Raw genomic sequence first — 101,389 nt, 5'->3', positions numbered from 1 at the left:
GGAGGGGAGGAAGCAGAGGAATGGGTAATCCTTTAATGGTGTTTAGGGGTGCGCTGCGCCTTCCCACGGGGTCCGCTGGACGAACCGCTGTACCCGAGAACCATACCCGCCGGATAATCGGTTGTTGCAGGCAGAAGAGTCTAACAAGCGGATCATTGCACTGCGGATTATAGCACGTACGGGCTAGTTTAGGGGTTTTTTTTTATTTGCCGTTGCTGTTGTTGTTCGAACATCAGTATCATTGTCTGCTCCCGGGGAGGTAATTCTGCACCGAATGCCGAGCTCGATTGATAGGGCGACAACGGAACGGTAGCGGGTCGAGTTTCTGGCATGCAGAGCTGACTGCGGTAGGCAAGGCGTCTTGGCACTTGAGCCGCACTTCCAGCCAGTCAGCCAGTCAGGGCCCGCACTCGAGCTCCGAGTAAGACATTCCAGGTTGCGTTGGGAAGGAACGGGGTACTTCGGCCACAGGCCACAAGCAATCGGGGGAAGGTTGGAATGGCCGTGTGTAGGTTTGGTAAAAATTGAAAGGAAAACATCTTTCCCGATCGGACCCAATCGATAGTCCGTTCACACCGGGCACACTGCGCTTCCTCGGACATTGGGTCAGGTCTTAACCCTATCCCGGGTGACGATCTTGCACGCAGGTAAGGGGTAAGATTATTCGGGCCGGAAACCGGTTCTCACATCGCCTGCTCGCCCTCGCATTTCCACTTACCGGCAATCCGTCCCACCCACCCCTGTGTCACTCACGCTTTATGTGTCAAGATCAATAGCCTGCGAAAAAAGAAAACACACACACACACACACAACATGTAAAGGAATCGATCGGAACGCATCTCGATACTGCCGATGTGCGTTGCGTTTTGGGTAAATATTTTCCAAACACTCCACGCGGTTGGTACTTTTTTCCCTCTGGCAAACGCTCCAGCCCACAGGCCCTACACGCAGCATAAACCCCCTTCCCCTTCCTCCTCTGATTCCCCTCCCCCCCCCCCCTCTTCCAAAACGCTTCTCAAAAGAGCTCGGTCTCAGCCCACTCGACGGCCGGATAATCACACTCTCCGGACGTCTTCGTTTCGCCGGGTGGTCGATTGAAAGTAAACAAATCCTCGAAACGCTCCTTCTTCTTCGGCCCTCTTGAAATCGACTCCCGGGGCTCCAGATTCGCCCTCCACAGATGTGTCTGTGTGTGTGTGTTTGTGTGTATCTTTCCTTCCTTTTCAAAAATCAACACTTCACCAACGGCAGCAAGCAGCAGCATTAACAGCATTCAAACCTGAAGCAGCAGCCAGCAGAAGGTTCGTCGCCTGCGCATCCCAGTTGCGTGGCGGTGATCAATTTCTCGAGCAAAATGTGTGACCACATCCTCGCTCCCTCTCTCTCTCTCTCTCTCACCCTTTGTGTCGATCGTCGCGCACCGACGTGCGCAAACAGCGAGATCGATGCAGCTCCAAGCCACCTCGCGTGGGTCCCGGAGGCTGCGTCGTTGCGCTGCTTTTTAGCGCTCTTGTACCACCAATATCGTACAATAGACGAGGGCGCGCGCGCGCGCGCGCGGTTGAGTGGCTTTATTCTTCCGCTGACGGATCGGGCATTGAGCAAACTATGGAAAGCGATCTGTTGGCCGCTGGAGCTCGGTATCTTGATGACTTACTGGCCATGTGTGTGTGTGTGTGTTTGAATATGTGTACAGAGCAGGGAATTTGTAGTACTTTGAAACTGCGTCACGGTTTCAGGACGGAGAATATTGATCTGGAGGCCCTATCGGGGCACAATGTTTGAAGAAGCGATGTCCAATGTCCCGAAGCCGACCAAATGTTGGATCTAAGCCCTTCTTCTTATTGTTTTTCTTCTTTCCTAGGCTAGTCCTTACTAAGATGTACATTAACCTCAAACTATATGTTCTCATTGCTTTCTAAGAACAAAGATGACTTCCGATACCAACTTACCCAGAAGTTGCCATCTTCGAACTAAAGACTCACTTTTGATTGATATTTGTTAATTGGGTCCTTCACATCTCTCTCTCTTTCTCTCTCTCTCTCTCTCTCTTTCTCTCTCTCTCTCTCTCTCCCTCTCTTTCTGGCCTGCTAACGCGAATAGAGCACATCGTCGTGACATGGTCCGGTCAACAATCATTCTCCAGGATGCTCGGTCCCTTGCTGTGCAGCCTCCCTTCCCTGTAGACACCCGATCTCCGACAGGTCTTGCTTCCAAGGGTCGCTGCCAAACACCTTCTTAGTGGGGCATGAGCCCGGCATCCTCATAACGTGCCCAAGCAAGCGTATCCTGCCAGCCTTCGCCACCGTCAGGATGCTCGATTAACCGTACAGCTCAGCAAACTCGTGGATCATCCTTCTCCTCCAAACTCCATGCTCGAACACACCGTCAAAGATGGTCCGGAGGATGCGTAGCTCAAACACACCCAGAGCATTTACATCCTCCGCTCGAATGATCCATGACTCATGTCCATAGAGGACCACCGGGCGAATCAATGTGCGATATATCTCACATCTCACATGTGGGCTCGAATTATTCTGGATCTCAGCAGACGGTGAAGCCCATAGTATGCACGATTCCCTGGCACAATGCGTCTCCAAATTTTGCTGCTGATATCATTGTCCGAAGTAATGACCGTTTCAACAAAGCAGAATTCATTTACCACGTCGAGGTTGTCGGCATCAACTAATGTTGATGCTTCCCAGTTGAAACCTATCTCGGGCTGTACCTCCAGCAAGCAGGTACTTTGTGTTCTTCGCATTGATTCTTGCTGCCTGAGACGGGTGTACGCCTCATACACCTTCGCAGTCCTCTTGCGGATAATATCGATGTCGCCTGTGAAGCCAAGAAGTTGGAGAGACCGGTAGACAATCCTGCCACGGATGTCGTTGTCTATCCCCACGTTTCGAATGACACCTTCCCAGTCGAAGATGTTCCATAGCCACCTTGAAGTCAATGGACAGAGGGTACGTGGTTACTCTGATTTTTCAAAACGGCGCATCTTGGTCTGGAAGAGCAAGGTTTGCTGTTTTCTCTGTCGTCTGTAGTTCTCCACGTTCTGACAGGTTTCATGCCGTATCATACGGGCGCGCATAGCATTATTTTCGGATAGTGCTCGCCTGCACTCTTCGTTGGACCATTTCTTTTTCTGCCTCCGTATGTTGATCTCTTTATTGAAGAGGAAACACTGTTGTTTTTACTTGGCCATGTGCGTCATTGCGCCAGTTGCCAAACCTAACCTGTCCGAAAGCCGACGTGCTGAGTTTTCCGAGCGGCAGTAAAGAAAAACATCAACTCTTCGAGCTACTATTCGCCTCGAAACTTCAACGCATGGGCTACACTAACACTAAACAAAAGCACCTTTTGTCTTTGCTTCCTTCCAATGGTGGCTTCATTATGAAAACTTCGCCCCGTCATCGTCATTATTGTGAGTCTCGCGTGTTTTGGCGCGCCAACCATGGTCCTCCCCCCGAGCCCGATGCCTTTCGCTGCCTTTTCTTGCCCGGAAGTCTTCGGCTTCTCCGTCCCCGCAGCGGCAGGGGACTCATTTAATAGGAAGTAAATGTGATCGCCGACCGGCGATAGAAGGTGCCAATTAAGGGTTAGAACAATTGAATGGAGGCCTGGGCTTTTAGCTCGCCCGCCTGATGCTAGCGTGCGCCCTTCTCCGTCGTCCGTTCCGTTGCACGGTTTCGAAGTAGTGGTGCTCCGTTTCGTCGCCTGCGCGCCACAGCAAATGCGCTTCCGAACTCGGAAAGGCAGCAAGCATCAAGTCGCGTTTGTGTTGCTATCTTTGGCCTCGATTCTTTGCACGTTCCTTGTCGCCGGACCGGTCACACCGTTGGGATTTTCTGCCGCGAAGCATCTCCATTCCCATTTGCACAAAGCCGTTGCGCTTGCAACAACCAGCGACCGGGCGAGCGACTGTATCGATCCGTGACAAAACGGTTTGCTTTGCTCCCTTCCCAAAGAGCGCACCCGTAGAGCAACTTCATTGGCAATGCGCAATTTGTTGCGCCCGATCGGGGCGAACAGTCTGAACCTGCCGAGACCTCGGAACCACGGAACAATGGTCCCGAACCGCACGCAATCGAGATGCTCACGCGCGTAAAATTGACAAGCAGCTTCCGCCCCGGCTGGTTGCCTGCGGAACCTGCCGGATATCCGGGGCCTCGGCTCGCCCAATGTGTGTCGCTGTATCTTTGTGCCTGTGTGTATGTTGCTTTGTATAAGATAAGAACACGCTTTTGAGCAGGCAACGCGTAAACTCGCGCTCATTCCGGGGGCCCGTTTCACCGTAGACTGGACCAGGGGAGCGAATCTTGCGGAACATCGATGTCTGTATCAGTTTAATCAGCTTACCGGCTGCAGCCGTCGGCTGGAGAGAGAGAGAGACAGAAGGGGAAAACACCGGAAAATTATGCATTTGATGATTGGGCAGATAACGGACAAAACAGTTTAATTGAACCGAATTGCGATCGGGATGGTAATAATTGACGTGCGGTGCTGTTTGTGAGGGGGATGTGCACTGGCGGGAAATTGATTTAAAGCATGTAACTGTCAAAACAAATCGTTTGGACAGGAAATGGATGAGATGTTGGTGTTAACTATTGTATAAATATTGCCATGTTACAGGCATTACTAGCTGTAGAAATCACAATTAGAACATGTGGGGCTTATAAGACGCTTATTGTAGTTTGTGTAGGCTTTCCTACAGGTTATAAGTTAAATAGCTATAATCTTATCTTTTCATTACATTTTTTTTTTGTTTTACAATGTTTCTGTCTTATAATTGATTTCTAAATTTCGAAGTCAGGCGTCTGAGAAAGGCGTCAAGCAGGTTATCTTGGTTTTCTCCAAATGTTGACAGATCACTACTATCTACCCAATTTCAAATTGGAATATTTTAAGACGCCAAAGAGGTGTTATAGCATTGATGGGACTTGTATTACTTTGTGCTCCATTTTTTCGAAGCAAAGCGAAACTAATTTCTTTTCGGTAGTATACAGTTTCTTTGAAGGAACTTTAACGAAATGTTAGAAAATAAGTATTCCTCATAGAGCCTTCAAATATTTTTGCCTATTTGGCTATAACAATAACTTGACTTAGTTCTTATCTAAATGATCGTTTCTTTAGAGTAAAACTCAACTCTCAACTTTCTGTGAGGAATGCTTGCACTTCGGGTGTTCCCCAAGGTAGCGCACTAAGTCCTTTATTGTTTGCCCTTTTCATTAATGATGTTTGTAATGTTTTACCTTCTGATGGCCATCTTCTATATGCGGATGACATCATTTTTTTTCCTCGGTTTCTTCGTCAACTGATTGTGAAAGACTTCAACTATACTTTAACTGCTTCAGCGATTGGTGTTCTGCTAACTTTATTGTGCCTTGGTCCCGATAAATGTTCTATTATTTCTTTTTCTCACTCTTGTTCTCCACATTATTTTCATTATAAGCTTCTCAATGTATCTCTGCCTCGTGTTACGTCTATTCGTGACCTTGGGGTTACACTTGATTGCCAGTTAAACTTCATGCAACAGTTGGAGGAAGTAATAACTAAAGCAAATAAAAGTCTGGGATTCAAACTCAGGGTTTCATCTGAGTTTAGAGATCTTTCCTGTTTAAGAACTCTTTACTGCAGTCTAGTTCGTCCAATTTTGGAATATGCTAGTATTGTATGGAGTCCTTCTAGTATTGAGGGATGCTCTAGATTAGAAAATATTCAAAGACACGTCACCAGGGTTGCATTTTATAGTATTTTTCACTCTGCACAACTCCCTCCCTATGAAACGCGATTACAACTTTTTAATTTGCAATCACTAAACCAGCGACATCATGTGAGTCAAGCTTGTTTCACTGGCGAGTTACTTGCTTCCTCCATTGACGCTCCTGATTTGCTTGCCTCTATTTGCCTATATGTACCATGCCGTGCCCTCCATCACCGTCCTCCTTTAGATATGGAAACACGTCATAATGATCCTTTTCTGTCCTATCTCAGATGGTTTAACTACTATCATGATCTCTTTGACTTTAACTCTTCGTTAAACGCTTTCCGCTCTCGTGCTCTTTCCTTTCCTGATTTCTCTGCATACTTCCTTTAATATTATCCTAATAATTGTTCTAAGTTTCCGATTTTTTTTCTCTTTCATTATACTTTTTTTATACTTCTCTACATCATTGTAGTTATATTTAAGTTAAACTAAGATACTCAGTTAAACGTTAAAGGGAGACTGTGAATGAAATAAATGTGTAGGGTTTAAGGATTCGTGAAGCCAACATTGAAATGTTTATGAATCTTCTTCATAGCACATGGCACAGACATGAAGTGGACACAAAAAGAAAGTGCAGAAGACGTATGAATAATGTTAGCCTACGTATACGTGTTTAGTTTGTTCACACATTAGTCAAAAGAGAACAAAATTTGAAGATATAAGTTAATATTTTACAATTTCTAAGTGCTCTCTATAAGGAGAGGCGAATGCTAAAAAGTCTCGTTTATTTCGTAAAATTCGTAAAATGGAATGATTATTCACAACTCTGTAGCATTATTTACGTCCTTTGCTTAAAATTGCAATCTTATTTCATAAAAAAAAAACATGATATTATCTACGTTTTAGGACTCGCTCCTAAATGCCAACAAATCGGCGTTTTGGAACAGTGAAGGTAGACGTTTGATGGAACGTTGCCTAACTAGACTCCGTTCCCTTGTAACAAAGTGTCACGAACTTCCCGCCAACCCGCAACGCAAACCACGCACGGAATTCCCCCGAGCGAAACGTTCGCCCTCGGGCACATTCACGTGGACCGGGTCCACAGCTCGCTGCAAATAATTAACAAATTAACAAACGTCGCACAAACCGCCGGACAAAGGAAGCGGCGCGCAAGGGTATTGAATTTGTCCCCGTTGTCCTCTCCTCCACCTTCTTCTCCACTACCTTGCTGCTCCTGGGGTCCGCAAATGTGTACATTAGGCAAATATGCGAACCAACCCCGACAGCGCAGCTGTGTGTCGCGGCACGGTTTGGAAGCGGCACTGCGCGGTCCGGCCCCGCTGAAACTTTGTATGCACACAACAGAGTCGATTCCGCAACATCATGTCAAGTCGGCTTCAGCTGGAAGAGCTGGAAGAGCGCAACAACGGCGAATACAAAACAGAAAAAAAACGCTCGCATCTCCAAGCGCCAACACTGTTCGCCAACACTGACGCCCGAGGGGGAGACCGGCAAACCGCCCCAGACTGGTGGGCACCAAGCCGTAGTGAGTGAGAGAGAGAGCGAGCGAAAGGCACGGGTGCAAATGAGGTAGCCGAAAAAAAAAAATCCCCCCGCAGCCTCGACTGGAAGGGGGACAAAATGATGAATGTTTTAAAATAATTTGCTATGTTTTACCCGTCATGTTTCGTCAAATGGGTTTCCCTCCCTGGTACCCTCCCCATCCCACCTTTCCCCCCCCCCCAGGGCCGTGCACGGTGGTTATGTTTATGTACACGCCAAACAAAAACATACATTACACCGCTGCCCGTCGCCGCTGCCATCGCCGTTGCGTACGCAAGCGAGCGAGCGTTAACGGTGTAGGGCGTGGCCGGTCGCTTCAACGCCGCAACGCTCGCCGATTGGCCAGCGGGCTGGCCGTGTTTGGGGTGCGTTTTGTTTGCGCAAATATTTTCCTACACAACCGTGCGCGTTGCGTGCTCTCGCTCGCTCTCTCTCTCTCTCTCTCTCTCTCACATAAACACACATACTGTTCGTTGCGCTTCGCCGCATGGCAGGATGGTGGATTTTGTGGTCCTTCGAACCTCAGACGGCTTTTTCTCGAAAGCGAGTAGAGCCCCTAGCAGTGGCAGAAAAGAGCTGGCGAGCTGTGGTGGGTCTCGTCCGTGCACAGAAAAGAGAGAGAGAGAGAGAAGAGTTCTGGGAGCTGTTTGGCAGCGTTCATTGGTTTGTTGTTTTTCTCGTGTTTGTGTTTTTTTTTCTCTGCTCCGCTCTTCTGTTCGATGTTTGTTTTCTTCGACACTGCCCGTTCCCGTGCGCTCTCCTGCTTCTCCCCTGAGCCCACAGACTGCCGAGACGGAGCAAATTATGGCCCGGGCCACGGTCGAGCTGGTTAGATCGCGCGTATCCTGCGTACGGTGCGGAGTGTGTGACGACGCTCGCTTTGCTCGCATTTATCGAAGCATTTGGCCCTCTTGCAGCATCCCTACAGTGTAGTGTACCGTGGACTGTTGGACTGGAGTGTTTGCTAGTGTGACCTGCCGACTGTGACGTTTTGTGCGACGTGTGTGTGTGCGTGTGTGTGTGTGTGTGAAGTGTTCCGTGGCGTTGTTTTTTCCGTGCGTAACCGAAACGAGCAGCAAGCAGAAAGCAGCCAGCAAACAGTCAACCAGCAATCAAGTGACCGCGCCAGGGTGCACCCACTGAGGGCACTGTTGCAGTGGTGTGGTGGTTGATCCCCTACGTCCACTCTCAACCCTCCCTCCCTCCCCCCCCACGTTCCAGAAGCCAGGCCAACATGTTGAACGTGTGCGCGGACCTGGTGCAGTTCGACCAGTACAGCCTGCAGCTGTACAACTACGCGATGGTGGAGCGGTTCCGCTCGAACCAGTTCTTCAACTACGGCAACTTTGTCGCGGACACGCGCACCCTCTCCCGGTTCTTCAAGCCCGCCCTACCCCCCAACCCGGTCGATGCGGCGACGGCGGCGGCGGCCGCCGCAGCAGCAGCCGCCGCCGGCAGCGCCCTGCTGGCCGACGCCAGCAAGCTCTCCTCCCAGGCGCCGAAGCCCCAGTACAGCTACATCGGGCTGATCGCGATCGCCATCCTCAGCTCGCCGGAGAAGAAGCTCGTCCTGTCCGACATCTACCAGCACATCCTGGACAACTACTCGTACTTCCGCAGCCGGGGCCCCGGCTGGCGCAACTCCATCCGCCACAATCTGTCGCTGAACGACTGCTTCATCAAGGCGGGCCGGAGCGCCCACGGCAAGGGCCACTACTGGGCGGTCCATCCGGCGAACGTGGAGGACTTCCTCAAGGGGGACTTCCGGCGCCGGAAGGCCCAGCGGAAGGTGCGCCGCCACATGGGCCTCACGTCCGACGACGACATCTACGACAACAGCAGCCCGCGCCAGTTCTTTCCCGCGATCAACTCGCCGCCCCCGGCGGCCGGGCAGCAGGGGGTGCATGGGAGTCAGCCCCCATCGGCCGCCAACGTGCTGCCGCCCCACCCGGTGCTGACCAATCCCGCGCTCTATCTCGGGCCGGGCTCGACCGCTTCGGCGACGGCAACGTCGGCGGCAGCCGCCGCTGCTGCAGCTGCAGCGGCTGCTGCGGCGGCCGCAGCCGCCGCCAGCTCGAGCACGGCCGCAGCAGCCGCCGCAGCCGTCGGGAGCGGTGGTGGTGGTGGTGGCGGAGGAGTCGGTGGAGCAGGCCAGCCTCCGACCGGTAAACTCTCCCTCATCGGGGACGGCGGCCCGGTCGAGCACCATCTGCACCATCAGCACCAGCAAGCCGCCGCCCTCCTGCATCACCATCACCAGCAGCAGCAGCAGCAGCATCTCCATCAGCACCATCATCAACATCAACACCATCACCATCACCATCACCACCATCATCAAACAACGGCCGCGGCCATCATCATGCGCAACACGATGGAAAGCTTCTCCCGCAAGCGCCAGTTCGACGTGGAGTCGCTGCTCCGCCCGGACGACGGTGCGGACGACCGGGAACCGTACGAGCTGCGGCGACCGCGGCTCTGTTCGCCCGCCAGCTCCAGCCAGAGCCCGTCGCCGCTGCCCGCGTACACCGGTCAGGGGGGGCTGGTGATGGGTGGGCCACCGCTGCCGCCGCCAAAGACGAGCCCGGCACAGACGCAGCCGCCGCACGGCGCCAAAACACCCCAGCAGTAAAGCGATCGTAAGAGTAAGATAAGCAGAGAACAGAGAGAGAGAGAGTAAGGTAGAGAGGTAGAGAGAGAGAGAGAGAGAGAGAGAGAGAGAAAGAGAGAGAAAAAATTTATCGAGGATCTCAAGTAGAAGTTCCCCATCTAAACCTCACTGTGTATATTCCTATTCCTTCATATCCTCTACGCGAGCTGCACGTACGCTTGGTGCCGTGACCAGGATCACCGTCGTTTACAAGCCGCCCCATACACGGGGCGCATCGTGCAGCTCGTTTTTTCCTCCTCTTTCTAACCCATCTCGCCATCGTTCTTCTTCCGCTTTCCCACTTTTCACCCCTCCGCTCCAGCCGTTTCGTAAAAACAAAAGCCAAACTAACTAGAGGAGGAAGCAGCTACGTACGTAAATATTATAAATGTATATTAAAGTACGCGCGCACCTACGCACGCGATTATTGAATGTGACTGTTAGCCATTGATGTGAAACGATCCGCAAACCGTGCGAGGATGGGGTGTGTGCGAGGGTTTGAATATGTAAAAGGATCATCCGCTGGGCTGCTCATCCCCTTTTTCCCGCCCGAGCCGTTCGGGATTATAAAGTATATCAAACAATTAGAGTATCATCCGACCGAATACAATCAACCAACTATCGGTTTTTTGTAAGCGGATTTCCTTCCCTTCTTGGCCAACACTGCCTCTTTTCCTCCCGTCTCCTACGCTGCGCCAATCCTGCCCGTAAGCCGTGCCTCCTGGGAAAAAGCTGGGGAAAGAACGGTTTCCATAGCACGACCAGCACGAATGCTAAGGTGTTCCTTCCGTTGCGGAAATTAATTTCGATATCAAAGGAAGGATTAAATGGCCCGCCCGGTAGGCGGCCTTCCGTGAGCTGCTGCTGCTGCTGCTGCGGTTTTCGTTGATTAATTTTTTCCCCTGCTACCCGTGCTCCCGTGGGATGCACTCGGGGCGTATAGGGCTTCCTTTTGTGCGCTCGCTGCCACCCAAAAATGGAACACGGCAGCGGTCCTCTTTACCAGCATTTTTTTCATTCCTTCCCATTCACCAGCAACCAGCAAGGATGGTCCTAACACGGGGATAATTCCCACTCACGCACTCTTCCCCCCCACCCCCCCTTGCTAGAGCCTAGTAGCCGCCCAGTGTTAGTGTTCTGTGCCGAAATGTTGTCGATGTGAATCTTCCGTTTCCTTTATTCCATTCCCGGCTTCCCGTGTTCGTTCGTTCAGGGTTTTTAGACGTTTACGTTTTGTCAAGGAAACAAACAATCACCTCTCTCTCGCTGTATGTACTATGCTACGCGGGCGAGACACCGCATTGACAGTTTGTTACAGTGCCGCCAGTAAAAAAAAGGGGTGAGGGACGATCGGGGCATGCGGCTAGATTCATTGATAAGTCGAAAGCAAAATATTATTACCTTTATCCTTCTCCAAACAAACAAAACTGTGCCCGTCGTTAGTGTTTTCTTTCCTCTTTATTAGCTTTTATATTCATTGGTGAATGTGTGTGTGTTTGTCTGTGAGTGTCTGATCATGTGTGCGTGTGACTGTGTGTGTGTGTGTGTGTGTGTGTGTGTGTGTGTGTGTGTGTGTGATATTGATACTAAATATCCGAAAGATTCTTATCTAATTTCATCTCTTTATTTTTCAAATTTTGAAACAATTCATCCAATTCATTGAAACGTCGGTAAGTAGTGTGTGACATTCTAGAGACATCAGATTCTTCCAAGCTACCAGTTCTCCACGGAACAGACCTCTCCCGGGGGGCTCCAAAACATGGCTCCAGACTGTCGGACTCGGTGCCATTGCAAAGGAAAGTGACAAACAAAACAATACGTTAGATAGTGCCAAAACAGTGTGAATGTTCTGCTGGAAGATCTAAGCGATCCTCGATGACTCTTGAAGTCATCCGGTCATCTGGATCTCGGGCTGAAGGTGTTGGTGTGCTGTGAAGAAAAAAAAGGTCTCTGCAAAGAAAAAGTCCCTCCTAAAAAGCCCCAACAAGACAATATGATTGTGACACAACCTTTCGCTATGCTCAGCGTGTGTCAGAGTCGGTACAGAATCACAGAATCACAACGGTCGGATCTAGGCTAGGGTGTAGTGATGTGAGCTAAGATAGATAACCTACCCTGCGTAATGCTCCACAGCTCGGACGAGGTAAAGACGCCGGTCGGTGCGATAAAGTCGTAGCTGAACACCTTGTTGCTGGAGGTGGTTTTGGAGAACTTCCGCGAGCTGTTGTGCGATTTTTCGCTTTGGTTTTCCTCGTCGCTGAAATTTGTAATTTGGAAACCCCGATATTACCGATAGCATAAACATGGCTCAAGCAGTTTGGAGATTGAATAGCATTTGATAGGAGTCTCTATTAATAAGCAAAATGGCACACTGATCACACACGCTCAAATATGTGTGTGCCCTTGTTATGCCTCATTGATGCTGTGGTCCACACGCAGAGAAGAGCTCTATTACAGTGAGTGCGTAATTCATTGTCCCACTTTACTTCCCGACTTCCGCTTTGTGCAAGATTTTGCGTCCTTTAGAAAATCCCTTTTTTGTTGTTGCTCTCCGATAGTAATTAAGCTAAAATGAAATCAAGCACACTTCAGCGAACGAGTCGCGTAGTCTCGTCTGCCGCTTGCCACAGCAGCGAAGCCTTGCTAATCGGCTCAGCACGCAAACTCAAGGAATTGAAAGGAAGGAAACCCCACCCCGGGATTAAGTAAAGCGTACGCATTCTGCTTACCTGAAGCCTGCACGGTGCCAAATTGAAAGCCGTCGGGAGTTGGGAACCGGGAACCGCCAGGATGCGCGTGTGCGTGCCGTGAAGTCCGTGAAAAGAAATGAAAAGTCCGTTTTCTGTTAGATAAATAAAGTCCTTCCGAGACAGTGAGAAGGTGTCGCTGAAGTGGTCCTTTTCGGACGTTTCAAGTGGCTTCAGGCGAGGACGAGGACGTGCCGAATAGCGCAGGAACAACCACAAAAAAAAAACACACAGAGTCAACACACCAGTTGTCCTGGTGGTGACGGGCGTGGTCCAAAATGCGAAGAAGCACTTAGAGGCCGCAACACACCGCACACCAAAAACGGCTCTGGTCTTTGTTTTGAGCCACCGCGCCGTTTTAGTTTGAAGTGGTTGTTGGTATGTTTTCTCGCACGCGGTAAAATAGATACAGCCCCCCGGCAGCATGAGTCGGTACAATTTGCACCGCGACCTAATGGCTGCAATGTTGCAACGCGCTGCACCGGCCAGCAAATGGGATGGAAAAGAAAATATACCCACAAGCCCACATTCCATGACAAGGCAAGATTTTGTTGGATGGGTGTGTGTGTGTGTGTTTTTTGTGCCGTGGTGTGCCGTGATCGCTATGGGGAGAAGCAAGGGAGGACTGTTTTAATGGCAAAACAATTCAATACTCGATAGGGTCTCGGGATGCTGGCCAACGTAGCACTTGATCGGCCCACTTTAGGCGGGAATATAATTACGATAGAAGTAGCTCCGTTTGGACAATGTGTATGTTATCAACTTCCGTGTTTTGGAATGCAGTGAGAGCAGTAATAGACTTTGCTTCAAGTTTGTTGTGATGCCACTCAATAAAGTTATAAATGTGACGTTATGAATTTAGCATAATATCGCACACACTTTTCCTAAAGTTGTTTTCCAATATCACATCATATAGGTGCGAGTCGTGGTGATACAGTCCTCTGATAAAGTGTGCAACTCTCGAGATGAGCTGAGGACGAACTGCAGTACTTTTTTTCTGGTCGCATGCTGATGTTCGCCAGCCGGAACAAAGCAGTCCGCGTTTTACATATTCTTCCGTTCAACTGGAAGTTCGCTAAACTTGTACATGCAGCTCGTTTTGAGATCTATAACCGATACCCAAGGTCAGTTTCTGGAACTTGGGAAAGATCTTGTTAGGAGTGACTTTAGGACCACTGACTGCTGAGAACAAATGAAACAACAATTCGGAATACATCTTTTATGAATGCTCTAACGATAAAGATTTCAACACTAACAAAAAAGTAAGTATAGAAGACATACTCGTTAGAGTAACTGGTATAACACAAGCGGAGATTATGGTACAAAGCAACATTTGGAAATCATTTGGAAGCAATTTGGAAATACGGAGCTGAATTGGTTTAAGATTAATTCTTGGTTTCCATAGCTAAGATGTCATGTATGTCATGTATATAGGATAGCCTGCGCTTATTACAACCATCGGTAGTCGGATAGTCTGAAGTTCTTGATAGGGGGAAAGAAGGTCTGTTTGGGAATCGATACCGTCCTGCCTTGTAGGAGCCGACGCTTATAACGAATAGATCACCGGATAGTCCCTAGATAAGCAGGTAGGTAATGTAAGTGCTTAAGTGCCACCAACAATTCTTTGTAGTACAGTTTGTTTTCCAAAAATAGGGGATATTAGTGACATTTACATGATTTAAATTTGCTTTATCTTATTGCACATATGTTAATGACCAAAACAAATAAATATGTTTGTTCCTAATTTTCTTTTATAATTCAATGCACGAATTATTGAGTGTTTCTCAGATGATTTTGACCTCCCAATAAATTGCGAGATGATTCTAACAAATTATGGGACACAACCGAGAAAGGGTGGGAATTTGCTGCCTCAGAGTTGCGTCAAAACACATATCGTAAACGGCCAATTTATGCAGATCAAGTCATACAGTTATCTCGGTAGCCCGCATGACTACGTTGATGTTGGCCTTGGAAGTAAGTGAAGATATGTCTTGAGCAAGGAATTATGCTCGGAAGACCTTGCCATGGCTGCAATGATTTCACTTGTTATTGTCCAGTTGCAAAAGTGCTTAGTCGTAGTTAGGAAATTTATGTCAAAAAAGGTAGAATAGTTCTTCTATGCTCGGCGAACATAGAAAACTCTACTTTAGAAAAAGTAAAAAAACTCTGAAAAGAAGCGTTAAGAGTAACCTAAATGTTCCAATAGAATCTGGAAATTTTAATATTCTGTAATACTCAACACTTGCTCAAGATGTAGGATGTGAGTGTGCGTTTGTGCATAGCAATACGGATGTGAGCATATGTGCCTTCCATTCACATTTCCATTTCCATACACTTGCAACAGCCAGCGCCTGCCGGTTCGGCGGGCCCTTTCTCGCACGCTATTTTCCACCCCTGCGGCCTGCTTTCCTGATTATAGGGAGCGCATTTTCCGCGGTTCGTGATTTTCATAATTCCGGCTTAGCAAATCCGTTCCTCCGCCCCTCAGCTAGCTCGAGTGAGGCGATGTGTGGGGCTAGTTCTGCTCATCAAGCACGGAGGAAACGGAGTCGTGCAAACGTGCAAAAGCAAAGCCCCGTTTCCAACCGCCGGTTAGTGTGTAAGATTAAGTTTTTTGCGTCTTGTTTGACGTGTTACCGCACTATTCAACACCCTTTCGCCTCTATCTCTCTCACACTCTGGAACCACACTATCGCCCTAGATGATCCCGAAAAAAATGGACCGGTCTGCCTTTTTGTAGAACGTGTGAGGAAAAACTGTGCGGCCAAACTCGAAACCGTATTTAAACAAAGGAAGAAAAAACGACTCTATTTGCGTTTGGCGGCGGCAGCAGTGAAAGTGATGCCGATGTGCAGGGTGGCCACCCTTTTTCCGCCCGTGCAGGAACTGAACTGGCCGCATGATTATTGGCCCGGGCGGTATTTTTGCTCTTTGTTTTTTTTATTAACCTCAAATCACTTAACATCCCGGACAGTCCAGATGCCGGCACTCGCGCGCACTACCTTTTGGCGCGGCTTTACTCTAAGCCCCCCCCTCCCCCCCTCCGTGTCTTCCCCTGGTTACACCATGCCTCCACGCACGAAAGACAGGCGAAATACCAACAAAGTGGAGAAGAAAATAAATATTAAGACATCGAACGTAAGACTGCAAATGGAGGTGCAGAAGCGAAGGATGGAACAGTATAAAACAACAGGGCTTTATGTGAGCATAATACCTACTCACACAAACATACCTCCCATTCGCCTCCTCCCCTCTCGTCCCACCCTCCCGTGGGTGGGGAAAGAGCGACAGGAGCGATAGATAATTGATTTTTAAAAGCCGCAAAAACACGAGCAGCGATCGAACGAACACAACAACAACAGAAAAGAAGGTAAAACATAAAACATAAAATGTGAGAAAGGAAGGCACGCGGAGGCACGGGCGCGTGTGCATGATCTACACACACACACACACACACACACATACACACGCACAGTCTCTCTTCCGATGCCTATCGATAGATCGGCTCGCCGACGATCGGACCTTTGTAATAAACGCCTTTACCGCCGGCGCTTGATAAAACGGTTCCTATTGGAATGGGGATGAAGGGAAAGCCCGCGTGCGGCGATGGTGAAGTGTGAGCTCCGGAAAAGGGCTCCCAGGAGGGGGGGATCTTAGGTGTACGCCAAATTGAGGAAATGTTTCTGTCAAATCATCTAAACATAGTGTCGATATCTTAAAGGAATTGCACAGGCGGCTACTGCGGCGAGCACGCGGTTGTATGTTGCTGGGTACGAGTGTGGGGAGGGCTGAGGGCCGCATTAGTTGTTGTTTTTGTTAGCTTTTAAGGTCTCCTTAGCCGGGCTGGGAGCGGAATAGAGTGGAGAAACAGAGGGACGGAGCAGCGCAGAAGGAGAGAGGGAGAAAAAAAAACCCGCCAGGGACCCGCCCTTTTCGGCAGTTCGGCAACAGAACGCGAGCGGCAAACATCACAAGACAGGCGCGGGTTTCACGCGGGCGGCCATTAGCTGTAAGCCTCCCCAAGCTTCCCCCTATCCACCATTGTTTTAACTTATTCTCCTGCACCAACAGGGAGAGAGAGAGAAAAAGAGGGACAAAAAAGGCCGCAGTTTTCCGGCAAGCAGCATGTAAAGTAGCGCACTCCTCCGATGCGTTTGGTCCTTCGAACCGGATTCCGGTGTGACAGACGGACAACACTTACACTTGATAAAGTTGGCCAGGTAGAGGTCGAGCTCCTTGATTAATACTTGAATGTGGTACGGGTTGATGCAGAGGCTCGGGCTGGTGCAGAAGCACGCCTTTTCCAGCCGCTCGCCGTCGGTGCTTTCGAGCGGTATCGCTTTGAACAGGATCACCATCACCAGATCGAGCCGCCAGACCTGCGAAAGAGATGCGATGAGATCAGTGTTTTGCAGCAAACACACGCGAATTAGAAGAGAGGTTTTAAGAGAAAAGATAGAGAGAGAGAGGGAGTGAAAGGGAGAGAGAGAAAAAAAGCTGCTCAAACCTTATCCGCTTGGCGCAGGCAATCTATCCGCCGCATCTTGCCCTTCTGGTCCGGGTTCGAGAGGATGCACATGGAGGTTTTCTTCTTCGAAATGCAGTGCACAAAGTTTTCCCGGCTATCGTGGGTGATGTCCTTGCGCAGCTTGCCCAGCAGCCGGGCAGCCCATTTCTGTTTCGTTTCGGGATTTTCGTTCTGGATGTGGGCGCGCAGCGGAAAAAAAAAACAAAAAGCGAATGAATAGGTTTTCAACGAGATAAGAGTATGTGTGTGCGAGAGAGATAGAGAGAAAGAGAAAGAGAGAGACTGAAATTACTTGTTGAAATATTATAAATGTATGCTCATAAGCTGTTTACGAAGTCGAAACAAGTCCACTATGCTGTAAACGCCCAAATGTATGCAGCTCACATAGCAATATAGCACTTTTAACAGTGGTTACTCGCTCTGGTGCGAGAAATATCTTAATAAACAGTTACATTTTCATAAATAAACAGAGACAACCGATAAATCGAGCGTTACTTGCTGGTGGTGGTCTGAAGTTTGCTACTCTTTACACCCAAAACGTTGGCAGTCCAAACCCTTAAACCAAAGCGGCGAGAACGAAAGGGCCAAGCTGTAGCTTTCGCTTCAATACTGGGCGGGTATCGTTGGTCCGGGCAACACGGGCCTGGAACTAGCAGTTGCAGTAGTGTGCGCGATACTTCCTGCTCATATGTCACTGGCGATTCCGGTGCAGCCTACACGCCCTGCGACGCAATTCGGGCAACTGCAACAGCTCCACTACCACTACCAGCCACTCTTCAGCACACACACACACACACACAAGTTGCTACCATCGAATAGCTCGACCAAGTTGCAAGCCGATTAGGCCACTGTAATCCACCAGCCTCCAGGGAAAAGGAACGGCAGCGAAAGAGAGAGAGAGAGAGAGAGAGAGAGAGAAAAAACTCCAGCCGCCCTTATGGATTGAGGGATAGCGCGCCTGTATCTAGGCAATGTGCACGCATTATTCAATGATTAGCGGTTATTGTGGCTTCCCCACATTCGCAATGTACGCAATGCCGTCCCATGGGAAAAGCTGTTACCGTTTAGTCGGCGACTGGGTTGGCTTCGGCAGCCCGGCGGACCAGTTGGCAGATAATTTGTACCGCCGAAGGCGATGGCTCCGTCTGACGGATGAACGCCCGCTTCCCGGGGAATCGATCGATGGCGGAGGTGACAATAGCGTACGGAAAAAGAAACTGTCACATAAAACTGCTTCCCGCACTCCCACGCGTGCCTCTCTACCTGCCCCTAGAGACGGCCGCCGTCGATGTTCCGCGTTTGCTGGCACCGGCGCAGTAGCGCCCAAGGATCCGGCCCGAACACACCGTACGCCTAAAAGCATGCAAATTGCCTTTCATCCAGCCGGGTAATTGGAAAATAAATGCTTCTCCCCGGGCGCTGTTATTTACTTAGCGCTGCACCACCGCGTCGCTAATAAAGCAATTAGCCGAAACGCATCAGCCTCGCGCAAACATCAAAGGCGCGCGACATCAACCGGCCGGCAGACGGGGAACCCTCCTGCGAGTGGTGTTTGCTATTTTGCTCCTTTTTTGCAGCGAGTGCTTGCAGTGCACGGTGTCACAGGATGGCATGGTGGTGGCAGCGCTTTCCTTGTACTTTTAATGAAATTAAACCAACCAAGTGGCAGTAACAATCGCAAAACACGGGCTGCTGTAGCTATTTTCGCAGCGGAGGAAGCCCCTTTTACCCATTGGACACCTCGAGTCGGTGGCAGACGGGTGAGTTTGGAAAGTGTTTAACTTATGAGTGCGAGCACAAATCGCCCGTAGCGGGTGGAAAGATTGACGGTAACCCGAGCCCATCGCCCGATCGGCAGAGCAAATCGAAACGAAGGAAAAAGAAACCGGCGGCTCCGGTTTCGGCCGCGCTACTGCTGGGGTTTGCAAACTTCCCGAAGGCACAACCAAGCCGCCTTCGACTAGGGAAAAAGAGATAAATTGAATAATTGGCGCTATCATTGATACGTTGCCGACTGCGTGTGTGTGTGGCAAACAACCACTCTGGCTGGTGACTGCGCTTTGCCGAATCTTTTGCTTCCAGCCTCAACAACCCACCGCACGGACGTCGGGTTTTTTGGCACCCGCAACACAGCCCGCGCGACCCCTCGGTGGTGAAATTGTATACATTTAAGCCCGAAGGCACCCCGTCCCACAGCAGAAGGGACTGAGGTGGGCTGAGATGATGCAATTGGCTTTCGCAAAACAGGGGGCGAGCGCTAGCGGCTAAAGGGGGAAGGAGATAACGAAGTTAGACCACTCGACTTTTGACAAATAAAGTGTCTATCATCCACATCATCAACATCGTTAATACTATCTATTAGGAGGCAAGGGAGGCCGTATCTATGATCTCAAAAGCTGCCCTGCAACTTGCCTGCGAGGCGTCGGTAACATGAAACACTTTCGACACTTCGGGCGGGAATTGGGCTTTTCGAGCCCCTTCGGGGAAGGAGGCATAGGGTGTGGGAGTGAGAGAGAGAGAGAGAGAGTGGGTTCCGAGTCCCTACGGATCAAGGCCCACCATCCTTCCATCCCACAACATATGGATGACAGCCCGTCTCTCTAGCGGCTCTATCACGCTTGGTCACCGTTCGAATCCGGTTCGAAGGACCAAAAACGTCATGGACCTCACTAGCCAGATAATAGCTAGTGCTACCCAGAAACGGAGGAAAAAACAACACAGTCACACACACACACAATGATACAATGATGCCTATTATACCACTCATTACCTGAAAGTCTCGCTTGCACTTGTTCTCCTCGTTGTGCGTCATCTTTTTCTCGTGCTTCTTGAGGTAGCGCCGCTTCGCCGCCTGCAGATTGAACCAGGTGTAGCTGAAGGACTTGACGTACGGCAGCAGCGCCTCGATAAATGGATGAAAATCTTCCTGCTGTGAGGTGGTGTTGTTATGGTGGTGTGATTTTCAGTTTTTTGCGAGAAAATAGAGAGAGAGAAAGAGAGAAAGATACGGGAGCGAGGTGAGAATATTTAATTGTTAAATTGCACCGGACAAGAAGAAAGCCTACGTTAAATAACAAAAACACCAAAACAAAAACAGATCTACGCACAGACATACAACGGACACACACGCCCATAGAAATGTAGTTGTAGAGAGGAACACAGCAGTCGGAAAACGCAAGCAAATTCATCTTTGGCACATCTTTTCGAAGGCCCGAAGCATTAAAACATTCCTTGCTACCAGCACGGGAAAACGGATGGGAATGGGATGGGCGGGGTGAACCTGCACGAGCAAACTAATTGCAAGCAATTGCAGCCCAACACAATTGGTTTTGTGGGGATGGGAGGGCACGTGTGCCGTAAGGAAGGGGTGCTAATGCGTAAGCGGAACGTTTATTTGCATTTCGGACAAAAAAATGGGAAGCAAAATTGAACTGACAAGCCATTTGCAACTCGTAGAGAGATAGAGAGAAAGAGAAAAAAAAGAGCGAGAACGAGAAAGAATGAAGTGATTAGATCAGCACGTCTTTAAATTCAATTCGACCGAAGCCCAAACTGCTCGATTAGTGTATTGTTTGTTGTTTGATGTTTTGGCTGCTGGTGATGGGAGACGCCAGAGCGAAAATAACACCACTATTATTGTGTATTTTGCTGGTACGAGGGGGCATTGTTGTTGATCAAAAGCATTGGTGTGTTAACATTTACCATAACCTAATCATTACGACCTGGCTTAGGCGATACTGAGGTAATTAACAGTAATAAATAATAATAATAATAATGTACTAACAGTTGCATTCTAGCTCTATTTTCGAATAAAAGCTGTAGCTTTGGAGTTTAATTTAGGATAGGTTTTGTATCTATTTGCTTATTCAGTTTTATATCTTAAATGGCAATTGCAATGCTCACTCTCCACGCCACTCTTCAAAGTAGCAAAAACAGCAAAATGGTTGTACAAAATGTTTTAGAAAAAGGTCCTTTTCTCCATAACAACAGTCTTGGACAATTGCACTATTTAGCTAAATATGAGGCAATTGTAACAGTTAGATAATCCTATATGTTACCCGGTGGCTGTATTTCCTTGGGAGTATTTTCCAAGCAAAAAAACAAAAATAAATAAAAGAAAACAAACAGTAATAAAGCATGTTCTTCTACAATTCCTGCAAAAAGAATCAACACCATCAGGATACACTTTTCGCCTTTATCGCCACCGCTGACAATTGGTGAAGTAATCTCGTTTGTGACGGCCTTCATCCACCAGGTTCCAGCTGCTTCAACCAACAGTGTGCCATTGTTCGCCCATTAATCGGGTCGTTAAAAGTCCTTAAACCTCTTCAAGATTTAACGCGCATTAAAACAGGAAACAACGCATGCAGCAGCATGCAAGCAAAGCCAGCACGGGCAACAACGGAAGCCCAATCACCCCCCGCAAGCAAGGGTCCGCTTCCCAGTCACCAGGTCACTTCACACCTTCCGGATCATACGGCACTCGGGACATGTACGGCCAATATGTATATATGTGTTTGTGTGTATCTATGTGTGTGTAGCCGGAAAACGCTGAATTTGGGCGTTCTTTGCTTTGTCGGGTTTCTCGTTTAATTTTGGGTCTGGTTTGGTTTCTCGTTTAATTTTGATCCCGCTGCCGCTGCTGAAAGAAAGACGGCGGAAGTACTCGGCTGTGGCGTGAGCGATGTGGAAAGCGCTATAAGGTGTACTACGAATAAAGTGTTTTTATTAATTTCGATTACATTTTTGTTTTGTTTTTGCGTGATGGTTTTGTATGATTTTTGGGGGATGGATATGTGAAGTGGAATGGGATGGTTAGTTTCGTGTGCACAAACGTGATGGGGAAACATACACAAGCGACACGGTGAGTGTCCCTCTTACCTGTGAGAGAAAATTGCCCTTGTTTATCGTTGCTTTCGAGTCCATGGTAGCGGATCTGGAATAAGTAATAGATGAGTCTAGATTAGATCAAGCTACGAAACGGTAAATGACATTTAAACCAAAACAATATCGCTTTCACGATTTTTTAAACTAAAACGCTTCATGTGACATAGTGAAATACCGGGTTTTCCAGGAGTTTTCATAGCAGTGGGGCATTTTATGAACTGTTTCTTATGTGAAATGAACTTAATATAATAGGAATCGGACTCTATAGCACCCTTGTTGGACAAATGCAATAGGGATTTCCAACTAGCCATTCCAAAAAGGGTGCCATAGAGTCGAATTTCCAACATACCAATGGTGTCCGCTACTAAGGTTTGTAACAAGACAGCTTCATTTTCGCTCAGTTATGTTAATGTTTGGGACCGTTTTCCTAACTTTCGAATAGTTTCGAACGGTCTATCACATTTGAAATACGCTTAAAACAGTTTCGGTTCATATTTTAAACCTTTCATGATGAGCAAACACAAGCTTCAGCAACACCAAGGTTAGGAAGGTTAAGCTTGATATGTTTTTTGTTCAAAGTAACGGAAAATTATGTTACTATTATTGCTATTCGCAATGGCAATATGAAAAGATTGCGGTAAGAGGTAAGGGTAACTAATTACCCTTTAATGAATCTGCCCATCAAAACTTAAAACAAAGTTATTATCATTGCTTTAGCCAGTGGTTTTTGCTTTTATGTTGCCCTTATTAAAATGCGTCATGTATATAATTGGTGTGTATTGTCACTGTTGTGTCGGTTTTAGCTAATTCCTTAAAACCACTCACTTTGTTCCGCATCGACGACCCGCTTACTGCGACCAACTGCTTGTCCAAGTTAGCCGCATCAAAGCATTAGACGAGCGTGTCGCTCGAAGAGATAGATTATTTCGTGCGATAGTGCTTAATGTGTCTTTTGGACAATTTTAAACTGTGTTTACTGCTGGGACAGTGGAGAGAGGAATTGACAAAAATACTCTTATTTAGGCAAGGCGTATGACAGTTATAGATGTGTTTTATGGTATGGCAGCCAGAAAAGATATCAAATATTCATAACTGAGTGTCCTTTTGATTGCTCGAGAACATGTACGAAAAAAGCGACACTTTCAAGTTTGATATTAAATACTTGTGGCATAAAACGATTTTAGTTGATTCTGAAGCCTTTTGGAACGTTCAACATATTGTATTAAAGCTGCGGTGTGAATTATCACTAAGTTATGTCTCAATTATCGTTTAAATATCTCAACATTCGTTTCAATTCTCGTTAGCTATTCAAACTACTATTCTGAAAGATGATTAAAAGCAATTGTGTATTTCGTCACTTAATTGAAGCTTGCTGATGGTGGGCCACTATTGCTGATATAACTGTGCACATAACTCCGTTGCTGTATCCGTTCTAGTTGCCAAACGCGTCCGAAAATGTTCCTTCAACAAAGAAACATGAAACTTACGGATTTGTGTCTCTTCCAGTAGTTCGTTCGTTTCACGATTCGTTCTTACAATTTACAGTTTTATTTTATCACAGGTACCATCAACGACTGAAGGAATTTAAAATAACTGAAACAAGTCCTATACCGATGAGGGACATGTTGTTAGGTCGCGTAACCTAACGATCGTACCATAGAACCGTCGGAAATAGCATACAACAGTGGCTTAACATATAACAAAGATAAACTTTTATCAAAACTCACTGCGAGACATTCGTTTATGCACAAGTGTGCCAATTAAAGATGAAAATAATCACTCTTTATAGTGATTAGAACCAGCGTTAGAGGCAAATCATCCATGATGCGGAGTTAGCAGCTACTTAGGCCGAGATCAACGAACAGCTTTGTCGCTCAAGCTGGTTTTATATGCCACCATTTTCGATACAATTATATATTATGTTATGATGAAAGAACCTTTTTGATTTAACATTTTTTTATAAAACATTTTCTAATCCTTAATTCGATTCGCTCTAGTCTTCTAAAGATTGGACTATGTTTAATTGTGCATTTTTTAAATTGTTTTTAGATAAGGGTACATCATAACGCTAGCACTACCAAGGCAATTATTCAATTTATGTAAAGTATGATGTACCCAGTGCTGCAAAATGTAACTGTCAAGGTCATAAAAAAATCTGACTGAAACAAAATCCATATCAACGTCACGTACTCTATTGTGATAATCAGAGGTGATACTCACAACGATTGGTGTAGTCAATACATGCTTCATGTCATTTTTGCGACCATCCCTTGGTCAGTCACTAAGTCATGACTTTTTTTTACTGTGATCAGTGTTGCAAAATGTCACTGACATAGTCATGACAAATTCTGGGTAAAACAAAATCATGTCAGCGTCACTAGCTCTAGTGTAATGATCAGATGCGAACCTCAAACAGTTGGTGCGACCATCACATGCTTGGTGACATTGTGTGTAACCAACTCTTGGTCAGTCACTTGGTCGCGACATTTTCCGTCGGTGATCATCACGATAGACATGGGATATATGCGGTGCGTGCGGGTGGTTCCAAGAAACCAAATGAGCATGTTGTCTCGCTCTGTTTGTCTCGAAAGATAATCTTAACAGACAGAGGGAGAAAGCATGCTCATTTTGTTGCTAGAGCCCACGCACCAAGTATATTCCAAGAATGTCGTGATTATTGCCGAAAAAAATGTCGTGACCAAGTGAGTGACCAAAAGTTGGGTGCTAATCAAAATGTCACCAAGCATGTGATTGATCCACCAACTGTTTAAGTCTCACCTCTGATCATCTCTGCTGTGTACGTGATCTGATTTGAGCTTCGTTTCAGTCATGAGTGTTGGTGACTGAAACAGTGACATTTGGCAGCAATGTTCACAGCCAGAAAAAAGTCATGATTATACTTGCGTCGGCCTTAAGCTAAGCTTGTCAGTCAGAGTATCGGGTTTGACTCAAGCACTCGCACGTCGCGTTCCGCATGTCATTACGCACTTTCATTGAGTATCAGCTATGAGCATCAAGCTACCACGGATAGGTTCATTGTTTTCGTTGTTGAAAATCTCGTGATTCTCATGGCATTTTGCAGCACTGGATGTACCTAAATCCTTTGAAATTCAGTCATAATCAAAATGGTTCTGATACAACTGCAAACTTGTACACCAATCAAGCGTTTAAGGTTTTAAAGTAAAGGTGTATTTCTAATGATTTGAAAAAAATCCCGTCTCATATGACCACTTAGGAACTAGATTGTGTCACAGAATCAGAACGGAGATAATCAAGACAAACCGAACCATGTTCAGTGAGGCAACAAATTATGGTAAACAACTCAATAATAAGATTCCTGGAGCTCGCTAGCGACTCATTTCAACCTTTAACCCAATCACTTTCTGTTCCGACTTGCAAAGCGGTTGCTGTATTATTGTTACTATTATTCGAGAATATTAAAAAAAATTTGAAATATAGGGCATAATATAACAAAACGATGAATATTTTATTGTGTAAGTATTTGCTTGATTATCTACAGTAAAATCGTTCCTCAAACAACTTCCAATATAAAAAAAAACTCCACGTTCATTCCATGACTAAACGGACCTTCCGTGAATGAATTAGAGGTCGTCAGTTCGCAGGGTAAATGAATTGAATCGCAAAAGAGTCGTAAAATACTTTTCTGGCAGAGTTGAATCCATAGCTTGACATAATAGAAAATTAAAATGGTTCACTCACTCTTACTCAGAACTAAAGTTCATCCATACTTGGTACATGATAGTCCCGGAAAAAAGGTTATGTCACATTGATTCATGTCCAAAGAATTCTATGGATCTCCTGAAACTGCTTTTCAATTTCAATTTTTCAATCAATCCTAATAACCAATGAGTAAACTGAGCTGTTGCAGCAGCAGTGAATTGCTTCCATCGTTTGCCAAATGCTGGCCTCTGTTGTACAACGCACAACGGTCAAACGCCACGCTGTCGCGCGCTGCTGTAGTTTTATCTCCCAAGCAGCGCCAGCGCCATCTACACGCGAACGGTGCCAACTCGCGCCCGAAAGCGAACCGCAACACCGACAACTTTCGGGATGCTGCTGCTGCTGCTGCTGCTGCTGCACCCGAGAGCATCGGGATGAATCATTCCCCGCACTCAGTGGCACATTCACCCCGCTTCGTCCCCTGTCATCCCCATCTCGTCCATCCACCCGTTTCTATTCATTCGTCTGGCGATAGGGGTCGCTTTCGGGGTCGCTGAAAGCCCGCCAAAACAAAACCCCACAGCGTGCCCCGTCTGGCGCGCGAGCGCTCGTACCGACCTTTGGCATCGGCTTCGAGGCCGCGGTACGCGCACCAGACAATGACATTAGCCCGCTGCCTCCTCGTGCCGGTGCGTGCGTGCTTCCATCCGTCCCGGGGGGCCGGTCGGTCGGACGCATCTTTTCACCACCACCCTCCCCCTTTCTCTCTGTCTCTCTCTCTCTCTCTCTCTCTGCTTTGTGCAACTCGAGATCTGCCGGGGGCGACCTGTAGGAATGTTGCCAAACCGGTGTGCGCTCGGGCCGTGCGGTGGCCAACACCCGTACCGTGGACCAGCTGCCAAGTGGTGGCGCCCGATGGAACCGTGCAACATACTACAAAACACGCTGCATCCGGCTTCCGGCAGCGGAAGGGGTGGGGGGGGGAGCTTCGGGGATAGTCTGCCGCCAAAAATCGTTGCCCCACAAACTCTGGCCCAACGTGACGGGGGGCCAACAACATTGAAAATGGCGCGCCAAAACGAAATACACGCGACGTATTAATCCGGCTCTCGGTGGTGTTGATTGCTGTCCAACGTTCGTTCATTGCTCCCCGGCAGGCTGGCAGTGGAGCTCCAGCGCTCAGGCTCTAACCGGCAAAGAACTTCTAAGACGGCAGGTACGGGTGTTGAGTAACGAGATCATAAATCAATCTTTGGCTTCAGCTTGACGGGGGAGAAGATGGGGGGAGGGGGGGGGGAAGGGAAGGGTCTGTGAGTAAATGCATGGTGCAATCTGCACCGGACCACTTACAGCGTCGCATCGAAAAACGCACCCTCCCCTCGGCCCTCTCTGCCGCAACGCATACTTCGAAAACCAATACAGAGAGTGTGCCTTGAGTGTCTATTTTCGGTTTTGCCCTGTAAAAATAGTAGGAAAGGTAGGAAAAGTGCCTCGTGGGTCGTAGCAAAAAATGACCCTCCCTCCCCCTTCCTCTCCACCGTCCGTCGTTCTTGTACAAGCCATCTCGCGAACGACAAGGTTTCCCGTTTTCCGACACCTTAAGCAGGGGTTAGAGGTAGCACGAAATTGCGAGTAAAAAGTTAGGTTTGCTGTAGGGTTTATTTCCTACCAGAACCTAGTTGTAGAGCAATTATTCAATGCATCAAATGATAAGGAATTAATGTTTTGAACGGGCAAACATGATTTACGTTCAAATTAAATTGTTATCATGTTTAATTTATTATTATTTCCGTTGTTGCTATAGTTTTGACAGCGTGTCACATTAGAGGGTTTGCCAGGGGTTCTCATAGTTGTGGGACACTTCCAAGACTCTATCTAATAAGAAGTGGACTTCGTATGTTGGAAATTGGGCTCTTTGGCACTCTTTTGGAAAGGCGCCTTGGAAATTCGTATTGGATTTGTCCAATAAGGATCCGATAGGGTCCAATTCCCATTGCATTAAGTTCATTTCACTTAAGAAGGAGCCAATAAAGTGTCCCACAGCTATGAGAACTCCTGGAAAACCCTGTATATGCAGCATTCTAAGGCAGCGGTCGGCAAAGTCCGGCCCGCGGGCCATCTGCGACCCGCCGCAACGTTAGATCTGCATACTATTTGAAACTATTTGTATACAAAAGTTACTGAAAAACTGTTAGTATGACATTTCATTCCGTCGTTCTCGTACACCCTTGATTATCGTAGTATGGATTGATGGACTAATCATTACTGAGGTTTTCAGAAGTTAATAATTTTGGTGATAATTTTGGGACACTTTCTTGACTCTTTCTTACGGGAATTGTACTTTATTGTATCGAGAAGTGGACTGTACGGCACATTTTTTTTTTGGAAAAGCTCGTTCAAAATACAAGAAAGTATCGATTCAATGATTTTGTTTTTAAATAATAGCTTTGCGTCTTTTACTAGCAAAATGTTTTGGGTCGATGTATACAGTGACAATGTAAAAATGATACACTTTTGTAAGTCTTAACATTCAAACCAGTTTCTATTTATTTGCAGAATCGATGTCTAAAGATGTCGTAGATCCCAATTACTAATTAATAAATACTAACACCAATTATGATCGCGCAAACCCCTACGTTGAGTTAATTTTTATATGTTTTACTTAAAACTGCTTTATTGAATTATAACGCGAAACTTTTGTGTGCTTACGCAAAGCCGTTGCTCTTGGTGTGTCGGTTCTTGTATCAATTTAATTAAAAATTAAAATTAAAAAGTAGTAAAATTACATTTACAGGGTTTCCCACGATTTATTGGTTAGTTCCCATCAGTTTTTGGTTGGTTCCCGTGTTTGTTTGGTGCGTTCCCACGATTTTTTTGTTCAATTGTATTGATATCCAATTGGACGATACCAATAAATTATGGGAACGAACCAAAAATCTATGGGATACGATGAATAAATCGTAAGACGAGCCCAAAAAATGATGGGAACTGAACAATAAATCGTGGGAAACCCTGTATCTAACTTGAGTTAAGATCTTTTTTCCTTGTATTTGATGACCGCACGTAAACGCTTTTCAAAGTCATTGCAAGCCGCACGCATAGCTTCGCTGAAGTCTTATGGGCTGTAGCTAAGTCCTGTTGGAAGGAAAAACTGTTTTTTTCCCAACAGTATTTTCTCGCCAGGCTTCAAATGGCTTTTGATACTGAAATACAATGGCAATTCCTCTTTGGTCGATATAGCTCCCCAAATCAGCTCAGGTGATGAATTTTGCCGTTAAATGTTGGTATATCAAGAAATGCTCCACAAATACGATCATTTTTCTTGTTCAAAACTACCACCACAGTAATAAAATGTGTATCCAGAAACATAATCTTGTGACTAGCATGTGCTTTAAGCAGCAACTGAGATCTGGCTACCGTACTACTTTTACAATTGGTTTTAATAATAGGAATTACCAGCCGTGAACCTTACTTGGATGGCATAATTCCATAAAATCAACAATATCACCAATCGTATTGCTTGATATTCACTATCCAATTATTCGGTTTGAAATGTTTTATGATGTCATAATTTGAGTGCTAAATTAACTGGTCCGCGGTTCATGATCATTTACAACATTTGGCCCTTTACATCAAAATGTTGCCGACCGCTGTTCTAAGGCATCATAACCTCACCGTGTGCTCCAAAATCGATCAATTTCAGTCAAGTAATAAACAATTTAGTCCAGGAAATTAAAATGTAATAAAATAATGATGCCTTAGAGCCACAATTAAGCGATAGCTTTGCGCATTGCTAGTTGAAAAAACAAATTAGCGACAACGACTGTCAGTTTACTGACATTTCAAGGGAATTACAAAACCAAAAAACCGTAATAATGTTAAATTAGTTAGATAGAAGGCGATTACTAACAGCAGAACAGTTAAACTGTCACTGCTTTGGTGCATAATTCACCCTATTTGGGCCTACTTGTTCAGAATTGTAGCTGAGAAAAACTTCAAACACTTCTGGTGCACTCTAACGCTACCTTCGCTCGCTACCTTTTGCTTGGATTTTGCATTTCGGCGCGGGAAAAAGGCAACCGCGATCAGCTGATCCATCGCACTGGTGATGCATACAACTGCACAGGCCCGTCCACTCTTCCCCACGCGCAAAACAACCTCCGACAACACTCCTCTCCCTCCCCCCTTCCCTCACTCCTCCTCCTGTCTCACCCAAAAGCGCATACACATTCACCAAACAGCGTTCGAAAGCGCGTTTGGACGAAAATAGAGTCACCTCGGCCAGACCGTTCCCTCTTGGCGCTAGTACCAGCCAATGTAGAAAGAAGCACCCCTCCCCCCCCCCCCCCTGGTGTGAGGGTTTGGGCTTGAGGGGAGAGGCACGAGACACGGGCTAGATCGAAGCGCGAAGCGCGCTCAAAACCAGATGACACCCGGAATTCAAACCGCAGCCCGGACAAGCCCGCTTCATGCCGAAAAGGCCAAAGGCGCGCGCCGGTCAGTCGAGCGATAGATTTTTCGCGAAACCCTTCGCACGCCACCTTTCCCCCCGTCAACCAAGCTCCCACCCAGCGCCCCCCCCCCCCCCTCACATTACCGGTTTGTTCTCGCGTGCATCACGCGCACTAAAAGAAACACACACACACAAACATGGGTGGTGGAAGTGGGGGGGGGAGGGGTCTCCGGGTGGAGCGAAGGGGGGGGGGGATGTCAAGGAAAAATATTGGTGCAGTTTCCCTCCCGCCCTCTCGCCCATCCTGTCGTTCATATCGTTCCCTTTTTCTTTACCACCCTACCACCCTCCGCCCACCACCAATCTTCAAAGCACTTTTCCAACGGGTTACGACCGCCCGTCAAGCGGCGAGGCTGAAATTCGTTCTGCCCGCGAAAGATGTATTGCTTCTTGCACTTTGTGTGTGTGTGTGTGTGTCTCTCTCTCTCACACACACTCTTCTCTTCCACTCATTTTTCCCACACTCAGCATCCCTAAAACTGCACACACACACACACACACATACCCGAACAAACAAATGCTCGCAAAAACACACACACACACACACATGGCGGTTCGCATTTCGGGTGCAGTTGCAACGCGGGAAGGGGGGTAGGGGGGTGGTGGGGTGAGAACATCGAGAAGGCAAAACTGCACCCACTGCAGTGTGGGAAAGTGCGTAGCATGGTAAAAAGGGGGGGAGGGATGGGGGGGGGTTGAAGGAAGCAGCGGTATGTATTGGTGTGTAACGGAATGCAGCACGTCTGTGGCTGTGTGCGGCCCGAAACGTGAATGCAAACAAAAGCGGTAGGAGGTAGGCGAAGGGAGAGGCGTATTTTGAAGGTTTTTCTGTTTCGAAAGAAAAAAAAGGTTGTGTGGGGGGGGGGGAAGAAAAGGCAATGGAACACAACTGTGGTGTGTCGAACGTTCGTCAAGCAAACCCTCAACGCAGAAAAAGGAAAAAAAAAATACGGGGAAAAATCCTTCTACGTCCGTGTCGGGTCAGGTCGCGGCCGACGGTGCGTTTCGTAACCAGCGCGCGGTGCAAAATAAAGCAGTGTGTGTGTGTGTGTGAGAGAGAGAGAGCGAGAGGGCGAAGGCATGGTGAGGGAGAGTGGGAGCAAAAGTGCATCTGCAGCATCCGTGCATCGCGTGTGTATGCTCCGCTGCAACAACAACAACAACAACAACAGCAACTGCTCGTCGTATCATACGCAAAACACGTCGCCACAGCGACAGAGCGACACACACGCAGCGGCACGTGGGGGTATGGGGCGAATGGGAGCGCACACGCGTGCGCACACACCACCGTACAAGGACGGGACTGTCCCGTAAAAACAAACATTACCGAGCACATTACTTCTACTTGAGTGTGTGTGTGTGTGTGTTTTTGGCGTTTTTTTTCATCTTCTCTTTTTGAAACTGTCACCCACCGAACGAGCAGAAGAACGGTTTTGGGAGCGCAGTAGAGAGGGAGAGGGAGCCGCTGGGTCACCACCAAAACATGCACCCTCACCAGCACACATACTTACTAAGAAGATACACACACACACACACACACACACACACACACACACACACAAGTGGAAAGTTACATGAGAGACACGCATTCCCAAAAATTTTTTGAAGGAATAATCGAAATTCCGATGTTTCGAAGGACTTCCTGGAGCCGACTTCAGGCGTTTCCTGATGCCTGCGATATCTTCACAGAGCAATCAGAGCCCCCCCCCCCCCGTTAAACGTAAACATGCGTGGACAATACATATCGCAACCACTTTGCACTCCGACTCCGACTGTAAACACTTCTCTCTTTCGCAAGCAGCGTTGATGCACCTCATGTAACCTAACCAATGAGCCTTCTGTTCTGCGCTAACTAGCAAACTCCCTTACCTGTGCATAGCCGGGCTAACGGCGAGGGGGTCGGGCTCGTAACCGGGCGGCACTCCGGCCGCATCCAGCAGCCCGGCGGTGCAAAGCTGACCCCGGTGCGCTAGCGCCAGATCCGACGCCGTCCTGGTGCCTTGTGCGTGCGGGGGTGGGAGGCCCGCGTGTCAACGACGACGACTTGGTGTGGGGGAGAGCGGGGAAGCGAGGGGACGTTTAGCGGGTGGCACGTCCAAGGCTTTGTGGTGTTTTCGTTGTGGGTGCAGGCACCGGACGGGGTCGTCTCGGGTCGTCAGGATGGCGCTGCCACAGACACCCACGAAGCAGTCTCAGGACACCAAACAGAGGGGGGGGGGGGAGAGAGAGAGGGAGGAGGAGAGGATGCTCTTCTAGCTCCGCATGCCCGCCGTGCGTTGATTGTGTGCGAGTTGACTGGAGCGGCAGTGTATGGCCGACCGGAGCAGGGCAGGAGCGTGCATTCAGGGAGTTCAGGGAAGAAGGGACGGAGGACTGCCTACATCTATGCCGGTGCCGTCTGAGCAGTGTTCCGATTTTTATTATTTTTATTTTCTTTCGATGACACTCGCACGCACTTGATACACACACACACACAGATACAGACACACTCGCACACCAGTGCCTGAGCGCACTGGGACGCACGGAAACTACACGCGATGACACACACAAGGGTAGTCGAGGCTGGGCTAGGTCTGTGTGGGTGTCTGCTGCAAGAGTGTGTGTTTGTGTGTGTTTGTGTGTGTGTAGATGATGAAGGACCACCGACCGAGGTCAGATCTTGCCGTCGGAATGTTCACTACCACCACTGTCACCACCTGCACCACTTGATTGCAACTTCAGGATCCTCTTCTTTCGTGGAGACACTCGCTGGGACACCTCCGGACCTCTTCACGCACTCCGTACACCGCTACCGGACAAACAATAAACACCGCTCTTACACGCACACGCACACACACACCTCTCCGACGCGGCGTGCTGCTAATCCCGGTCGTCGCCGTGACTGCCTGATCTGGGGAAACTGCGCCTCCGTCCTCCGGAAGCGACGCATGCAACTGCACTCGCCTGTTTTCCCTGCAAACCACAGCGACCCGTCCGTGGTGGCTCGCGACAACGACGACTACGACGACGACGACGACGTCGCGGACGTTCGCTTCGGCACAACACACACTCCTGCGCGCGTCCGCTCACTCACCCCGGGGTCCTGCCGCTTCGGGCGGTGCGGGCTGCCCCACCGACCTGCTCGCGGGTGGCAGTCGCGGTGCGTAACCGTTTTTCCTTGAGATTTTCGGCAAGCTTCGCGTGCGTGCGGCCAATCCACTGCGCTGAACGCCCGACTGCGGGCCAGAACCTTTGAGGGAAGGGGGGGGGGGAGGGCGGGTGAGGTCCGCGATTTGTTTGGTGCTCGGCTCCGACAAGGGACACCTCCTTCTCCTCCTCCTCCTCCTCCTCCTCCCGACCAACCAGTTAGGGGGCCACAGTCGGATTGATGTGGGGAACTGCAGAGACGCGCGCGCGACAAACGAGACGGTATCTATCGGTCCGCACGGGTGTGTTTGTATGTCTCTGTACGCGCACGTATGTGTGTACCGGTGAGTGTACGTGTGTGTGTATGTGTGTGGGTGGGTAGGGGGGGGTGTTGGGTAGGGTAGACGGCGAGGGCAAAGATATTAATATAACTGAGAAACGGAAAACCCAACAGAAAAAACACAAAATCCCTTCGCGCGAGACCGCCGAGAGATTCGCACGTTTACGAAAATGTAGTGCAGTGCAGTGCGGTCTAGACTAATAAATCAACATTGCCAGAGATTGCGGCGGCCGTGTTGCCGCTCGGGATTCGCTGGGTGGCCCACCGAACCAAGGGATGCATGTGCTCGCCCGGCGGCCAGCTTTCGGGGCCGCCTCGCATCATGGGCGCGAAACGTGCGCTTCGGTGGACAGGTTTCGACAAGACTTTTTTGGGGCTGTCAGTGATGTAGCACTGCAGTAGGAAGATAAAACATTTACTGGGGCTATACCTTTGGAAATTTGGAGGAAATTGAATAAACCCGAAACTGTGCCAGAAGCCTTGATATACCGGCAAGCTTGTGCCGTCAAGCTGCTAACAAAACACTATATTTAAGACTTTAGTACATCGGCATAAATACAACCAAAACACTTCAAAATCATCTTCTAAGCGGAAAAGTGTGAAGATGATGTCTTTCAGACTTTTCTATCAAAACACAGCACTACAATGTAGACCAGGGGTCTTCAAACTTTTCAGTTCGCGGGCCGCATTGCTTCACAATCAACATTGTCGAGGGCCATTTTGACGCTACCTTTAGAATAGGTGGAAGTTCAAATCTCGTTTTAATAAGAAAATACTAGCAAAATCAAAAATAAATTTTGATTGGTTAGTCAGAAAAGAAAGCTATTTAATTGAACCTTTACCCAGTCATCGCGGGCCGCATTAAAGGCTCTTGAGGGCCGCGGGCCGTAGTTTGGAGACCCCTGACGTAGACCATAGTGCGGATGTTCGTCTTCTGTTCGGGTGGAGCAATAACAACTTCAAAAAGATTGTTACAACTTTAATTTCAAACCATCATTGACGCTTCATTTTTGCCACAATGATTTCAATGATGCTAAAGTTTTAAAGATCAAAGAAGACATTTTGGAGTACTATATATAAGAGTAGAAGTTCCCGTTAAATTAAGTATAATCATTATTAATCACTATCTTCAGCCGCTCGTATGTCAGTTGACAGTTTTGACAGCGTTGATGCAGGAGCTGTATCCAGATTGTGCGGCTCGAAACGTTTATTTTCTTTTTTTTAGATTTTCACCTCATACCAAAAACTCTCTGCTCCCGTAACAATAAGCTGGTTTGGTTTACCTCTAACCATGTTTGTTGCTCATTTATTATGAATACACCTCTTTGTTAGTATTTAGCAGTATCGCATGCAATAAAGTTTTTTTTTTATGTTATGAAGTAAAAGGATGTTTTCGTTGTCCTGAAAGATATCCTTACAGACAGGTGACCGCTGCTTTAGTCTTGGTTTGCGTGTAAGACATATCACCGCAAAGGTTGAACTGCCTTATATAAGCATTATGACATAGACAAACAATTATGCTACGGGAAGACGCGCTAGGTTGACATTAAACCCATCTGTCTTTGTATGAGCCTGATGTGGCTAATCAAATATATCAAGGCTTTATGATTTTCCAGAGCGCATTGACTGCATTGGTTCATGCAGGACCGTTTGACAAATTCTTTAGGTAGTGAGTGGACATGATTTCAAAATTTGATATACGCTGCAATCATTGAATGTCTATAATGTACAGATCTGAATATTCGTGAGGTTTTTACCACGACTAATTGGATTTCTCAATTCCCTGGATCTAGACACGGCTAACACTAACGGATGTATCTGGGAAATAGTTTCTATCTTTTATCTTTAAGAGTTAGACCTTCTTAGTACCGTACAACACTCTACTTCTCGCCCAACGTCTACTTCTCGGGGCGTAATGACCTATGATGCCATGCCCGGGTATACAGGCTCACTAAACATATCATTACCACGCAACCGGACAGTCAGTCTGCACTACAAGTAAACGGTCCGGAAAGGAATAGCTTCCATCCAACCTGTCAGGAACCAGTCGGGCCTATGGAACTCACACTGTCACAGTGGTCAAGTCTTGAGCTGAAGATATCCTGTCTATCTTCAGATACGACCTTCGTTATGTTCTCCTCGCAACAACTCACAAACGGTCGATCCAGTATGAAACCAAGTTACGTACCGACACCAACCGAGATCTTGATATCAACCTAGTTTCAGACTTTTGTGGAATTTCAAATATGAAAGATTTAGGAACAATTTTGCAACATCAAAACGAAGTACTACTCTTGATTGGAAGGATTGTTTTTATTTCAACGGAAATTTTAACTTTACCTATAACAAGTTCTCAGATGAGGCGCAGTACAATAATGGAGCTCTGCTCTCCTTGATGGATCTTAATGCCCAGATGCTGAAAAATAATATTTATCTAGCCAATTACCATGTTTTGTAGTACCTCGCAGCTCTTTCGCAGATGAGACTTCGATGGGGGCTACTTCGCGACTTCAATTGATTCCAGGACCTTTCCTTTCCTTGTGAACGTATCTGGATGCTCCCCGGTTGCTGTAAACTGTCAATCCAACTTACCGAAACAGCCTCCAAATCGAAAGCTGTAATACCTGTTTCATAACTCCCAACGTTATCTTCTTTTATCGCTATCGGTTTATCAATCGGTGCTCAATCAACACAAAAGGATTGCCATATTACCTCTGTTACCTCTGAGCCACTGTGCAACCGGGCACAGTAACATTACCTGTATGCGCGCTTCCGGCAGCTGGATCCGCTCCGACAGTCGCTCGCGGGCAAACACGTCCGGATAGTGGGTGCGCTCGAATTCTGCTTGAAATTGCGGACGTAAAAACCGGAAAAGAAACATGTCAGACAGGGCAGGGGAGGGAGGCGGCCGACACGGCGCGTGCCGTAGTTACCTCGTTCCAGGTTTTCGATCTGCTCGTTCGTGAACGAGGTGCGGTTGCGCTGCAGCTTGCGCTTCAGCTTCAGCCGCAGCTCGGAATCTTCGTCGTCCTCGGACGAGTACTTGTCGCTCATCTCCTCCAGGCAGCAGTTCGCTGTAAGCACCGATCCGAACAGAAGAAAACCCCATCAGTGGTCGACCGCATAGGCAAGCGGTCCAATCAAACTTACCCGGCTTCGTTGGTTGCTCGGTGGAGGTTTTCAGCGACAGATGCGGTATGGGATGGGAGGAGAAGTTGAACTGGCCGCTGCCAATGTTCTGGCACCAGGTCCAGTGGCCGCTGGTGTTGTTGAACAGCTTGATCTTCTCGTACACCGTCTCATTGCTCTGCGAGGACGTTTCCTTGTTGGAGGCCAGATTTCGCAGCACGCGGTTAATGGACGACACCTGAAAAGCCGGAACAGACATTGGTTTAGTACGGTCCATGGGTCCTCGGGTCACTCGGCCACCCACACTCGGTATGTTGTCGTTGTTGCAGGTGCCCTCGGACAGCAGACGGTCCCGTATCTCCCAGGCGAAGATGCTCGGACACTCCGCCTTGTACTCGGCAATCTTCGACACGACCGCGGCCGTCGCGACCCGCGGCTTGCTGCCCCCGATGGCGCGCGGTTTGATCGAGCCGGTCTCGTAGTACCGGCCCAGTATCTTGCTGACGCACCCGTTCGACACCTGCAGGATGCGGGAGATGTCGCAGGGCCGGGCGCCCGAGTGGGCCAGCTCGACAATCTTCTGGCGGGTCGAGTCGGGCAGCGGGCGCCCATTCACGTACACGCCGCCGAGCTGGTTGATGCCGCTGTGGCCGGACGAGTTGCAGCCGAAGATCGAGTTGACGCTCTGTATGTTGCTCTGGATTTGCATCGTTGCAAACGGAACACTGATGGATCGGTAGGATCGGATGCAGGTGTTGCCGGGTGTACGGGGTCGCCGCCGTTGCGTTGCGGGAAAGAGAGGAAGGCAAACAGTGCACGGTTTAATTATTTACTCCGCCATTGCCGACTCGGGCTGGGCTTTTGAAGTTGCTGACCAATTGAAACAGTCCATCACATTCACGGGCTAACGTCTGTGCGCCGACATTTCGTTTTACCTGCCGATATACACGACGCTTTTCGTTTGGCTTTCTGGCTCTTTTCTTTTTTTTTTCTTTCTGTTTTGCTAGAGTGTCTGTGTGTGTAATGCAAGGGGGGAAAAGAAGGATTTTGCCTACTTCCAGGCGTTCTGCTCCAATTGACCAGCCAGTCAGCCAGCCAGCCAGCCAAGCGTTCGCTCGAGCTGAAGCTGGCCGGCCGTGCGCATGCGCCTCTCCCCCCTCCCCCCCTCTCCCCCTCTGCCGTGTTCTGGTGCAATAAAATCCCCGGCAAAAAAACGCTTCGTGCTTATAAAACCTTTACACCTTCGTCAAAGTTTGTAATAGCCGTTACAAGGCCTCGCCAGCTCGCTGCTCGCTTCTAAAATGCTTTCCCTTCCCAAAACATTAAAATGCAAAACCATACAACAAAAACCCGTCCTGTTTGCTGCTGCTCAACTGCACAAAACAAACCAAGCGAACGTTGTTTTTTTCTCTTTTGGGGAGGGGGGGGGTTTGTCGCAGCGTCATTTCTATTTTCGACCCGCGATGGAATTGCCGCCCAACGCGTCTGTTTTCTTTGTGCGTTCTATTTCAGGGTGCGCTACATCCCGTGGGGTGGTCCCGAGGGTGGGGGTGGGGGGGGGGAGGGGTGGTTTCGTTAGGTCGCGGCTTTATAGCACCAGCGCCATCTACATCCAAACAGGTGTGCATACAGCGTAAACGCTGCCCAGGTTATGTGAAGCACCCTTTGCCCTTCTGTCACTTGGTCGAGGAAATTATGCGGCGATTTGTTTGCGAAGCCCCCGCTCGAGATGAATCTGTTGTCAATTTCGCTTCATTATTAGCAATAGTTTTCGCTTTTACTCTGCAATTTTTCTAACAATTTAACCCTATAATCGGCTATTCCAATAGCCCAAAATAAATTGGATTTCTTTTTTTCTTATGATTATTGCATTCTACTTCGATTTAAATCACGTTTGACACTGTTGGAATTCTTATTTTACATTTTTTTTTAACTTTCACTGTAAAGTTGTAAAAATGTAAAAAGTCAATAAAAGAAAAAAAAATTATACTACAATCACCAGTTTGAATTTATCAGCCTTTTTTAATTTATTATAATTTGAAAAATGCAAACGTTGTTTCACTTTGAATAATAGCCGTTACAGAAGACCCGTCGCTAAAGCAATAACTGGCGCTGCACAATAGTGCACAAATTATTTTTAAAGTACTTTCCTCAAAAAGGTAATTTTGATTATCTTTTTCAAATTCAAATTTCTCTAGCTGGAGTTTCTTAATTGGAATTTTTTCAATTGGAATTTTTTAATTCGTATAACAAGATTAGAACCATTCATGTTCGGAGTGTTTTTTTTCTGGAACGACGGCTTGTTTGTGACTTGTTTGTTATTGCAAAAAAGATATCTTTCGATTTAGTCACTAATAATAAAATTCTGAAATTTCATAGAACTTTTGTAATAATTTTTAACAATTTTTCTTTTACTTCAGAAAACGAAAGATGTCAAGCCAATCGGTCAATACAGGTGGAACCCAAGATACGCGGTACTTTTGGATATACGCAGTGTTCTACATTTCACAGGTCCTGGAGCAAATTAAACTGGTTTGACACATCAGTTGTCAAATGCACAATAAATTCACTTTTGTGTATGAAGTCTTTAAATCAGTTATAAAATGGTGGCTAAAATGCACCACGTGAAGCAATATTACAGGCAAATACGTAGTTTCTTTGACTGAAAACTGCTTCTCGATTCTCATTAATAGCATATCTTGGAGGCGTCCTGTAGCTATGAAAATTAGAAGAGTTCGTTTATTTTGTTTTCCAGAACGTTGCCTTTATATTACATAATCCATTCAAAAATCTATGACATCATGTGGTTTATTGTTTTGTTTTTTTTTTTTATATTTTCCAAAAAGTAATGAAAAAGTTAAAATTAATAAATCGCATACAGGCAGCAGCACTGCCCGATGTCCGGGCCGCATTCCGATCAACACCTCGACCCTGCACCGTACCCGCGAAGCGTCGCTGGGCATGCGCGCCTGTATGCGTGTCGCAGCATCCGACGGGGCGGACCGAGATCCGTCCCTTTCACTGTTTGTCGGTGGTGGTGCTATTGCGCGTGTTGCAAGCGAAAACCCTCTCAGCATCCCGGGGCAGGCAGCCGTACAACGGACCGACAGACGGAAAAGCAGAAACCTGCTGAGCAGCACAGTGAAGACAGCAGCAGCAGCAGCAGCATCGGAGCGAAGCAAAAAAAAAAAGAAAGCAAAAGGGCATTTCGTGACTATTGTGTTGCCTTTTTGTTTTGTCAAAGCAAACGGCAACAAACGGCTACACACGCACAGGCAGCAGAGGGCAGTGTTTCGCGTGTGTCGCGTGGCGATTTCGGGCAGCGGGTAGTGCGGTTGCGTTTCTAGTGCGTGTTTCGGATCCGCGCCCCGTTAGTGCGAATTAAAAAAAAAAGTTTACACAAAAGAAGACGCGCTCTCTCGCTCTCTCTCTCGCGCGCGCGCTTGTTCCCGTTCCCTCCCTGCCTTTCGTAATACGATTGATCTCGGGCGCGACCTCACACATACACACACGGTGAAGTGTGTGTGGGTTGAAAGGGTGGAAGTAGCGGGAGGCACTGAAGAAGCAAGAAGAGCAGCTCTTATTCAGGCCCACCACCGTCGGCGAGGGGCAAAAAGGTTTTTCTTCTTCAGCCACACACTACGACGCGGGAGGAGGACGACGACCAGACCACCCACCCACCCACCTATTCAGTAGCCAGCCTCTTTTGTGTGATCCCCCACCCCCTCTCGAAGTGCGCGCGTCCCTCGCAACAATTACACACACACACGATCGATTCTTGTGTTCTCTCTTCCCCGCCACCCGTCCGCGCGAGTGAAACATTTCTCCAACCACCACTCCCCCCGCCAACCACCAAAACCACACAAACACAGGTGCTTTGTTTTGTTTCTTCTCCCCGTTATTCTCCCCCTCTCTCTCTCTCTCTCTCATCTTCACACCCACGCTCCCATCTCTCTCCTTCGCACTCGTCTGTACTCCACGCCCCCTCTCTTCCATCCCCTCGGGATGCGCAGCATCCCCCATCCTTTCGCGTCCATTTTTCTTTTCCCTTTCCCTTGCCACCCTCCCACCAAGATACACCTTTTTTCGCCTTACAGGGTTTTCCAGGGGTTCTCATAGTTGTGGGACACTTCCTAAACTCTTTCCTATTGGAAGTGAATTTCATATATGATGGTAATTGGAGTCTATGGCACCCTTTTTGGACAGGCTCCTTGTAAATTCCTGTTGGATTTGTCCAACAAGGATGCTATAGAGTCCTATTCTCGTTACATTAAGTTCATTTCACGTAAGAAAGACTCAATAAAGCGTCCCAAAGCTATGAGAACTCTTGAAAAACCCTGTATTACCCATTCTCCTCCCCGCCCTCTTCATCACCACTTTTTTCCTTTTGAAAACCTCGATGCTACACAACCAAAATTTCCGGCCGAGGATGGGAAAAAGTTTTCCCACACCGAGCCCCGTTCCCTGGCGGGTTCGGGCCAGGCTTATTTTGTTCAACTATTGCAAGCGCGTGTGTGGCCGGTGCAGTCGGCCGCTGTGTTGTTGTTCGAAGTGCCGCGGCGAACCGCGGATCCGCAGTAGGCGTGCAGTGCAAGTGTGCAAACAGTGATGTGCCAGTGGTGAGTGAATTGTGGTGGGGAAATGGGGGGGGGGAAGGGCCTTTTCCGGTTTGGGGCGGGCGTGGGTGGGGGATAGCTATTTTCTCAAAGTGAATGGTGCGTGTGGGCTAGTTGGGATGAAACGGCAACCGGATGCCGGAGTGCCGCGATGTGCGTGATGATGGAAGCGGAAGCAGTCGGAAGAAGTAGAAGTAGAAGAAGATGAATAGAAAAATGCAATACAAAGTTGAGCCACTCAACACTGAAACGCAAACCAACTCTGTGTTAGTTTTGAATTAAAAGCAAGTGATACATCAATCTCTATCTGTCTCTCTCTCACACCCACACACACGCTTTGGCGTCAAACGGCAATTGGTTCGATGCGTGCGAATGCTATCAATCTCTCGTCCAGTTTGTTTTGCTATCATTTTACGGCTATATTGTAATTTTCATTATCGCTATATTTACTAACATCCGAAAACAATTGCTCTATTTCTTTGAATGCGTTTTTTTGTGTGTGCTAAATGTGTCTTGTTCGCAGAGCAAGGGCGGTGGGCAATGCCCACCCATCCCCTTTGGTACATTTGTTCTTCCGCGTGGGTGGAACAAGTTGCGCAAATAATCAATACTTTCCCTCGCTTTCTCTCTCTTTATATATCTATCTTTCTCTGGCTCTCTTTCTATTTCACACCCACAAACAAATTCGTTCAACATGCACTGTATGTACACTGCGTGAGCGGGTTTCGTTGTGTTGGTGCTGGTTGTGTATTGATTATTTTGTTTGTTTGTTCGTATCTTTTTGTTTGCCATTATGTCGGATCTTAATGTGCTCGGAAAGAAAATGTTCTTATGCTTTGCGGATGCTAAATTCGGAATTCTGTTCCGCGTCTTGGATGCGAAAGCCAAGCGATGTCTTTTACGAAACCAATCACATGTAACACATTTCTTAGGCTCATTTCCAACGGCAGTGATATCTAATAAAACAACAAAGCAACAAAAAAAAAACACGGCATTTGATACTATCAATCTTCTGCGACTAATCAGTAGCGTTAAGCGAATTTCCATATCAGACTCACCCGCTACTCACCATGGGTCGGTATATACCGTGGGCAATAGCGAACAGCGAACCATTACCTTACACACACACACACACCTTGTCTACTTTTTGCGCGCACCGCATCATCCAACCCGTCATCCAACGGCACACAACCCGGACGACCACGACGACCACTGGCAGTGCAGCCCGGTCCGCCGGTCCGCGGGGTCCCGATGTCGTCCAAGCGGAAATCCCCCCCGAACAAGCTGTCGAATGCGGTGACGGTCGAGAAGAACAACTTCAAGAAGATCTCGCTGAAGAATGAGGAGTTCCTGAAGTCGTCCCCGGTGAAGGAGCTGAACTGCACGTTCGACGCGAACTTCCTCGCGATGCAGAAGATGAGCGCCGACCCGAAGTATCTCAAGCACGACGATCTGCTCGGCCCTCGGCACGACGAGCATCTGCTGCCGATCGAGCACGACTTCCACTACAACCTGCCGTTCCTGAACGTGGCCAGCTACATCCTGAAGGGTTCGGATCCGGCGCTCAGCAAGGCGGACAACTTCCAGCTCACGATGAACCTGGACAGCCTGAACATCTCGAACAGTGGGCACCATCATCACCACAACCACCACCACCATCACCACCAGGAGGCGACACCACCGTCCCCGGTGTCGCCGTCGTCGGTGGCGGCGGCGGCGGTGGCGGGCGCGGCGGCACCAGCCCCGAAGCTGCCCCCGGGCGTCCCCAGTGCGCCGCGCAAGCTCAACAACATGATCCTGAACCACCTGAAGTCGATCGTGGACAACTTTGACAGCTTGAACAACAACGTTAATGGTAAAGGGGTTTTTGGGGGTCGTTTTTTGTTGGTTGTCGCGACCCTAACCCTAAACGCTCTTTGCCCAATTTCCAGACAAGAGCAACTATGGCAGTGGCGGTGGTGCATCGAACTGTCAGGGCGACGAGTTGCCGGCACACATGTCACCGCCGGTCGAGCAGCCGCCGGTGCCGCAGCTGAACAACCAGTACGCCGAGAAGAACAACCTGGAGTCGTTCCGGTCGCGGCTGGACGAGCGCATCACCAACCTGCAGCTCAGCATGAGCGAGATCTACCTGATGCGGCTGAACCTGAGCCTGCTCGACTTCCCGAACGAGATACCGAGCACGCTGCTGCACAATCACAGCCAGCCGCACCACGGGAGTGCGGAGGAGCCGGCGCCGAACCGGAACTGCAGCTCCCAGAACACGCAGAACAACATCAAGCTTATCAAGAGGTGCGTTTTTTGGGGGGTAACATGTGGCACCATTCTAGGCATTGTGCTGACAGAGACTTCACTGAATTTGTTTGTTTCTTTCCATACGACTCCCACACACCCTCGAAACAAAAACAGAAGCTTCAAGGAGTCACTCTACGAGAAGGAGAAGAACATCAACCGACTGATCATGTACTTCACGATATGGCGCGAGATGCTGCTGAAGGCAGAATTTGTAAGCTACCTTATACTCGCTGCTAGGCTCGGCCTCAACGGGGTCGACTAGCCTGTTTGGTGGACAGTGAAACTAACCTCACACAAGTGATACTATCTCTAGCCCTAGCTCTACCGTCGTCTGCTCTAACCGAATGCTTTTTTCTCTCTCTATATTCCGGCATTTTTTTCCCACTGACGAATGGCCTGCGAGTCCTCTATGTATTCCGCGATGCTCGAATGTACTAACTCCGCCTATATCTCTCACACACTCTCGCCTGAGGGTTACTAATATCATTCTGAACTGTTTTCTGAACTGTTTTTTTACATAACTATTTCAATTTCAACTCCCTCCGCCATGGAACTTGGCTACTCCACACAATCCCCCTGCCCCCCTACTTCTCCTTGCCCCCCTCCTCTTTCTTTTGACAACTTTCTCCCGCAGGGCGAGAACAACCGCCGCTACAAGCAGAACAACAATTCCAAGAGCAACCTCGAGCAGTCGCTGCTGAGCGGCGGAAGCGTGACAGCTGGCGGCAGCAGCAGCTCCTCGTCCGGCCTGCCCTGCGAGCCGCCGGCCCGGCTCGTCCCGGGCGGCAACGGGATGTCGCCGGCGGCCTCCTCCACCGCCTCCCTGCCCCCCGCGACGCCCACGGCAGCGAGCGGGGTTGGGTCGCCGCACCGCAGCACCTCGGCCGGCGGCACCAGCGGCACCGTGATCGACTGTGATATAGCCGGGCCGGGCGAGCTGGCGACCGAGCCGGACAACTGCATACGCCGGTACCAGAACGTGTTCCAGTCGATCGCCTGCAAGATGTCGGGCGGGGTCGAGTTGGGCGGCGGTGGACAGCTCGTAGGACAGCATCCGGGTGCCGGCGTCTACCAGACGGCGGGCAGCAGCAGTGGTGGCGCTCCAGGCGGCAGCGGAGGAGGGGGAGGTGGCAATATGAGGCGCAATCCACGCAAACGGCCCCACCTGATGCCGCCGGAGGCCGACCCGGAGCAGATGCTGCTGTCGAAGCAACCGATGCTGGCGGGGCCGCCGCTGAACTGCACCGGTGCGGCGGGCGGGCCGGCCCTCACGCTCTACGACGAGTACGAGAAGGCGAAGGAGGAGGAAAACCAAAGATACGCGAAGGAACCGGACGCACCGATCAATCTGTCCAAGCGGAAACCGTCGCGGGACAGTCCGCTTGCGTCGCTGGAGCTCAGCAACGGGGCGAAGCTCCCCGGGATGCTTCCCGGGAGTAGTGGAGGCGGTGGTGGTGGAGGTGGCGGAGGTGGCGGAGGTCCGTTTGGACCGGCCGGGCTGTTTGCGGGCTGCGATACGGACGAGCTGAACCACCGGCTGGAGCTGATGTCGGACAAGGTCGGGCTGCTGCCACCGACGGCCGTCGCGCTGCTGGAGAAGGAGTCGGACAAGTACTTCCTCAAGTCGAAGCGCGACCGGCTCGAGCTCGACCCGAACCACCTGTTCGACTACCCCGGCCCCAGCCCGGACGGGCTGCACAAGCACGCCAAGCTGAACCTGTACCACCAGTCGCCGAGCCCGCACCACGGCAGCCCGGACGACAGCAAGCAGGGCGGGGGGCTCGGGGGGCTCGGCGAGTCGCCGTACCCGCTGGCGCAGCAGTTCTTCATCAAGGCGGGCGACGGTGGACCGGGCGGCCCGGGACTGTCACCGTTCAACAGTAACGCGATGATCGACAACATGAACCGCCATCTGATCCAGCGCCAGCAAACGATGGCCGCCGTTAGTGGGGGAGCTGCCGGCGGCGGTGGTGGTGGTGGTGGTGGTGGTGGAGGTGGCGGCGGTGCCGGTGGTGGTGGTGGTGGTGGCGGCGGAGGCGGCAGTGGCAAGAAGGACAAGGGCCTGTCGCTCGGCGGCATGGAGCTCGGACCGGACCTCGGCACGGGCCGGAGCCGCTCGTCCAGCACGGAGAAGAACCACATCAAGCGGCCGATGAACGCGTTCATGGTGTGGGCGAAGGACGAGCGGCGCAAGATACTGAAGGCCTGCCCGGACATGCACAACTCCAACATCTCCAAGATACTGGGCGCCCGGTGGAAGGCGATGACGAACCTGGAGAAGCAGCCGTACTACGAGGAGCAGGCGAAGCTGTCCAAGCAGCACATGGAGAAGCATCCGGACTATCGGTACCGGCCGCGGCCGAAGCGCACCTGCATCATCGACGGCAAGAAGATGCGCATCTCCGAGTACAAGTGTCTGATGAAGAACCGGCGCCAGGAGATACGGCAGTTCTGGACGCGCGACTACGACAGCGGCACCGACCAGAAGTGCCCGATGAAGGACGCGGGCAAGGTGATCAAGAATGAGGCCATGTAAATTCCAAACCCCCTTTTGTGGGGGGAGGGAGGGGGGCTAGGGGGCAGATCGTATACCAACAGCTCCCATACGCGGGACCGGTCATCAACGTCTTGCTCTTCCGGCTTACCCGTTTTTTTTTTCGAAACACAAGTACACAAAGAATCGCCACCAGCTCCTACTCCCTCTCCATATTTAATACATACTTAATTAACCTTGGCACCGTGTCATCTCTGTATTCCGAGTGTAGATGTTAATGCTTCCAAGGTTCCACGCAAGGTGACGAACAGAAAGCAGAAATAAACAAAAATCAACAATGCGTCATCGCATTCAATCAAAAATCGAACATGGATTTTTCGTGTCTTGTTGTTTATTGTTTACAGTTTCATGTACGATATGATACTGTCTGGATATCACTTCGGGGTTAGTTGGTCGCATCTTTCGAAAAAAGTAGGCTCCATCAGGTTCTAGAAATAGAAGACTATGTATACATTACCATTATCATTCGTTGTCCTCGAACGGCTGATCCTCGAACGCTCTCTACGCTGAAGCTGAGCTCATGTCTTGCTCGACACATTGCAGAAAAGCTCTTCTTGTTTAGTTTAGTTTAGTGTTTATTGATCGATGGACTATAAAGCCCTCTCGAGAAAAAAAAATGGTTTACAATAGACATTAGATAACGAACAGAACATTTATATATGGTTATTGTTGGACGCATTCCGAACACTTAAAAGTGAAGTCAGTTCCGATATCGTCATTCCAGGCTCATAGATATCGTCAGCTGAATTTAGTAGACGGCACATACAAAGAAGGGGGTTGCGAGAGCCAAAGGTTGTTCGGGTTTCAGCGACTGCCTTATTATCCAGGATATGAAAAGGCGTTTCTTCAATCTGAAATCATATCTGACACCAAATCTAGATGGGTTGTTTCAACCTATGCCCAGTAAGCTGTACCAGCTGTGCTAATATAAAGCATGCATTTATTATCTAGCATTTTTTTAACTTTTTAGATGCGACGACCATTTTCGGTCAAAGCCTTCCTGTACCACTAATAGGCTTGGCTATCAGTAACTTATTAAATGCCCATAGCAGGATAATCATCCCAGCGTATGGGGGCACGATCCATTCCAGGCTTTTACCCATTCCGATGTTATTGAGTGCTACGAGTTGACGGAATGAACGGAAAGAACAGAATGAACGGAACGGAACGATTTTGTATAAAGGATCGGAACGGAACGACCTGCATAAAGAACGGAACTTTTTTACTAGGTTCGGACCAGAACGGCCAACACTAAATTAAGCAGCGCTGGAGCTCTTGAACGGCTGAATGAGATTATGGCACATTTATCGATACAGACGCTTTGTGCGTTACGCTTGCACCAGGAGACAAATTCAGTCAGGGTGGCTTGAAGTTGAAGATGGTCCTCAGGCTCACGGATTTCGCGATAGATTCATGCATCATTATTATTTTTATTATTATTATTTATTTAATCTTCAACGGGCCGTATGGCCTTATTAAGGTGTAACAGTTCATTAAAAAAAAATACATAACAAAAACAAGATTTGCATCGCAATTCACTGCGGCCACGGCAAAAGCCGGAGACGTTCCTTGAAGCACTGAGTTGAGATGTCGAAGTCGAAGCAATCCGAGACAGTGTTGAAGACAGCCGACATGCGGAACATAGGGTCAGACCGACCAGCGCTGGAACGGGGTTGAGCGAGCCGTAGAGTTTCTCTAGACCTAAGTGTTCGGGATGGTGCATAGACATCGACTCGATGCAACAAAGGCGATGAGTCGATAGAGCCATTTAGCAAACCAGCGATGAAAGAGCACTGTGCATTGCGTCTTCTAACCGAAAGAGGTTCAAGGCCTAGCAGACGGCACCACGCAGCATACGGAGGAAGATTATTGCGATCCTGCCAGGGAAGTAGGCGTAGGGCATATTGCGTGAGCTTTCGCTGAACCGCCTCTAGTCGAGCATTTGAAGAAGCAGTAGTTGGGCTCCAGACTACGCACGAATATTCCAGAACCGAACAAACGATACAGTTGTAGACAGCTTTGATGCACATGGGGTTGCGGAATTCATTAGTCGTCCGGATTACCACGCCAAGTAGTTGGTTTCCTCTGGCTACAACGTCATCGATATGCTGTTTAAAGTTCAAACTAGAGTCAAGCAGAACGCCCAGGTCTTTGGCATGATTTTGTCGATTAACAATCATCTGCGTAGAGTAGGCAACTATTATCCGGGAGTGCCGTGCACAAGTCGTTTCTGTAGAGCAGGAACAACAGAGGCCCCAGGTTTCTGCCCTGGGGTACGCCGGAAGATGCACCGATAGATCTAGATTGGTGGGAGCCCATTCAAACTGCATAGAATGTATATTGAGCTCATTACCCATCGATGTCCTCTTTCCTCAGCTCAGCTTGTGTCTTGTCCTCCAGATGTTGTCGAATAGTAGCTCTTCTACATATTAACCCATCGTAGTCCTCTTTCGAGTTGATCCAGTCTTCTCTGTTTCCTGAAGCTCTGCTCACATCTTCCTCCAAACAGTTCTACTTGCATACGTTACCCATCGTTGTCCTCCTTCCGTTAATTCCGTACGCAGCTACTCTTGACGCTCAACTAGCGTCCTCCTCCAGAAGTTGTCGAATAGTTCTTCTTGCATTTTTCTTAAACATCCATCCTCATTCATTCTTCGGGACTCATACGCAACTCTCTCACACACACACACACACATTCACACACAAATTAAATATATCTCCCAATAGTATACCTGATCAACGACATCTTTCAGCTTTAGTATTGCTACTCCAACCAGCCGATCCTCCCGGGCGAAGCAGTAATCCTTCACGCATATGTGCAGTTCGAAAAATTCCAGCTGCTCCTCGTTGCCAATAATGCTGCAGAGAGAGAGAGAGAGGGAGGGAAGGAGAAAGAAAACAAATGTCACCTTTTGCCCTCCTGTGCTTGAGCTCATGTGAATTGGCAGTTTTGCCAGTCATTCGATACGTACAAATGGAAGGTGTCATTGTACTTCGGCGACCAGTTGTTCGATTTCGATTTGGTCGCGAACTTTCGTTTCCTATCGTTCAGATGCGGTCCGATCAGATTGACCTCGATGAATGGCCGGAACATGCCGGACAGGACGGTCCATTTGAGATCGTTGGCAGCGATCACTGTGGAAGAGAGGGGGAGGGGAAGATGGTTCGCAACAGAGCGTGAAGAGCGCGGGCGTGCTGCTATACTTACCCTTGACGGATATTTTCTGCTCTCCGTTCTCCGGGTTCGACGAGACGTCTATCTGAATGGACACCTCACCGACGGAAGCGTCATCGTGACTAACCCCTTCTGTTTGGTGTGAGAGAGGGAAAGAAGAGATCAGGTTAAGAGGACGGTTTTCTACGTCACCCGCATCCATCCGCAGTTACCTTCCGAAGCACCTTGCCCGGAGACGAACGACTTGATAAGCGTGTCCGTGGTCTGCGTGTACAGGCTGAGCGCGTACTTCAAGCTCTGCAGCTCCGGCGATTTCTCCAGGAACGGCATCTTCAGCCCATTGCCGCCGGCGTGGAAGTACTGCTGGATCGTGCCGAGTGCAACTTCCAGCACGGCGCACTGCTTGGGCGATAGGTTCTTCTCCATCTGGGGGAGAGGAGTGTTACACGGTTACAAGCGTTACGTTAGCGCTCGTATCTCCGCGCACAACTTACCTCCTTCGAGATGTCCATCACCCCGCTGAGCACGTTCTTGGCATCCTGCTTGCCGGACATGTGGTTCTTGATGAGTCGGGACATGTCCTCGATTTTCGCATTCGCTGCCAGATTTTTGGCATTGTCGGTGAGATGCTTGAACACCATCTGGAGCGTGGGAGAGAAGCCACGGTCAGCATTCGCAATGGGTAAAACACAGGGTTGATGAAACTCACCGTTCGATCCGTCATCGGTGGAAGCACGATCGTTTTCTCCAGCGTTCGGATCACTATCTTCCACAGCTCCTTCAGCAGTCTTTTCAAAACGGTCTTCTCGCAGGACTGGGCGTACATCGAGAGCGAACCGTCCAGCAGGTCCATCAGCGGTCGCAGCACCTCGTCCGCCTCGATCGCGATCAGGTTGGCATCGTCGGCCGGTGGCGCATGGAACAGGGAGCTCTGCTGCTTCACCTGCTGCAGCAGATCGCCCAGCTCCCGCACGCTGCCAGTAATTCTTGGCTCCAAGCTAAACCGCGCGCAAAAAGGATCGAGAAAGAGGATCGAGAATGAGGCACTAGTTTGCCAAGACAAGGCACACTCACGCATGTACCTCTTTGCGAACTGTGTCGCCAGGTCGTCCAGGGCCGTGTTCAGGTTCTGCTGCAGTTCTTTGAGAATGTTGGCCGCATCCTCTTCCAGCTTATCGCCGCCCATCGACTCGAACATCTTCTCCAGCTGCACCCGCAGTTGCTGGATGTTGTTCATAAGAATGCACGCCTGCACGTACGGAGTTCGGGGAAAGCAAAAAAAAAAACATCGGAATCAGTATCAGTAGTGACATGGTTGTGTACCGAACCGAGAACCTCATCAGAGGAGTAACGGTCACGGTAGACAAACAGAGAGAGTAGAAAAATGTGTGTGGCTTACTGTTCGCTCCTCATGCATTATATCGGGGAACTCCGACTTTACGATATCAACATACGCAAGCAGTACTTTAACAATGGTCTTAGCAAAACGTCGCATGTAACGCTTCCAGATTTCTGGATCGGGACAGTCGAGTTTGCTTACCACATCGAAGCACTGTGTTAGCTGCGTAAAGACATCGACGACCGAGTTTGAGAACAGAGCATGCTCACTACTTTTTTGGAACTGGAAGTAAAAACAAACGACAGAAAAAGAAACACAGCGGGCGTCAAAAACAGCGTGGCGTCTACGGCGGAAGGGTCGGAGCCCACGGAAATCTCCCCAGTCCCCCCCCCGAGAAATGGCAATTCTATCCCTCCCTCCCCCGGTATTGCTCCCGTTGCAATGTACCCCGTCTTTCTTGTCCCGCTTGAACGCGCCGTGCAGGTACTCCAGCGATACGTCATCGTTCTCGTTCAGCCACTGCATCACGAACGGCTCGAACCAGGCGGGATACTCCGGCACCGCGCCCTTGTACGGGGGCACCTCCTTCACGTAGTTCGTGTACAGCCACTTCACCTTGAAGTGCAGGTTCATGTACGCGGACGACTTGCACAGCCGGTGCTGCTCGTGCTCCTCGAGCGCGTACTTCATATCGACGGCGAACAGGCTCCACATGGTCGCCGCAGACACCTGGAATGATTCCAACATGTTATGCATGTGTCGCTGTTATAACATCCAGGGGCGTAGAGCGCCCGTACGCGTCCACCGCCAAGCCGTACCTGCCCGATGTTAAGCTCTTGCGGGAATTGATTAAGTACAGCACTATAACTATTTTTATCTTCCTCGATAACTGATACAATTAAAGCTATTAGCTTGTGCCAGAAATCAACATTCTCTAGTTTTGGTCCGTGGTCTTCGCCTTCACGCTTCGCTTCGTTCGGATCAACCTGATAGGAAAGTAAAAATGAAATCAATCAGGTGCATCAGATGCCTTGCGGCTCACTCCCTTCGCAAACCGTTCGCCCTACCTGAAACTCTCGATTATATAGCTCGTAACAATTTTCGAACAAAAATTGGTAGGTTGATCGCAGACAAGCCTTAACACAATCCTTCACCACTGTGCTCGCTCTAGGTGGGCTGGATAACTCTTGAACCTGCGGGAGACCACGTCAGTTAGCGCAATTGAAACCAACGACCTGCCGTATCCAACCCGGAACAGATACTTACTTTCATACGGAAAAAGGTAATACTGGTTAACAAATCTACGGTAGATTTTAGATCCATCAGCTTCTCCTGACTGGAAGCGGGGAAGTTATTTCTATACATGGACAAGTCGATTCGTAACGAGTTGTGCAGCTGGTCCAGTAGCTTAACGAACTTTTCTTTCTGCAAAGACACAAAAAATAAGCCCAGCCACAAGGTTTCAGATCCATCCTGAAGGTTGACGTTCCCATCACCCCATCAACTTACACCAAAATTGCTTGCCGCAAAGCGATCGCTGGCCGATACCGCGCTCGAAGCCGTAGTGTGTGCATAGTAAGCGTTTATATTAGCTAATAGTGTACTCATAACAGCCGGGACGCCAGCGCACAGGTACTTCGTAGATAGGCAATGAAAGTGGGTCATGGCTTGGTAGATGTTCTCGATGCCATAGCGCATCGCGAACTCGTCCACGATCTCTTCGGGCGTTTCGTCGAAGTAAATCTTCCACCCGTCGTCACCCTTGGTCTGGGGAAGATTCACCTGCAGAAGGGAGAGTTTTACGAAATGGGCAAATGAGAGCTGACGAATTTTTGGAAAACAAAAGCACCAGCAAACAACTTACCGCTCCCAGCGCCTCCTCGCACAAGTAGTGAAACACGTTCTCGTGCAGGCAGGTGTACTGGACGTGGTACGGCGCTACCTTTTCCTCGCCTTTGATCTCTACGGAAATATGCAAGCGGATCGCCCCGGACACGGCTGATTTGTCAGTACGCTTCTCCAGATTGTACCAAACGTCCATCTCGCCCGACAGCGTTCGCACTTCAATGATTGTCTGTCCCAGAAAGTCGTCCGACTCTCGCGTCAGCTTCTGGCGCAGTTTTGATTTCAGATCGTTGTCCTCGTCCCACACGCGTACCTTGATGCGATCGGACGAGTTGTGGCACTCGCTGTACGGGACAGACCGGGGAAGCTATGAGTCAGCTGGCAATGGAGCGACCAAGCACAACTGCTCCACTGGGTATTGGGTACTTACAAGTTGAACTTTTCGTTCCACACCGGGTTCAGCTCCTGCGGCATCGTGCGGGTGCGCTTCTTCACCTTACTTACCTGCACCGTCACGTACGGATCGCTGGTGCCGCTCTTGTCCTTCGCAATCAGACCCTGCGCACAGATGACGGTGATCGCGATCTTGGCCGACCACTTGCTCGTACCGTCCAGCACGCTCTGCTTCACCGCCTTCATGTGGCCGGCGTGGCTCTTCTCCTCCACCGCAAACACTTTCCTGCAGAACCAGGTGTACGCGTACGTTCAATGCACCGATCTCACTCCACTCCGTTTCGTCCCGCGTACACTCTTACCTGATCAGCTCGAATATTTCGGGTCGGTCGCGTTCGCGCTGCTTCATCCGCTCCTTCATGGCCGCTATCACCGAGTTCGCCTTATCCTCGGCCCCGTGTTTGGAACTCTTTTCGGAAGCACCGGCAAAGCACACTGGAAGGAGCAGAATGCAGGAGCTTGTACCGTGCGGAATGGGTCAGACAGACCAGCAACAACCCCCGGGCCCCCATACTTACTCTGAAGACAGTCCGCGTTCAGCAAGTCCTTGCACTTTTCGTGACACTTCACAGCACACTCCGTACACCTGGAATAGCGACGAGAATGAGGCGTCAGTTGGATGCGATTCAAAAACTGTGCTGCCGTTGCAAACTCACCTGACACCCTGTCGCGCAATACCCCAGAGCAGCCCCTCGCACTCGTAGCAGTAGGTCGGGGAGGTGGCCGTCCACAGGACGAAGTTGTGTGGTGTGGTCGACGAGATGGGATAGATCAACGCCTGCAGCGCCTTCTTGTATACGTGCATTTTCTGCAAAACGAGGGCAAAGCAAGGTATAAGTACATATGCCCGCTAGCGGTGGCTTAAGGTCTGTCTCCAGGTCGGCAGCACTTACCAGCTCCTCATCGTTCAGGGTCGCTCGCGGTACGGCCGAGGTCAGTCCAGCATTCCGTTTCGTGGCAGCCATGGTCTACGCACACATTGCGCGTCACAAGAAAGAATGGAAAACAGACAGTTAAAGCCCACCCAGCGATACTCAAGCGCGTCTTGCGGAGCAGCAAACTAGGTTGCCAGCTCTGGCTGGTAAACGGTCGTGCAGAAGAAACGGTAACAGTGTGAGGGTTGTGTTGCACTAACTTCACTGCGAGATCATAAAACCAACAGTTACTGGAGCTTAAGAAACTAAGGCACAAACAAAACCACGAACACCCCACGCCCCAAAGCAATCAAGTTGGCAACAAAACCTAAACAACACAACGGGAAATCGAAACGAAAAGCAAACAACCCCAAAACTGGTACATTTACACAACACAACCATTCTAATATGGGTGGGGAAAAAGAAACTAAAGCACCGGACGGGTGCACAAACGCTAACGTGAGGGAACGTAAGAAATAAAATAAATAAATAAAAACACGCGTTTTAAAATACACTTACTTTGAGGACCTGTTGAGGAGAGCGTTTCAAAATCATGTTGAGGTTAGGTTTACAAGTAGTTTACGACGGAAATCACGATAAGGCGGGCAGTAGTTTTTGGTTTTTTGTTTTTGTTTTGTTTTAATGATTATTGTTGGATGTTCAACAATGCCGCACATTCGAGACAGACAGAAAGAGAGATAGAGGGTACACAGAGACGGGATACATAGAGATATATAGAGTACGGAGAGGCAGCCGGGAAGATTTGTTTGTTTTTGGAGGAGGTACCATAGAAAGAAATAAGAAACGATATGCCGATATGCACATTTTAGGATTACTCTGGTTTTTTGGTTAGATTAAAATACTTGGCAGTGTGCAGCAGTTGGAAACGGTATGAGTACATGGCGTACAGATTGAGTATACTGAGTTTTGAGACTCTGTTTGACATCTACGTTAAGATCTTGAGCTGCTGGAAGCCTACTGAAAACCCTAAATAAGATTTCTCGGATCTTGTGGCACTCCTCTCGCCCAATGTGTACCGTACTACCATTTCCAACTGCTGTCACCGAACGAAAAAGATGCTGATTTTAACACCAGTTCAAAGGGTACGACGAGAGGATTACACCGGGAATGAGGCCGGTTTTGTGAGATGCCTGATACGTACCAGCTCCGACACAAGCGGTATGGACTTCCTCCTTGGTCGAATGTCGGGCATGCTGTCGATGTTGCTGTAGAACGTGTTGTCACCAAGCCTGCAAGAGCATAAACACACCACGAAAGCCACGACCATGTGGAGTTAGTGCAGTGTGCAGTGGTAGGCTCATGTCGCCATCACCATCCCAATAGGTCCTCGTACTTACCCATTGTTCCGTCCACTGTCGACCGTCCCATTTCGCTTCTGCCGAGCCGAGCACGAGCGTTGCCGATTCGAAGGGACGAGGAAAAGAGAACGCATTAGTAACGCACGCAACCCACAAGCGGATGGCGCATCCACACACACAGGTGGCAAAAGGTTTCGCACGATAGGCGCGCGCGCACGCTCGCACCTGTATTGGACGCGAGCGCACGCGCGCGCAGGTCAAAAGCAGAAACCGATTCGAGTATTACTACGGTTAAAGGCGAGATATCAACAAACAACTACCGTCCTGGCTTGCAAAAGGTTGCCTTCGCAACTCAGAGTTAAGAACACAAGAAATGTACGACTGAGTCTGATTGAGAGAGAGAGAGAGAGAGACAGAGAGGTTTCGCACGCAAAAATATGTTGATGAACGAAGTAAAACGAACGAAACCATTGAAACACAGAATGAAACGAAAAAACGTAGATAAAACAGAAAATAATAATAACAATAATACACAAAGTGCGCAAAAAGGCGCTTACAAGGATGATGAGACTTAATTCTTAAATGATTTTTTTTTAATAAACACGCACTACGGCAAAAAAGTAATGGAACCAGCGCGGGTGGTCTGGTCACTAGCTAAAGGGAGAGATGCAACTTGTATTTTTTGTTTGTTTTTGTTTTTTTTTTTTTGGTTTGTTTTTTGTTTTGTTTGGGTTAGTTTTAACAGTGTGTACTATTCTTACCTCTACAGACCTTTCCGAAACTGATTCCGAAACAAAAGTGTATAATACAGATACAGAGAGATACACGTAAACGAAACATAAAACAATATACGCTCCCTTGTATATACACACGCACACAAACACACACAAACACACATACGCACACACGGGTACAGCAATAGAGAGGTTAGGCGGGGCAGGTCTATGTGTTTGCATCGTAACGTACGGTAGTTGATATACAGATAGATAGAATAGATAGATAGATAGGTCACACCAGCACACAATATACACGGCAAAGTGATGAACGCGGAAGTGGGGGTGGTCCCCCTCCCAAATGGGAACCGAAAACACATACACACACACACACATGAAGGAAGTAGAAGTGTAGAAGAAGAAGAAGAAGAAGTGACGGAAGGTGGTGTGGTTGATGAACCGCACTAAGGAGGTGATGAGGTGAAACACAAATTGGGAACACAAATCAAATCAAAACGCGCGGCGCCTGGTCGTACTACCAATTGCGTTGTTTTCTCTTTTTGTTTTGTTTGGCTTTTTTTTTGGCATGTGTGTGTGTGTGTGTATGTGTGATTTTCATCTTTTTTTTCGTTTGTTTGTTTGTTTTTTTGCATGTTCTTTTTTTTTGTTTTTCTTTTTTCCATCCTTTCTCTTTGCTTCTGGTAGTTTAACGTTTGCTAGATGGTTTCTGTTTTTCTGTTCTGTTCTGTCTTAGCATAGTGAAACGCATCAGCCCACCGAAAGCAGTTGCCGCAGCGCAGGTGTCATTTACCTCGGGCTCCTCGGTCTTGCCACTTACGTCCACCTTTTTGAACAGACCGGGCTCGTCGTCGAAGGACTCACCGACTTCGACCACTTTCTGTTTCTCCTCGATACGCTTCTCCTTGAGCGTCTTCAGCAGCTTCCATTTGCTGCCGCCCTCGCCATCTGCACGGAAAGAGTAGTGGAAGGGGGCACAGGTGAGGAGCCAGCCAGTTGGGAAAGGGACCTGCCGCACATCCTTACCTTCACTACCTTGGGCGCGAAACAAGCTCTGGCGACGCTGGGCCGTCGGCGCTGCCCCGTTACCGTTCGGGTCGAGCTCGCGGTCCGGCAGGCCGTCGCCCGGCTGATGCTGGCTGTCGGTGGCACTGCCCGGGTCCTGCTGGTCGTACGCCTGGTACGCGTCCTCCGGGTCGTACTCCGCCAGCGGGCTCTGCTGCGTACCGACCGGGCTCGGGTCGAGCTGCCCCTCGAAGGAGGAGGTGTCGCGCGGCGGCGACGACTGCTGCTCGCCCGACAGCGACGAGGGAGTGTGCTGCTCGTGCAGCGAACCCTCGGCAGAAGGTGTCATACCACCTGCGGGCAGAAGACAACCTGTAGTTAGGGTGCGAGGAGTCGAGCCGACCATCATACTCACCTTTAGCAGCGAGCGGGGACAGATCTGCCGACGTCTGCTGCTGCTGCGTGACGTCCAGCTGGCCGGCAGGTGCCTGTGCGCTGGCCACCTGCTGCCCGTCCCCCTCATCCACGGACGCCTTGGACGAGTCGATGCTGAAGGAGCTCTTCATCGAGGCAAAGAAGGACTTGGACTTGGCGCCGATGATGCTGTCCGAGCTTTCCTGATGCACCAGGTTCTTGTTGACCTTGTTGAAGAAGCTGCCGATGTTGACGGTGGTCGACTGGAAGAAGCCGCCCCCGGCCGCACCCTTCTGCTCGGTCGGTGGTTGTGGCGGTGGTTGAGCCGCCGGGGCAGCTGGTTGCTTCGAGGGCAGGAGTGCACCCACCAGCGGTACCTTGCTCTGCTGACTGGCTGTCGGTTGGCTGGTGGGTTGCGGTTGGACCGCCCCACTTGTCGGTACTGCAGCTGCTGGCTTCACAAAGGGAGTGCTGGTTGTGGTCGGTGGCGGCTTCACACTCTTCGTTACCTCCGCGGTAGTTGGCGGCATGGTGACTACCGCACTGGCCGGCACATGCACGGTCGCGGTCCCGTTGGCAGTGACGATGGTGCTGGTAACGACGGTCGTGCCCGTCACCGTGGATGCGACCAGCGCTGGCAGTGCCAGCGCCGTCGCCTCCACTATCGGTTTGCCCTCGGCCAGAGCGGCCATCGTGGTGGTGGTGGGGCCGATCGGTGGCAGGGCGGGCAGTTTGCCCACCGTCGTGGTGGAGGTGGTCGTCACCAGCGTGGTGGACGTGATGACGAGCGCGTCCTTGCAGTGCTGCAGCTGCTCGCCGGCCGCGATCGACACGGGATGGCTGGCGAAGCCGCCCATCCCGTCCGACGCCTCGCTAATGCCGGACGAGTTCATCGACATGTGCAGAAAGGAGGAGCAGTCCGAGCTGTCCGGCATGTTCGAGATCGCGGACATGGTGGAGAAGTCCGGCAGGCTGATCGGTGCCTCCGTGCCGGGCACGGTGAGCGGCAGCTGCGCGAACAGCGCCAGGCTGTCGCTCGTATCGGCAAAGCCCGAGTCGGTAATGTCCAGCGAGGGGAAGAAGTTGGTATCGCTGAGCGTCGGCAGGCTCGACTTGCGCGACAGGCTGTCGTAGATGGCCTGCATCTCGGGCGAGTCGGTAATGGAGGTCTGGCCGGGCAGCGGCTGAAACGTGGGCGGACTGGTGGACGGTTCTGCCACGCTCGACCGGCGGCTGATGATGGCCTGGAGGATGGCGGCCGTGTCGGTCGCATCGGCGGCGGCAGTGGTCTTGGCCGGTGCCGACACCGCGCACGAGGCGTCCACTACGCTAGCCTTGCGCGAGGGCAGAGTGACGCCCTCCGCACAAATGCCTGGCCCGGCCTGGCGAACATCGACCGTTTCGACGCCGTTCGAGAGTTGCGGCGCGAGGACGCTTGAGGCAGTGACGCACGACGTCATCTCGAGCGCTTCCGTGATGTTCGGCCGCAGGCTGCCCGCGAACAGAGGCTTGCCGTTGGTCAGGCCCACCAGGTTGGAGCAGGCGAACGTGGGTGGAATGGTCGTTTTCGGCACGTCCACCGCGTCCCCTTCCCGGGCTGTTGCGCCAATGTACTGCAGCTTCTCTTCGACCTTGGAGGCGGCCTCCAGGCGCTGCTCGGCCTCCAAGGCCCGCACCTCCCGAAATCCGTCGTACGCGGCGTCCGTCCCCAAGATGGTTGCCGCGGCAGCAGTCGCCTGCAGGCCGAAGGGCGAGAACTCGCTCAGCTTCTTCGGCGAGGCACCGTTCTCGGGCAGTCGGCCCGCGTCCGTGCTCAGATTCAGCCTGAAATCGTTCTCCGACGCACTGTCCTGTATCGTTATCGTCCCGTTCTCCACCGTCAGCAGGTCGTCCTTCGTCAGCGTGGCCAGCCCGTCCGACAGATACTTGGCCAGCTCCTTGCGCGGGCTCGGACCGGCGGCGGTGGCGGCGGCGGCGGCGGCGACGGCCTGCTTGCCCCGCGCCATCAGCAGCTCCGCCGACTTGACCGGGTAGACCACCTGCAGGTCGTCGTCGAACACGTCCATCAGCTCGGTGCAGTTCTTCGCCATGAAGCAGCGCACCCGGTCCATCTCCTCGCTGCTGAGCGACGCCACGTCCTCCTCGCTCATGATCTTGTTGATGAGCTCCCGCACCTCCTCGCTCTGCATCTTCTCGATCCGCTCCGCGGTGTACTGCTTCGACTTGGGCGTGCCGAACTCGAGCTCGATCTGCTTCGCGTGGTTCAGGAAGGAGGTGCGCAGCTGCTCCTCGATGATGGCCGCACTGTCCGCCGGCTCGATGTTGCGCAGCAGGCCCCGGTCTGCCTCGCCCGCCGACAGGAACGGATTGGTCGACATGCGGGGCAGTGGCGGATGGGGGGCGGCGGCCGCAGCACTGCCAGAAGGTAACGGGGCGGCGGCCGGCTCCAGGTGCGGCTTCAGTATGCCCTGCCCGTGCTCCACCTTCAACGCTTCCGGCGGCACATTGGCTAGATTGCGCTGCAGGATGAGAAAATCGTTTTCAAACTGTAGCTGAACCTGCTGCTGTTGCTGGTGCTGCTGCTGCTGCTGCTGCTGCTGCTGCAGATGTTGACCGAGCAGCTGCATACCGTCGTACAGGCCGTGCCTGCCCGCCTGGAGCTGCGCACTCGCGTGGTACATCTGAGCCGAGCTCTGCAGCTGATGGTGGAACAGCTGCTGCTGGTGCTGCTGGTGCTGCAGCTGCAGCTGCTGCTGCTGCTGGTGCAGAAACTCTTCCTGCTCCTCCTGCAGCGGTATCATGCCGCTGTTAATGAGCGCCTCGTTGATCCGATCCCGGTACTCCAGATCCTTCCGCAGTCGCGACTGCTCCTGCAGCGAAAACTCGTGATGCTTCGCGTAGTCCGGTATCATGTCGAGGTACGCCTTCCGGTTCTCCTCCATAAACTGCAGATTCTGCACGATCCGCTGCTGCGAGATGTTGAGCGACTGCAGCTTGAACACCTTCTCCGACATCTTGGTGTACTCCTCGTTCAACAGGTTCAGCGCCGCCCAGGCAAACTTGAGCTCCGTGTCGAGCAGGTCGATGTTGGTCGCTATCTTGTCGGTGTAGTCGTTGATGATAAAGTCCTGGTGCAGGTGGTGCAGGTCCTTCAGCCCCTGGTTGCTGTACATCTCCTGCGACTGCTTGCTCCACAGGAACGCGGCCATCACCTCGTTCTCGTCCATCTCGTGAGAACTTGTTGCGGGGCGTGGGGGGGGGGGGGGGGTGGGGGGAAAAGGAGGGAGGAGCTTTTGTGCGCTCGAGACAACTGTTACACACAGACACAGACACACACTCACACACAGTTAAGCGTGGGGCTCGAAAAAACGGGAGAAGCGTTCCGTTCTGGGCCCAGCAGTCACATGCTTCGTTTTCGCGCACACACCTGCACGCACACTCACGCTTCACTACACCTGCACGGCACGCACACAGGCGCACGCGGACGCCCACACCCACGGACGCACATACTCACACAGACACACACACAGCGGCAGTTGGACGCTACACTATTCGCTGAACGGGGACTTTTTTATTCTTGTTGGAGAAATGGTGAACTGGGTGCTTCTTGTGTGCGTGGGTGTGTGTGTGCGGGTGAGTGGACGCCTTTCCGGATAGCGATTTGATAGTTGATCACACACACACTCTCTGCTGGGGGGAGGAAATAGGATATCAGCAATCGAGCTACAAACCGTCTCGTCTCGTCGGGGCTATTGGCGATTTGATAGGAGCGCTTAATTGATGGACGACCCACACACACACACCACACTACCGCTTGCCCGCACACTACCAATGCAGCGAAATGTAGGACACAGCAAGCATCCCGACAGGGGGCGCACACATGCACACACGCGAGACACAGACACACAGCACACGAGAACCTGCCGAGTGTCCTTGTCGTGCTTTTTTTTTCCTTTTCTCTCTCCTTCTTCTTCGCCTGCCTGCTCGTTTCGCTGCCTGTGTGGCAGGATTGAATAATTCAAAACAAATTCATTCACCTCACGCGCTCAGCGAGTCTGCTGCTGGTGCTGCTACTGCTGCCGCAGTGGTGCGACTGTATATGAGAGTTGGGGAGGGGGTACTGTGTGCCTTCTGCTGCGCTAAAACACCACTGTGGACGACGCACAAGCGGAACCCGTCGCACACAAAAGCGCACAGACTAGCCTAATGAAGCAAAAAGAAAGGTTTACACACGATTTTTGTCGCACCACAGACCACACACAGGTAGATGTACTGTGCTGTACAGCAGTAGCAGTAGTATCAGCAGCAGCAGCAGCAGCAGCGCCACCGCACAAACGTTTGTGAAGCGTTCGCTACATCTCCTCCACACTGGAAATGCTCCTCAACAACAAAATAAAAAAAAAGCACGCGTGTTGGCCCCTTCAATCAATTGCGGGTCGTGCAATCGATGTCGAACATCACCACCACTACCCACCACCTATAGTACCCTCGCTCGGGGTTAGCTGATTAGCACTTGCTGCAAAAAGGGACTTGAACGAGGCGCTACCGCACACTCCCCACACACGGAATACAAAAAAAAAGGCAGGAGGGCCCACCACCCTCGGCTACTGAAGCGTTTCTGGCCGCTCGGAAGCGGCTACCGACGGGCCCGACCGGGGAATGGTTTCGGCGTTTGCAGGAAGTCGTCCGGCGCTCGTGCGGTCCCGTTTCGTCCACGGTCTCGCGCTCCGCGGCTGCGGCTGCTGCTGGTCGAACTCGGGCCCGAGTGCGCCACCGAATGCTCTTTTGTTCGGGGTTGGCCGCGCGCGCGTTATCTCACCGTTATCGGGCAATATGGCGGCCGTGAGAGAGTGGCGTGCCTTTCGCATGATTTATCCGTTCGCTCTCACGCGCGCACTCTCTCTCTCTCTCTCTCTCTCACTTCATAGCTCCCGCTCAATACGCACACTCAATTTGTCTGACATTTAATTTATGCCTGCCGTCCTGTTTTTTTTTTTTTTTTTTTTTTTTGCCACTCACACCGTGCTCTGTGTGGGAAAGAGCTATCGGCGGCCATGACGGAGGGGTTTTTTTTTGTTTGTGTGTTCTGGCTGCATTCTTCCACTCTTACCAATCAACTCGAGGCGAAATATCGACTACGGTCCCAGAGCGGAACAGGTTTGCGAAACCGCACGAGGAGTACCGCTCGAGAGCGTTTTTGTGCAGACAGCTCCGTGCAGCTCTTCGGCGTGGCGTAGGAGTGCGGGCCCTATTGTACTCCTCCCGCTTCACGTGTCACACGCACTTGACAGATCCGCGCCGCGTTTCCTGCCGACGCCACGAATCTGCTGGAATGCAGCAGCAGACGGGCGCATCACACACGCACACGCACACGAAAAGGGGAGTTCTAGCAATGCAGCTCGGGCCCCTTCAGGCTTGAATAGGTGTCAATCTCAGCCCAACCGAACAACTAAACAGGCACCTTCGAGACACCTTCTGCGAGACAGAAACTCCAAATACAAACTGGGCAGGGCGTCCCCGCACAGATCCCGTGCGTGAAGAAACTGTTTTTTTTCTGTTCTTCTTCTTCTCAGGAGCAACCAGAGAACACAAAATGTTCTCGGAACTTCCTGCCAGACTCTGTGGAACTGCGGCACACGGTGGCAGAGGAGGAGGACGGTCAGAGCAATGGGCCTGCCCGCTCCAACCTCCCGTGGAGGGGAAAATCAATTTTTTCAACGCAAGCGCAAACACATCGCAACAGGTCACGTAGAAGCGCAACGGTGGTCTCGTGCTCTCGTGCTCTCGGGGAGTTCCAAGGGAGCTGTGGGGCACGCTGGAGGGAGGGCTTTTAACAGCGTAAATATGTGTGTCTGCACAGTCCTGCAACATTCCTGTTACTCCTACACACACACACACACACACACACACACACACACACACACACGCACACACCCAGCAGGCTCTGTTCGTGGTGGAGTTCGCGCGGTGTGAAGAAGTCCTAAAAATAGCCCGCAAAAGGAGACCAACATTTATTTTACAACTAAAGCGATACGATCCGCGCATACTCCCACATTCCCACCCCACTGTGGGAGGACAGGTTTTTTTTGGACAGGTCGAACAGGTAGGGAGAGGGGGAGTTGAATTGCCGTTGCAATAGTTCGCGCGAGCATTTCAACCGACTCTCCCGCACGACGCGATAATGGCAGGACGATACGCGTGGAACTTATGCTAAAATGAATGATTGCTACGGTGGGAAAGTAAAAGTATACACTCTCACATACACACACACACACACACACACATACATACATAGGTAAAAGCACAGACATAAAAGCAATGAAACATGACAGCAGTATTTAAAGGGCGCATCGTGCGAAACCTCTTCTCGCCTCGTCAGTACGGTCAGTCGGTTTTGTTTTGTTTTTTTTTTTATCGGTACAAGCCAAGAAGGGGGAGGTATTAGGGCTAGTGGTACTTACGTTGATGATCTGATCGTACGCCCACAGCCACTTGTCGCGGGCGTTAAAGTTTTCCCGCTTGCCCTGCTGCTGCTGCTGCGTAATGTCCTTGGAGAGGTCGGTGACGCCGGCCGCGTCGGGCCCGGTGCCGGCAGCGCCGTTAGCGCCTGCCCCGCCCGGCCCGCCGACACCCGCGCCCGCCGGGCTGCCCAGGCCGGTCGCGAGCGGTCCACCCGGGCCGCCCAGCTGCTCCAGCTTGTCCGCCTTCGCGTCGTAGCCGTGCTCGAGCAGCGCGTTCGTGCCGGCGGACGCCCCGACCAGCAGCCCGTTGCAGCCGACGCCCCCGTTGGCCCCACCGGCAGCGCTCCCCGTGCCGGTCCCGCCGCCACCCTGCTTGGCGGCGTTCGCTTGCTCCAGCTCCTCCAGCTCCTCGTCGAAGCACTCCTCGCGCTCGTCGAAGAAGTGCAGCTGCTTCTTGAGCGGCACCCCGTCCTGGTGGGGCGTCACCTTGGGCAGCTTCTTGGCGGCCGGCAGGTCGCCCGGCCCGAGCCGATCGTCCTCCCGGTCGTACCGGTCGTCCTCGTACAGGTCGGGGCCGGTGCCGGACGCCGCATCGTCCAGCTGGTCGTAGCTGGAGCGGCGCGGCTCGTACCCGCCGGTATGGTCCTTGCCGCCCTCCTTCGGCTGGTCCGGCGAGAGCAGGTACGGATCGACCGGGTCGTGGTCGTGGTAGTACAGCCCCTCGAGCGCCCGGTCTGGGGACCGCCGCAGCGGCGGCTTCTTCTCCGGGCTGCCGACCATACTGTAGCCTCCCTTCCCGGCGGACACCGGCTTGCTCGGGAGCAGCTTGGGCGTGCCGGAGGACGACGTCACTGGCACGTGGTTGAGCGCGTCGTACCCCTGGTCGAATGGTGATTGTTGCTGCTGCTGCTGCTGCTGCTGCTGCTGGTTGCGTCCCCCGCTAGAGTAGTCGCTCCGGCTGCTCGAACCGCCACTGCTCGACACGGGCGTGCTGCTCCTGCTCCGGCTCTTCAGTGCCGTCACGCGATCGTTCATGAGCGTGGGCCGCGCGTACTCCTTGTGCCCATTGGGGAGCGTGTGGCCGTGGCCGGACAGCTCGTCCCGGGCGGCCCCGGTCGTCGCTCCGGTCGGATAGTGCTGCTGCTTGTACGGGTAGCCGAGGGATTCGTGCACCTGGGGCGGCGGCGCCGGCTGCGCCTGTATCGACGGGAGCTGCTTCTTGGGCGGGGTCGCCTTGCCGCCCCCACCGTTCAGCAGCATCCCGACGTCCGTGCTGTTGGCGGGATCGAGCTGGTCGCTGTAGATCGGATTGTGGTTGCAGTACTGCGGGCCGGCCGACCCGGGCGTCGCCGGCAGCCCCCGCGCATCCGCATACTCGTCCGCCGGGTACGGGGGGCCGGCGTCGCTGTACGGCGCCTCCGCCACCAGCGCAAAGTTCCGGTACGCCGCGTTCACGTCCGCTGCGATAAAAGACATCGACTGGGATGGTCTGGGATGGTTAGCAATGTTCTGTATTTTCGGCAGTTTCTTGATCTTTCTACTCGACAGCGTGATCGATGAGGTCATGAAAAAGTCGCTGTAGCAGTAATCGTCCGTATCGTCGTCGTTCACGTAGAACGACGAGGTGGTGATAAAGTTCTCCTTGTTCTGGGACAGATCGCAAAAGTAGTTGATCGAGTTACCGAATATGTTCGAGTTCAAGCGCTTCAGACTGTCGTCGTCGATCGGACCGGATATGCTCTTGCGCGCCTGCCGGAAAGAGTGGATAAAAGAGAACGGAAGAGGGGTGGGTGGAACGGGTGGGAGGGGGGGGGTGTGGTGTAGGGAGCGGTCAGTAGAGTTTAGGTTTGAGCGGGAATAGGGTTTTGAGGAAGTTTTGGGTGGGTTGGAATTCGCACCAACACACACACACACACACAACCACGCACACACATACACACCGAAACGGATTTGGGTTCCCCGGAGATATCCGCGCGGAGACGCGGACGGAGTTGTGTGCCGGTGCAATCAGGGATATCAGAAAGGGAAGGGAACAGAGAGAAAGAGAGAGAGAGAAAGAGTGTGTTTGTGTTTGAGAGAGAGAGAGAGAAAACGTGAGATAAAAAACGGTACATAATTAAACAAGAAAAAAGGACAAAAAACACACACGCACACACCATAAAGCGAGATTTTGAAGGACGATAAGAAGAAGAAGAGGAAGAATTTGATTTTAGTTCATTCGTTTGCTAACGGTTCAGTTTTCTTGGGACAAGGGGACACGGGGACACATTACATTTGAAGTACACAACAGCACAACAGGTCTTGGTCTTGGTTTGGCACACATAGAAGAGAGAGAGGGAGAGAGTAGGGAAGAGGGAAAAAAGAACAAAAAACAGGTAGGATGAAAGGAAACGTAAAACAAATCATAGCAAGCATATCCGAAGCGGCTGCAGCGTGGACACGAACATTCTTCTGTCCTGCTTAGGTCTCGATGGAATGGGATTTTAGAGGCGAGGAAGGGGGTGGGGGAGGACAGGGGGGGGGAGGGGGGAGAGCAGATCGAAGGATCGCTGGAGGATTCCCCCGGTCTGCTCGTCCCCACACCAAGGAAGTAGGTGCAAAGCGATCATTCGCTCGCGATCACTCGGCACTCATTCCGGCACAAAGGACCAAACATTCTCACACGTAACATACACACACACATGGATAAACACACACACACACTAGTACCGGGTACCGGGCTAGATAAAAAGGGCTTAGTACAGGGGTGGTGGGGGCGAGGAAGGGAAGGGTTTTGATTACACCACATTCAGAGAAACTCTTGCGATAAGTCAGCCAAAACTAGGCGGTGGCGGGTTTGACGCCCCTGTTTTGAGGGCAGGCAGAAACGGGCAGCCGGAGGCGGGTGGAAAGGCGGGAGGCTGGAGGTAAACCAAAGCCACTTGGGACGACTCACTCCGATCAAGCTTCGTTGGGCAGCACTGATAAAGGCCACGCTTTCGCTGCTCAGTTTTGCAGTCCGTCTGGCCGCCACGGCACGACTGGCCTGCGTAGCCTCGGTTGTAGGAGCTGGACCGTCAGTGAGTCCACCCCCAAGTGAGGGCAGCATCCCCAAAACAGTGAGTGAGAGAGAGAGAGAAAGGCAGGGAAGGCAAGGGAAGCTGCGAGGAGAAGGAACCAGAGTCGGGGGTCCATCTGTTTCTCGCTGAGACAAGCAGAGAGCGGAAAGCTAAATCCGGTTCGAAGGACCAAAATCGGGCCCTTGACTACTCTGCAAAGGTTCGCCCCGAGTTCCCGGGTAGGCACCCCTTTGGGCACTTAGAGCACTTAGCTTTGCGCCCTTCTTGTTTCCGCTTTCCTTACCCTAACCCCCCCCCTCTCCCCCGCTCCCGTGGCCTAAAACAGCTAGCTGCACAGTGGGGTGCGCCCTTCGCGGGTGGGTGGCGTTAAGTGCTTTCCTTGTTCTTTCCCGCTGCCCGCTTGCCAGGAGGGACGCGAGTAAGCGCGAGTCCAAGATGAAGATGGCCAGCGAATGTGGGGATGGTGGGAGGGTGGTGGTGGTGGTGAAGAAGCGTTTTGTTTCTTTTTTTTCTGTAGCCTCCCTTTGCTAATGTGCATCGGAGCATCGGGACGGGATGGCGGGGTGCGTTATGCCGTGGATATGAGCAAGCGAAACATAGCAATGGTGTTAAAGGGGGTTGAAGAACGTAGGAGGAGAGGGGGAGGGTTTGGGGGATGGGAGGCTGGAGTTTTTTTTTCTTTTCTTTGGGTACTACAGATTGTGGTGGCAGAGATGGTAACCGTAATTGAAACTAATAAAAACGCAACAGAACGATTGTTGACATACAGGTGATAGAGAGAAAGAGAGATAGAAAGAGGCAGAGTGTGTGTGTGTGTGTGTGAGTGGTGGATAGTGATAGATCTATATACAGCTATAGTAAGTGTGTGTGTGTGTGTGTGTAAAGAAAGGAGCCCTCGAGCGTGCCGTCTGCGGATGCTCACCTTCACCGAAAGATCGATGTTGAAGTTGTCGATGAGCGGCGGTTGCTGCTGCGATCCGGCCGCACTGCCGCTCTTCGGGTTGCGCTGCGGCACCGGGAGCTTCCGTACAGCCGGGCCGGCCTTCGCCCGGAAGTCGCCCGCACTGCCGTACACGGCTGAGCCGGCGCCCTTCGGTTGCGGCAGCTGCCGCTTGCCATTGCGCGTCGGGTTTGGCAGCTTGCGCCCCGTTCGCGCACCGCCGACGCCGTTCGGCAGGGAGCTGTGGGCCGGATCGGCCGGCAGGTAGGCGGACCCGTGGGCGGGCCGGAAGTTGTCGTCGTCGTAGCCGTAACCGAGCTCGCGGCCACCGAGCGCCGCCCCGTCCGTACCGTCGAACAGGGCGCCCAGCTTCGCCTTCGGGCTGAACGGCGCCATGCCGGTGAGGGAGGGACCGGCTGCCCCGAGGGCGGAGGTGGCACTGCCGGTCAGCCGGCCGGTCGCACTGCTGCCGCTGCCACCGGTTGCACCAGCGTGGTAGTCGCCGGGGCGGCCCCAGTAGTCCGATCCCTTTGGGTCGGCACCCGAGTCGTAGCCGAGCGGATGGTGGTGGTGGTGGTGGTGCTGGTGGTTCATGTTCAGTTCGAAGCCTTGCGGCACCAGATTGTCCGTGTGTATCTCGAGCTTGCCTGTCTGCCAGTAGTAGCCATGCGTAAATCCATCACTCGTATGCGCTGACCGTTCGTAACAGTGCTCGTCCATACCTGCAGGAAAGGGAAGAAAGAGAGAGAGAGAGAGAGAGAGAGAGAGAGAGAGAGAGAGAGAGAGAGAGAGAGAGATGTATAAAAAGCTGTTTGAGGATTTGTTTACAGCGGTACGGTACGTTGAGCCTCTTCCAGAAACCGAACCCAAGCAGCGCACTTTGCAGGAATGGCGACTGCCTGGGTCCTGCAAACACCTTAGGACCCCCTTGGCTTTAAATCCCACTTCCGAGTGCAAACAGCGAGCGCGGTCCACCGACAGGCCTTACAGGCAAATGCATACTTCGCCGGAGTCCGCCATGCCACTACTAACCCACTGTGGCGTCGTCACCACTCTACCTCCATTGGCAGGCCTTAGGACCTTAGGACCTCCTTGGCTCTAAATCCCACTTCCGAGTGCAAACAGCGAGCGCGGTCTACCGACAGACCCGTACAGGCAAATGCACACTTCGCCAGAGTCCGCCATGCCACTACTAACCCACTGTGGCGTCGTCACCAATCTACCTCCATGAGCAGGCGGCGAACCCCTATCGCCTGCCGAGGGGACATTGGAAGGGTTTTCAGGCACTATTTTTAGCATCGAACGGCTATTAATATTATGTTTGTGTTTGTGTGCGCATTTGCCGTGGTATCCTTTCTAGCTGGAGCTGGTCTTCCCACGTACTCCCTCACACCCGTGTGTCCTGTCCTTTAGCCCTGCACATTCACCAATTGCAGCCAGCTCACAAAGATGCCCACACAAATGCTGAGCTTTCGAGCTTTCGAGCGTCGTCTGTGTGTGTTTTTTTTTTATTGCACCACCCCACCCCCCTTCTGATTACAATGTATATCCCCCCTCTGCGCCTACTATCTTGGCCAAGTTGGTGAGGGGTACGCGTACAGTGTGATTGTGCTTTTCTTTATCGCGTTTTTGTGTCTGTGTGTGTGTGTGTTGTTTTCTGCTGGCGTTTGCCAAATTTTGCTCCCGAAGGTGGGTGGGCGCAGGGTTTCGAACTGTTGTTTGCTTGTGGGGTTCGTTTTTTTTTTGCTCTCTGATTGGTGGCCCACAGGGCGGGCGAGGTTGAAGGTGGCCGTTCGATCGATTGCCCTTCGACGCGGGGGGCGGGGGACTTTTTTTTTTGTTCGTCTTCTGCGGGGATGCGCTACCGGAACGGACCTGGTCGGTGGTGGCAACTCGACCCACACACACACACACACGCACACAGACACGTCACGAGCGAGCAGGGATACACACTTGCGCCATATTTACGAACGTCGCACTTACGGGCCCTACGGAGGGGCTTTGCACTACCACAATCGCTCACGACTTCACGGAAACCTTAAGGTGGACGTGAGCGTACGTGTGCATCCTGGATACAAGCCTGGCACAATGGTCCCCCAGTCACAATCACATACCCCATCCAGAGCACCACACCCCTTCACCCCCCCAAATCACTCAATACGCGACCCTCCCCCCACCCCCCGCAATAGCACCAAACACCTGGAGCGCCTCGTAATGTCTTGGGAGGCGCTGGGGAACGGTCGAGAAAAGGTTGGAAGCGAATTCTCGTACCCCGGATGGTGGACGCTGCACTTGCAACCGGGGGAGGGAACCGCCGGACCTCTGCTGGGAGCAGATCCTTCGTTCCTCGCTTTGCTTCTGCTCCTGCTGCTGCTGCTGCTCACTTGGCGTGCACCGTTGCTGATGTTGGTGGTGATATTTCACTCGAGGCAAACATTGCAAACACGGCCGCACAGTCGAGTCCAGTCGAGAGTGTCGGTGACAGATCGACGTTTTCATACCACTGGCTGTGCGTGTGCGTGTGTGTGTGTGTGTGTGTGTGGGTGCCTGGTGAAGGCTGTGTGTTTTTCTCGGGCCCGCTTCTGCGCCTGCCCGGCAACGGCAACGGCTGGTGACGTTTTGAATGGAGGAGTTAAACTGCTTGGAGGAGGGCGAAGAGGCGGAGGACTCGTGGAAGGAATGTGGGCGCAAAAGTTAGATGTACGAGTTGTGTTCGCTACTTTCTCCAGTCATATGCTCCAGACCACCACCTTCCCTCACCCACGCCCTCACAAAAGGTTATCAAGTGACCCGTGATGCGAAGGCTACGCGGGGACAGCACTAGCACCAACAAAAAAGAACGACATTTTGTTGGAAAATATGAATGAAACATTGTCCGGGGATTGGGTGGAAAGCGCTGCGCCAGGTTTCCAGGTGCCTCACACGGTGTGCGGGCACAGTGTTCCTGCTCTGTGTGTTTGCTGTCGTCGGGATATTTTGGAAATGAATTCTCAAAATTAACAGCAGCGCCATCTACGGCAAACGGAGGCAGCTCCAGCATGATCCAACGCACGACGAAACACTGCGAATCATGAGACGAGCAACTACTAATGACAAACGATAAGTAAATGTTATTGCAAGAACGTTGTCTTGACTATCACGAGGCCTGTACTTGCGTTATATCACAAGTCTCCGCAATCGCTGAAACCTTACGGAGGGCCTTGGTATGCATCATTCTTCCCGGCTTTTCCTTATCACAAAAGTTCCCAGTTTGTCGGCATCAGCACTCCACTACAGCTTTATAAACAGGCCCTAGCATTGCTAGAACCATTTTTGCGAGCTGATACTCTACCAGTGTCACATATGTCGATTAGCAACACAATTCTTGTTCCTGTATGATATGCGCGACTGATGTAACCCTGTGACACATCTACTCAAGGGTCTTCCTGAGGATAAACGATATCATCTCCACATTAAACACATTGCAGAGACCGGAAGAACACTGTGCAACGAAAGGCAAATACCAAACTCTGCATGACGCCTTCCAGAGGCAGTCTTAAGTACGCAAATTTCATTCTGGAAATTATGAATTCTACTTCTAGAACCATTTTACCATATTGTAGGCACTACTGAATAGGACATGAAATAAATGAGGGCAACCGTTGCGTCTAGGCAACTGCAACTATTGTTCCTCTGCGATCGAGTTTGGAAAAGTGGCCAGTAGTCTCAAAATGCTTCAGTTATTGGTTTGTAACGTTGCCAATGTAGTAGCAGTTTGTTGATGCAAATTTTCACCTGGTCTTTACTTTCGGAAGCCCCGATGAATTTCCATATCTAGCAGGCTTCACTTTACGATTTCTCGTTATTGCACTATTCTGCTGTCCGGTTATCAATAAGACGCTGAAAGCCTAGCCCCACTACTGGTGCAGGCAGGCCTTGACCGACAACGGTTGTTGTGCCAACGAGGAGGAAGAGGAAGTTAAAGGATTAAATATCGTTAAATATCTGTAAAAACTTGATGTACTAACGTTCACGCGAAAAGTTTGGACACCTCTGTACTAGACGATAGATATTCAGTTAGTAGTATGAGTTCTTTTTTATATTCTGATTAAGTGTTCATTCAATCACAGTTCAATCTGAGCGAGAACCGCACTGCCCAATTGATATCAAACGGATGTACACCATCATGTAAACGAATTACCCCAGCGGTCGGCAAACTTTTGAGGCACAGTGCCAAATTTAGTAAATGATATTAAGCCGCGGGCCAGGAGAAGGCGTTTTTTCCATAACTGTGCTTTAATTATTACATTATAAAATTTTAGAAACAAAAAAAAAGGATAATGATATCCTATGAAGCAATGCGATTGGTAGTACAGTGGAGCGCCGTTTATCCGGGCTTCTCGGGACTTGATCTCGCCCGGATGAGCGAATAACACGGATAATGACTCAAACGATATATTTTATCACCAATTCCTGATAAGGTTCTGGAAAATTTTCTTATTTTATGATAAAAGTATCCCAGTTTTCATTTACCTCATGTTTTTCCAATGAGATTATTTGAAATTTGCCATAAATTTTAATGTTTTTGTTGTGACAATGTGCTCTTATAACCGCTTTTCCAAATATCCTCCTCATAACGCAATGTCACCTTTGTATTGAACTGTCATTTCTCAACAGCACGGATAAACAGAAAGCCGGATAAAAGGTAGCCGGATAAACGGCGCTCCACTGTATTGCTGTTTTCCTATAATTGTGTCATCCAAGCGTGGTTCAAAATTGATAATACCTACTTTAAAACTAATCGTATCCTTAAATCATTTGAGGATCGCTAAAAGAAGGACTAAAGTGTGATAAGTAAAAAAAACAGCAATGCAAAAGCAATATCGCTTCTTAATGGTCCCATCCTCCCACGTCGTAAAAAATATTAAGGTTATTCTGGGGATGGTACAAAAGTGTTATTGACTTAAAAATTATTGAGGCAAACGTGCATTTAGTAATTATAAAAAATGTTTTATGGACAAGTAATGCCATGTTTGATACATTGATTAATGATTCCTTATGAATAACTTTAGCACTTTGACAACAGCAACAGCGTGGAATCGTCGTTCTCGTTAAAACAACAGGGGTTTATTTTAATGTTCTTAATTATTTTCAAATACGATGCAAAATATACCTAAAGCATATAAAAAAGAAAAAAACCTTATTTGTGTGAAATTAAGAAGAAAGAATATCAAAACAAATATTACAGCGGGTAAAATGTATGCAGCTATTTCACTACATCCAAAACTTTGTTTTCCATGCATCTTATCTTTATAAAATTTCGTATGCGACCTTCATTTCGATAGTCTTACTGTGGTGTTCAAAGAATGTTAATATTGTCGTTAATATTGTGGACAACAATTGTCGATTTTCCATGGGTTTATCTTAGCCCGCACTAACAAAACGTTAATTGCACTTTGAGTAGTAGTATCCCATTAGTTAGCAGACAAAAGTTGACACCTCTATCAGTCGAACTCTAACCATGATGGCCAAAAAAGTGAATCAAAAGCGTGCGCGATCAGAGAATGGCACCCCGTAGCGTCCAAACTGGACTCCGTGCAGAATTTTGTGAACGTCGTATAAGCCCGTTTCGGCATTTTGGTCGCCAACATCTTGACACTATTAGGCAACATTCAAAGCATCGAAAGAAAGCCCAGGTTCATTTTTGAGGTTCCAAAAGAAGCTGAAATGAAGACAGAGGGACAAAAGGCTACATTACTGCGTTAGCTGGTCCGGGAGATCGATGCAACCCACCAAATAGTAAAATAATACCTGGGCAACATGAGTAAACAGATTAGGAATTATAAACCACATCCCCTGGCAAACAATTGTGCGAAAACTCAATGCACTCATTTCTGGTGAATTTCGACAGAATTTGGATATGACACCATAGGCCGCAAATTGGTCCAACATCCGTCACCTTTGTACAATCGATTTTTTTCTGCACCAACGTGATGCAAAAACTCTACTCTAACAATTTTGTAGCGAAAATTTAGGAGGAATCGATGAAAATCGAAGGTAGGACTTAAATCATGCACGCCTTCGTCCACCATGGTGAAAATTTCTGATAACTGACGAAGGGCAACTCGCAAAGTCTTGAACTTATTTGTGCAAGTAAGCTTAAATTATTCCCTTTCAACATATGTAAATTTAAAGAAAATTATCTTTTCTGGTATTTAAAACGGCCAGCCAGAAAATGGCATGTTTTTTTCATGCAAAGGTTACGGGGATACTGACCTTGAATTCGAACATACTGAACGGTCCGTCATTCCATAGTACGTTAATTAAAGTTGAAAAGGTACGATGGTATAATATGGTATACTAAAAAATCTTCAGTAATCTGTGTACGAATCGTTTCTTCCCATCTTTGAAAATCAGTCATATCCTTTCTGCGGGGCCGGATTGAATGTTGCGGCGGGCCGGACTTTGCCGACCGCTGAATTACACCGAATCTTGAGATAGTTTCTACTCCTTGGCATTGCTTGTTCTAAATAAATGCTCTTGTAATGGTCTTATAATGACGGCTGTCAATAGGCTAGGTATTTCCGAAACGTATCCTTAAGGCCCTTGGACAGCTAAGACAGACAACTATTCAGCACTTGGACAACTGAGACAGACTATTTTTCGGACTGCTTGACATATTGGAAGCAAAGAAAGTGTAGGCAGTTTTACTAATAAAATCATCGGCTTATATTTTAGTAATAACTTATAACACATCAATTACACAGTTGTCATTTTTATTACATTTAGACTTTTTTTTTCTTTTTGTTTTTCGTTTTCTTGAGCTATACGGTACACCGTTTGTTGGAAATGACATTCAGGACTGGATTTCTTTTTTTTTGCTTTTTTCTCGTTTGTTTGTTTGTTTGTTGCTTTCTTTAGCGTTTTTTTCTTTTCTTTTGTTCGCTCCGAGAATGCACACGCCGGAAAGAACCCGGACTAGCGACGGGTATGTAGTATGTGTATATATATATATATTTATATATATGTATAGCCGCAAGAAGCGTTTTGCGGGTCGGACTGCAGTTTGTTATCGTTTCGCTGGACACATGATTAGAAGTGTGGGTTTTTTTTGTTGTTTTGTTTTGTTTTGTTTGCTTTGTTTGGCTGCACAAATGCCTAAGATATACCCTTTCTCTTGCTCTCTGCTTTGCTCGGTTGCACATTCTCTCTCTCTCTGTCTCTTTCGTTATCTCATCTTTTCTTTGTTCGCGGGTGCGGGGTGCCGATTACGCCCAACCGATTCCTACACACTCCTCGTACCTACCCACTCACCCCCTCACTACGCAAATGCCCCTTCCCCCCCGCGCACCTCGTGCCGTTTCGCTTGAGATTACTGTTTGCCGCGAGAGTTCGCGGCGCCACCCCCTACTAAATACTCCGCACTCCCAATTGCGTACTCCGTTCTGTTTTTTTTTTTTCAATACCTAAGAGTACTACCTATCCTCCTCCCCCGTTTACGCTTCCGGGTTTTGCCACATGCACACACTGCGTTTCGTTTTACAATTAATCAAAAGCGATGTATGACGTTTCTTAAAAACATGATATTTTTGCCTCCTGCTTCCCCCTGCTCGGATCGTTTGTTTCGTCGTGCTGTTTATTTTTTTTTTAATTCCGCGTTCCGAATGTTTTTTTTTATTTGCAATGAGTTTCATTCTCGTCCTGCTTCTCCTACCCGCCTCCACTTCCTCCTCGCTCTAATTCAGTCTGCTTTGCTTAATCTTTTGACATAATTCCCTGGTGGTGTATTAGACAAATGGATGCGTTTGCGATGATTTCTATGTGTGTGATTTGCTTTGTTTTGTGTCGTGTTTTTTTTTTCCTATACGCTTGTGTTTCTTCTTCGCTCGCCGCACATCAATATTAGTGTTTGAATTTGTGAATTTGTTCTTCGCGTTTTTTTTTTTTTTTTTTGAAGTCTTTTGAATGTTTTGTGTTACTGTTCCGGGTGTATCTTTGTGTGCTAGTTTGTTGCAGCAAGACTGTGTGTGCCTGCGTGTTTTGTATCTACCCCTTACCCCTGTTTCTTTTTCACATTTTTATCCCCCAGGGCTCACAACATGAATATCGCATACAATATTTTTTTTTGTTTTTGTTTCGTGTGTTTGTTGCTTTTATGAATGTCTGTCTGTCTCTCTCTCTCTCGCTTGTGTAGTTTCTGAACGATGCGCCCTTTTTTCACAAAAAAAAAATCAATACAGGTAGCTTACCATCTATACATATATTATTTTGTCTTCGCACTTACCGACGCGCCACGAGCCCGCGGACGTGCAAAAACAATACACACACACATACACACACACACACACTTACTCCGCAGACATGATACTGTGGACCTGCTCCAGCTTGAACGCCAGCCGCTGCTTCTGCGAAAACTCGTCCTCCTCCAGCGTGACAGTCAGTTGCTCGTTGTATTTCACTGCGTACTGATAAAGCTCGTGTAGCGCGCAGTTGGTATTAAATTCGGTCGTGTGCAACTGCAAAAGAGAGGGGTGGGGGGGGGGGGAGGGGAGAGAAATGCACATGTTAGGGGTTGCGTGTTCCGGTGGGGCAAACGGTGGCGTGGGCTTGGAAACGTTCGGAGGCTTACACTCACCCTGGACTCCTCCGCGAGCATGGCGTTCATGTCCTGGTCGGAGATTGCCGGCATGTCCCGGATGTCGTTATAGTAGCGCTCCACCCATTCGCGGTACGAGGGAATGTCCTTGGCGTAGAGCAGTTTGGAGCTAGGTGAATCCTTCCCTGTTTTTTTTTTTTTTTGGGGGGGAGGGCGAGCGAAGAGCGCGATTAGTCGAGTGAACATGGGACAGAGGGAGTAAACTAACACTTACCTAGCCTGTGATCCGACGTCGAACACGAGTCCATGAAGGTTTGAGCCACAACCGAAAGGCAAGAGTCCACGATGTTGGACTTATGAATGTCAAACACAAAGTTAGGATTCTTTATCAGATTTACCCAGAATCTGGGGAAGAAAAAACAAGCAATGGGTAAACGTGTGAACTCGCAGGCAGGATACCACGTACGAAGTCGAACTTACCGTAACGGTAAACTGTTACTTTTCCAGGTGTGCACAACCTCCGGGTCGGTAATACCATGTAAAAGTGCTTGATCATCTAGAAAATCAAACATATACTTTATTGCTAAGGGCAGTGCGGAGCCACGGTGCGCGGTACTGAAGATGGTTTCGAACAGGTCGTCGACAAACTTCTGGAGTGTACCCTGTGAGAAGGAGGAGAAGAGTAAAGCACAACGAACACTCGATTAGTACACGCCGTGCAGCGCAACACGAACAGACACACCACCGCCGAAGCGGAACGCTCACCTTGGTGGCTAACAGTCGCGTTAGGTAGATCTCCGAAACCATCTTGTTGACGCGCTCGCCCTCCTTGGAGCCGTCGCTGTCGTGGTGCTTCACCAGGTGCCAGTACTTGAGGCTGTTCTCCTGCAGGTCCACGTTCATCGGGCTGCCGGCGCGGCTGAACGGGGGCGACGGCGACACGAACTTCGATATGTTTAGTGTTTCGTACTTGTGGATCTTCTCCGAGTACTTCTCGCCGAGCAGCGTGATGTTGTAGATCGAGCTCTCCTTCGGCACCAGGCTGAGGCAGGAGCCCTCGCTCACGCGGTAGTGGTGCAGCGTGTTCAGCTTCTTCCACTCGCCGTCCGTCTTCGAGGTCGAGTCCTCGTCGTACAGGATGAGGCGGCCGGACGCGCCCGTGCGCCACTCGAGATCGAGATCCTCCTTGCGGGGCCGCTGGCTCCACGGGATCGCCTTGTAGATCGTGTCGAGACACTTCTCCTTCACCTGCCCGATGCTGTCGCAGTCGAGCACCTTCACCGGAATGTTCTCTGTGTTGGTCGGTATCATCTCGATGTTGTTGCACAGGATCGGCGGCTGCGTGATGCTCGCGTACACGGTGATCACCTTGAACTCGATCATCTGCCGGATGAGCTTCTCCTCGCTGAGCGAGTAGCGCGCCTCGTGCGTGATCGCGTCGACCGGCCCCTTGTCGATCTGGCCCTTGACCGCGCGGAACAGCATGTACAGCGGTTCGCCGGCGCACTCCTTCAGGAACTTGTACAGCAGAAAGGTGAACCAGGCGGACAGCATCTTCTCCGCGACCGACTCGGTGCGGCGCAGCAGCAGCTTCGGGTGCGACTTGCCATCGATGCACTTCTCGATCAGCTCGGCCAGCAGCGTCTTCAGGATGTCGGTGCAGTACTCCAGCTTGCTCTGGAGCGTCACCATGATCAGCGAGGCCACGTTGACGCGCTCGCGCATCGAGAAGTACCGATTGCTCTCGAGCGTCCGGATGAACAGCAGCAGGAAGGTTTTGTTCATCACCAGCTGGCCGAACAGCCGCAGGCCCTTCTCCTTGCGCAGCAGCTCCGGCTTCTCCCACTGCAGCACCACGTGGTCGTCGTGGTTCGGGAACAGGATCTTCATCGCGTACGTCCGGTAGTCCAGGTACGGTATGCCGCCGGACGTAATGTCGCCGCCCAGATCGGTCATCTCCGTCTGCAGCTCCGCGAACGCTTCCTTGCACTCAGCCGCGACCCGCAGCTCCAGTATGTCCATCTGCTCCTGCATGTTCTTCAGCACGCGGTTGTTCTCGCTCGTCTTCTTGCGGTACGCAATCACCAGCGCGACGATCACGAAGAAGAAGAGCGCGATCGCGACGACCACGCCGAGCGTGACCGCCTTGCTGCTGAAGCTAGGCAGTATGCCCGCGGACGTGTACACCATGTAGCCGATGTCGAACTGCAGCGAGTTGCCCACGATCACCTTCACGTGCACCTTCTTCGCGTCCGGGTTCTTCGGCGGCAGGCAGGTGACCTGCTGGCGCGACATCGACGTAATGTTGCAGATCGCGTTGTCCCCGATCTTCACCACCACGTCGCTGTACTTGCACGCCCGGTCGATGTTGCGCCCGTTGATGTTCAGGTACTCGCTGTTGAAGTACTTCACCTCGTCGAACGGCTGGTAGGTCGGGTTCGGGTACAGCTCGAAGTAGCTGCCCCACTGGGAGGACAGGTTGCGCACGCTCATCACGTCGTTCATGATGAAGCCGTACTCGAGGTTGATCGGATCGTCCGAGTCGCCGAACGGGTCCTCGTCCTGCAGGTCGATCTTGGGCGAGTAGCACTCCATCAGCTGCGGGTTGATGATGTTGCACTCGTTCAGCGATATCTGCCCGTTGTAGTACACGTAGATCTGGGGCCGCTGTATCGAGCCAAAGTTGCGACCGTGCACCGCCATCTTGATGCCGCCGGCCGGAATTCCTGCAATGCGCGAACGAAACGGGAGGGCATTAGCGTGTGTTAGCAGGTGTGCAAGCATAAATATATGATGTGTAGCGGAGGCATCAGCTGTGTCTAACTAATTACGTAATAAACTAAAGCTAACCCTAAATGGAGTGGATGTTGGGAAAAAGCCCCATTTAGCGATAAACATCATCATCATCGCCATGCAAGGTTTTCTAAGTCACTTTCGAATGTAAACATAGTTTTCCCCACGCGCAAAATGTTCTTCCACATCACACTGATATTTCATTTCCATCATAATAATTTTCAATTTCTTCAGCATGATTTTCAACACTTCACCTGTCACCGGGTGATGAGATCCGGCTTCAAATCCCAGTGAAAAAGCATGACAGCAGCCCTCGTTGTGCAGTGAAAAACTATGTTTACATTCGACAGTGACTTGAAAATGCTAAGGATTTCAGAATACAGAGTTTTCCGAGTCAATTTAGAATACAGTATGAACCAGTATGAACAACAATTTTCATTGCTAGCGAGATGTTTTTCAACAGCTGTCAAATGTTGCATTCGCATCACGATAATGTTTCAGTTCTTCCACATGATTTTCAACACGTCTTAACCCAAACTTAGTTTGACAGTCCTCATGTGAAAATCATGTGCAAGAAATGATTTTTTTTATTGATGCAAATGAACCATTAAACAGCTGTTGAAAAACATCTTCTTATGAAAGTGAGGCGGTGAATAATGATGTGCACATCCGAAAGTGACTTGGAAAACCCTGTGAGTGACACTTCAATACTTCACATACAAGGTATTAACCAATGTTTGAACATTCATTAGGAACATTGCTTAGGAAATGCTAAGGATCTCGGAATAATGTTGAAACATCGTTAAGTATAAAAAATAGATTTTACGGCTATTTAACGTCACGAAAGGGCACAATTTAACTTTAAAACTCTTTGTAAAATACCAGAGTGCATTTCGCACTAACATAAATTACTTAAGTACTTTCCAATTTTCGTACAGAACCTATTTTAGCGCACTGCCTATTTCAACTAGTCAAAAACATTTCAAAAACAATGTCGACAAACAATGTTAGAAGAGTGAAAAACAAATTAATCAATTTGGAGGATATCTTGAGCACATGAAAATGGTTTGTTAACATTGAAATATGAGTTTGATTTGGTTGATTGAACCATCGCTAGTAGCTTGTCGCATTGGTTTGATGTTTCAAATGATTCCATGAGTTTTGATAAACAATTTTACCACACCCAAAGGCTATGCAAGAGTCTACAACACACCGGCAGACTTACCTTTAGCCGTTTTGCTCTCGCCGGACGACACCAGCTCGATCCACGGATCCGGCACGTACTCGAACAGGTCGCCGTTCAGCTCGCGCACCCCATTGTCGAACACCATCTTCAGCTTGCCCTGCATCGGGCTCGGCACCGCCGTCGTCCGGCAGGTCGCCTCCCGATCGTTCGTGCTCAGTATCTCGCACGGGTGCTGCTCGAGGAAAGCGCGTACCCGGCTGCCCGTGTTCAGGTAGCGGCCCATAATCTTGATCGTGGTGCCGCCCGAGATCGGCCCGTGCTTCGGCTCGAAGTTTTCGATCTCCGGATCGACGAACTCGAAATCGTTCGCCGACTCTCCGCGGAAGTCCGATATCTGCACCACGACCCGGCCCGATCGGTGCGACTTGACGCCCGGCCCGTCCACGCTGCACACGATCTCCTTCGTCTGCACGTACAGCTCGCGGAACGGCATGCAGTCGATGCCGGCGATCTTGATGCCCCCGTACACGTCCTCGAACTTTTTGCCCAGATTGATGCCGCGTATCGTGATGTTGGTGCCGCCCTCCCACGGGCCCGTCTTCGGGTCGAACGAGTGGATTTCCGGGTTCGGGCAGGTCTGCTGATTGTTCAGCCAGTCGGTTTTGTTCTGGCCCTCGACCTTGCCCGAGATGCCGCACTGGTCCTCCACCTCGCACGTGTTGGAGGACGAGCACCAGCCGCACTTGTACTTCTCCTCGAGCGCCAGACACACGCCGCAGCTGTCCGACATGTCCCGGCAGCGGTAGATCACGACTGAAGCAATGCAAAAAACAAAGATAAGAGGAGAAACGTTAGTGAACAAAGTATAGGTGGGTGCTCGGATGTATCCGATTCCGTTTCCGTATTCGGAATCAATTACGTAGCCGATTCCGATTCTGGATTCGATTCCGATTCTGAAATCTATTCTGATATTGGAATCGATTCCGATTCTGGATTCGAATGCGATTTTGGAATCGATTACGATTCTGAATTCGATTTTGATTCTGGAGCTGATTCCAATTTTGAAATCAATTCCGATTCTGGAATCGATTCCGATTTCGAAATAGATTCCGATACCGGAGCCGATTCCGGAACCAATTCTGGAGCCGATTCTGAAGACGATTCCGGAGCCGAATTCCGGATCCGATTCCGATGTCGGCTCCTCAATCAATTCTCCGATCGGAATCGGCTCCGGAATCAGAATCGACCTGGGCATCACAATTTACCCCGGTAACGGAATCAGGATTGACTCCAGTATCAATATGGAGCATGGAGTATCAACCCTCCGGAATCGATCTAGCATCAACCCAAATATGCTTAAGTAGATGCCGAATTAGACTTCGATTCCGGAACCGATTCCGATTCCGGAGCCGATTCCAATTCTGGAGCAGATTCCGGAATCGATTTCGAAAACTGATTCCGGACTTACCATCCGGAATCGATTCCAGAAAACTTCGGAGCTAGCCGGGAATCGATTCCGACAAAAACTTCATTTTTCCCATCACTAGAACAGAGCACTCGAATTCGCATTGCTGCCCCCACTTACCGTGAATGTTGTTCGGGTTGTCCAGCGGTTTCGAGCCGCCCCAGATGACCGCAAACGTGGCGTTCAGCTTGGACGTCTTGGCCGTGTACGTGAACTCCATCTCGTCGCAGTAGATCGTGTCGCCCAGCAGCTGCGCGTTGACGCTCGTCACCCGGCCCTCCACGTTGAACTGGCAGACGAAGCGGGTCTGCACGATGAACTGCCCGATGATGTGCACCTTCACCCGGACGGACTTTTTCGAGCCGGCCGGCACGAGGATCTCCGACCCATCGCCGGTGACGTTGATGGTCGGGCAGAAGCCCGGCCCGGACCGGTAGCTCGGCCCGATGCGGCTAATGCCCGTCACCAGGATATCGTTGCGGCAGTTTTCCGCCGTATCGTGCGTGCAGCGGTGCGCCTCCACGCACCAGTCGCACGGGAACTTGGACGACACGCACTGCGTGCAGGACAGGTGGGTGCTGCAGTCGAAGAAGGTGAACGTGGTCGACACGATGTCCGGCCCCTGGGACGTTTTGATTGACAGTGTCGCGTTAAAGTGGTCTGCAAGGGAGAGAGAGAGAGAGAGCGAGAAAGAAAGGTAAGTATTGGAGAAAGGTGTTGCCAACGCAACCGGCAGCGCTTACTTTCGCCGTATCCAATCTGCGGCAGCAGGTCCGTCCGCGGGGTCGTACAGTTCACGCCGTTGCGCTTCTTGGTCGCGTTCGTGATGATCGGCTTCTCCATGCTGGCGAACGTGAACGCGCACACGAGCGGCTCCTTCAGGTTCGGCAGGTTCTCGATGATCAGCTCGAGCGTGCGGGCGGTCGTGCGCTGCAGCTGGTGCGGCGTCACGCTCGTGATCGTCGTGCACTTGCCGGACTTGTAGCTCAGCCACGACAGCGGATCCTTCGAGCTGTCCTGGCACTCGTACCGCCGGCTGCACTTGTTCTCCAGCGAGCACCAGCCGCAGAACGGGTCCTTCGCCGACAGGCAGGCGTGGCACGTGGTGTACACCGAGCAGTCGTAGATGCGGATCTTGAACAGCTTGTACAGCGACATCAGGTACAGGTCGTCGTGCTCCGGATCGAGGTACATGTCCGGCTGGATCGGCGATCCGAGATCGACGTTCATCATCGCGTACTGCATCGCGGAGGTGGACGACTCCATCACGATCTTCTTCAGCTGGCCCGTCTCGGTGCCGATGAACACGACGGTAAAGTTGGACGTGGCCGTCACCGCCACCGACGTCATGCGCTCCTCCGACAGGATGACGGCGAGGGACGCGACCGCCTGCTCGCCGCCCAGTGGCGAGTTCACGTCCAGCCCGCAGAAATCCTCCCCGATCGTCTGCAGCTTGGTCGCGATGCACGGCATGTTCTGCGAGATGTAGTCCAGCCCGCGCAGCCCCTCCCCGTTGTAGCACTTCTTGATGTTGTGCATGAACTTCTTCCGGATCGCCTTCAGCGAGTACACGCACAGGGCGGACTTGTTCGCGGTCGGCGCATCGAACACCGCGAACAGCACGTCGTCGTTCGTGGTGATCTCGAGGCTTTGGGCGAGCTCGTGGCCCGGCTTGCCGACGTACGCCGCGCTCACCGTCTTGAACTTGGTGCCGTCCTTGCTCGTGCAGTCCACCGGGATCTCCGTGTACGAATGGTAGTGCGAGTCGTCCTGGCAGATGCGCACCAGCTTCGTGATGCGCTCCTTCGACGCGTAGTGCGAGCTGCTCTTGTACTGCGTGGTGAGGAAGTAGGAGAACCGCTCCGAGCTGAACCCGTACACGTAGTTGATGATGTACGTTTCGCGCGCGTAGTTGTTGACGAACAGGCGCGTCCCGGTGGTGACCGCACTCGCCGCCAGCTGGAACAGCCGGTCCCGGGCGAGGCTGCGCGACGACACCGCCGGTATTTCGCTGCGGTACGGCGAGTTGCCGGTGAACGTGACCGCCACGTACAGCACGTTGTTCTCCGCGGACGCGAGCGGCGGCCCGGGCGCGATGAACGCGACCGTGCTCGCGTTCGCCGTGTTCGCGACCACCGCCTCCAGCACCTCCTGCTCCACGATGCTGATGTTGTGCAGGTTGCGGATGTGGCAGATGCCCTGGAACAGCGACCCGCACACGATCAGGTTCTTCGCGTTGCTGTCGATCAGCAGCATCTTGTTGACGTTGTCCATCGGCGTCTTCACCGCCCCGCCCGGACACTCCAGGATCGTGCACTGGTACGAGTCGTTCTGCGGCCCGGTCGTCACGACCGTCAGGATGTTCAGTTCGTTCGATATCTGGTACAGCTTGTTCACCGCTCCCACGTAAACCTGGTGTGGAAGAGAACATTACAATTCGGGGATGAGAGAGAGAGAGCGAGCGACCGAGTCGTCGGCCATACACTTACACTTCCGGTGCTTCTGTCCACCGCCAGGTGGTTGAGGGTAGAATTAAAAACTATTTGACTAACTAGTCGACTGCTAAGGTCTGTGGCGTTGCTGCCCTTCGACGGGACATTGTGATTGGCTTGCGGTTGGGCGCACAGTACGCTGATGAGGATGAGGAGCGCGGTGCCGGTGCGCTGGAACCGCTCCATTGCTATGCTCGCTGCACGACGAGGGATGAAAGAAAAGAAGAAAAAAAAATTTAGATGATTTAGTTTCCCTTTTTTTGTAAAATCATTGCAAAATAAAGACAATGCAACAGGACGAACGGGCGAAGAAAAGCGGCCTCCCTCCCTTCTTCCTGCACTCATACCAGCGGAAGAAGTGCACCACCCCACACGGTGAATCAGTGAAAACCAAAATGGACACTCCAGTAACGCACCCTCCTCCCTTAGTAACCAGGAAGGCCACACCAGAGCCCTTCCCTACCTCCACCACCGCCCCACCGTACATTCAGCGTTCACACCACAAGTGTTTTCAGCGGTTTTTTTTTTGCCTTCCTTGCGCATTCGGGGACCGAAGGAAGCGGAATGGGATGGGTGGGGGGGAGCAGCGCACATGCGCATTCGCAGCAAATTCGTGCCTTTTTTGTGTGGTGCGCCAGTACAGTAACTGCGCGTCCTGGCAGGGCTGGAACTTACATCGTGTCCTCCGCCCGTGTCCCCTTTCCACCTATTCGCCCAGGTTTTATCCACACACACACACACACACACACACACACACACAAGTCCTGTGCATGCAATGGTGGGAAATCAAGTACTCTCGGTACACACACACACACACCCACACACACAGGGCAATCGTTATCAGGCAGTAATGGAGTAATGTTCTCCAAATGCAAACGAACGGGCCGGGATGGCCATTGCTAGAATGCTACAGGGGTGTCGGTGCGCCTGCTATCGGCCCAATATCGTAACGACCGAAGAAACAAGGCGATTTTCATAAAACGATGTGTAATTAAAAATGGGAAATGTCTCGTTTCGTGGGCGAAACGAATCGAAAGTTAATTAGTCAATGCTGCTGCTACCGCCTGGGCACAACCGTTCGAAACTGTCACACGACAAACAGATGTGACCCGTCGGGCTCGGGCTGCGTGTACGTGACTCGCGCAAGTGTTTTCTCGCACGGCCCGACCGCGGAACGAATCCTATTCTTCTTGGTGGCGGTCGAAACTCAACCCCCGATCCAGTCCATCCGCCCGAGCACTCCGCGTTCCAATGATCTCATAGGTCCCCCCCTGCAGCAGGACGACGGGACAAATGCTGATGATCTCAGCTGGTTCTGCGTGTAAAAATCTAGAAACAAGAGCGAGAAACAATTAGAAAACGCAAAGAAAATGGGGTGTCTGAGGAACGAAATTTACGATCACCCACCCGAGGATCATATTACCCCCTTCTTTCCCTCCCCGCGAAGCCCTTTTGAGCGCTTTTGACCCCTTCGCTTTCTTTGTCCCTTTGTGCCGTGTCTAAAGGCAACCACTTGTGTGCTGGTCCAGTAGCGCGATCGCTGGTGGAATTTTGATCGCTGAAATTATTATGCTCGAACAAATGAAGAATGTGAACTCCATAGCCCATGGTTTAATGGGTTTTTTTCCTCTCTCTCTCTCTCTGGTCATGAAACTAATTATTTCAATTAGTTCCCACATTGGAGGAAAATGTGCCCAATGCATCCTTGGGATTTTGCCCCGGAACGTGACAAATGGGAAACAATTTTCCCAAAACGAAAGTGATCCCTTCGATGATTCCCTTCTAAAACCCTTCGAAAAGGTGCATTTTGATCGCAGAAATGATTTGCGAGGGAGATGAAGGATGAGAATCTTTCCTATTTGTGGTCGCGAGAGGACCAATTATTTCACTTTTTTTCACACACCGAAGTTGTCCGGAAGAAGTGACAATTGCGAGCATTTAAGTGTCCAATAACTAAATTTAAGCCTTCAAAAAGGAGCATTTTGATTGTTGAAATGATTTATGCTAGATAAGTTGAGTGGATGGTACGAAAAGGAGAAGAGATGAATGTTCAAGGGACGGTCAGCTATGAGAGATATTCAGGTTGAAGATAACGAAATGAAGATGTAACTATGAAGTATCCAAGAAACCACGTGAAAACTCTGGCATCCTTTGACCAATATTTGTTTTATGAACTGTCTTTCAAAATTCATCTTGGGGAATCTAGGCTGCCAAATTCCTTATCAATTGTTCATCTCTAAGAGACTACACCTTACAGAGATATCACTGTAATTAGTTTCCTATTCCTACAAACTTTTTTGGGGAAAATTGCGTCCTTGCTTCCTGCATCTGCAGTATCTCACAGTGTCCTGAGTTGCCTACCAGTTCGATCGTGCAAAGCCAAAGCTCCCTTTTGCTGCACCAATTGCCTAAACACACGCTCAGGACAGGGCCTGTGCCCTGTGAGTTTGCAATACCACACCACTCCGTTCACCAAATTGCGGCTAAAATCACCTTTTTGCAAGAGCTTCCGCGCAAGGCTTTGCCAAACACTTTCGTAAAGGTTCGTTCGTTCGCACTGATCACTTTTCACAAAACTGCTTTCTTACTTCTGTTCTTAACAAGCACACAAAAAGCACAACACCGAAACACCAAAGGCTAACAGAGAGAGAGAGAGAATGTACTCAAAAACACGTCCACTTCGATCGCCGGCTCACAGTGATTTGACGTTCGGCGTGCGTCGTCCTCGGTGGTACCAGTGTTGATCGGTGAATCACACACAAACACGACACGATGCCTCGTCGTGTCGTCCCCGGCCCGGCGTTGCGTTGATCGCTGTGCGCGTTCGGTTGATGATGGTGATGTGTTGGTTGCAGCGTTTGATGGTCGGAACGAATGCATGTCCGCGCGAAGCTGCGCCGACCGGACGGGCTTTTGCACACCAGCTGTGGCGTTATTATGACTCGATCGCTACCCCGGGACGCAAGTCGATGACCGTGGCGGACGCGCCGAACCATTTGTCCTACACAGCAACAATCGGCGTCGCCCTAGCACACGGTCGTAAAATCGGTCCCGAGCGTCGCGCGACGCTTTGTCGAAGCGGTCGACGGACGGACACACACAACACTCGCGATGAACTCATCGGCTGAAAATGCAATGGACCTCCACCGTGTGGGGGGTGGGAAGAAGAGGGGGAGGGTGCGTTTTGTTCCTGCTTATGCTGCGCGTCATACATGCAATCGTCACACAGGCGGTTTGGAACACTTTCGCTTAAAACGGAACGACAGCAACAACAACAAAACAGCGTCACATGGAAGCAGCCAAATGGCGAGCGACGAACACGCGCTAATCCGGCTCGAAGGACCGATTCTTGCTCATGGGCACCCTTGTTGGATGAGAGTGGTCTATGACCTTTTTGGCTTGGAAAGGTGCGTTCTGACGCGGCTGCGAGTTTTGGAAAGCGGGCTGTGGAACTTTTTCCCCAAGATTTGCCTCGTTTGCAAGAACCCTTCTGACCATCCCTGTTCCACCCACTGCCCATTCAAGTGCCATGCTTCGCCCAAGGGGGCGCTGATAATAGCACATCGATGTTTCTTTCCCTGGAAGAGGGTGAAAAGGGAGGGGTTGTGGGAGGGTGAGGGGTTCCGGATTCCGTTTCCTCTTTGTAACTGCACACACTGGGGTTGTAACATTGATAGAGAGAGAGAGAGAGAGCGCGCGAGAGAATTTTGTTTGTGAGCGTGATAACGGATGGGATTGGGGTGTGAGGCGGCGCCCACCAAAATGCAACCCAAGCGCAGTCCAACACCGAACCCAAAACTGCACACTTACAACCAGCACACACAAACACACACACAAACACATGGGAGAGAGCAGGGATCACACGCCTTTTTTTGAACTTTTGGGAAAAAAGTGAGGCGCTTGGGGGTGGGGGGGGGGGAGTTTGTTTTGTCACCCAGGTGGGTCGGTAGGGGGAGGGGGTAGTAGTGGTGGAGTATGTGGAGAAAGGCTTCACAGAAGCGCACAGCAACTTCTTCTGGCCGTGCGGCTGCCATTTTCGCCATACGATGTAATTGTTGGGCGTGTGTGTTTGTTTATGTGTTTGTGTGTGTGTGTGTGTGTGTAGGTGTCTGTATGTGTCAGCGAGCTAGAGAGAGCGAGAACGAAGTGCGTGTAAATGTTTTTTTTTTTTCCTGTAATTTCTCGTTTGGGGTTTGGTTCTTTTCCTGAATGGGGGGGGGGGTTGCTTTCTCGCTGCTTCTTCTTCGTTCCTGGTGGTTCCGTTTTACATCTTTAGGCACCACTTTACACACCTCTCTCTTTCGCTCTGGCGCTCTCTCTCCTGATCGCGCAAAACAGGGCTACGCGCGCGCCAGTGTCCACGCACATAATGCAACCACCCATTACACTTCTTCCTCTCATCCTCTCATCCCCGCCCCCCTACCCCTTCATCTAACACTCTTTCTCCCATACACACACACACACACACACACATGCACATGCATTCAGTAATCGAGAAAAGGCCCGAGAAGAGCAAAAAAACCCTCTTTCTTTGCACACTTTCCTTCCCTTTTGCTCTTTGTGAGTGATTCCCGCAAGAATGGAATGAGAAATTGAATGGGGGGGAGGGGGAGGAGTCCTTTTTCCTGAAAAAAAAACAGCACAAAACGCGTGACCACAAACCTTTCGTTGGCCGGGGGGGGGCAAGGTGGTGGACAAGATGCAATCGTTGCAGCGGCTCTTCGGCCCGACCAGAAACGGAGCCCCGGACACAAAAACCCGGTGTGTGGGTGTGTGGTGTGTATGTGTGCTAGGCCTTCATCGCTCCTTTCCTGCCCATGGGGGGGGGGGGATGTTCCAGCACCCACTGCACCCCTGCCCGCCGCCACCCACAAATCTGCCGCGTGCCGGGTGTTGCTGCTGCTGCTACTGCTCTCTCTCGTTCTCTTGGCTTCCGGTCCGGCACACCACCATACGCACTGGAGAGAAGGCCAACTCCACAGGGCGGGCGGACGGGCGTGCGTGTGTGTGTGTGTGTGGTGTGGCACACCACTGCCCGGACACACACACACCCAGACAGGCAGACGTTCGTGCAAGTAATGTCCACCCGTGTTTTTCACACCACAGTTTGTCACACAAAACGCACGTTTTAGTCACTTTTTAGAGTTTTTGCTGTTTTTTTTTTGTTTATGACGTTATAAACACACACACACACACACGCACTGCTCTCGGGGAGGCGATTTTGCGATTTTGGGGGGCCGTTCGCGTTCGCAAACAGCGATGGCCGCTGGCGGACTTGCTGCTGCTAACTGCTGCTCTATGCTTATGCTGGGCTTATGCGCTTCTCTTCCTTGGCTGCTCTCACTCTCTCCCTTTTGTGGGGTTAACTTCGTGTGTGCCTGTGTGTGGCTGTGTATCTGTGTCGTCTTGTTACTGGAGAAGGTTTTGCTCTGCGCGTTCGGGCCAGGGCAAAAAGATTCAAGTCCAGCGCGCTTCAATGTGTGCGTGTAACGTTACAGCACCGGAGCGAGAGAGAGATGCTGGCCCCTGGAGCACGACAAAGAGGATAATGCACATACGCACGCACACACGAGCATTGGAAATGATTACTGTGACCACTTGTGAATGACGGACAATGGACAGCGCCGCAGCTGGACAGGTTTGAACGTGTGCTGTGGACAAACTTTGCACTTCTGGCGTGCGTTTGCTGCCGTTGCCAGTCGCTTCCAACGCAGTTAACATCGTTCCCCGTCGAGTCAAAAATCCATCATGCTCACAAACACACACACACACACACACATGCGTGCACACATCAACAGCCTGCTTAAGAAGTTCTCTGCACACCCTTAAGAAGAGCGACCTGAGTCGCTCTCTCTCTCTCTCTCTCGCTCTCGGACGAACGCAATGAACACAACCCGCAGACGCCAGACGACGGCTCTGTCTCGCCTTCTCCCTCGCACGCTCGCCAAACAAAGGCAACTCCCACACGCATCACACAAACACACACACTCTCTTGCTCTCTCTCTCTCGCTCGCTCGCTCATCCACGCAGCAAACTGGTGGTTTTCCAAAAAGGAATGCAGCGCGTCGCTCTCCGAAGCTGCACACAACACGGCACAAAGGCAGGGCAAAAGGGGAACAGCGAGGAAGTGAAGGGTGCAGCAGAAAAAAAAATACACACATACAAACACACACACATACACACACACACACACACACAATTCCAAAAACCGATACGGCCCGCTCCCAAAAGGCGCTCCCAGCGGAAAGGGGGTGAAAGCGGGATGGGAGCGCTTTAGGGTGTACTGTTCGCTCTCGCCCCGTCTCCCCCACCCATAACTGCTCCAGGACGCACACACACACACACACACACACACTTTGGAAATTGGAAAGGAAAATTGGCAGCAGCAGCAGACCCCCGGAGAACCTGGTGAAAAACTTACCAACCACGGCAGGGCCACGCAAAAAAAAACAGGGAAACAACAACCGCACAAACCTCACACAAACTCCAATTACCTGCTTTTGCTTTGTATTGCGGGCGCGCTCTCGTTTCTGTTTTTGTAAGCTACGAAACAACGACAATTTACAATTTTACTGTTAGCCTACACTTTACATTGCTTAAAACTTGGGCACGCATCTTTGCCCCTGGCACTCTGCTACTGCTACTCTTGTTGATTGCCTGCTCTTTGCTCTCTGTGTGTGTCTGGCTCGCTGGCTCGCTGGCTGGCTGGCTGGCTGGCCGTCTGTCTGCTGCTGCTGCTGCTGCTGCACGCCCGCTGCGTTCTTCTTGCCGTACGTTTTCTTTTGTTCGTCGCGCGACGTGCCGTCCCGCTCTGCCCTGGGCGCGTACGGGCAAGCGTTGGAGCGAAACGGCACGCGGCCCACTGTTTGGCTCGTTCCGCTTGTGGTTCGAGCGAACCGACCGTTTGCGTTTACGCTGCGGGGGTGAGTTCTTCGAAGGTCGCGGTTCGTAGTGCGTGGATGCTGTGAAAGCGTTGTTGCGGTTGCGGTGGTGGTACCCGCTCTTTTGACTTGGGGACAGGTGAATTGCTTTATCACGGATGATTTACAACAATTCCTGTGAAATTTGAGTTGAAACACTCAAAAAGGGCGTTTTTTTTAATGTTAAAACGGTTGTCTTCTCTCATCTGTTGCGGTGAAGCTCAAAGCAGGGGTTGGCACACTTTTCGAATAGAGGCAGATTCGTGATATGTTGTAAAATTATGATAGGGTAACTGTACCAGTTTTCGGCAGGCTAGTGCAGCAGTTTCACAAAAATTGCTCACACATCAATATTTTCCATTATTTTTCTTGAAAGTGTTGTTATTCTGGTTGATCAACTATCATAGTATGTTACAATATTTTTTATTTGCCGGTTCAAATCCCTTTTTCATAAATATTCGTGAAAATGCAAACATTGATTTTGCTCCTATTTTCGGTAGTTTGTTCCTATTTTCGGCAGGCTGTGTTCCTATTTTCGGCAGCGCGAATACGGGTCAGAAAATGTTTGTATCAATGTGAATATGTACAAACAAATGTTTAAAGCAATTTAACACTCTTACTTTCCTAAGATTGGTGTTAAAAAGCACTTTAATTATTAATTTTATGTTGCTTATTTTGGCCCGTTTTGACAGCCATTTTGATGCGGCGTTTAAACAGAGCAGCCATTGACAGTTTGATGGTTATATCGTACGGTGCGAACTGGCTTATAAATATTTATTTTTCTCTTAAGTAAGTGCATTTTTTGTCGTAAAATTGGTGATATTTGGTACAAGAAAGGTCATATTATGTGTCGACATACGCATTGTAGTGTTCTGATCAATTTTAAAAGGAATATTCAGCCAAATTCAAAGTGTGTTATTGTTCCGAGTTTCGGCAGGAGCCCACAACATTGAGCTGTCAAAAATGATCATTTACTGTGTACCTATTTTCGGCAGCATTTAAAGTGAAAAATAACTTGTTTATCGTGATTTTAAAATTCTGAACAAGTTAGAATAAATTAAATAAGCATAAAATCTTTTATATACACCACTTTTTCATTGTTTTACTGTTCTGATTCTCTTAATCACAAAACCTGCCGAACGATTGGCTGACAGCAAAGCTGCCGAAAAAAAGCACAATTTATTTGATATTTTGAAAAATACGTAATGAAATGGTGTGAAACTTTGTATGTGAATATCAAATAAGTACACTTTCACTGCAAAATTGTATTTTGTGAAATTTTTTACCGCATTTGTGCAGAATTTCACGTTTTTAGCTACCCTGCCGAAAATAGGTACACTGCCGAAAACTGGTACAGTTACCCTAAATACAGACGGTCCCCGAGATACACGGTTAATGGGGACCGAAAACGGCCGCAAAATACCGCTTATCTCGAATTTCCGCGTAGATCGAATCTCGTGATTTTCAGCCAAAATATCACTAATCTTCGTGTAATTTTGCAAGTAGAGGGCGGTTTTAGCCACCAAATTAATTATTTGATATGATTTTGACCGTTTCAAATCTTTTGAAATGATTTTTTACATTCGATTAATAGGGAAAATATTTGGCTTTTTAGAATTGATGGGTCAAATCACTACAATTTGCCCAAAGAACTGTCAAATTTAGAAAACCGCGTATCTTTGAATCCGCGTATAAGAGGTACCGTGTTCCTCGGGGACCGCCTGTAGATGCGTATGTTTATTAAGGTGATAAATACAAAATGACTCCTTCACAGGATTAGGCAGCACTAGTGGATAAATTAATTAAGTTTGATTTTGATTTTAAAATTTTGAATTCCTTTTTTTGTGTTATTTTACAAAATTACGATGGGTCCATTTTCATGACTCTCCAGATTATTATTTTGCTATCAAACTTTCTGATCCTTCTGACCTAACTTCCAAGCTGGAAATATTTCGTTTGACGAATAGCATACCCAAATAGCCAGAATTGCTTAAGCAGCTAATTTTGGCATGCTAAAGATCGCTGCTTGAATTCGCCTTTTGCAGTAGCTAAACAGCATCAAAGTTTCAGGTGAGTCTTTCAAACCGAGGATTATTTTTCTTTGTGTTTTATTTTCAAGCAAGCGTCATCGATGAAATAAACAACAGAATTTGTTTTAATTGTGTACATGTGTATATTTTTAAATCCTTAATATTCATGAGTTATACAAAATGTCACACAATTTACTGTACAATCACAATCACTTCACTCAATATTCCTCATTCATGTAACTTTACTAGCTTGAGCAGCAGTAACGAGATGATTGACGGCATCAGTCTTTGACACTTTAACAAGGGCCGCCTCGTACCGATGTCATGCATTAAAAAGCTATAGAGTTCCATCAAGTTCGGCACGCCTTCTTAACAAGCCTTCAAGTTCCATCGTGAACCATACACATCAGGCTAATCAGCTACAAGGTTCCTGAGAGTACCATATGCCTGTAAAAAGCTCCATAATTCCGCAAAGTACCGTCTATCTCTTGATCAGCCACAAAGTACGACATCGGAACGATTTTTCGTTAAACAGCCCCAAATCAGCTATCAAGTACGAGCTGGCTATTTGGGTAGGATTGAGTACGGCGAACAATTCACAAATAATCATGTAATAATGAATGTATTTCATGTTGTCACAAGTAAATATGCCCAGAAAATACGTGACATGCAGGTAAACAATCATCCAAGGCGAGTATCTTGTCTTAGTGAGTCATGATAAGAGGCGTCCCGGGCAGATCCCCATGCCTAGGAATTCTGGATATCCCATACCTCGTTCGGAAATGCAATCCAGAATCACAATTACCTCATCTCATTATCATTTTTTTCAGCTTACCCGTCGCTCAGGCACCAACAAAACACGACATCGAACGTAAAGAAATCAAGTCATTTTGGTTGGAATGCATGATTTTGAGTTTAATTTTTCATTAGACTTGCAGCTTGAGATTCGCAATGAGGCTGTACATTTGTATTATTAATACTTTATTTAAAAAAAAATAATAACACGAAATATTTCTCTCACATTCTTCACAAATACACGCTTGCTGCAATTTGCCATCCCCTGCTTCAGCGGCAATCAATAGATGGCGCTGGTTGTTTTGGTTTCTTCTTAAAAATCTTGTTCAAAATCAAAACGATGCTTGTTTTATTCTCAAATTAAATTGATATTTTTGTTTTTCGATGTTTGTTATCCCGTTTCACAAGGGTAAATTCAAACTCGATGTGGTCTTCTTCACAAAAAATGAGTTATTAATTACAATGTTCCAACTGTAAGTTTTCTTGGTTTCAGTTTATTTTATCTTTGCATGTTGATTAATTGATACACTTTCATTTTCTACTTGTAAATATTGCAGTTTTTCCAATGTACGTCATAAAAACATGTTTCAATTTTCCTTTTTCCTTCCATTTCTATCTTTCGCTATCCGTTGATCCTGTTCACTCCTTCAACCCGACGCTCTAGACGCAAATTCGCCACCAAACGTCAGCCCGTCAGCCTTGGCGTTGACGGAAAAATCTCACCCCTTGTCAGCACCCCCTGAATCGCACCCCTGCCCGCCACCCCCCTCCATCCTACCGACACGCACACACACAGGCGTGCGCGCGCACACACAGCATCCCCTGTCAGTGTACAGTTTGGTGTGGATTTGATTTAATGGCTCTGATACACGCAAGGTAAACAGAATGTGCAGAAACATAAACAAACCGTCGCTTTTGGCGACTATTTCCACCGTTCGGACGTGCGGGCCGGCGCCCGGCACCGGCAAAAATCGTTTGTGGGTCGCAAAAATCACGCCAGCGGTGAGAAATCGCCCCAAAACGTCCCGTTTCCGCATGACTGATTTTCACGTTCAATTTGCATTCGATTAGAGGCACCCGACGGCAGGCGGGTTTTCGCCACAGCGTACCGTTCGGCAGGAATGTGTGCGCCTCGGCATCATGGCTGCCGTTGCTACACAAGTGTCTGTGTGTGTGTGTGAGTGTGGTTTTTGGTGAGTGTATGGGAGCAGGATGTGCTGTCAGTTTTTTGGTAGCAGCGCATGCTTTGCGCTTTTATTTGAAACAAGAACCTTCGTGCCTGTTTTCGTGCTGTAAAAAGTTACAAGGAAATGGCGGCAAAGGTGCAAACGGCCACGGGTTTTGTTTAATTCGTGGAATGGCAATGCTTTTGGGGGCAAATGGCACGGGGTCTGAGCCCCGTTTCGCTGGAAAATCGTTACATCTCGTACAAGTGGTTGTCCATCTTTTATGTGAAATTCAAAGGACAAACAACCCCAAGGCACACATTTTTGTTTGGAGCAAATCCGCTATAAACTTTCCTCGTTAAAGGAAAGTGTGAAAAACTAATGTTTGAAAATATCACGACCCCCCCTGGTTTTTGGCCCACCTTGAAACCGAAAAAGCGTGCCGCCAATTTTTAAATTCGCTGCCCCGTAAAGCGGCATTCCATTGCACATGCGCCGCGTTTCGAATCTCGATCCCATCTGGCACACGCCACACACACACACACACACACATATGGTTAAAAAAAAAGGTACAAAAATTGAACGTTTGAAAATCAAAAATGCCACCAGCGCGATTAGAAACGGTTCCGAAATGGGAATGCGTACACTGCGGGAAATAATATTCGTTTTACAGCGCTTTATTCATATATATTGTTGTGCATCATCATCATACACCCACACACACACACACACACTTACACGGATACACATTCCCACGTACACTCCACAAGATTGAGTTGCGATAAAAATAGAAGGAAAAGTACGCGCGCGCGTCCACAATTCGCACAATTCAAACGCGGCCATGCTTGTCAACAACAGATGGCTTCCTGTTACTTTACTAATGTTTGCTGAAAAAAAAAAACAGTGCTCAACACACATCAAAGCAATGTTTGTGTTTGGCTGTGGGTTTTTTGTTTTTACTCTGCGTCTGTCTGATTTCCGGCGGAAGCACAGACAGACAGCCAGGAAGCACATCTGCCGTTAGTGTAGGCCCCGGAAAATCAGGACGAACGTTTAACAAAACCAAATTTCTATTTGAAACCCTTCCCCCCCTCCCCCTAGTGGTTTCTCCCCTCTCTCTCTCTACACCTTTCCTGAACTTTGCAGCATGGGTCCAGCGTTCGTACTTATCGGGCGCTTTCGCACCGCACGTAAGTAGCAAGCGAGCACGTGGTCGCTGCGGCAAGATGGCGCCGATAACGGGAGCACTAAAAGAGCAAAGTAGTTGACGCGGGTAGCGTAGTGTGTTGGCGGAAGCGAACAGAACGCTCGCTGTCTGATGGCCGGTGGATGGGAAAGGAAGCGATAGACAGCGAGTGTGCAAAATGGGTAAAAATACGATCCTGGTGCATGCGTATGCCACATTTGTTGGCAAATTTCGCCCTAAACGCATCGTAAAACAATGAAACACGAGCAAAGCTCGGTATGTTTGCCGGTAAACACTGTTGCTAACTATGTTCACTTTTCTTTCCATCTCTTGCCCCCCTCCCTCTCTTCATACACATTCCTTGCCTCCACTTCTACTTCAAACACTGCAGCATGGAATACAAAAACGAAGGTAATCGAACGAAACTGGTTGATTGTGCTAATGTTTAGTTTCCTGAGTTTTCCGTTCCTGAGTAAACACCCGGGGCTGGATCGTTTTGTTCCTTTTCTGAGTTTGTCACCCGCACTCCGTTATGCGTTCTTTGTCCGGTTTTACTTTTTTTACGTTTTACAGGCTCGTTTTCGGGAGTTCTGGACACTTTTCTCGAAGATCTCGAGCTATCGAGAGGCTTCGCTTTGGGAGTCTTCGCTTTTTTTGGGGAATCTGGGGAGTTCGGGAGCGTGCAATTGTTACTAATTCCAGTTCTATTCCATTCGTCCACTGCCCATCCGCCACAGGCCACAGCGGCGTCAATCAGCTGGGAGGTATATTCGTTGGCGGTAGACCTCTGCCTGATTCCACACGCCAACGCATCGTGGAGCTGGCCCATGCCGGTGCCCGACCATGTGATATCTCGCGCATCCTTCAGGTGTCCAACGGATGCGTTAGCAAAATTCTCGGCCGGTAAGTGGATCCTACAGCGGATCCTACGGGGGAAGAAGCGAGCATACATCTAATCCAACCGTTGTCCATGCCAATCGCAACAGCTACTATGAAACGGGCAGCATCCGACCGCGAGCCATCGGGGGCTCGAAGCCGCGGGTCGCAACGCCGGAAGTGGTCAACAAGATCTCACAGTTCAAGAACAACTGCCCGAACATCTTCGCCTGGGAGATCCGGGACAAGCTGCTGAACGAGCGGATCTGCACGCCGGAAAACATCCCGAGCGTAAGTGTGGCCACAGCTTTGTTGCTGTTCTGTGATGGTCAACAATCCGCAAATTTCGCCCAGATATTCCCACTCCAACTCAAATTCTGCGTTATTTTGCGCTCTACGTGTCAACTCGCCCACATGCCTAGGTTTCCTCAATCAATCGGGTACTGCGCAATCTGGCCGCCCAGAAGGAGTTCAGCAAGAAGCCGCACTCGACGGACGCACTCAGCGACGACGTCGGCGGGTATCTGCAGGGCAAATCGCTCAACGATGCCTCCTTCATACACTACAAGTACGGCGACAGCTGCCGGTCGATGCAGGGCGCGGAGTCGGTGCTGCGCATCAACGACACGTACAGTCGAGCGGGCGGTGGCGGTGGTGGACCTGCTGCTGGTGGTGGTGGTGGTGGTGGTGGAGGCGGTGGAGCTGTACCCGGCGGGCCCGGTTCGGAGTCGACCGATGTGAAGCCGATGTCGGACGATGGGACGAAGAATCCGTTCGCCAAGCACTGCTTCACCAACCTAGACGCGGGGGTGCCGGGGGCGGGCACGGGGACGGCGGGGCAGGGTGGCCCCGGGACGAAGCAGGTCTTCGTCGACAATGATACCGAGCGGCTGAGCCTGAAGCGGAAGCTGCAGCGCAACCGGACGTCCTTCACCGTCGACCAGATCGAGTTTCTCGAGAAGGAGTTCGAGCGAACGCACTATCCGGACGTGTTTTCGCGCGAACGATTGTCTTCCAAAACGAACCTGCCGGAAGCGAGAATACAGGTGAGCTACATCGAGGGCTATTTTGGCTACCCATCGGATGCTGTGCCAGGATGCAACTAAACTATGAGAGCCTCCAGGTGGTGGTGTCTCCAAGAGTCTTGAGTATATTGAATGTCCACAAAATTTTTTATGGTCTGATAGTGCAAGACACACCTGCTGCGATGATTTCATACGTTTAATGAGTTCAAGCTTTATCGAACCTAGAGATGAGTTTTGCACAAAGTTGGATAAGTATGGTAGCGATTCAGGAACAGTTCTAGAATCAGAATAACCTAATCTCAGTTCACGAACCGGTACAAGTTTAAGGCTAATTTTCGGACGGGAGTTCAGAATCTGTTCCAGGATAAGGTTGATATCAGATCCAGGACAGGCATGAGTTCTGTATTAGTTTCAGAACGACTATGAATTAATTTACAGTTCCAAGACCAGTACCAGTTCCAAAACCTGTATATGTTCATGATCAGTTCAAGGACAAAGGGGTATGGGTTCATAAACATTGCCAGAATTCATATGGGATCGGTATGGATTCAGGATCAGTCTCAGTTCCAGTATGGTTTCAGGCTCTATTCCAAAATCGGTATGGATTCTTCATGATTTCCAGTACCTGTATGGCTTCAGTATCAGATCTAGGACCTGTGTGGGTTCCAGAGCACACCAAACCCATGTTTGGCAAAAAGTTGCAAAACTGGTAGGGATGTAGACTAGTGGTGGGAGCTCGGAATCGGACCTACTTGATTCCGATTCTGTGTTCTGAATCAATTCCGGAGCCGATTCCGATGCAGGAATCGATTCCGGAGCCAATTTCGGAGTCGATTCCAGAGTTGGTTCCGGAACCGATTCCGGAGTTGGTTCCGGAGCCGATTCCGGATTTGAATCTGGGATAGGCTTCGGAATCAATTCCAGGATCGGAATCGGCTCTGGAATCAGAATCATCTCCGGAATCGGAATCGACCTGGGAATCGCAATTTGCACCGGTAACGGAATCAGGCTTGACTCCAGAAATGGAGTTAGCTCCAGAATGAAAAATAGTTTTTGAATTGTCATTAGAAGTGTGGGAAGCGAAATAAGTCCGGGAATCTCCATGTGAATAGATCATTTCATTCTTTGCCGCTATCAACACGTAGCATAATTGGACTCAAACGTCTATTCCTATGAAGATGCTGAAACCGACTCCGTTTCGAAGCCAATTCTGATTTCGGAGTCAATTCCGATGTCGGATTTTGATTCCGGAGCCAATTCCGGAACCGATTCCGAATCCGGAACCAAATCCGATTCCGGAGCCAAATCCGATTTCGGAGCCGATTCAGGAACACATTCCGGAGCCGATTCTAGAATCGATTCCGGAAACTGATTCTGGACCTACTACCCGGAATCGATTCCAGAAAATTTCGGAACTAGATGGAATCGATTCTGACGAAATCTTCATTTTTCCCATCACTAATGAAGATTCGTTGCAGGATTGGTATGAGTTCATTATTAGTTCCAAACTGATATGAGTTCAATGCCATTTCCAGGCCCTATATGCGTTCAGGAATAGTACTAAGAACTCTTCGTCTTCTACGCTCTTAGAACTTCTTTGTAATTTGCAAGAATCCCTTACATGCATTTCATAATTCATTCATTTGTTGCTTCCAACACATTTAAGTTAAGCCTTCCAACACACATCAGTTTTACTACGTCTAACTACACCCTTCACTGTCCCCTTTCCCGCAGGTATGGTTCTCGAACCGGCGGGCCAAGTGGCGCCGGGAGGAGAAGCAGCGCTCGCAGGCCGTGTCCGAGGGCAGCTCGTCGGCGGCGGCCGCAGCAGCGGCTGCGGCGGCAGCAGCCGCCGCTGTCGCCGTGCAGAACGCGTCCATCTCCTCCTGCTCGCTGAATCTCACCGCACCGCTCGTCTCGCACGTGTACGACTCGAACATGTGCGTGGAGGACTCGAACAGCAACTACCTGAGCAAAACGTACCCGCTGGAACCGTCGTTCCAGAACCTGGACGCGCTGAAGTCGCCGTCCGCGCCGAACCATCCGGCCGCCCCGCAGCAGCTCTCGCCGGCCGCCATGTCCTTCAAGCTGTCCTTCCCGAACGCCAACCCGAACGGAGGCGTCGGCCCGAACGGTGGTGGGGGCGGCGGTGGCGGCGGTGCGGCGCCCGACGGCTCGGCCGCGAACCTGATGGGACCGTCCCTCGGCACCAATGCCGGCTTCCCGCACGCATCTACCTCAGACGACAAGTCGCTGTACAACCATTTCGCCTACTCGGCCGCCGCCAACATGCACCACAGCGCCTACTCGGCCGCGGCGGCGGCCGCCGTCGACCAGTCCTACAACGGGATGTACCTGAAGAACCAGCTGTACAACCTGCCGGCCAACGCCGGCGTCCTCAGCTTCCAGTCCACGCTCGAGTGGAACAAGAGTTAATGGCACGGGGCCGCCCTCGAGTCGGCTCCCTCGACCGGGTGCGATCGGTACCAGTAGCGGCCCGGCCCGGCACGCGACCCCGCTAAACTGAGGCCTGATCTCACAGCCAGCCGATGGGGGACCGGAGGGCGCAGAAGCGATGACGAGTGGCAGTAGAGCAAAATACAAACACACGACACACACACACAAACAGTACATTTAGACTTGTAATACAATTTAACTCGATGGTGCATAGTGGGAATGGTGGGAAGGGAAGGGGTGAGGGTGTGGTGGTAGGGTGGAGGGAAGAGGAAAAAGAAAACATGACGAGCGTGGTACTTAGTGCGGGAGATATGTTACTTAAAGGAATGAAAATATCATTTAAAAAAGATGCATTCTTTCATATAAGATGGCGCAGCTAACGTGATCGACTTTGGCGACAGCCTACACAGAAGTAAACTAAAAAAGGAGAAA

The 101,389-nt window shown here is 50.1% G+C and overlaps 7 protein-coding genes and 1 long non-coding RNA gene across 20 annotated transcripts in view; 4 read left to right on the top strand and 4 right to left on the bottom strand.

Annotated features, from left to right (window-relative positions):
* The first annotated feature begins 8,025 nt into the window (after positions 1 to 8,025).
* Positions 8,026 to 11,330, top strand: LOC120905592 (forkhead box protein L2). Its single transcript, XM_040316532.1, has 2 exons — positions 8,026 to 9,283; positions 9,386 to 11,330. The coding sequence occupies exons 1-2, from the start codon at positions 8,508 to 8,510 to the stop codon at positions 9,900 to 9,902; spliced, it is 1,293 nt and encodes a 430-aa protein (XP_040172466.1). The 5' UTR covers positions 8,026 to 8,507; the 3' UTR covers positions 9,903 to 11,330.
* A 192-nt stretch (positions 11,331 to 11,522) lies between these two features.
* LOC120906292 (nuclear factor 1) lies at positions 11,523 to 33,581 on the bottom strand. 2 transcript variants are annotated; one of them, XM_040317844.1, is made up of 7 exons: positions 32,146 to 33,581; positions 22,077 to 22,131; positions 19,966 to 20,124; positions 17,175 to 17,366; positions 16,869 to 17,046; positions 12,650 to 12,656; positions 11,523 to 12,177 (listed from the first exon to the last, which is right to left on the bottom strand). In XM_040317844.1, the coding sequence occupies exons 1-7, from the start codon at positions 32,151 to 32,153 to the stop codon at positions 11,997 to 11,999; spliced, it is 780 nt and encodes a 259-aa protein (XP_040173778.1). In that variant the 5' UTR covers positions 32,154 to 33,581; the 3' UTR covers positions 11,523 to 11,996. The 2 variants fall into 2 exon arrangements, with proteins under 2 accessions (XP_040173778.1, XP_040173779.1); XM_040317845.1 differs by lacking the exon at positions 12,650 to 12,656 and having other exon boundaries at positions 11,523 to 12,183; positions 16,868 to 17,046.
* Positions 33,582 to 33,647: 66 nt separating this feature from the next.
* LOC120906293 lies at positions 33,648 to 39,506 on the top strand. The gene is made up of 2 exons (XR_005740070.1): positions 33,648 to 33,746; positions 39,292 to 39,506. It is a non-coding gene; the product is annotated as an uncharacterized LOC120906293 (long non-coding RNA).
* On the bottom strand, positions 36,035 to 37,981 carry LOC120906290 (paired box protein Pax-6). Of its 3 annotated transcripts, none has more exons than XM_040317841.1 (5): positions 37,747 to 37,981; positions 37,176 to 37,596; positions 36,893 to 37,109; positions 36,676 to 36,816; positions 36,035 to 36,586 (listed from the first exon to the last, which is right to left on the bottom strand). In XM_040317841.1, exons 1-5 carry the CDS (start codon positions 37,761 to 37,763, stop codon positions 36,429 to 36,431), a joined length of 954 nt encoding a protein of 317 aa, XP_040173775.1. In that variant the 5' UTR covers positions 37,764 to 37,981; the 3' UTR covers positions 36,035 to 36,428. The 3 variants fall into 3 exon arrangements, with proteins under 3 accessions (XP_040173775.1, XP_040173777.1, XP_040173776.1); XM_040317843.1 differs by having other exon boundaries at positions 37,807 to 37,981; XM_040317842.1 differs by having other exon boundaries at positions 36,035 to 36,583; positions 37,747 to 37,979.
* Positions 39,507 to 39,874: 368 nt separating the features above from the next.
* Positions 39,875 to 46,649, top strand: LOC120906854. 5 transcript variants are annotated; one of them, XM_040318961.1, is made up of 5 exons: positions 39,875 to 40,743; positions 42,712 to 43,342; positions 43,419 to 43,779; positions 43,897 to 43,993; positions 44,417 to 46,649. In XM_040318961.1, exons 2-5 carry the CDS (start codon positions 42,739 to 42,741, stop codon positions 46,316 to 46,318), a joined length of 2,964 nt encoding a protein of 987 aa, XP_040174895.1. In that variant the 5' UTR covers positions 39,875 to 40,743; positions 42,712 to 42,738; the 3' UTR covers positions 46,319 to 46,649. The 5 variants fall into 5 exon arrangements, with proteins under 5 accessions (XP_040174895.1, XP_040174893.1, XP_040174892.1 ...); XM_040318959.1 differs by having other exon boundaries at positions 42,707 to 43,342; XM_040318958.1 differs by having other exon boundaries at positions 39,875 to 41,490.
* A 1,721-nt stretch (positions 46,650 to 48,370) lies between these two features.
* Positions 48,371 to 62,446, bottom strand: LOC120906853 (protein unc-13 homolog A). Of its 2 annotated transcripts, XM_040318955.1 has the most exons (26): positions 62,006 to 62,445; positions 57,533 to 61,221; positions 57,139 to 57,471; positions 56,906 to 57,060; positions 55,421 to 55,458; positions 55,225 to 55,312; positions 54,582 to 54,590; positions 54,042 to 54,116; positions 53,805 to 53,956; positions 53,667 to 53,734; positions 53,451 to 53,583; positions 53,126 to 53,374; positions 52,715 to 53,039; positions 52,360 to 52,632; positions 52,117 to 52,275; positions 51,918 to 52,043; positions 51,669 to 51,836; positions 51,298 to 51,579; positions 50,911 to 51,132; positions 50,594 to 50,760; positions 50,221 to 50,509; positions 50,006 to 50,152; positions 49,724 to 49,937; positions 49,545 to 49,643; positions 49,309 to 49,471; positions 48,371 to 49,195 (listed from the first exon to the last, which is right to left on the bottom strand). In XM_040318955.1, exons 2-26 carry the CDS (start codon positions 60,756 to 60,758, stop codon positions 49,033 to 49,035), a joined length of 7,323 nt encoding a protein of 2,440 aa, XP_040174889.1. In that variant the 5' UTR covers positions 60,759 to 61,221; positions 62,006 to 62,445; the 3' UTR covers positions 48,371 to 49,032. The 2 variants fall into 2 exon arrangements, with proteins under 2 accessions (XP_040174889.1, XP_040174890.1); XM_040318956.1 differs by lacking the exon at positions 54,582 to 54,590 and having other exon boundaries at positions 62,006 to 62,446.
* Positions 62,447 to 75,790: 13,344 nt separating this feature from the next.
* LOC120906438 (plexin-A2) lies at positions 75,791 to 91,236 on the bottom strand. 4 transcript variants are annotated; one of them, XM_040318124.1, is made up of 10 exons: positions 90,997 to 91,236; positions 84,500 to 84,699; positions 82,754 to 84,422; positions 82,131 to 82,670; positions 80,585 to 81,358; positions 77,332 to 79,292; positions 77,047 to 77,228; positions 76,841 to 76,971; positions 76,600 to 76,751; positions 75,791 to 76,486 (listed from the first exon to the last, which is right to left on the bottom strand). In XM_040318124.1, the coding sequence occupies exons 2-10, from the start codon at positions 84,686 to 84,688 to the stop codon at positions 76,319 to 76,321; spliced, it is 5,766 nt and encodes a 1,921-aa protein (XP_040174058.1). In that variant the 5' UTR covers positions 84,689 to 84,699; positions 90,997 to 91,236; the 3' UTR covers positions 75,791 to 76,318. The 4 variants fall into 4 exon arrangements, with proteins under 4 accessions (XP_040174058.1, XP_040174061.1, XP_040174059.1 ...); XM_040318127.1 differs by having other exon boundaries at positions 76,606 to 76,751; positions 90,997 to 91,235; XM_040318125.1 differs by lacking the exon at positions 90,997 to 91,236 and adding an exon at positions 89,165 to 90,188.
* Positions 91,237 to 95,082: 3,846 nt separating this feature from the next.
* Positions 95,083 to 101,389, top strand: part of LOC120906440 (paired box protein Pax-6-like) — a 6,731-nt gene continuing 424 nt past the window's right edge. The window contains exons 1-6 of one of the 2 annotated variants that reach the window (XM_040318131.1): positions 95,089 to 95,123; positions 96,991 to 97,010; positions 97,337 to 97,502; positions 97,586 to 97,766; positions 97,898 to 98,521; positions 100,235 to 101,389. The exon at positions 100,235 to 101,389 is cut by the window's right edge and continues 424 nt beyond it. In XM_040318131.1, the coding sequence (XP_040174065.1) occupies positions 95,104 to 95,123; positions 96,991 to 97,010; positions 97,337 to 97,502; positions 97,586 to 97,766; positions 97,898 to 98,521; positions 100,235 to 100,936 (1,713 nt within the window). In that variant the 5' untranslated portion in view covers positions 95,089 to 95,103 and the 3' untranslated portion in view covers positions 100,937 to 101,389. Of the gene's footprint in view, positions 97,503 to 97,585; positions 97,767 to 97,897; positions 98,522 to 100,234 lie in introns of both variants that reach the window. The other variant, XM_040318130.1, reaches the window with a different exon arrangement.

The sequence above is a fragment of the Anopheles arabiensis genome, chromosome X (genome assembly GCF_016920715.1).
Source record: "Anopheles arabiensis isolate DONGOLA chromosome X, AaraD3, whole genome shotgun sequence".
Taxonomy (NCBI): Eukaryota; Metazoa; Arthropoda; class Insecta; order Diptera; family Culicidae; genus Anopheles; species Anopheles arabiensis.
Note: the sequence above shows the minus strand (reverse complement) of the source record. Positions and strands in the feature narration are given on the sequence as shown.

Excerpts from the sequence above, each read along its gene's own strand:
- LOC120906290 (XM_040317841.1), bottom strand. Across the intron at positions 37,110-37,175 it reads ACAACGACAACATACCGAGT|GTGTCGTCCATTAACCGCGT; the intron begins GTGGGTGGCCGA and ends CCGGCTTTTCAG. Across the intron at positions 36,817-36,892 it reads CGAGCAACCAACGAAGCCGG|CGAACTGCTGCCTGGAGGAG; the intron begins GTAAGTTTGATT and ends CGGTGCTTACAG.
- LOC120906292 (XM_040317845.1), bottom strand. Across the intron at positions 20,125-22,076 it reads AGGGCAATTTTCTCTCACAG|CAGGAAGATTTTCATCCATT; the intron begins GTAAGAGGGACA and ends ACCACCTCACAG. Across the intron at positions 17,367-19,965 it reads AGTGCAAGCGAGACTTTCAG|AACGAAAATCCCGAAACGAA; the intron begins GTAATGAGTGGT and ends GCCCACATCCAG.
- LOC120906438 (XM_040318124.1), bottom strand. The coding sequence starts at position 84,688 with ATGGAGCGGTTCCAGCGCACCGGCACCGCGCTCCTCATCCTCATCAGC. Across the intron at positions 84,423-84,499 it reads TGGACAGAAGCACCGGAAGT|GTTTACGTGGGAGCGGTGAA; the intron begins GTAAGTGTATGG and ends CTTCCACACCAG. Across the intron at positions 79,293-80,584 it reads CGAGAGCAAAACGGCTAAAG|GAATTCCGGCCGGCGGCATC; the intron begins GTAAGTCTGCCG and ends CGCGCATTGCAG.
- LOC120906853 (XM_040318955.1), bottom strand. The coding sequence starts at position 60,758 with ATGGACGAGAACGAGGTGATGGCCGCGTTCCTGTGGAGCAAGCAGTCG. Across the intron at positions 57,061-57,138 it reads TCGCGCCCAAGGTAGTGAAG|ATGGCGAGGGCGGCAGCAAA; the intron begins GTAAGGATGTGC and ends CTTTCCGTGCAG. Across the intron at positions 49,196-49,308 it reads TACAATGACACCTTCCATTT|CATTATTGGCAACGAGGAGC; the intron begins GTACGTATCGAA and ends CTCTCTCTGCAG.
- LOC120905592 (XM_040316532.1), top strand. The coding sequence starts at position 8,508 with ATGTTGAACGTGTGCGCGGACCTGGTGCAGTTCGACCAGTACAGCCTG. Across the intron at positions 9,284-9,385 it reads ACCGCTTCGGCGACGGCAAC|CGGTGGTGGTGGTGGTGGCG; the intron begins GTCGGCGGCAGC and ends AGCCGTCGGGAG.
- LOC120906854 (XM_040318961.1), top strand. The coding sequence starts at position 42,739 with ATGTCGTCCAAGCGGAAATCCCCCCCGAACAAGCTGTCGAATGCGGTG. Across the intron at positions 43,343-43,418 it reads CTTGAACAACAACGTTAATG|ACAAGAGCAACTATGGCAGT; the intron begins GTAAAGGGGTTT and ends CCCAATTTCCAG. Across the intron at positions 43,994-44,416 it reads TGCTGCTGAAGGCAGAATTT|GGCGAGAACAACCGCCGCTA; the intron begins GTAAGCTACCTT and ends TTTCTCCCGCAG.